The 108,246-nt window shown below is 35.1% G+C and overlaps 11 protein-coding genes, 1 non-coding gene and 1 pseudogene across 19 annotated transcripts; 6 read left to right on the forward strand and 7 right to left on the reverse strand.

Annotated features, from left to right (window-relative positions):
• Positions 1-2,253: 2,253 nt before the first annotated feature.
• Positions 2,254-6,521, reverse strand: LOC132627166 (small ribosomal subunit protein uS8z/uS8w). 2 transcript variants are annotated; one of them, XM_060342334.1, is made up of 5 exons: positions 6,364-6,521; positions 3,603-3,749; positions 3,368-3,528; positions 2,625-2,718; positions 2,254-2,549 (listed from the first exon to the last, which is right to left on the reverse strand). In XM_060342334.1, exons 2-5 carry the CDS (start codon positions 3,733-3,735, stop codon positions 2,503-2,505), a joined length of 435 nt encoding a protein of 144 aa, XP_060198317.1. In that variant the 5' UTR covers positions 3,736-3,749; positions 6,364-6,521; the 3' UTR covers positions 2,254-2,502. The 2 variants fall into 2 exon arrangements, with proteins under 2 accessions (XP_060198317.1, XP_060198318.1); XM_060342335.1 differs by lacking the exon at positions 2,625-2,718 and having other exon boundaries at positions 6,364-6,520.
• A 1,716-nt stretch (positions 6,522-8,237) lies between these two features.
• LOC132622119 (small ribosomal subunit protein uS8z/uS8w-like) lies at positions 8,238-10,135 on the reverse strand. The gene is made up of 4 exons (XM_060336658.1): positions 10,014-10,135; positions 9,163-9,309; positions 8,928-9,088; positions 8,238-8,511 (listed from the first exon to the last, which is right to left on the reverse strand). Exons 2-4 carry the CDS (start codon positions 9,293-9,295, stop codon positions 8,413-8,415), a joined length of 393 nt encoding a protein of 130 aa, XP_060192641.1. The 5' UTR covers positions 9,296-9,309; positions 10,014-10,135; the 3' UTR covers positions 8,238-8,412.
• A 4,935-nt stretch (positions 10,136-15,070) lies between these two features.
• LOC132622125 (small ribosomal subunit protein uS8z/uS8w-like) lies at positions 15,071-33,303 on the forward strand. Its single transcript, XM_060336668.1, has 3 exons — positions 15,071-15,211; positions 15,286-15,446; positions 33,121-33,303. The coding sequence occupies exons 1-3, from the start codon at positions 15,079-15,081 to the stop codon at positions 33,193-33,195; spliced, it is 369 nt and encodes a 122-aa protein (XP_060192651.1). The 5' UTR covers positions 15,071-15,078; the 3' UTR covers positions 33,196-33,303.
• A 6,166-nt stretch (positions 33,304-39,469) lies between these two features.
• Positions 39,470-41,501, forward strand: LOC132628888 (protein neprosin-like). Its single transcript, XM_060344642.1, has 3 exons — positions 39,470-39,559; positions 40,041-40,194; positions 41,137-41,501. Exons 1-3 carry the CDS (start codon positions 39,470-39,472, stop codon positions 41,499-41,501), a joined length of 609 nt encoding a protein of 202 aa, XP_060200625.1.
• A 2,931-nt stretch (positions 41,502-44,432) lies between these two features.
• Positions 44,433-48,700, reverse strand: LOC132627167 (small ribosomal subunit protein uS8z/uS8w). 2 transcript variants are annotated; one of them, XM_060342336.1, is made up of 5 exons: positions 48,543-48,700; positions 45,782-45,928; positions 45,547-45,707; positions 44,804-44,897; positions 44,433-44,728 (listed from the first exon to the last, which is right to left on the reverse strand). In XM_060342336.1, the coding sequence occupies exons 2-5, from the start codon at positions 45,912-45,914 to the stop codon at positions 44,682-44,684; spliced, it is 435 nt and encodes a 144-aa protein (XP_060198319.1). In that variant the 5' UTR covers positions 45,915-45,928; positions 48,543-48,700; the 3' UTR covers positions 44,433-44,681. The 2 variants fall into 2 exon arrangements, with proteins under 2 accessions (XP_060198319.1, XP_060198320.1); XM_060342337.1 differs by lacking the exon at positions 44,804-44,897 and having other exon boundaries at positions 48,543-48,699.
• Positions 48,701-50,541: 1,841 nt separating this feature from the next.
• Positions 50,542-51,501, reverse strand: LOC132622136 (small ribosomal subunit protein uS8z/uS8w-like). The gene is made up of 3 exons (XM_060336677.1): positions 51,342-51,501; positions 51,107-51,267; positions 50,542-50,690 (listed from the first exon to the last, which is right to left on the reverse strand). Exons 1-3 carry the CDS (start codon positions 51,472-51,474, stop codon positions 50,592-50,594), a joined length of 393 nt encoding a protein of 130 aa, XP_060192660.1. The 5' UTR covers positions 51,475-51,501; the 3' UTR covers positions 50,542-50,591.
• A 4,597-nt stretch (positions 51,502-56,098) lies between these two features.
• LOC132628889 (small ribosomal subunit protein uS8z/uS8w-like) lies at positions 56,099-58,377 on the forward strand. The gene is made up of 3 exons (XM_060344643.1): positions 56,099-56,239; positions 56,314-56,474; positions 58,303-58,377. The coding sequence occupies exons 1-3, from the start codon at positions 56,107-56,109 to the stop codon at positions 58,375-58,377; spliced, it is 369 nt and encodes a 122-aa protein (XP_060200626.1). The 5' UTR covers positions 56,099-56,106.
• Positions 58,378-64,725: 6,348 nt separating this feature from the next.
• Positions 64,726-65,136, reverse strand: LOC132622141 (small ribosomal subunit protein uS8z/uS8w-like). The gene is made up of 2 exons (XM_060336689.1): positions 64,994-65,136; positions 64,726-64,919 (listed from the first exon to the last, which is right to left on the reverse strand). Exons 1-2 carry the CDS (start codon positions 65,124-65,126, stop codon positions 64,741-64,743), a joined length of 312 nt encoding a protein of 103 aa, XP_060192672.1. The 5' UTR covers positions 65,127-65,136; the 3' UTR covers positions 64,726-64,740.
• A 6,499-nt stretch (positions 65,137-71,635) lies between these two features.
• Positions 71,636-77,167, forward strand: LOC132627168 (sirohydrochlorin ferrochelatase, chloroplastic-like). Of its 5 annotated transcripts, none has more exons than XM_060342342.1 (7): positions 71,637-71,804; positions 74,114-74,295; positions 74,456-74,659; positions 74,752-74,813; positions 75,537-75,647; positions 75,824-75,916; positions 76,429-77,167. In XM_060342342.1, the coding sequence occupies exons 3-7, from the start codon at positions 74,557-74,559 to the stop codon at positions 76,531-76,533; spliced, it is 474 nt and encodes a 157-aa protein (XP_060198325.1). In that variant the 5' UTR covers positions 71,637-71,804; positions 74,114-74,295; positions 74,456-74,556; the 3' UTR covers positions 76,534-77,167. The 5 variants fall into 5 exon arrangements, with proteins under 5 accessions (XP_060198324.1, XP_060198325.1, XP_060198321.1 ...); XM_060342338.1 differs by having other exon boundaries at positions 74,460-74,659; XM_060342339.1 differs by having other exon boundaries at positions 74,152-74,295; positions 74,460-74,659.
• Positions 77,168-77,924: 757 nt separating this feature from the next.
• LOC132629467 (U1 spliceosomal RNA) lies at positions 77,925-78,085 on the forward strand. Its single transcript, XR_009578247.1, has one exon. It is a non-coding gene; the product is annotated as a U1 spliceosomal RNA (small nuclear RNA).
• A 12,471-nt stretch (positions 78,086-90,556) lies between these two features.
• LOC132622152 (small ribosomal subunit protein uS8z/uS8w-like) lies at positions 90,557-93,025 on the forward strand. The gene is made up of 3 exons (XM_060336698.1): positions 90,557-90,689; positions 90,764-90,924; positions 92,769-93,025. Exons 1-3 carry the CDS (start codon positions 90,557-90,559, stop codon positions 92,841-92,843), a joined length of 369 nt encoding a protein of 122 aa, XP_060192681.1. The 3' UTR covers positions 92,844-93,025.
• A 4,390-nt stretch (positions 93,026-97,415) lies between these two features.
• Positions 97,416-101,434, reverse strand: LOC132627169 (small ribosomal subunit protein uS8z/uS8w). Of its 2 annotated transcripts, XM_060342343.1 has the most exons (5): positions 101,277-101,434; positions 98,515-98,661; positions 98,280-98,440; positions 97,787-97,880; positions 97,416-97,711 (listed from the first exon to the last, which is right to left on the reverse strand). In XM_060342343.1, exons 2-5 carry the CDS (start codon positions 98,645-98,647, stop codon positions 97,665-97,667), a joined length of 435 nt encoding a protein of 144 aa, XP_060198326.1. In that variant the 5' UTR covers positions 98,648-98,661; positions 101,277-101,434; the 3' UTR covers positions 97,416-97,664. The 2 variants fall into 2 exon arrangements, with proteins under 2 accessions (XP_060198326.1, XP_060198327.1); XM_060342344.1 differs by lacking the exon at positions 97,787-97,880 and having other exon boundaries at positions 101,277-101,433.
• A 1,844-nt stretch (positions 101,435-103,278) lies between these two features.
• LOC132622161 (small ribosomal subunit protein uS8z/uS8w-like) lies at positions 103,279-104,219 on the reverse strand (annotated as a pseudogene).
• Positions 104,220-108,246: the final 4,027 nt, after the last annotated feature.

Genomic DNA, 108,246 nt, shown 5'->3' on the forward strand with positions numbered 1-108,246 from the left:
GTAATCTATCCTAATAATCTATGAGAAATCTGAAAGATCATTCAAGGTCTTTTCATCTTTGCCCATATTTGTGTTCTTCGTCTTCTGCCTTTCATGCTTTGAAGATTTATATAAATCTCAACCAGTAGCATAGCCAGAATTCTGACTAAAGATGTTCAAACTTATAAATAAACAATCTTTCTTCAATAAATAGGTGTACCGAAAAATTTACATCGAACTACATAACATTTAGATTTTCCCATTTTGCTTTGTAGTTTTTCCTGAAAGAATAATCCAAGCAATAAATTTGAACAAGTTTTGGATTTCCACTGAAAATTCTACTCAATCACTCAAATAGTAGCCAGTAGCACGACCTGAGGTTGGGATTTTGTCCAACTCAAGTTATATACCTGTATATAACTTTCACTTTTGTAAATAAAATCTTTAATTACCAAAAAAATCACTCAAAAAAACCCAATAGAAGAATCACCAGGCACGAACAAAGAAAAAAAGGCTGAAAGCTAACGAAAAGAATAAAATAAGAAACACGGAAGAACAAATCAGGCAACCATTTTCGGTAGGTTGGTGGAAACGATGAGGTTTTCAACAGACATCTTCAAATTATTAAAAATAAAATCAAACGACCTTCGTTTAAATATGATTAATAAAGCTATCCGCGCTTCGCACGATATGAAAAACATATTTTTACAAATTTAGTTGAGATATTTTCAGGTGCGTACATATAAAAATTAATAGTAATACACTATATGCAAGAAATCACAAATATAATTATTTTTATTAAAATTTACATTGAACTGCATTTTTCATTATCAGATTTTTTTATAAGAAAAATCACTCTTATAAATGTGTCTGGTAGGGTTTTATACATAATTATATTTATCTATTTATATAAACAATTAATTTATTTATGCTTTTTTCCTTCCATAAGTTAACAAATATTTAAAGAGTGTTGGTGTAATTTGACATTTTCAAAAAGATATTAGTAAATCTTTCTATGATATTTTAAGACTAAAAGGAAAAGAAAAGAATTAGGGATGTGTTAACAATTTGGCAGCATAAATTGCCTTTGACTTGATAGAGAACCGATTTGACGAACCAATCTCGTAAAGAGCCTATGTTTTAATTAAAAAAATGAAGGGAATAGTTTAGTACTTCATGTATTCGAATTTCTTTCAGTATTCTTTACAGGCTTATGGCTTTGATTAGCCTAGTAAGTATTAAATACGCTTACATATTTCAGCTTTTGATCATATTATATTGTTACTTTTTAGTAAATTTAGCAAATCTAATAAATAGTAACAAAAGAGAGAACTCGGGGTTCACCCAATGAGTAATTTAGGCTGGGTGTTAACACGTCCTACCCCCATTTAGGGGTGTCACACGGTCTCACGTTAAAATTAAACGTAATAATCAACCAAGGAGGAACAATGATAATGGATATACATTTGTTGGATTTGATGATCAAGGTTTACAGCATTTAACTTATTGTACCGTAAAATTATTGATTCGGATTTACTATCTGTTGAAATCGGATTTCACATACAATATTTTAACTTTTGTGTCTACTTTATATAAAGATCTATGAGGTCATGGAAGGTGTAATTTATTGCTCGTGGAAAGTTGTACAGTGCATTTTCAATCGGAATGGTATAACTAGTCACTCAAAGTCAGAGATGCCAATATACTACAATACGATTTTGTGGAAATCTTTGTGAACAAAAATTTTATTATGACCTGCATATAAATGAAAACATACAAGAGTTGGGACAGCATCAATGAGCATATACGTTTGTAATTAGGGTGGCTAATTCATCATTTGGCGTGGTCAAGATGTTCCGTCTGATGGTGATCCATACTACAATTTTCTTTTTCTTCACGTAGACCGGAACAATTTTGAATGTCTGATAAATCAAGCTTTATGTAATCTACATCTCCTACTTAGCATAAAACAGAACAATTGGATTAAACTTCTTGACAGGTAGTTTGTGTGGGCTTTAAATCCTCTCTTGTAGTCATTTCATAACATTCTAGGTTCCGAGAAATATATTGGCTTAAGTATAAAAAGAGTGACTCACATCTACATACTGGAAAGGTGAGATAAAAGGTTATACTAGAGAATGTATTCGAAGTGTATCAGTTGCTTTACTGACTCGGCCTTTTCTAATCTCAGAGATGTATTAGAAATGTATCTTAGAAGATAACTTCAAGAGCCATTCAACTGGCATCTCCACATTAAACGCACAAAAATGCATGTTGCCTGCAAACTTGAATGCCATTAGACATAGCGCATAAAGCTTACAACAAATGCAACAGGCACCAACATTGTTTGACAACAAATCTCATAATTGTCTCCAAATGTTCAATAAAATCCCTACTTATAAAGAGCAGCTATTTCGCTGTAAAAGGCCGATAGCAAAACTGAAGTTTACATCCTTGTCAACGTAACAAACTCAATAAAAGAAACCAAGAACTTTTCCACCAACATTCTTTCTCCGAGCCTCCTCATGGTCCATGATCCCAGCAGAGGTAGTCAGCACAATGTACCCAAACTGCAAGTTCAAACAAATAATGTAAAGATCAAAACATAAAAACAGATAATATACAGAATATAACTGACTAATAACTAAGACTTCTACTCCATCTGTGAGAGCAGACCAAATCTATAATCTCAATTGCTTGGTAATAAACTACATATGGAGCTTCAAATCCACAATACAACTGTTCAAATAAAACATCAAAGAAACACACTTCTCGTGAATTCACAAAAAAAGGCAAAACTCTGCTAGCCAAAGGCATAGGTCATAAGATTTGCTCCTTTGCATAGGCAGGAGTCCCTCCTTTATGGGGGCATAACCTGTTTACATAACCATTACAGAAGCTTGCCCAATTAGCCAAGTCATAGCTTAAGATGAACAAAAATTTAGCAAGGCGGTTAGATGAACAAAAAATTTTATTATGACCTGCCACTAATTGTTTGCTTTTTTTCCTTCATCATCTCGTAACCAGGTTTCAAGTTCAAATTATCTCCAAATTTGAAGTCAACCGTTCTCAATGAAAACAAAAGGAACAGCGGTTTTTGAAACAGACAAAGCCAAAACGTAATGGAGAACTATTTCTCTACTTTAGGAATGAAATACCAATGAACTTCAACAAAAACCGTAGAATACCCAAACCAAAATAAAACACCACAATTGTTCTTCAATAACCTTCAAACCCGTGATGAGAAAATCAGAAAAATAAGAAAAGAAAAAAACATTCACCCCGACTATCATTTCGGAAGCTAGAAGCAAGGCCAAAATTTGGAGATGATCAGAAACGGAGTTCCATATATTGATCAAGGGAACAAATTGAATATTAATTACTATACCTGTCGGGAAGGGAGCAATCTAGCAGTCCATCCTTCAATCTCCTTGACTCCAACATCAAAGCGAGGACTAATAACACCGCACTTGTTTAGCCTTCCGTTCAGTTCAACAACAATCTTTCCTGACCTATGATCATCAACGTACTCAAATTCTCCGATGTAACCTACACAAGGATACCATGAGTATGAACATGAGAGGGTGATGTTATAAGTACAGAAAGTTAAAGAGCTAACATACCATGCTTCTGCATGACAATGAGGAACTTGATGATGACTTTTGAGGAAGGTCTAATCATGACTTGACGCTTTCCCCTCTTTTCAGCATTGTACATGCTCTTGAGAGCATCATTCAGCACGCTAACTCTGACCATCCTTTCTTATCAAACTGTATCCAATATATGCAATAATCAGATGCACGAAAAAGTGACCACAGGAATAGCTCCAAAAACCCAGCAAAAAGAATCAAATTTGTAGCAGTATGTAGCTGATATCTTTAAAATATCACTAGTTATTATCAGCATAAAATCACAGGTAATAGCGACTATAGAGTAGAAGCAGAACCGCAAACTGCAGAAACCATGATAACGAATAGGCTAAAGTCATAAGCGGCCCCCTAAACTTTTCCGCATTTTTCATTTTGACACCTCAACAGACCCTTTTCACTATTTATTTATTTTTTAAAAACTTTTTCTAATTTCTATAATAATAGAGATCTAAAGTCCAGATGTAGCTCAATAAGTATTAAATAATTATTGGGCAACGATGGACACTTTGAAGAGAGACCAAAATCATAGCTGAGAAACCCAGCTAACATTTTTACTCTCCTCCCCTTTGTTTTCCAGACATGTAACGGTGTCCACCAATTGGCATATGGTGGACACCTGACTATATGTCTGGCATAGACCCTTTTCCCTATTAGACACACTAATATTAACGAATGTGTACATATTGAACACCAAATGACAACTAGTTTAAAAAATGTTATGCGTGTAACTCACACTCGGATTTCCTGGAAAAGCCACAAAAAGAAACATGGCATGTGGCACATGGGCCCAAAATAATTATAAAAATTAATCAGCAAAAAGAAGAAAAAGGAAAAGTCGTTTTAACCCTTTTCTTTTCCATCTTATACTAAACTATGGGGATTTAGTTAATATATATAGTGAAATAAATTGTGAAGCATAGTATGTAACTTAGCGGAGTGGTGATGTTTGCTCCGAGGTGGCCGGAAATGGATGGATCGACTTCAGCCAACTTTTAACCCCGCTGCCCGGGAATCTTCTTTCTTTGTGCAGATTCAAGTGATAGAAAATTGTTTTTCGCAATGTCCAATCAGATGAACGGAGATGGTGGTGATCGGGTGATCCGATGGTGCCAGAAAGGCAGCAAAGTTTAAAAGAAGAAACCGAAAAAAATTATTTGGTTCAGAAATCAATTTCTTTTGTAAAGGATGAAAAGAAACAAGAAAGCAAAAGAAAAACAAAAAAGAGGACAAGGAGAAAAGAATGCAAAAATGTTTGGGAAACTGCCGAACTAGATCGAAGAATACGACTGGTTTATTTGGGGGGTTGCTTTTTCCACTTTTTTTTTTTTTGGTTTAGAAATCTTTTTTCCCAAACATGATTAAAAAGTTCTTTTTAATTTATTTCATTATAGTCATATGTCAATTAAAGAAAAAAGATATGAGTTTTTCAGAAAAAAATTATTTTGGAGACAACAAAAGTGAGAAACACCTTTTTGTTATACCAGCATTTTGTGTTTAATAGGTACATTTTTTGAAAAGTTTAGGTGATTAATAGGCAGTAATCCTAATGATGTGTCAAAATGAAAAATGCGGACAACTTTAGGGGGACGGCTTATGACTTTAGTCTGACTAATATAACCATGGTCTAGAATTCAAGATGACAACACAAGAATAACAAATATGCAGCTACACAAACACCGTTAATACCATCTGACCACATGAACTCCATCAACAAAGCTTCCTTTATCAAAGAATAAGAAACAAAATCCACCTACACAGAGCATCATATCTATTTGCTTCAAGCACAATAACCCATTCTCTATTGCCTCTTGTACTAATGTTGCAGAAAGGAATTTGAGAAGATTCTAGAAAAAAACCAAGCGAAGCTAAAGCTACACTAAAGAGAGCTAAATGTTGATTGTCATAGATAAAGTGCCAGACGGGTTACAAGGCTGAAAGATGAAGTCCTAGCTAGCTCATGGGATCTAAAAGAACTAGTACGAGGGAAATTGGGCTAACTACATAAATAAAGAAACAAGATTAAGGGGTTCAAGTACAAGAACAACTGATGAAACTTGTGTACTCCTTCCGTACCCCAACAGATGTGAACTACATTAATTGCACTAGGTACAACCATTGCAAGCATCAGCTCATCTTTCATACTAAGGGTGTGTTTGGTATGATGGAAAACAAGTGAATTTCTAGTGTTTTTGTACGTAAGCAAGAAAATATTATCCCAAAAATAGTTATGTGTAATCTAGCAAAACATTATAAGGTGGAATGGGATGGAGGCGTTGGGTGGGTAGGGAGGAGACAATGAACTTGAGAGTCGGGACTTGTTTTACTATAGAAAATGTTTTCCGAAACATTTCAACCAACCAAACATGGGGAAATTGGAAAACATTTTCCCACCATACCAAACACACCCTTAAGCTCCTAAATTCAGTCTGCATCATTTACTCCCAAATTCCTACTTTTACTCTAATCCCTGCTAAAACTAATCATCCCTTGCCTAAATTTTACCACAAATACAACTACCAACAACCATAAAACATCAAAGGGTGAGAACCCAAACAAATTTCAACGATAACTCCAAGAAGAAAATATGAAAACCTACTTTTTCCATCATGGATCAAAAATGAAGAGATTAAAAACCTTTACATCTCAGCAAAAAACATCTAGGATTGTCAGAAAAAAGTCACATTTTTGCTTGACGAATCCATACAGAAACAAAAATAGCAAAGAAGGCACTTACAATTTGAGATTTTTTGCTGCAAAAAGAGCGAGGCGAAAAAAGAAGATTAGGGACTCGTTTTACTAGGGTTTTGTTAAAATGAAATTACGCTTGGGCCAAAATTGATCTTTTAAGATGGCCCAAAATATTTAAGGGAAAATATACTTTCACAAATGGCCCAATATGTTTTGGATTTGTAAAAATGGAAAAGGATAAAATGCACAGCATACTGAAAATGATTTAAATTCATCTTTTTGAGCGGATTGTGCTTCTTCTGGGGTGGTCTTTAATTTTTTTCCCTTCACCTAATACTCCGAGATTCTGGATTCAATCCCAGCTCAGTAAAAAAAAGAGAAATTTCGCAAGGCGGAGGTTTTGATTCGCAAGGCAGAATTTTCCCTTCAAAATTGCCCAATAAGGGCACTCCTAAGAATTGCCCATTTAAATTTGTAATTCTTCTATCTATTGGACTGCAATTGAGCTTAATGTTAAATTTTGGATTAAAAATGCAAAAAATTGTGTGGATTTCCCTTCATACGGACTGGTCTTTAATTTTTGTCCCTCAATTCCCTGGTCTCCATACTTTTCATTTCATGAAAATTTGTGGGCTAAAGTACCCTTTTCGCACCAGAGATTCTAGATTCGATCCTCAGCAAAGTCGAAAATAATAATAATTTCACAAGGCATAGGTTTCTATGAACCTATGCCTATTCCGGCGAAGTCACATAGAACCTATGCCTTGTCCGGCAAAGGTTCGTGGAAATGAAATTCTGCCTTAATTTCGCAACTATGCCTATAGGCATAGGTTCTATGTAGTTTCATAGAAATCTTTGTCGTGTCCGGCATAGTTTCTATGTAACTACATGGCAAATAGGCATAGCTATGAACTTATGCCTTGCGATTTTTTTTTATTTTTATTGAGCGGAGTTTCGTCGGCTATCTTTCTAAGCAAAGGGAAAAATTAAAGACCAGCAATTTGAGGGGCAAAAATTAAAGACCACCACCTTTGAAGGACAATCGTGCAAATCGTCCTTAAATGTCCCTCCTTCCTCCTATTGGGTCCCGATTGCCTTTACCGTTTAAATGTCCCGTTTTTTCACTTGAATTATGACATACTATGTGAAACTTTAATTAAATAGGTGGTAATGTCGTACTCATATATAGGTCCATCAGGAATGGAAGACATTTTTAGCCTGAGATCTAATGTTAAAGGCAATTCTGATCCAATAAATGAAAAGAGGGCAAACTTAAATCATTTTCAATACGCGAGGAGCACTTGTACACTTTTCCAAAATAAACTAATTATAGAAATTCGGCCAAACAAGATGTTAGCCCTTTATATAATGACCTATGAGGTCATGGAAGATGTAATTTATTGCTCGTGGAAAGGTGTATGGTGCATTTTTCAACCGGAATTGTATAACTAGCCACTGCAAGATACAAATTTAACTTGGACATTACAATATGATTTTGTGGTCGGCATCTTTGTTAACGAAAACATGATGTAACCTGCACATAAATGAAAACAATGCAAGGGTTGAGACAACATTAATGAGCATATATGCATGTAATTAAGGCGGCTTATTCACCATTTGGAGCGTCAACTTGTTCTGATTGTCGATCCATACCTTTTTTTTTCGCTCTTCATCTAGACCTGTACAATATATTGAATTGAGCATAAAAAGAGAGGTTCACATCTCCACAGCTGTATCTGCTACATACTGGAAACTATGGGACAAAAGATTATGCTAGAGAATTTGGAGTGTATCAATTACTTTACCGACTCGCCTTTTAACCTCTCGGACTATGTATTAGAAATGTAGCTTAGAAGACGAACTAAAGAGCTACTCAACAGGCATCTCCACATTAAAAGCACAAAAATGCGCATTGCCTGCAAACGGCACAAAGCTTACAACAAAGGCAGTAGGCACCAGACATAGTTTGACAGCAAACACTGATAATTGTCTCCAAAATGTTCAATAAAATCCCTACTTAAAAATAAGAGTAGCTATTTTACTGTAAAAAGAAGACAGCAAAACTGAAGTTATCATCCTTGTCAGCATAACAAACTCAATAAAAGAAACCAAGAACTTTTCCACCAACATTCTTTCTCCGAGCCTCCTCGTGGTCCATGATACCAACAGATGTAGTCAGCACAATGTACCCAAACTGCATGTTCAAACATACATGTAAAGAAACAAAATAAATATACAGAAACACACTTCTCGTGAATAATCGCACAGAACAAAAGCAGAACTCTGCTAGCCAAGGGATAGGTTATATAAGATATGCTCCTTTGGATAGGCAGGAGTCCCTCCTTTATTAGGGCTCGCTTTGTTTGCAAATGCTTGCCCAATTAGCCAAGAATTGTCTTAGCTTAAGATGAACGGAAATCTAGCAAGGCAACACGTGATGGAATAAAAAAAAAGTAAAGACAACTTTAGAAAGATGTCGAATTCACAAGCTAATATGTGCATGACACACACTCATCCCCACAAACTTTTAGGACTGCTAAAAGCACAGAGGCCTTAATTTGGAGATGACAGAAAAAGAGTTCCATAAATTGATCAAAAACAAATTGAAACCTGTCGGGAAGGGAGCAATCTAGCAATCCATCCTTCAATCTCCTTAACTCCAACCTCAAAGCGAGGACTAATAACACCACACTTGTTTAACCTTCCATTCAGTTCAACAACAATCTTTCCTGACCTATGATCGTCAACGTACTCGAATTCTCCAATGTAACCTACACATGGATACCATGGATAAGAACGTGACATATTGATGCAATCAGTGCATAAAGTTAAAGAACTAACATACCATGCTTCTGCATGACAATGAGGAACTTGATGATGACTTTTGAGGAAGGTCTAATCATGACCTGACGCTTTCCCCTCTTTTCAGCGTTGTACATGCTCTTGAGAGCATCATTCAGCACGCTAACTCTAACCATTTCTCCTTATCAGGCTATATCCCATATACGAAATAATCAGATGCACCTTCTAAAAAGTGACAACGGGAACAACTCCCAATAACTTTAAAAAAATATATCAAGCTGGAGGAAAATCCTCCCACTAGTTATCGGCATAAAATCACAGGTCCAAATTGGAAACTATAAAGCAGAAACAGACAGGCAAATTGTAGAAAATATAAGAACCAATTAAATCCGGGTGAGGCTTCAAGTGAAGACAATATAATAATAAGCAATACACACGAACAAAATCCACATGGACACACCTACAGAACATCAGATGTCTTTGCTTCAAACACCAAATACTATTCAATTGCCTTTACTCCCAAACTTCCAACATATATATAAGTTCCTTGGACAAATTTTATTATTGGTACAACTCCTATGAACCCTTGAAAAGCATAACATAGCATAACATAAAAGCCACGCCAAATTCAATCTTAACCTCCAAGAAGATAGTATCAAATCTCTCCAACATGGGTCGCTATAGAAAAAAACAATCAAAAACTCGTTATATCTCGGCAAAAGTAATCTAGGGTTTTCCGGAAATTTCACATTTTTGATACAGCAAACCAGATGGAAGTAGTAAAGGAATGGGAGTAAACATAGGTTATAAGTCAATTGAGTAAAAATCATTTTAAAAAGGCTAAAATTTTGTTTCTTAGCTAAAGGCATCTGAAGGAGGTGAGAAAACATGCACCTTAAAATTTGATTCCTCGAGAGGAAGATAACACAAGATCTAGTTAGCCATTGTGTAAAAGTGAGGAGCACAAAGGTGGATTGTTGGATTGAGGGCCTAATTTAGCTTCATCATTGGATTTATTTGTAAAAGACATATGGTTTAGGTTTTGTTGTTCTCAACAACCAGAAGGCAGTTCGACTTTGGCCAGGATCCAATCCTTTCACATGGACCAAAATGTCATTTGGTTTATTAAATTAAATATATATGAAAAACAAAAAAAAAGGTTAATTGACAGTTATACATGTATAAAAGCTAATCTTACCTTAAAAAGTAAACACAAACAGTCAAGAACTTTATATAACTAGGCTTCCCAAATTAAACTATATCATTAATAACAATTTCTGATATACTCTAGTTGTAATAGATCATATGATTAAAAAGTCATTACCATAATAGAGTCACAACTCACAAATATATAATTTATATTACAATAATAATACAAAACTAACTTCATGCACTTATTCTAAATCCACCAACTAAAACAACATGCAAACGTGGAAAGGGGGTCCAAGAAAACATGATTAACAGTATTGAAACAATGGAATCCCAAATATCCATCAAGAACAAACAAAATTACAATCTCTGTACACAAACATATGAGACACAACAAGATAGGTGTTTACGTTCTTCACAATTTTCTTTTGGTTATTTCCAGTTTGTAAGAATATAATATTATTTCAGTTTTTTTTCCTTTCCTTCATAACATGACGAGATTAATTAAAATACGTGCTTCAGACACAAAAAGGAAGTAAACGGAAATGAGCCTCGCAACTCTAATTTAAAGCATCCCATCAGCTAATTCTAAACATCTTTTATTATCAAAATGTATCCAATATATGCAATAATTAGGTACACCTTCTAAAAACACACAACACGAATAGCTCCAAAAACCCAACCAAAAAAAAAATCATATCTGTAAGAACATATAACTGACTTCCGCAAAACAACTAGTTATCAGGATAAAATCACATGTATTAGTAACTATAGAGTAGAAGCAGACCAGCAAACTGCAGAAATCACGACAACACAATATAATTACGAATATACAGCTACACAAACACCGTTAATACCATATGATCACAAGAACAATGATTCCTTTATCCTAGACCTCAACGAATAAGAAACGAAATCCACATCAACCCATACACATAACTAATTCTATAGCATTCTTTACTCCCCAAATTCCTACTTTCATATTTCAAGTCCCTATTCAAACTAATCATCACTTGCATAGATTTTACATTAAAAAAAAAAAAAAAAACATCCATGTTTGTCAGGTAATTTCACATTTTTTGTTTGACGAATGCAGATATTAATACAAAGAGCAATATGAGCTAATGAGAGAAATGCAGAGTCAAGAACAACGAGGCACTTACACTTTGACTCGGCTACACAAAGAGTGAGAAACAAAGAGGTGGAAATCTAAAGCACTGATTTTACTGGTACATATTACCTAGGGTTTTAGTTTATATTTCAAATTGAACGCTTATGGATTAACTGAGAGTACTGCGGCCCCATGGTGGATGGTGTACAAACTGAGTCTCGTGTCGAGGGTTCAAATCGTCTTCATGCGCATCCTGGAACTACAAAAAACAACTGAAATAAATTACTAAGAAAAGATCTCTCACCAAATGAGAAATGGGAGTCCGGAGCCTAAATGGCATTAATTTTCCCACAAAAACCCAAAGGGGGTTGCTCTTGCCACGATATACCAAAAGGGGTTTATCGTGGATGAGGCAACGTTATACCCCAATTTTTTTTCAACCTGTCAGACGAATTAAACAAAAAAAAATTGTAAGTAAAACGTTGGCTACCCAACGTTTTACAAAAATATGACTACACTCATTAATACTCCTTTGGACTAAGCTTCCAACTTGCTGTAATCATCCTTGCAGGTATTGATGATCTTTGTTTTACATGCATAATATCTCTATATATATAGTTGACGATGATGTGTTTTATGTAGGATTTGCCTTTTAGTTGATTATTCCATCTGTCTCATATTATTTGTTCACATTATTAAAAATATATGTCTCAAATTATTGTTCATTTACAAAATTAAGATAAAATTAGTTAAATCTTTCCATCATACCCTTAATACTAAATATTCTCGAAAATAATCAATATTGATTAGAGAACATTTTTAGAGAGATATAAGGGCAAGATAGTAAGTAGACGTTTATCATGAGTTCAAATCAGCGTTTGTTTATGCAATTTGCTCAAAATTTCAACTTCAACTTGCAATTTGCTCAAAATTTCAACTTCAACTTCATATTATGATTTCAAATCCCAAATCATCCAAAAAGGCATGATTTGAGATTCTAAATCATGATTTAGCCATATTACTTGACCACATTACTAAATGAAGTACTTCCTCCGTCCCATATTACTAAATAAATGAAGTACTTCCTCCGTCCCATGTAAAACAAAATAGTAAATCTTATTGGCTACCCACTGGACTGTGGAACTAGACTTACTAGGGAAACATAAATTTAAAAAACACATCCGTAAGTTGAATAACTGAATCTGAGCTAATACGTGTCAAAAGTGTCTATTTACTCATTTCGTCCCATTTGAAAGGGTTAAGTTAACAAGTAATTGCACCGTTTTCCCTTTAAATGGACTAGTGTTTAGTTTTTGTCCTTCGATTGGGTTGATCTTTAATTTTCATCCTTTAAAATCAAACTTATGACAAGCCGGCATAAGTTATTTAGTGTCTGTTTGGATGATCTTATAACTTTTGACTTATAAGCCGGCATAAGTTATTTAGAGTCTGTTTGGATGATCTTATGACTTTTGACTTATAAGCCAAAAGTCATAAGTTAGAGATTTTGGCTTATTTTACTATTTTGGCTTAAAAAAGTGTGCTTAAAAACATTTTTTTATTTTATTCAAATACTACAAAAGTGATTAAAAGCCATTTTGGCTTAAGAGCACCTAAATAAGTCAATCCAAACAGGATCTTAAGGGCGCAAGTATAACTTGTAGATATTATAATGCGTAACTTATACTCACAACAAAATTACAGACCAACACAAAATAGGGACTCAAGTGCAAATGGCCCTTAAGTTAAACATTTGGGCCATTTGAAACGATTAATTTAGGCCCAAGCGTATCGGGTCAAGAACTACAAAAACTAAAACCCTAGGTAATATGTACAAGTAAAAACAGTGCTTTTAGATTTGCGCCTCTTTGCTCTAGCTTAATCAAGCTGTAAGTGCTTCAACTCCTTAAGCTCATATTGATTTTTTGTATTAATAATATCTGAAAAACTGTGAAATGAAAAACCCTTGCTGAGATGTAATGGTTTTTAATCTCTTCTTATTGATCATGCTGGAGAAATTAGGTTTTCATATTATCTTATAGTTGAAATTAGCGTGTGTTCTTATTCATTAATGTTTTATAGTTATATTAACGGTAAAATGTATGCAAGTCATGATTTGTTTTATCAGGGGGTTGGAAGTATGAAAGTAGGAATTTCGGGAGTGAAAAAGTCACAATAGAAAGAGTTATAGTGCTTGAAGCAAATAGATTATGATGTTCGAGAGTCAAACTTCTTTATTTTGACTAAGGATTCAGTATACAATCTTTTAAGTCCTTTTTTGAAAAATTATTTACATATTTAGAAACTATATAAAAAGTACTATATAAGTCGCAATGTTTAACAATTTAAAATATTTAAAGGGCGTATGAATAAGTCGCGATCAAAGAATTTCTTTTTGACTCTCAAAATCCGAACTATGTCATATAAAAATGGGAGAGAAGGAGTAGTTACTAATGCTTTTGATTTTATGCCGATAACTAGTTTTTTTTTAAGAGGAATAAACTTTGGTGGATATAGGAACATTTTTTTATCCCTGTTCTATACAATTGAATATAAAATGTCCCTTATGTTTGTAAAAGTGGATAACTTTAGTCGAACGTTTAACAAGGTTTGTCAGCCTAACGGTAGAAGTACCAAAACTAGCGGTAAATGGTTGTTCTCTCATTTTTCAAATAATTTTATCTTTTCTTCCCTCCCTTGCAAAAATTACCCCATTCCCTCCTCTCTTTTTTACACACGACCATCATCTGCACTAAAACTGCTGAAAAAATATCTTCTTCCTCTTCTTTTCTCCTAGTACATCTAACGCCCAATTTCTACCATTTGCATAAGCTAATTGCAATACACACCATAAAGAGTTTGTGGCTAATTAGATAAAGAAGGTAACATGATGGGTGGGTTATGGGGGGAAACTTGGCTCTCAATACCCACAAGACCGACCATCCTATAAGATTATGAATGACCAAGTCACCAGCCTGTTGTTGCTAGACGCTTTTCCGCACCGGCGTTTTGAGGATGACCGCTGACCATCAATGTCGACTTCCACTTTGCTTTAGACCCCCAACATTAATATACTTATTGTCATTTCATCACAATAATATACTCAAAACACTTTTCGATAGTCTTTGAAGCAATTTGACACAGTATAATGATTGCTGGGACTTTCCTCCTCTTGATTCAGATGATAAGCATAGCCCATATCCGATTATTGTAACAGGGTAAAACACAAAATTTGCTTTTCAAATAAGTAATTGAATTGCTCATGGATCAAATTATGAAAAGCAGCACTTCAAATTTAGACAGAAAAGAGTCAATAAATTTGAACAGATTAAGTTTAATGGAAGAGAAGGAAGGGAAAAAGAGATTAACTATCAGAAAGGTGAAAGAATGGCGAGCTGTCGTTAGCTTTAGAAATTCTACTGTTCATTTTACAAACATTGTGAAACTTAGACCAAAGATGTCAACTTCTACAAACATAATGGATGTTTCACATTCATTAGTATAGACAAGAGACAGACATACCCCTACTTCCATACTGAAGGGACTATCTTTGTTTTTTCCTCTTTTTTGTGAAGATATCAGCTATATACTGCTACAGATTTGATTCTTTTTGTTGGGTTTTTGGAGCTAGTCCTGTTGTCACTTTTTAGGAGGTGCATCTGATTATTGCATTTATTTGATACAGTTTGATAAGAAAAGATGGTCAGAGTTAGTGTGCTGAATGATGCTCTCAAGAGCATGTACAATGCTGAAAAGAGGGGAAAGCGTCAGGTCATGATTAGACCTTCCTCAAAAGTCATTATCAAGTTCCTTATTGTCATGCAAAAGCATAGTGTGTTAGTTTCTTAACTTTATGCGCTGATAGTATCACTCTGTCATGATCTTACTCATGGTATCCATGTGTAGGTTACATTGGAGAATTTGAGTATGTCGATGATCATAGGTCTGGAAAGATTGTTGTTGAACTGAATGGAAGGCTAAACAAGTGTGGTGTTATTAGTCCTCGCTTCGATGTAGGAGTTAAGGAGATTGAAGGATGGACTGCTAGATTGCTCCCTTCCCGACAGGTATCGTAATTAATATATTCACTCTGTTCCCTTGATCAATATATGGAACTCCATTTCTGGTCATCTCCAAACTTGGGCCTTGCTTCTAGCTCCCGAAATGATTGTCGGGGTGAATGTTTAGTCATGGTCGTATTAGCTCGTGAAATGTTTGATTCCTTACTTCTTTGATGAATCATGACTTACGTTGCTTAATTATGGTTCTTCTTAAGCGGTAATAATTCTTGAGTAATCGGGGCAAGCATCTGTAATGCTTATAAGACACATTTAAGTAGAATATGAAAAGAAGAATTAAGTACTCCCTCCATCTCAATTTGTCTGTCTTAGTATACATCGTTTTTGAGGAAAAAAAAGAAGACTTCTGAATATTGTGATCTTAAACTAAAGATTTAGTGTACCAAAATGCCCTTTGAATCTTATGGTCCAAAATATGCCATGTAGGATATGTAGGATATTGGAGGTAAAGAGTTACTAAATATAGAAAGTGACATTAATTGAAACTGAGGGAGTATTATTAAGTAGCTTTCAGAAAAAGAGTAGCGTTCAGTAGCATTCAATAGAACAAAAAAAGTAGGATCAGTTTTTTTTTATTATTTTTTTTTTATCAAGTAAATATATTTTCATTCATAGACATGGCCAAATTGGCCGTATACAAGGGGTATACCGAAAGGGAAAGCATCTACAAAAGGATGTGATTCTCTACAAACTCCACCCAATCATCTATACAAGGAACTTTCTTTTCACACCAAAAGAAAATAAGAAAACGTAGACTACTCCTTAATCGGTAGAAACTCGACTCCACACCTTCAAAAGCTCTCATATTTATCTCCTTCCAAACTACCCACATTAAAGCAAGTGGAATCACGTTCCAACTAAACATCAATTCTTTCACGGTTTTAGGCATTTACCCAAGGAGTACCAAACCACCTAAACATAGCCCACCATAGCCTCATGGTTAGCCCGCAATGTAATAGAAGATGATCCACGTCCTCACCCGTTTCCTTACATGTGTAACACCAACTGACGCAGACAACCTTCCGCTTTCTAAGGTTTTCTGCTGTCAAGAAGGATCAAGTATTATTAAGTAGCATAAGTAGTGTTAAGTAACATTACATTAGAGGAACAAAGTACTATTAAGTAGCATAAGTAGTGGATTCGTATAGTACAATACTCCAGTCGAATCCAATGGAATTTCAAAATGAAATATTTTTATTTTGTTCAAAACGTGTAGCAGAACGATCTATTTTTGTTGTATTCCAACAGTGGGATGAAAAATAGATACGAGAAAGAGACTTTTGTAAATGTCACATAGTAAGCTCTTTTTGTGGATGCTAGCAGTTGAGGCTCTCTCCTGTAAAGAAGGATCCCTGCCTATCGAAAGGAGCAGTCTTGTATCCTATGGGCTTGGCTAGTGGAATATCTGTTACTCCCTCCGTTTCAATTTATATGAACCCATTTGACTGGGCGCGACATTTAAGAAAGAGGGAAGACTTTTGAAACTTGTGGTTCAAAATAAGCCTTGAAAATTTGTGTGGCTGTAAATCATTCATAAAGTGAATTTGTTTTCAAATTAGGAAAGAGGTCATTCATTTTGGCACGGACTAAAAAGGAAATAGGTTCAAACAAATTGAAACAGAGGGAGTATTATTTTTGTGATTAGTCCACGTGAAGTGTGTTTCTTTGAATTTGTATCTGAACACTCATATTGTTGATTCAAGTTTCATATGTAGTTTTGATACTAACTGTTGACACCCAATTTTGTCCCACCTATCCTCCGAAATACCAATTTTTCGCTTCCAATATTTTGGCAACTTTAAAAAATAATTATTTGCATTTTTTTTTATTAATACCGGCATTTCATTATCCTGTCATTATCTTTACTATCGTCACTACTGCCATTATTATTATTACTATTATTATTATTATTGTTATCATTATTATTACCAGTATTATCATAATTTGCGTTTCAGCATTTTTTTTTTACCACCTTATGCATACGCATCGCATTTATTTCGCACAATTAAATGATAGCGTTTATTTGTTTTCAAAAAATGATTTTTGCACGACTATTACAATGTCATATAATTTTATTATCTGAGCACTAATAATTACATATTTTATATTTTAGTCCGTATTAATCCAGTCCATAATTAAAATCCTAAAACTCTTTGGGCTGAAACCAATTCATAAAATCAGCCCACATTTTAAAACTCATCCAACCCAGCCCATTTCCTAATTAATCAGCCTTACTCTAAATTCCCCAGCCCACTATTTTTAACCCAATACCCGGTCCATTAATCCGACCCGCCCCTTCATTTAACAAAGGAAACCCATTAGGGTTCCCTTCATCTTCCATCAACCACGCCGCCCCCTCCCGCTCCCTTCTCTCTTCTCTCTTCCCCGCTCCTCTTCTCTCTCCCACGCATGCCTCTGTCTCTTCTCTGCCCCTGTCCCCCACGCCTCTGCCGCCTCCACTTCCCTTTGTCCATGCTCTTCTCTCTTTCTTCGCAAGCAAAACCCTAGTTAACCCCTATAAATATTGGTTTCCTAATCTGAAAGAGGAGGCTTTTGGAATCGCAGAAAACCCCCCTAAGAATCAAAGCTTTCGAATCGCAAAAAAATCTCCCTAAAAAGGAAGTTCTTGAATCACCGAAACACCCTAAAAAAATCAAGTCTTTCCAGCCGCTTCCAATCCCCCGGAAAACTACTAAGTTTTCATCCGTTTTAATATTGCTTTGATATTCATTCGAAATAGAAAGTTATTCGGGTTCTATTTCGTTTCTTGTAACTGTTTCGAGTTCGAGTAAATTCGAGGTCGGAGTTTGAAGTGTTCGAGGGTATATCGGAGATCCCACATCTAGTTCGCTGCACCCAAGAAAGGTCGGTAATCCTCCTTCTCCTTCTCCTTCGCTTCAGTTTCTGTTCTATGTAAATTTATGTAGTTAGATTAGTTCAGTTTTAGTTGGTTCTAATTTGATATGTTTAGATTGCTGGTTTGTGTTCTTTTAGTATAATTTTCTTCCTCATCAGAGTTTATTTTCATTTTTTTTTAAGTGCTGTGCCCTTTTGATTTCTCACAAAATTAGCTTAGTTTGTTTTTGTGTTGTTGGATTGGGATAAGTAATGGTCTTCCCTATTTCAATTCTAGCGCTTTTCCCTTTTCTTCACATTTTGTATAGTTCTGTGATTGTGGATCTGTTAGATTAATTCTGAGTCGTTGGGCCGTGTTTACATCTCAGTTTTCTTTACTTACGTTCCTGGGATTCAGTTGCTTAAAGCTTTAGTTTACGAGTATCAAATTTGGCCATGTTATCTTAACTAGTTTAAATAAATATTTTCTTCATGGACTAAGTGTTAGCGATATTCCCACACATTCGTCGTTGGGTTGAGCTTTGACTATTTGAACCTTATTTGCAGAATATGTGTTTTCTGACTTCATAATTGTAATGCAGTTTACCTTTCATTTAAGATTTAGCCATCTGGATTTTTTACAAACTAATCTACTTCCTTAATTTGAACAATGCTTCCTTCTTTCATTCTTCGAGCCTATCTTCCTCTTTAAATCAATATAACAATATAAATGCTTTAAGTAGCCTATCTCCTTCAAGGTTATTTGACAAAATATGAGTCGAAAAGTCCTTGTTTGAAATTTGGAAATGATGTTTTTTTTTAGTTCAAAGGTTCAAGAGTACTCAAATATGTTTGTCTATCTCCTACCCCCCTTTTAGGTAATATGGATGTTGTCTTGTTTCTCCTATTTTGTTTGAGTAGTTTTAGTTCGGGACTGCTGAATGGCTGGCATATTATGCAGATTCATTTTTTTAGTTACATCCAATTCCTAAAATTCAGTTGGTTTAATTTCCAATCCTTAGTTAGGAGTGCAAACCTCAGCTAAATGCTATCCTAAACTTGAATGATCAAGCATAAAGTGTTATATGCCCTACATTCACTTTCCTGTCTATTTCGTCATTTTCATTTGTATGGAGTATGTGTCAAAATCAGTTTTTTTTTTCCTTTTTCTTTTATGAACTCGTGTAGCAATAGGTTTTAAAGTCAGTTGAACCAATTAATGAACAAGAATATAGCGAGCTATAAATCTGTTTTGGTCATAGTAATGAATGTTTGTTAGTTTTCTCTTTTTATTTTTACTTTTATGAATGTTAATATGTCAAGTTGTGTTTGATTGCTTTTAAAGTCCCGGAAACTTGGATCGTTTGTCACTAATCTTTATTTCCCTTTCTTTACATGTACACGCTGGAGCAAATGGAGTCTTAATTCAGGACTATCTCACAATGTAGTCTCGAAATGAGACTCGACGCTATTGCTATACCCATGCGTGGATTCGATGTGTCCCATACTCTTTAATCACAACACTCGGCGAGAAACAAGTGAAATCTCTAATCGCTTTGAGGCCGTCTATGACATCCTTATCGTTTTTCTTTTCTCCCCTTTCCTCATCATTCATCTTATTTCACCCTTTGTTTTTTGTGATTGCTAATTTATCTGTATGTTGGATTTGTCTATGGTTTGAAAGTATGTGTGCCACTTATGATTCACGTAGGATTAGAATGGGTAGATTTTATCACTTAGAATTACCGCTCTGAACATTTAGTACTTATTTTCACCATATAGGGTGCATCATTCATATAATAATATTTGAACTTTGTTAGTTATAAGTTGATCCTTTTTTCTCAAAACTATTTTCTTAAATTTTAAACCTTAATTAATTAACCTAAGTTTGGCAGGATAACCGTAGTTAACGGATTCTAAAGGATGCCTAACCCCTTCCCTTTAGGATAATATAGAGCCCTTACCTAGAATCACATTGGTTAAGCAGACTATTAACGGAGGTTTAGTTAGCTTTACCTTTAGGTGTCCTAATTCACCGTAAAATCAATTAGGTGGCAACTCCTTAAAATAAAGCAAAAAATAGGAATCACCAATATGTCGTACTTCTACTTTAACCCGGGTTAAAATGGGGTATAACAGTTTGGCGACTCCGCTGGGGAGCTAATAAAGGTTCTAACCATAACAAACTTAGGTTAATAATTAATTTGTTGGATGTTTGGTTGTTTTCTTTATGTTTACTTTTATTGTTGCCTTGTTTGTTTCTTTTATGTTTTTTTAAATGATTGCTTTATTAGGTGAAATTTTCTGTGTAATAATATGTTACTGCTTTCCTTAAACTGGCATTCCGGTCATATTTCCTCCACTCCTGGAAAATTCACACTATCACACGTACACGCGAGGTGTGTTTTGCGCACCCGCAAATTTTCTTCGTAGAATCCAAATTTTAGGAGAGTTGGCATATGCGCGGGGTGCTCGAGTAACGGGGACCGCGTAGCCTTCTCACTCGAGTAGTCCGCTCGGGAACCCTCTGTCTAGTAAGACAAATCTCAGAAAACCTTAAGATAGAGCTTTGCCACCAATTTTATTAAGTCATGCATGCATAAGCCTTAGGTGGGTCGGTCCTTGGTATCGACTCCACAATTAGGAAACCTTCCAAATTATTGACGGGTTTCATAACCCAACGACCGTAAGCATATTATGTGTAACGTGATAATGATAGAAGGATCCAAGCCTAATCATGACATATCGAGTTTGGGAATCATTTCCTTTTGTAGGATAAGTTCTGCCATAATGTAGCATTATGTGCTCTTTATATGCCTCGTCTAATGTGTAGATTTATATGTTTGAAACAGTATTCAACATAGTATCGAGCCTTCTTTAGTTTTAAAGCTGTGAGGATTAGCAATGTCTTAAAATTGATATGAATACTCTTTCGAATGTTAATACACTTTAGTCACAACTTCGATTTGTTAAATGCAAAGAAAGAGTAAGCTTGAGTTTCAGGTCTGTTACGATTAAAACCTGGGATCTGTCTAGTAATTAGATGAGTACGCAGCTCATAAGGATTGTTTAGTTCATTTTTTTCAATTGTTACGGACCTGTTTAGTATAAATCAGACCTGAATTGGTGTGCTCATTGGCTTTGTCAGTCAGTCTATGTCAGTTTTTGTCACGTATTTGCTTAGTTTAGCTATTCAGTCCAGTAAATGTTTGTTCATTCTGTTTGCATTTCGTTTGAGTGCCTTAGTTTAAGTGTCTATCTATGAAGTTTTGAGTGTTTATCTATTAAGCTACACCACGTCTAGACTTTGAAGTTGTTTGGCCATTTAGTTACGAATCTTCAATATGTCATTGATTGTTTTTAGTGTAGCTGGTTGTTAGATAAATTTTGTTATCATGTGTATGGTTTCTGTACTAACTAATCCTTTTTATGTGATTAATATATGTTAGTTTTAATTTGGTTGTGTAGTCAATGGTATGTTTTTTTTAATGATTACAAGTATGCCAAGTAGAGCTCAAATTCCTTCTTTAACTATGTGTTAGTTCAAGTTAGTGCTAGGTTATTAGCATGCCTCATATCTGTTTAGCCTAGCTTTGTTCAAGCATATATGTCTTTTGCCTGAGATCGATGCAGATTAAATTCGAACTAGAATGCTTTTTTGGGTATGTGTCTCAATGTTAGGAGTCTAATTGGAGAGTGCTTGTTTGGTTATGTGTCTCATTGGGTCATTCATGCCTATCAAATATTCACTTTAGGTAATCACAGTTTGACATAGTCTCAATATAGTCTTAATGCATGTTTATATTCTAAATTCAGTCTTGGATAGCCTGTATGGCTATACACGTGTGTTGGTTGGGACTGTCAGTGATTTGTATGTTTGAATAAGTGTAGATACTTGTCTGAGATCTTCTTGTTGACTGTTTAAGCTTAAAATAATTAATGCATGTGTCTGATGCTACCTTTGGCTATGCACTTATCCACCTTTGCTCTTCGATACCTTGTGTGTTGCCTTGATACCCCGAGGATCCTGTGATAATACTATACTCTGAGGTTCTATTTGTTTAAGCGTGAAAAAAAAAACTTGCATCTTGCTCTGAAATAAAACTGATGCATCTAGTTTAAATACCCATTTTCCCTTAACCAGAGATAGAGAATGGCACACTGTAGATTGAATGAAGGATGTTAATTGTATATTTGTTCATGTGAGACTGAGCCCAATGTGAAAATGGCTGGAACAAAATAAATCACTACAAATAAGAACTGGATTGTTTGTGATCATGATGAATAAAAGAGGCCTAAGAGGTTTTCACTTGGGCGTGATAGGATAAGAGTGACTTACCTAGGTCTAGAGAAAGACAAGGAAAGGCTTTTAGTTTACTCAGCCTAGTGCTATTGATCCTAAGCTGTTGGGATTCCTCTATGTTGAAGCACACTCCCATGGGACCCTCTAAGTTTCTGAGAAAGGAGGGATATTGCATAAATGTAGCTTGTTATCAAGGAAGATGGGTTTAGAGTTGTAAAGATGGCACTATATATCACTAGTTTTGTGTTCTGCTTGGCATTTCTGCTTTTGGACTTTGCCCCCTGTTCACTCTCAGGTTATAAAGTTGATAGACTAATATGTTTTCCTATTACTTGGGTAGTTTAAACCATGCCATTTTTGTTATCCTTCATGCTTAATGTATCCTCCCAAAGTGGTCTGAATTTTTCATGTGTTGTTCCCTAAGAATATAGGAAGAGATGGTTCCTGTTTTTGTGCATGCTTTAAGTTAACATAATGTTCCATTTAGTCTCTTGGAACTCTGATCCACTGCCCTCTATTTGTATGCTATGTTTCAAATGCTAAACCAAAATGGATGCCTATATTGACATATGAAGCATCTCTTATGCCCTTCCCTGGTCTGTTCGAAATTTTCAGTGTGTGTTTCACTCTTTTTGCCTCTGTATCATGGAAGGTATAGGTTGAGTAGTGTGTTATACCCTATTTATAGATGTGAACACGTGTGAGACTGTTTCAAGTTGATTGATGTGGTGCATCTTGTTTGACAGTATTGCATCTCCCCTTCTCTATATTATTTCACCCCTTGTTTTCTTTTCATAACTTGAGGGACTTCTCCAAATCCCAAATATCATGGACTGGTTTGCTGCACATTCGAAAAAGCTTCTGGTTGTATGGTGAAGTCCCATTTATGATTAAATCGATGCTGCTACCTGCAAATAAATGGTGGTTCTTGGACCAGTTTTCCCACTACATTCCTTAAACCAAATGCTGCACTTAACTACAGCCCTGTGACATTTTGCTGGCTGCATTTTGTGGCTCATTGTAATTGCCTTTCTAAGGCCATGTTGCCACCTATTGATATTACTAGTTGCTGATTTGCTGCTTTAAATTTCGGGGCAAAAATAGATGCTGCCTGGCTTGTGGTTGAGCTAGTGTCTTGTTAAAAAATGGTAACAAGCAGATGCTACACAGGAAACAGATGCTCCCTTGAGTAAAAAATAAAAAAAAATAAAAAAATAATAATAAAAAAAAATCAGTAGTTAAGTCAAGGTTAGGACTAAGTTGTGATTCTATCTAGGCATGCAAATGTGCAAATGGTTGTGCAAATGTGTTCATAAGTTAAAACTCGAGCTAGGCATGCATGAAATAGTTAGTGTCTCTAACTAAGAATGAAGACTGCAGTAAATGGCTTCACATATGTCATATATTGTAACTCCCATTTTGTTACCCTAGCCTTTTAAGCATGCTGCTTTGTTTTATTGTTTATGGCCAGTCCTTGAAAGTTCATATTTTCTTTAAGCCCCATTAGTGAGTTGATGCACTCCTTTATATGGTTTGGGTTTACTAGTTGCTGAAATCCTATGTACTAAACTGTTTGAATGCATGTTGTTCCTGTTATTTTCCAAGGCTATATTTTAAAGTATACCCTAGAGAAATCAAGTTCCTCCAGTGTTCTAATTTCAAAGACTAGTTTGTTGTTTTATTGTTGAATTCTTGGAAACTCTTGGTTGAATTACGAGCTAAATACGGATGAAACCATTCATTGTTGTTGAGCCTGAACCAAGACTAGGCAATTATACTTTTATGTGATTTTACTACTGTTTTGCTGGGAATCATCTGTGGATACTCATCCTTCACCCCTCTCTTTCTTTGCATGACTTGGGGATACTCATCCTTCACCCATCCCTAATGTACTTGAGATGATACTGAACTCGATGACATGAAGATAACTACAAATGCTCTCTAAACTTTTGATATTGTTGGTTGCCCCATTTTCCTGATTTATTTGGGCTATGAGCTGCTATACTCTTTGGCCATCTTTTTGTTTTATTTGGGCCACGGACTGCTGTGCTCGCTGGCCAAATTCCTGCTACACCGAGACACATTTGCCGCTGCATCTCTATGTTGCCATTTTCAGATAAATAGGTTGCTGTTTATTACAAGTTGCTACACAGCTGGCTGCTGGTGCTGAGCCTTAGAATTTGAGTCAATTTGTTGTTCCTTTTAGTATGCAATTGCTTCATCTTGAGGTTGAATGGTTGATGCACTTTTAGGGATGAATGCCTATTGTGTGTTGGGGCTAAAAGAAGCCATTTTTTAGGATTTTGCGCCGCATTGAATTAGCCAAATAAGTAGTGATTTTGAACCAGTTAGCTGCCACAACTTTTGAGTAAATAAGTCACTATATTTGGTTCGTTATTGATGCACTTTGAGGCAGATTTGTGGCTTAAATGCTACTGAGCTTTGGGGCCATTTGCTGTTAGGATCTGGGACACTGTTCCATTTGGTTTTTGGTGTAGCCTTCACTCTGTTTGTTGGTGCTATGTTTGATTTCTGAATTCTTTAGCTTATGTATGTGTGCGTCATCCTGTGCTTCACAATCTCTAGTTTCCATTGAATATTGACAAATTGAATGAAGTTTCTTCTTATCCTTTAATACAGAATTTGTTTTGTTAAAAGTAAAGGAAATGAATATCATGTTCATCCCTGCTAAAGAAAGCTAAAAAATGATTTGGATATTAAACTTTGTGTGACTGTATATTTCAGCTTTAAAATGCATACAAATTCTGCTTGGTGTCCTGTTTGTTATCTTCTTTTAGATAGCTGTCGGCATGTTGATAAAAGAAAAATGAGGCAGATCCTTCCTTACAAACCATGAGCTGTGTTTAATACGTAGTATATGTTAGTTGATTTTCCTTATATAGAGTGTTGATTGAAACTGTTAAATCTAGCACTAAGCTTTTGTTTTAAGACTGGAGTTGGAATAGTGGGCATCCTGTTTGGAAATTACCTTTTATTTTCCCTTATATGTTCACTCATAAAGGTATTTCTAAGTCTTACTTGCTGGTTAGTAGTTCCCTTTGTCTGCATTTTTTTTTGTATTGTCCTTGTGGTTGAAATATAAGACAAACTTTAGGATTGGTTCAGCCTCTTTTGACAGCCTGCCATGCCCAAGGTTCGAGAAAGATCCTTTCCCTGCTGAATTGAGCTTTGCCACATTTCCCTGCTGAATTAAGCTTGCTGGTTTGGAGGATGAAAGGCACAATCTCAAGGTCTATAGGTGATGTGTATCTTAAACACACAAAGTTTTGCAGGGAACCAATAAATGGAAAATTCAGAGTTCCTGAACCCCTTAATATGCCTATCTTGTTGGCTACTCCATCAATTTTAAAACATCCTCTACATCCAAATGACTCCTTTCTCATATTTGCTTCTGATGGTCTATGGGAGCACTTGAGCAATGAAAAGGCCGTTGAAATTGTGAAGAGTCATCCTCGTAAAGTAAGCTCTATACACCAAAACATTATAACTTTCCCGTATATTGAGTTCAATTAGGCTTAATATCTTTTTCATGGCATGTTATGACTTCAAATATATGCTTAATTTTGAAGGTATACATGAATGGTTTTTCTTTATTGATAATTGAAAGATACTTTTTAGTAACTATTAAGTAGGGAGAAGTCTATGAACTATATAGCTTAACCATCTATCTAAGGGGGAACACTATAGGCAAACCACTACTAAAACCAAAGAGATATATATGCTACTTTAATCACACAGCTTTATACATCCAGTGTACTAAATTAGATCATCCAAGAGTCAACTTCCTCATATACTCCATGAGTGCTTGTTCATCCCAGCATAAGTGCACGTCCTATGATCACCCTGATGATTCCTGAATCATATCTTTAGGCGTTACTCTTCTTTTAGGTTTCAAGCTCTCTGGCAGTCCCCATTAGAGTTTCAGCAACTTGTAGATGACTTGCCTAATCTCTTTCCATTATGTCTACCCTGAATATTCTCATTTGTTCCTCATTATTTATTGAAAAAGTCAATCTCGTTAACACCTAAGAATTTTTCCTTTATGTTCAGATAAAACGTCATTGTGTAGATGTTCAAGGGTGATTATGTTATGATCAGGAGCATATGTTGATGTTGGTTGCTAGTCTTTTATTTGTCTCAGTTGACTTGAATCATAAAAGGTTGGATAGGGTAATATGTGCATGTGTTTCTGTTGACTTAGCTAATATGTGCATATGTTTCTGTTTGGGATTTTGATAGTCTTGATTTTCCAGTTCTGCCAAGTGCTGTGTGTAAAAAACATGATTATCATGAACATGAGGGATATTTTCTTGCTTAAATGATTAGCAATTTTCTCGTTTGTTTAATATTAGTAGTTGCAGCGCTGATAGTTAGTGTGTTTCAATTATATGTTTACTTTTCCCAAACCAGTGCAGAAGTATTAAAACTCAGTACATGACTTTCCTAGCTGAAGTTGTGAAGTTGCGAAGTTGATCTCTGGAGGCTAGTAGACTAAGTTATGTTTTGTCATCCCTCCAAATAATATCTTTTATGTTCTGTCTCTAGCCTAGCATATGGCTGTCATTAGTTAGTATCATTCCTTAAATATGAGCATGACTAATTAGAGATGAGGATATCCATTTTGAATATCATCTGGAGCATGACTACAGTCTTCATTCCTTTTCTTTCAAGCATGATAATAGTTTTAGTTTGGATCTCTTTCAAGCATACGCTTGCTGCCCCGTTGTGTTAATGTTTTCTTGTTGCACTTGATGGACTCAAAATACTACACTTTGGTGGATTCGTTGTTGTTTTAAAACCAACAGATACTACACTTGATGTCGCCATTGTCATGAGAAGTTTTGTCGCTGAACTTGATTATACTTCATTAATGTTATTGCTGCATATGGCAGCAAACTGCTGCTGTATTGGTTCCCATTCTTAAGGCTAAGTACTGCTGTATTCGCTGCCTTGCTAAAGATGTTTGCGGCATTCTTAAGCCGTTATTTGGCTGCTGTGATAACTCCAAACAATTGCTGCAAATCTTGGCTGTTTACACCTTCCTTTACTGCGTTCCTTCAAGCCAGACGATGTAACACTTTGCGGATGGTGCTGTTTTGTTTTGAACAAAAAATGTGGAACTTCAAAACTCATTTTTTTTTTGCTGTTGATGCCTTGCTTTAAATTACTGTTATTTTGTTGATATTTGCTGCCATCTGATGTAAAGGATCGGCTGTTGTGCTTGCTGATGAAGTCATCGATATGCTCAAAATACTCTCTTGTGTTGCTGCTTTATTGCTATTCGATGTGGCTGCCTTTGTGGTTGCTTGTTGCTGCGATATATGACTGAGATGCTGGTGTCGCATTGATGTGCATCTGCTAGATTCTCTTTGCCAAACAGCTGCTGCTTATGGCTGGATACCTATAGTTGCCTTTTGTTATTTCATCTGATGTTGCCATCTAGCAGTTGAATCTTGATTGTTTATCGCTACTGCTCGATGTTGCTTGATGTTGCTTGATGTTGTATGTTGATCACAAGCTGCTACTTTGACTTTTAAAAGAAATGTACAAATATTATCCCTCTTATAGAATGTCATGCCAGTCAAATGAAGCTCCGTGAAAGAGATTGATGATAACATCAAGTTAAAACTCAAATGGATATGCCCCTATGGGAATCTAGAAATTTTCGATACATGAAACCTGCAACTGAATGGTCTGTGTGTTAAATGCATGCATTTACCTAAATTCACTTCATATACCGACAATATTATTTCATTAGCTGAGCAACTAAATACGTCAAGCTCTATATTACGCGCTCTTGGTAATTATTTTATTTATTCCTGTGGAGATAAGAAGCAAAGAACAACTGACTATCAGAAAGTAAAGGATCATATGAAAGAAAGCAGCTTCAAAATAATGTGGTAAATGCAAAATTGGCAAGACTGTAATATGAAATAATATGCATTACCAGATGAACATTAATTTCCATCAATTGTGTCGATCCAGCTAAATTTTAAGTTGCGATAACCATAAGGTTTGTTTGCTATGCTTTCTGCATATTCCTGAGCAGCAGTTTCATTAAACTTGGCACGGAGGACAGGTTATTGAGGGAGCAACGCAACATATGGATTGGAATCATCTTTTTCCAGCTCAAACTCCCACCAATCTTCCCATGGCACTATAGCAATAACATCTTCTCCCTGAAAGAAAATATGAAGAATAATATTATGTCACCTCTTATGTGTTTTGATTTATTGTCCCATTAATGTGCTCACTTTTGTTATTTCAATGGAACTTGGCTTTTATTTCCAAACTCAAGCGTCTCAATTAAATGGCTTGGATCACTCTATCATAATCTCGAATATTTGGCGTTAGGCCTACCTTTGGCATAAAGAGGTCCCTGCATATTAGGACGTGCTATTACTGTTTGTGTTATAAACTTTGTAAGTCATTTGCTGGCTTACTTGCTAAGTGATTTACTGAAATTTATTTGTAATATGCTCGCTTTCGAATTTATTTGCGATTACTTGATGCCAAGAGAATTATTTGAATTTATTCTCTATTTGTTTAGTTTTAATTCTTTAGAGGTTGCCTAGCATTGAACATTGGGTTGGCTGCGAATCTGCGTTAAGGACAAGATACAATGGCAAAAAGATTTGAATCATTCAACATCGGTGTGGGATTGGTGCAAGCGCAAAATGAGAATAGCGAGAAGAATGTGGTACAAAGAAGCGTGTTGGTCAATTTGGGAAATACCTTCAGCCTGCTTCCTAACACAAGTTCAGCTTCCCGCTCAACCCAAAACATTTCCTTCACTATTTCTCCTCCCTCAGCTCCTACATATGTGCCGCCAAGATACTCTGTTAAACCAGAAATTTTGCAAGTCACGTTGACGCCTAATGTCCAAAAGCCTGCACTTGCGGCGCCCTTCACAGAAAACCAGCAAAATCAGCTAGCGGTATGCCCATACAAGAGATTGAGAAATGAAATGAATGCAATCAATCAGAATAACTCGAATAGAGAGCTTCACAATTTAAGGAGAATTATCGAAGAAGAGATGCGGGCAAGAAATGTCCAAAGTTTAAGATATGAAAGTTTGTGCATGCTTCCGAATGTTGATTTGCCGCCCGGATTCAAAATGCCAAAATTCAACACCTTTAATGGCAGAGGAAATCCTGTTACGCACTTGAAGGACTATTGTAGCAGATTAATGGGAATTGGACAAAATGAAGCCATAAGAATGAAATTGTTCATTCAGAGCCTATCAGGGTTGGCGTTAGATTGGTACACGGAACAAGACTTTCGCAAATGGTACACGTGGGAGGACATGGCCCGTGACTTTGTAGAACATTTCAAATTTAACATCGGGGTTAGTCCGAATCTGTATGATATGCTTGAGATAGAAAGAATGCCACATGAGTCTTTTCAGGAATATGCCATCCGGTGGAGATTGGAAGCTTAAAAAATACACCCTCCGTTGCCCGAGAATGAGCTAATTTCAACTTTCATCCAAATGCAAAAGGGCATATATTATGAAAAGTTGTTATGTGCGCGGTTACGCGACTTTTCTGATTTAATTCAAGTTGGAAAGCAAGTAGAAGCGGGCATTCGAGCAGGAAAAATTGTTGACACTTCATCAGTACAAGAAACTTTTCAAGCCGAGACATTCAACAACTTGCAAGGCAAAAACAGAGAGAACGACTCAACTGTCAGGTCTACACGTCAGCCGCAATCACGGCAGAACCATCAATGTTCGCATGATCATGTATACCTTCATCAACGAGGCTTTCGATATCAACCCGATCAAACACAGTCTAGCTTACGACAGTCAGAGCACGCAAGACTCCGCACTTTTACTCCTCTTGAAGAGTCATTAACCAGCATATTTGAGAGAATGAAAGCCAAAGGACTCCTGAAGCCAAAGAAAGGATGGATCCCTAAAAGCCTACCGCCAGATTTCGATTGGTCCAAGAGTTGTGCTTACCACTCTAATATTCCAGGTCATGACACAGAAAATTGCCCGGCACTTAAGCATAAGATCCAGAACATGATCGAAAAGGATAAGATAAGTGTGCAACAAAATAAATTGTGCGACAACGATGGCCCTCCAGTTGTAAATGCAATTATTGTTACCGGTGATCCATCAAAATTAGCACCGAGACATTTGAAAAGGAAGCGTGGAACTAAGTAAGATGATTGAAAGGATCTACTGTCACTAGCATTCTCCACCCACTTGCCTCATGATCAACTTTCCTTCTTGTAATTTTTGCTAAAGCTTTGTATTATGAACTACGTTCGACCTGATTCCTGTTGGTAGCGGGATACGTAGGCGCCTATGGTGGGTTCGGTCTTAATATAGTGAAAATTTCATTTTCCTACGAAGCAACACTGAGGCAGCTTTGCAAATGGACTATCATTATTCGACAAAAGCATGAATCGAAATCTCGAGCAATATATTAGCGTCACCAAATTGTTGCAATGCTATCACCACGAGAAATGCAGATTCAACGCCAAAGCTTTGGTGTTCAATGCAAGACAACCATGTTATTTTACACTAACAAATTTTCTTTGAGTAACGCAGGGGCATATTTTAGCTATTCTTGAAGGATATCGCATAGTATCAAAGTCGGGAATTGCAAGATTCAGATAAAGCAAAGGGCAAAGTCAACTTAATACTGACTAAATTTGAAACTTACAAATTTATTTGAGTGCAGGAACTTTTAGATGCAAATTTTGGCAGGATAGAAGGTCCCCAAATCTTCGGCACTGCATCATGAATATTTGCTGCTGTAAATTTCGCACTGCGTCAAACTCGTCTCACCGCATATGAATCAAAGCATCGGAAAAGCCATTCGCTCTGCACTAATTTTAGTAATCATAAATCAAGCACTGCATTAGGCTCGTCCGCCTTTAACAGGACATTTTAGGCTCGTCCGCCTTTAATAGGACATTTTAGGCTCGTCCGCCTTTAATAGGACATTTTAGGCTCGTCCGCCTTTAATAGGACATTTTTAGGCTCGTCCGCCTTTAATAGGACATTTTGGGCTTGGCCGCCTTTTATATATCGCATGGGTTGTGCACCACCCCTTTGAAATTTCTGCATAAGGCTGAGCACCGCCTTTTATATGTTGCGTGGGCTGTGCACCGCCCCTTTGAAATTTTAGCATAAGACCGAGCACCGCCTTCTATCTCAATTTTATTCTGCTTTGTAATTTGAACTACGCTTGACCTGATTCCCTTAGTGGGATACATAGGCAGCCTCTGTCAGGCTCGGTCTCGTCATTCGCAAAAGCAACATCCTCCTATACCAAAAACTGGGACAAATTTTAAGGGCATCACCGCAAAAGCTCTATATCCTCCTATACCAGAAACTGGGACAGTTTTAAGGGGCATCATCGCAAAGCGACACCCTCTTATTCGAGTAACTGGGACAATTTTTAAGGGCATCATCGCAAGTGACATAGAGAAACAAGAAAGAGAATATGGCCAACAGAGTCATCAGGAAAAAAGAAGACTTGGGAGAAAGGACGCTCGCTTTGTTTCACGGTTCCCAAGTTGCAGAAGCCAAAATATATAATGTTCGCAGCCTTGCAAGGATTGCACGTCGAACGGTTTGATCTTTATTATAACAATTATGCCTCTCGAGTATCAATAATTTGCAAGATTCGCAACAAATTAATGCTTGAGTCTTGCAAATGATTTTTCAAACATGTCGACGCATAAATATTATTGTTTTCAAATGCTCTCAAATGCACTGCGCATGCACTGCGCATGCACTGCTATTTTAAATAGCACACACTGCTGCTTTTAATTCCCCGCACTGCATGCACTATTATTTTTAATACCACGCACTGCATATGCACTATTGCTTTAAACTCCCCGCACTGCATGCACTACTATTTTAAATACCACGCACTACATACGCACTACTGTTTTCAAATGCCCCGCACTGCAAAAGCAACCGCACCTGCATTACATTATTACTTTCAAATGCCCTGCAAAGGCACATCATCATTGTTCGCAAAAGCACCGATTTAGGCTCGTCCGCCTTTAATAGGACATTTTAGGATCGTCCGCCTTTAATAGGACATTTAGGCTCGTCCGTCTGTTACTCCCTCCGTTTCAATTTATATGAACTCATTTGACTGGGCACGACATTTAAGAAAGAGGGAAGACTTTTGAAACTTGTGGTTCAAAATAAGCCTTGAAAATTTGTGTGGCTGTAAATCATTCATAAAGTGAATTTGTTTTCAAATTAGGAAAGAGGTCATTCATTTTGGCATGGACTAAAAAGGAAATAGGTTCCAACAAATTGAAACAGAGGGAGTATTATTTTTGTGATTAGTCCACGTGAAGTGTGTTTCTTTGAATTTGTATCTGAACACTCATATTTTTTATTCAAGTTTCATATGTAGTTTTGATACTAACCAAATGAATTTGTAGAGTTTTTCTGCTGTTATAAATGTGAGTATAAGTTAATTGTTAGTTTATTTTGATCTTTACATATTTATTTTGAACTTGCAGTTTGGGTACAATGTATTGACTACCTCTGCTGGTATTATGGACCATGAGGAGGCTCGGAGAAAGAATGTTGGTTGAAAAGTTCTCGGTTTCTTTTATTGAGTTTGTTATGTTGACAAGGATGAAAACTTTGGTTTTGTTGTTTGTTGGCTCTTTATGGTAAAATAGCTTCTTTTTTTTGTTTTTTGTTTCCTTCAATTTTAAGTAGTGATATTATGGAAATTTTTGAGACAATTATGAGCGTTTGTTGAAGAGAGATATTGGTGCTTTTTTGCCTACAAGCTTTGTGCGGCGTGTGCTGCTTGTTAGAATACAACTCTTTATGATCAAACCAGTATATGTTGGAATCCTAGCTTACATATATATCTCTGTAAAGAAAGATCTTCTAAGGGTAAATTGAAAACTTCGATCGATTTTTTTGTCACGATACTTCATCCCATATAATTAACTTTTCATCTCGAATTGAATAAGTAGCATAGTTCACTTGTATCAATAATTAATTAAAATGTGAATAAGCAATTCGTCATCCTAGGAGGATAGAACTCTTTAGTCGTATTCTTGCTAAAAAGCATAATATTTTCTTATCTATGCTTCAGAAAAATCTAGCAGTAATAAATTTGTATGCTCTTTGTCGTTCCACATTTCGTTTTCTTTCTCTAATACTTGTGCTAGTAGATATTCTTTGCTAATAGTAATAGCTCTTTCAAAATGAACTTTTAGTTCTGAGAGTGAATATTACTCCCACCGTCCCATTAGCAATTTTTACTTATTGTAGCTTCTTTTAATACCTAATTATTAATATTAACTATTTAATTATATTTAGTAGCTAATTAACTTTTCTAAATTACAATTGATAGCTATATCAAAAATACATATCCAAATACATATATTTTTCTTTTTTCCCAATTACTACCCATTTCAGATTTTTTATTTCTCAAAACCCCAAAAAAAACTCTCTCCCCTTCTCTCAACCACCACCACCACGGCCGCGCCGCCCCGCTCTCTCTATTTTCACTCTATCCGTCGTCTGCATCGTTACTTTCAAGGAAGAAGATGGCCAGATCGTTACTCAAACACCCATCGATTGAGTGGCTTAAGATGGCACACGATGCAGACGGCGGCAATGAAGACTCAGCGAGGAAGAAGAAAATGCAGACGGCGATGACACAGATCTAGCAGTGTGTATTTTTTGTGGTGGCGGCGATGACACTGATTTTGAGATGGCGACGGAGAAGATGACGTGGAGGTGGAGAGATTAGGGTTTTGGTGGTGGTGGTGGAGAGATTAGGGTTTTTGGTGGTGGTGGTGTCTCAGATCTGGCCGTGTGTATTTTGTGTGTATTTGTTAAAAGCCAAATACAAATACATTCAAAAAATTCACATCTCACAATTACACTGTTTTTTAATGTATTTGTATTTTTATTTTTTGAGTGCATTTTTTATTGTATTTTGTTAAAAGCCAAACACACTGTTTTTTAATGTATTTGAATTTTTTTGTCTTATATCTGATGTATTTGTTGAAACCCATTCAAATATACGAAAAATTGAATGTATTTGGCTTCATATGTAGTTGGAATGCACACAATGTATTTGATATACATCAAAGAAATATATCAAAAAAAAGCCGCTGAAGTACATCAAAAACAAAAAAAAAATCACTAAAATACATTAAAAAAATCATTGAAATACATCAAAGCAAAAAAAATCACTAAAATACATCAAAAAAAAATATATTAATATCTAATTTACTAGCTCCACCGTTAAAGGCTAAAATCAAGGATCTTGTTTTTTTTTTTTTTTACCATGTTCTCGTGTATTTGTTGACACGCGAAAACATACACTATTTTTCCAAAATGTAGCTACACAGGGTAATATTTAAAAGGGTAGCTACAAATGGTAGGAAGCTACAATAAGGTAGTCATTTGAGTGATTTTATATAACGGTGTTTGATTAGGCACAGAGTTTAAGAAATAAAGGAAGACTTTTGAAACTTGTGACTGTAACAAATTATAAAAACTTGTGTGGCTTGAAATCATTTTATTAAGGACAAAATAATTACTCTTATATATGTCAATATCCACCAAACTCATTTTAATGTTGCCATTTAATCACACATCAAACACCCCCACACTTTGAACATATCAAATATCTTTTCATATCACATATAGAGAAAACTCAATTCACTAACTCATGTTCTCTGGATCTCAGATTCTTATAAGAACTTTCAAGTATAGACACGCACTTGTAAACAATGTAATATTTCATATCATTCTACAACTACAAAGTAAACTTCACATATGATCTTTATGCAAGAATAATGTATCACAATGATCACCATAAGAAAATGTTATTCCTAAAATTACCAAGCAAATCTAGATCATCACAAATATTTACAAAATCGGATTTCACAAAAACAAAAACAAAACACAGAGCAAATAATGAAGTTAAGAAAATAGAACCCAATTTTATTTTCACTTTTTCTTGGATTCATCACTTTGCAATTGATGCCATCTCTCTGGTTATCCAGAATTATAGCACTGTGATCCATGCTTTAATCTCATCACTTTTAAAGCAACGTTACGCTCATTAAGCCATGCCAAACCTTCTTCGACTCCTTTTGTTTAATTACAGACTTGTATCTTCTCTTGAATAGATGTCTCTGCCATTGAAAATTATCAAACATGGATTCTACATGAAAAGCTCCAAGGTCATCTTACAAAACCTTCTTCCTCGTCAATGAACATTGGGAACCCTTGATAATTTAAAAACTAATGCCGCATCAAATTGATCTCATAATTGGCATAGGAAAGGCTCGCAAAACTCTTTCTTCAGAATACCACTAATTGTTTGCTTTTCCTTCATCATCTCGTAACCAGGTTTCAAGTTCAAATTATCTCCAAATTTGAAGTCAACCGTTCTCAATGAAAACAAAAGGAACAGCGGTTTTTGAAACAGACAAAGCCAAAACGTAAGGGAGAACTATTTCTCTACTTTAGGAACGAAATACCAATGAACTTCAACAAAAACCGTAGAATACCCAAACCAAAATAAAACACCACAATTGTTCTTCAATAACCTTCAAACCCGTGATGAGAAAATCAGAAAAATAAGAAAAGAAAAAAACTGCCGTGTGAAACAGAAACTTTCAACTATCGTTTTTAGATTGTTGGAAAATATATATATAATCCAAGAACACAAAATATATGAAGAAGAACACAAAGATGAAGGTTTGAAAATATGAACAACGAATACGGAATTGGAGGCTTGAAACACGTACGAAACGCTTTTCTAAAAATGATATTTGCTCCCTCTCCTCTGCGAGATTGCTATGAAATTCTATGCAAATAGTTTTAGTGGATATGACAAGCCTTTTAGAAATCTACACTGAGCAAATAGTGAAAAAAATCCATCTTAGAAAAGCAAGAACTTTTCTGATTTTCAAGAGCAAGTTTTGTAGAAGAGAAAAGAGTTTTGGTAGGAAGAATGTTATTTTTCAGAAAGAAGAAAAAGTTAGTTTGCAACATAACGCTTGAATTGGTTTTTATCTGCAAAATATTTAATACGGCAAAGGGTCATATATACCCCTGTACTATCCCGAAATTGTTGTGCGTATCCCCCGTTTGTTGTTTCGATGATATGTACCCCGCCGTTAGCGTTTTGGTCATATATACCCCCGCGTCTAACGGCTCCGTTTAACAGGGACACGTGGCACGATCTCAACGGCTCCAACCATTTTATTTTTTATTTAATCTAATTTATCATTAAAAAACACAAAACAAAACAAAAAAAATTGAAAATTAGAAAGTCTAATCTCCAGCGAAGCTCCACCACCAGCATTCGACTACTTCAACGGTATATTCATGGATCCAAAATTAAACTCACTTTGAAATATGCCCATAAGGTTCATGAACTCTACAATTAGATTCTTGAATACGAAAATGGTGGCCGAAAAAATTTCAAAATGGTGAAAAATTTGTTGGAATAAATTGTGTATTGACAATTGAATCTAAAAATTGTAATTAAATCTTGTCTTGAGTAGCTGGAACGTGAAGAAAAACATAAACTCCATGGACAGCCATTAATGAAACTTGAAGCTTCAAGTTCAAGTTTTGGGTTTCTTCAAACGAGCTTTGTTTCGAGTGAATATTATTGAGAAAGATCGATTAAATCTTGAAGAGTTGATATCTGATATTTGGGGAAATTTGGTGAAGAATTCGGTGCTTTTTTGGGTGAATTTTAGTTGCAAATTAGTTGGAGAAGAAGAAGAAATCACATTTTGAATTTCAGAAATAGCCACATTTTCAAGAAATATTAATGATAAATTAGATTAAATAAAAAATAAAATGGTTGGTGCCGTTGAGATCGTGTCACGTGTCCCTGTTAAATGGAACCGTTAGACGTGGGGGTATATGTGACCAAAACGCTAATGGCGGGGGCACATATCATCGAAAAAACAAGCGGGGGATACGCACAACTATTTCGGGATAGTACAAAGGTATATATGACCCTTTGCCGTATTTAATAATCAACACACCATTTTAATAAAAGACATATCCTTTCATTAAATGACACCATTCTCCATAAAACTCTTGGTAAATAATTTATATTTAAATAAAAATCCCAACATACACACTCATCGATCTTTCTCATTCCCCTTTCTCTATTCTATCCACAAAGAATTACCCTATTTCTTGGTGATAACACTTTGGCACTTTAGGATTCCAATGGTTGGTATAGGTGAGCAGTGACCTTGTTTACTTACATTACCCTCCACTTTTATAATCATATTAGTCGATGTACGTCAAAGTCAAACCTCCAATCACCTTTGAGCAGGGGCGGATCCACCCTTTAGGGTTGGGGTGGCATGGCACCCCCTAAATTGATAAATTTTTATATACCTATGTTGCAATTTGCTTAAACTAGATTAAATATTTGATCCTGTCACCACCAATCGCAAATTAGACGAAGGTGCCATGGCTGGTAGACACAAGTTTGAATCTATCTTGAACATTTTTTTACTCCCGTTTTTCTTTCTGCTTTTTATTTCCTTTGTACCAGTTATTTCCCTTTTCGGCTCTCTCAATTTTCTATTTCTCATTTTATTATTTATATTTTCTTTCCTCTATTTTATTATTTTATCTGTGATCTCTGATCTCTAATGAGAACACACAATATAGAAACTTCAAAATCCCTTAAATTAAGCATTTCTCTTAATCTCAAATCTGTGAGTCTCAATAAGAATTTTAGATTGAGATCAAAATTCAACCTTTTTTATAATTTCTTTTGTTGGTTACTCCCTCCGTCTAGGTTTACTTGTCTATATTTGACTTGGGACACTCTTAGTAAGCATAAATAAAATGAGAAATGGATTGGAGTACTTAATAATAATGGTAAAAAATGTATAAAATGGTAAATTATGTCTTGGGTTTTCGAACTATACAACTTACAAGTAAAAGTGGACATCTATTTTAGTATAGTGGAAAAATAAAAATGGACGGAGGGAGTGTATTATAAGAATTCGTGCTTTTCTATAATTGCTAAATTCAATTTAAATCAATTTACTATTTAAATTGTGATGGAAATTTCGTAAGCATTGCTTAGAAAAACATGAAATTTATGATTTATTTTTGAGAACTTATAGTTTATCTAATTCTACATTTACTTATGGGGTGTAATTTACCTATTGAAGATTTTTTCTATAATTTTTCTTATTTTGATTGGTGTAATTTCCTTATTGAAGATGTTATTTTACTTGTGCAAGTTCATTTTTTAATATACATAAAAGATGTAAGTTCTTTGGTGAAAATGTTGATTATACTTCTATTGTCAATAGGTGTGATTCCTTATTTAAGATGCTAATTATGTTCGTTTCTTGATTTTAGAGATGTAATTTTCATATTTGCAAATAAAAAACGACCTATTAAGTTGACCCGAAAACTCAAAAGAGATGGACCCGGCCCAAATACACGTTCCTAACAGGATGTACATTGAAAAAAAAAATTGTGGCACCCGCCACCTTCAAATCCTAGATCCGCCTCTGCCTTTGAGTGTGCATAACTCCAGGTGTACATGGCTCAATTGAAAGAAAAAAAATCCACAGAGAATTAAAAAGAGAAATAATTGGACAAAGGGAATTCTTCCTTTAATGAATTGTTTTAGAATGGTAAAGTCGATCACATGCAACTTGACGTAGCTCATTAGACTGAATTAAGAGTAGCTAATTTATATTACAGGAAAAATGGAGTAGCTTTATCTCATTATATAATGTTATACATTAATAGTTGTTTCAGTTTGCAGGAATAAGCATTGTACCACCTCCCCAAATAGGAAGATTCTTAGGTGCCTCAGCTACCATGACTTTGTATAATCCACACGTTAATGGACCTGGTGCTGCTTCCATATATCTTGAAAGAGGAATCGAAAGGATACAAGCCGGGTGGATTGTAAGTCTGAAAACTATATTATATTTTTCCTTTTCCATATTAATACTATCATTTTGTTGAATATTTATTATATGAAATGAATCATATCACCCAGAATACAGAACACTTAACCTGTATAAGAATTATAGGTCTACTTTTAACAATAATATTGACCAACCCCTCACATGTCACCTTTATTTTTAAGACATACCTCTTTTTTCTGATTTAATAATTACTAGTTCAAGAGTTAAAATGAAATATTTTTTGCCATAATTCATTGTTGTAGGTACATCCAGAACTATATGGTGACGCGCGGACTCGGTTATATACATACCGGACAGTAAGTGCTTTAGGCTTTGTATTTCTCTGGAATTGATTTTTTATGTTATGTTATAGTATTATATTCTCTATAACAAAGTTTTACTATAGTAACTAAAAAGATCAGAACAAACGACTCGTTATAGAGAAGTTTGACTGTATCCATTTAACGATTTGGAATTAGGTGGATAACGGCCGGATAACAGGATGTTATAACAGTATATGTCCAGGATATGTTCATACAAACGGCGAAGTACCAATAGATTATGCTTTCCCAAAGGTCTCCTTTCCAATGTTCGACAACTACGAAGTGGGAATTAGGATCTATCTGGATGAAGGTATTATGATATGCCAGGCATTTATCAGAGATTTGTCCTTAATTATTATTCTTTTATTGGTCTAAACAGAGGGGTTGCTTCCACATTAGGGTTAAGTACTCAAATGGTTTAAATAACTGAACTAATTATTGAAATTTAAAAATCACTCAACTACTATGTTCCATTGCTCGAAAAATATATTTTTTACGGGAAATCTGGGGGCAAAAATATGGACAAGTAAGAAAGCCCTAATATTTGCATGTCCAACTTTTTATTGCTTTTTTTTTTTAATTCCTTTACTATGAAAAATACGCAAAAAAAAAAGATACTTTCCAGATTCTTTTTTCTTTTCTCCTAATCCAACCTTCCTCTCCCTCTTCTTCTTCGTGAAGTCAACTGGCAGCAAAGCACTTATGTTGAAAATCATTACAAGATTCATACTAAATAATTGGACAAGTAAATCTAGACCTTTTTATAATAATATTTCATTATAATAGCCAAGTTTTCTTTTGATTTAATTTTTTTTATATATTTTATGTTTGTATAACAACACTTATCTATAGCAGCAACATCAATCATTATACACTACTAGAAATAGAGGTTTTTTCCACCGACATTCAGTGAAAAATTTGTGTCATAAAACATGATATTCCCACCAAATCAGCTCATTAAGAAAACGCATCGTGGGAAACAGGTTCATTGAAACGCAGGAAAACTTTCTAATTTTTCCATGTGAAAACACTACTATTCAGGGTTTTCTCACCGACATTCAGTGAGAAATAGCCACTAAACTTTTTCCAGTCAGGAATCAATGGGAAAATAGAGTTTTTTTCTAGTAGCGTTAATAGTAGTACATTCTTTGTAAAATTTTAATCAAAAAAGCACTCTCTAATTTGGTAATACTATTATTATTTATTGGTGACTCTATAAACTAATCATGTTCCATTGGAATAACACATACAGATTACTGGCTTCAACTATGGTTTGAAACGGATGTTGGATTTTGGCCTTTCAACATTTTCAAGGAACTGAAAAATGCTGCAAATATTGCGGGATATGGAGGGGAAGTGTTCACACCAGCAGGTGAAATGGTAAGCCCTCAAATGGGAAATGGTCAATTCTTGGCTGGCCTTCAACGCTCTACTTGTCATATGCGTCAAGTTGTGTATGAAGGAGATGTTCAAGAATTTCCACCTGACCCTTCTATAGTCACAACTCATCAGTCTAGGTGTTACTATGAAGGAAGTGAGAATAATGCCTTAGATGATTACTGGGTTTATAATTTCATTTTTGGAGGTGAAGGTAATTGCACTGTTCCTCCAATATAACTCAAATTAAAAATTATGAAATGAGAACAAAACACAAAATATTTATGTAATTCTTGCAATTTCATTTTTTTTTTCGTTATTGGGATAATTATTTGGTGTCCGAACTTACTAGTCCAACTAATTCGCATTTGCGTCACGTAAAACTTTAACCGTTAGGAGTTTCTTCATTTTAACGGCTCAAATCTAAAATCTTTGATTTAGAATGAGGAAAAAGGGTCAAAAATGCCCCTCTACTTTGGGAAAAGGGTTAAAAATATCCTCCATTACAAATTTGGGTCAAAAACGCCCCTTCCGTCATTGAAATTTTCAAATATACCCCTGTCTTAACGGAAATCTCCAATATAATTCAATTTCATTTTTAAACCTGCTCCATTTAAACCCAACCAAACTAAATAAAAATTAACGCATATGGGTTACCCGCTCCTGCATCTAGTGGTTTCAGATGTAGAACTCGGAAACAAATTGATCGCATATGGGTTTTTTTTTTTTATAGTTGGGTCGAGTCCCTTAGAATGAGGGATCCCATTAATTTCACCGCACCTTTCCGTGGTAATATCATATTCTCCAAACCATAATTGGTTTAAAGTTGACTAGCTGGTTCAAAGAGTCGATCAAATGATCTTTAATCTTAAGTTAAGGGAAATAAACATAATTATATAATCTATGAGAGGTATTTACGTAATCTATCCTAATAATCTATGAGAAATCTGAAAGATCATTCAAGGTCTTTTCATCTTTGCCCATATTTGTGTTCTTCGTCTTCTGCCTTTCATGCTTTGAAGATTTATATAAATCTCAACCAGTAGCATAGCCAGAATTCTGACTAAAGATGTTCAAACTTATAAATAAACAATCTTTCTTCAATAAATAGGTGTACCGAAAAATTTACATCGAACTACATAACATTTAGATTTTCCCATTTTGCTTTGTAGTTTTTCCTGAAAGAATAATCCAAGCAATAAATTTGAACAAGTTTTGGATTTCCACTGAAAATTCTACTCAATCACTCAAATAGTAGCCAGTAGCACGACCTGAGGTTGGGATTTTGTCCAACTCAAGTTATATACCTGTATATAACTTTCACTTTTGTAAATAAAATCTTTAATTACCAAAAAAATCACTCAAAAAAACCCAATAGAAGAATCACCAGGCACGAACAAAGAAAAAAAGGCTGAAAGCTAACGAAAAGAATAAAATAAGAAACACGGAAGAACAAATCAGGCAACCATTTTCGGTAGGTTGGTGGAAACGATGAGGTTTTCAACAGACATCTTCAAATTATTAAAAATAAAATCAAACGACCTTCGTTTAAATATGATTAATAAAGCTATCCGCGCTTCGCACGATATGAAAAACATATTTTTACAAATTTAGTTGAGATATTTTCAGGTGCGTACATATAAAAATTAATAGTAATACACTATATGCAAGAAATCACAAATATAATTATTTTTATTAAAATTTACATTGAACTGCATTTTTCATTATCAGATTTTTTTATAAGAAAAATCACTCTTATAAATGTGTCTGGTAGGGTTTTATACATAATTATATTTATCTATTTATATAAACAATTAATTTATTTATGCTTTTTTCCTTCCATAAGTTAACAAATATTTAAAGAGTGTTGGTGTAATTTGACATTTTCAAAAAGATATTAGTAAATCTTTCTATGATATTTTAAGACTAAAAGGAAAAGAAAAGAATTAGGGATGTGTTAACAATTTGGCAGCATAAATTGCCTTTGACTTGATAGAGAACCGATTTGACGAACCAATCTCGTAAAGAGCCTATGTTTTAATTAAAAAAATGAAGGGAATAGTTTAGTACTTCATGTATTCGAATTTCTTTCAGTATTCTTTACAGGCTTATGGCTTTGATTAGCCTAGTAAGTATTAAATACGCTTACATATTTCAGCTTTTGATCATATTATATTGTTACTTTTTAGTAAATTTAGCAAATCTAATAAATAGTAACAAAAGAGAGAACTCGGGGTTCACCCAATGAGTAATTTAGGCTGGGTGTTAACACGTCCTACCCCCATTTAGGGGTGTCACACGGTCTCACGTTAAAATTAAACGTAATAATCAACCAAGGAGGAACAATGATAATGGATATACATTTGTTGGATTTGATGATCAAGGTTTACAGCATTTAACTTATTGTACCGTAAAATTATTGATTCGGATTTACTATCTGTTGAAATCGGATTTCACATACAATATTTTAACTTTTGTGTCTACTTTATATAAAGATCTATGAGGTCATGGAAGGTGTAATTTATTGCTCGTGGAAAGTTGTACAGTGCATTTTCAATCGGAATGGTATAACTAGTCACTCAAAGTCAGAGATGCCAATATACTACAATACGATTTTGTGGAAATCTTTGTGAACAAAAATTTTATTATGACCTGCATATAAATGAAAACATACAAGAGTTGGGACAGCATCAATGAGCATATACGTTTGTAATTAGGGTGGCTAATTCATCATTTGGCGTGGTCAAGATGTTCCGTCTGATGGTGATCCATACTACAATTTTCTTTTTCTTCACGTAGACCGGAACAATTTTGAATGTCTGATAAATCAAGCTTTATGTAATCTACATCTCCTACTTAGCATAAAACAGAACAATTGGATTAAACTTCTTGACAGGTAGTTTGTGTGGGCTTTAAATCCTCTCTTGTAGTCATTTCATAACATTCTAGGTTCCGAGAAATATATTGGCTTAAGTATAAAAAGAGTGACTCACATCTACATACTGGAAAGGTGAGATAAAAGGTTATACTAGAGAATGTATTCGAAGTGTATCAGTTGCTTTACTGACTCGGCCTTTTCTAATCTCAGAGATGTATTAGAAATGTATCTTAGAAGATAACTTCAAGAGCCATTCAACTGGCATCTCCACATTAAACGCACAAAAATGCATGTTGCCTGCAAACTTGAATGCCATTAGACATAGCGCATAAAGCTTACAACAAATGCAACAGGCACCAACATTGTTTGACAACAAATCTCATAATTGTCTCCAAATGTTCAATAAAATCCCTACTTATAAAGAGCAGCTATTTCGCTGTAAAAGGCCGATAGCAAAACTGAAGTTTACATCCTTGTCAACGTAACAAACTCAATAAAAGAAACCAAGAACTTTTCCACCAACATTCTTTCTCCGAGCCTCCTCATGGTCCATGATCCCAGCAGAGGTAGTCAGCACAATGTACCCAAACTGCAAGTTCAAACAAATAATGTAAAGATCAAAACATAAAAACAGATAATATACAGAATATAACTGACTAATAACTAAGACTTCTACTCCATCTGTGAGAGCAGACCAAATCTATAATCTCAATTGCTTGGTAATAAACTACATATGGAGCTTCAAATCCACAATACAACTGTTCAAATAAAACATCAAAGAAACACACTTCTCGTGAATTCACAAAAAAAGGCAAAACTCTGCTAGCCAAAGGCATAGGTCATAAGATTTGCTCCTTTGCATAGGCAGGAGTCCCTCCTTTATGGGGGCATAACCTGTTTACATAACCATTACAGAAGCTTGCCCAATTAGCCAAGTCATAGCTTAAGATGAACAAAAATTTAGCAAGGCGGTTAGATGAACAAAAAATTTTATTATGACCTGCCACTAATTGTTTGCTTTTTTTCCTTCATCATCTCGTAACCAGGTTTCAAGTTCAAATTATCTCCAAATTTGAAGTCAACCGTTCTCAATGAAAACAAAAGGAACAGCGGTTTTTGAAACAGACAAAGCCAAAACGTAATGGAGAACTATTTCTCTACTTTAGGAATGAAATACCAATGAACTTCAACAAAAACCGTAGAATACCCAAACCAAAATAAAACACCACAATTGTTCTTCAATAACCTTCAAACCCGTGATGAGAAAATCAGAAAAATAAGAAAAGAAAAAAACATTCACCCCGACTATCATTTCGGAAGCTAGAAGCAAGGCCAAAATTTGGAGATGATCAGAAACGGAGTTCCATATATTGATCAAGGGAACAAATTGAATATTAATTACTATACCTGTCGGGAAGGGAGCAATCTAGCAGTCCATCCTTCAATCTCCTTGACTCCAACATCAAAGCGAGGACTAATAACACCGCACTTGTTTAGCCTTCCGTTCAGTTCAACAACAATCTTTCCTGACCTATGATCATCAACGTACTCAAATTCTCCGATGTAACCTACACAAGGATACCATGAGTATGAACATGAGAGGGTGATGTTATAAGTACAGAAAGTTAAAGAGCTAACATACCATGCTTCTGCATGACAATGAGGAACTTGATGATGACTTTTGAGGAAGGTCTAATCATGACTTGACGCTTTCCCCTCTTTTCAGCATTGTACATGCTCTTGAGAGCATCATTCAGCACGCTAACTCTGACCATCCTTTCTTATCAAACTGTATCCAATATATGCAATAATCAGATGCACGAAAAAGTGACCACAGGAATAGCTCCAAAAACCCAGCAAAAAGAATCAAATTTGTAGCAGTATGTAGCTGATATCTTTAAAATATCACTAGTTATTATCAGCATAAAATCACAGGTAATAGCGACTATAGAGTAGAAGCAGAACCGCAAACTGCAGAAACCATGATAACGAATAGGCTAAAGTCATAAGCGGCCCCCTAAACTTTTCCGCATTTTTCATTTTGACACCTCAACAGACCCTTTTCACTATTTATTTATTTTTTAAAAACTTTTTCTAATTTCTATAATAATAGAGATCTAAAGTCCAGATGTAGCTCAATAAGTATTAAATAATTATTGGGCAACGATGGACACTTTGAAGAGAGACCAAAATCATAGCTGAGAAACCCAGCTAACATTTTTACTCTCCTCCCCTTTGTTTTCCAGACATGTAACGGTGTCCACCAATTGGCATATGGTGGACACCTGACTATATGTCTGGCATAGACCCTTTTCCCTATTAGACACACTAATATTAACGAATGTGTACATATTGAACACCAAATGACAACTAGTTTAAAAAATGTTATGCGTGTAACTCACACTCGGATTTCCTGGAAAAGCCACAAAAAGAAACATGGCATGTGGCACATGGGCCCAAAATAATTATAAAAATTAATCAGCAAAAAGAAGAAAAAGGAAAAGTCGTTTTAACCCTTTTCTTTTCCATCTTATACTAAACTATGGGGATTTAGTTAATATATATAGTGAAATAAATTGTGAAGCATAGTATGTAACTTAGCGGAGTGGTGATGTTTGCTCCGAGGTGGCCGGAAATGGATGGATCGACTTCAGCCAACTTTTAACCCCGCTGCCCGGGAATCTTCTTTCTTTGTGCAGATTCAAGTGATAGAAAATTGTTTTTCGCAATGTCCAATCAGATGAACGGAGATGGTGGTGATCGGGTGATCCGATGGTGCCAGAAAGGCAGCAAAGTTTAAAAGAAGAAACCGAAAAAAATTATTTGGTTCAGAAATCAATTTCTTTTGTAAAGGATGAAAAGAAACAAGAAAGCAAAAGAAAAACAAAAAAGAGGACAAGGAGAAAAGAATGCAAAAATGTTTGGGAAACTGCCGAACTAGATCGAAGAATACGACTGGTTTATTTGGGGGGTTGCTTTTTCCACTTTTTTTTTTTTTGGTTTAGAAATCTTTTTTCCCAAACATGATTAAAAAGTTCTTTTTAATTTATTTCATTATAGTCATATGTCAATTAAAGAAAAAAGATATGAGTTTTTCAGAAAAAAATTATTTTGGAGACAACAAAAGTGAGAAACACCTTTTTGTTATACCAGCATTTTGTGTTTAATAGGTACATTTTTTGAAAAGTTTAGGTGATTAATAGGCAGTAATCCTAATGATGTGTCAAAATGAAAAATGCGGACAACTTTAGGGGGACGGCTTATGACTTTAGTCTGACTAATATAACCATGGTCTAGAATTCAAGATGACAACACAAGAATAACAAATATGCAGCTACACAAACACCGTTAATACCATCTGACCACATGAACTCCATCAACAAAGCTTCCTTTATCAAAGAATAAGAAACAAAATCCACCTACACAGAGCATCATATCTATTTGCTTCAAGCACAATAACCCATTCTCTATTGCCTCTTGTACTAATGTTGCAGAAAGGAATTTGAGAAGATTCTAGAAAAAAACCAAGCGAAGCTAAAGCTACACTAAAGAGAGCTAAATGTTGATTGTCATAGATAAAGTGCCAGACGGGTTACAAGGCTGAAAGATGAAGTCCTAGCTAGCTCATGGGATCTAAAAGAACTAGTACGAGGGAAATTGGGCTAACTACATAAATAAAGAAACAAGATTAAGGGGTTCAAGTACAAGAACAACTGATGAAACTTGTGTACTCCTTCCGTACCCCAACAGATGTGAACTACATTAATTGCACTAGGTACAACCATTGCAAGCATCAGCTCATCTTTCATACTAAGGGTGTGTTTGGTATGATGGAAAACAAGTGAATTTCTAGTGTTTTTGTACGTAAGCAAGAAAATATTATCCCAAAAATAGTTATGTGTAATCTAGCAAAACATTATAAGGTGGAATGGGATGGAGGCGTTGGGTGGGTAGGGAGGAGACAATGAACTTGAGAGTCGGGACTTGTTTTACTATAGAAAATGTTTTCCGAAACATTTCAACCAACCAAACATGGGGAAATTGGAAAACATTTTCCCACCATACCAAACACACCCTTAAGCTCCTAAATTCAGTCTGCATCATTTACTCCCAAATTCCTACTTTTACTCTAATCCCTGCTAAAACTAATCATCCCTTGCCTAAATTTTACCACAAATACAACTACCAACAACCATAAAACATCAAAGGGTGAGAACCCAAACAAATTTCAACGATAACTCCAAGAAGAAAATATGAAAACCTACTTTTTCCATCATGGATCAAAAATGAAGAGATTAAAAACCTTTACATCTCAGCAAAAAACATCTAGGATTGTCAGAAAAAAGTCACATTTTTGCTTGACGAATCCATACAGAAACAAAAATAGCAAAGAAGGCACTTACAATTTGAGATTTTTTGCTGCAAAAAGAGCGAGGCGAAAAAAGAAGATTAGGGACTCGTTTTACTAGGGTTTTGTTAAAATGAAATTACGCTTGGGCCAAAATTGATCTTTTAAGATGGCCCAAAATATTTAAGGGAAAATATACTTTCACAAATGGCCCAATATGTTTTGGATTTGTAAAAATGGAAAAGGATAAAATGCACAGCATACTGAAAATGATTTAAATTCATCTTTTTGAGCGGATTGTGCTTCTTCTGGGGTGGTCTTTAATTTTTTTCCCTTCACCTAATACTCCGAGATTCTGGATTCAATCCCAGCTCAGTAAAAAAAAGAGAAATTTCGCAAGGCGGAGGTTTTGATTCGCAAGGCAGAATTTTCCCTTCAAAATTGCCCAATAAGGGCACTCCTAAGAATTGCCCATTTAAATTTGTAATTCTTCTATCTATTGGACTGCAATTGAGCTTAATGTTAAATTTTGGATTAAAAATGCAAAAAATTGTGTGGATTTCCCTTCATACGGACTGGTCTTTAATTTTTGTCCCTCAATTCCCTGGTCTCCATACTTTTCATTTCATGAAAATTTGTGGGCTAAAGTACCCTTTTCGCACCAGAGATTCTAGATTCGATCCTCAGCAAAGTCGAAAATAATAATAATTTCACAAGGCATAGGTTTCTATGAACCTATGCCTATTCCGGCGAAGTCACATAGAACCTATGCCTTGTCCGGCAAAGGTTCGTGGAAATGAAATTCTGCCTTAATTTCGCAACTATGCCTATAGGCATAGGTTCTATGTAGTTTCATAGAAATCTTTGTCGTGTCCGGCATAGTTTCTATGTAACTACATGGCAAATAGGCATAGCTATGAACTTATGCCTTGCGATTTTTTTTTATTTTTATTGAGCGGAGTTTCGTCGGCTATCTTTCTAAGCAAAGGGAAAAATTAAAGACCAGCAATTTGAGGGGCAAAAATTAAAGACCACCACCTTTGAAGGACAATCGTGCAAATCGTCCTTAAATGTCCCTCCTTCCTCCTATTGGGTCCCGATTGCCTTTACCGTTTAAATGTCCCGTTTTTTCACTTGAATTATGACATACTATGTGAAACTTTAATTAAATAGGTGGTAATGTCGTACTCATATATAGGTCCATCAGGAATGGAAGACATTTTTAGCCTGAGATCTAATGTTAAAGGCAATTCTGATCCAATAAATGAAAAGAGGGCAAACTTAAATCATTTTCAATACGCGAGGAGCACTTGTACACTTTTCCAAAATAAACTAATTATAGAAATTCGGCCAAACAAGATGTTAGCCCTTTATATAATGACCTATGAGGTCATGGAAGATGTAATTTATTGCTCGTGGAAAGGTGTATGGTGCATTTTTCAACCGGAATTGTATAACTAGCCACTGCAAGATACAAATTTAACTTGGACATTACAATATGATTTTGTGGTCGGCATCTTTGTTAACGAAAACATGATGTAACCTACACATAAATGAAAACAATGCAAGGGTTGAGACAACATTAATGAGCATATATGCATGTAATTAAGGCGGCTTATTCACCATTTGGAGCGTCAACTTGTTCTGATTGTCGATCCATACCTTTTTTTTTCGCTCTTCATCTAGACCTGTACAATATATTGAATTGAGCATAAAAAGAGAGGTTCACATCTCCACAGCTGTATCTGCTACATACTGGAAACTATGGGACAAAAGATTATGCTAGAGAATTTGGAGTGTATCAATTACTTTACCGACTCGCCTTTTAACCTCTCGGACTATGTATTAGAAATGTAGCTTAGAAGACGAACTAAAGAGCTACTCAACAGGCATCTCCACATTAAAAGCACAAAAATGCGCATTGCCTGCAAACGGCACAAAGCTTACAACAAAGGCAGTAGGCACCAGACATAGTTTGACAGCAAACACTGATAATTGTCTCCAAAATGTTCAATAAAATCCCTACTTAAAAATAAGAGTAGCTATTTTACTGTAAAAAGAAGACAGCAAAACTGAAGTTATCATCCTTGTCAGCATAACAAACTCAATAAAAGAAACCAAGAACTTTTCCACCAACATTCTTTCTCCGAGCCTCCTCGTGGTCCATGATACCAACAGATGTAGTCAGCACAATGTACCCAAACTGCATGTTCAAACATACATGTAAAGAAACAAAATAAATATACAGAAACACACTTCTCGTGAATAATCGCACAGAACAAAAGCAGAACTCTGCTAGCCAAGGGATAGGTTATATAAGATATGCTCCTTTGGATAGGCAGGAGTCCCTCCTTTATTAGGGCTCGCTTTGTTTGCAAATGCTTGCCCAATTAGCCAAGAATTGTCTTAGCTTAAGATGAACGGAAATCTAGCAAGGCAACACGTGATGGAATAAAAAAAAAGTAAAGACAACTTTAGAAAGATGTCGAATTCACAAGCTAATATGTGCATGACACACACTCATCCCCACAAACTTTTAGGACTGCTAAAAGCACAGAGGCCTTAATTTGGAGATAACAGAAAAAGAGTTCCATAAATTGATCAAAAACAAATTGAAACCTGTCGGGAAGGGAGCAATCTAGCAGTCCATCCTTCAATCTTCTTAACTCCAACATCAAAGCGAGGACTAATAACACCACACTTGTTTAACCTTCCATTCAGTTCAACAACAATCTTTCCTGACCTATGATCATCAACGTACTCGAATTCTCCAATGTAACCTACACATGGATACCATGGATAAGAACGTGACATATTGATGCAATCAGTGCATAAAGTTAAAGAACTAACATACCATGCTTCTGCATGACAATGAGGAACTTGATGATGACTTTTGAGGAAGGTCTAATCATGACCTGACGCTTTCCCCTCTTTTCAGCGTTGTACATGCTCTTGAGAGCATCATTCAGCACGCTAACTCTAACCATTTCTCCTTATCAGGCTATATCCCATATACGAAATAATCAGATGCACCTTATAAAAAGTGACAACGGGAACAACTCCCAATAACTTTAAAAAAAAATATATCAAGCTGGAGGAAAATCCTCCCACTAGTTATCGGCATAAAATCACAGGTCCAAATTGGAAACTATAAAGCAGAAACAGACAGGCAAATTGTAGAAAATATAAGAACCAATTAAATCCTGGTGAGGCTTCAAGTGAAGACAATGATTCCTTTATCCTAGACCTCAACGAATAAGAAACGAAATCCACATCAACCCATACACATAACTAATTCTATAGCATTCTTTACTCCGCAAATTCCTACTTTCATATTTCAAGTCCCTATTCAAACTAATCATCACTTGCTTAGATTTTACATTAAAAAAAAAAAAAACCTCCATGTTTGTCAGGTAATTTCACATTTTTTGTTTGACGAATGCAGATATTAATACAAAGAGCAATATGAGCTAATGAGAGAAATGCAGAGTCAAGAACAACGAGGCGCTTACACTTTGACTCGGCTACACAAAGAGTGAGAAACAAAGAGGCAGAAATCTAAAGCACTGATTTTACTGGTACATATTACCTAGGGTTTTAGTTTATATTTCAAATTGAACGCTTATGGATTAACTGAGAGTACTGCGGCCCCATGGTGGATGGTGTACAAACTGAGTCTCGTGTCGAGGGTTCAAATCGTCTTCATGCGCATCCTGAAACTACAAAAAACAACTGAAATAAATTACTAAGAAAATATCTCTCACCAAATGAGAAATGGGATTCCGGAGCCTAAATGGCATTAATTTTCCCACAAAAACCCAAAGGGGGTTGCCCTTGCCACGATATACCAAAAGGGGTTTATCGTGGATGAGGCAACGTTATACCCCAATTTTTTTTCAACCTGTCAGACGAATTAAACAAAAAAAATTGTAAGTAAAACGTTGGCTACCCAACGTTTTACAAAAATATGACTACACTCATTAATACTCCTTTGGACTAAGCTTCCAACTTGCTGTAATCATCCTTGCAGGTATTGATGATCTTTGTTTTACATGCATAATATCTATATATATAGTTGACGATGATGTGTTTTATGTAGGATTTGCCTTTTAGTTGATTATTCCATCTATCTCGTATTATTTGTTGACATTATTAAAAATATATGTCTCAAATTATTGTTCATTTACAAAATTAAGATAAAATTAGTTAAATCTTTCCATCATACCCTTAATACTAAATATTCTCGAAAATAATCAATATTGATTAGAGAACATTTTTAGAGAGATATAAGGGTAAGATAGTAAGTAGACGTTTATCGTGAGTTCAAATCAACGTTTGTTTATGCAATTTGCTCAAAATTTCAACTTCAACTTGCAATTTGCTCAAAATTTCAACTTCAACTTCATATCATGATTTCAAATCCCAAATCATCCAAAAAGACATGATTTGAGATTCTGAATCATAATTTGGCCATATTACTTGGCCACATTACTAAATGAAGTACTTCCTCCGTCCCATATTACTAAATAAATGAAGTACTTCCTCCGTCCCATGTAAAACAAAATAGTAAATCTTATTGGCTACCCACTGGACTGTGGAACTAGACTTACTAGGGAAACATAAATTTAAAAAACGCATCCGTAAGTTGAATAACTGAATCTGAGCTAATACGTGTCAAAAGTGTCTATTTACTCATTTCGTCCCATTTGAAAGGGTTAAGTTAACAAGTAATTGCACCGTTTTCCCTTTAAATGGACTAGTGTTTAGTTTTTGTCCTTCGATTGGGTTGATCTTTAATTTTCATCCTTTAAAATCAAACTTATGACAAGCCGGCATAAGTTATTTAGAGTCTGTTTGGATGATCTTATGACTTTTGACTTATAAGCCAAAAGTCATAAGTTAGAGATTTTGGCTTATTCTACTATTTTGTCTTAAAAAGTGTGCTTAAAAACATTTTTTTATTTTATTCAAATACTACAAAAGTGCTTAAAAGCCATTTTGTCTTAAGAGCAGCTAAATAAGTCAATCCAAACAGGATCTTAAGGGCGCAAGTATAACTTATAGATATTATAATGCGTAACTTATACTCACAACAAAATTACAGACCAACACAAAATAGGGACTCAAGTGCAAATGGCCCTTAAGTTAAACATTTGGGCCATTTGAAACGATTAATTTAGGCCCAAGCGTATCGGGTCAAGAACTACAAAAACTAAAACCCTAGGTAATATGTACAAGTAAAAACAGTGCTTTTAGATTTGCGCCTCTTTGCTCTAGCTTAATCAAACTGTAAGTGCTTCAACTCCTTAAGCTCATATTGCTTTTTTGTATTAATAATATCTGAAAAACTGTGAAATGAAAAACTCTTGCTGAGATGTAATGGTTTTTAATCTCTTCTTATTGATCATGCTGGAGAAATTAGGTTTTCATATTATCTTATAGTTGAAATTAGCGTGTGTTCTTATTCATTAATGTTTTATAGTTATATTAACGGTAAAATGTATGCAAGTCATGATTTGTTTTATCAGGGGGTTGGAAGTATGAAAGTAGGAATTTCGGGAGTGAAAAAGTCACAATAGAAAGAGTTATAGTGCTTGAAGCAAATAGATTATGATGTTCGAGAGTCGAACTTCTTTATTTTGACTAAGGATTCAGTATACAATCTTTTAAGTCCTTTTTTCAAAAATTATTTACATATTTAGAAACTACATAAAAAGTACTATATAAGTCGCAATGTTTAACAATTTAAAATATTTAAAGGGCGTATGAATAAGTCGCGATCAAAGAATTTCTTTTTGACTCTCAAAATCCGAACTGTGTCATATAAAAATGGGACAGAAGGAGTAGTTACTAATGCTTTTGATTTTATGCCGATAACTAGTTTTTTTTTAAGAGGAATAAACTTAGGTGGATATAGGAACATTTTTTATCCCTGTTCTATACAATTGAATATAAAATGTCCCTTATGTTTGTAAAAGTGGATAACTTTAGTCGAACGTTTAACAAGGTTTGTCAGCCTAACGGTAGAAGTACCAAAATTAGCGGTAATGGTTGTTCTCTCATTTTTCAAATAATTTTATCTTTTCTTCCCTCCCTTGCAAAAATTACCCCATTCCCTCCTCTCTTTTTTACACACGACCATCATTTGCACTAAAACTGCTGAAAAAATATCTTCTTCCTCTTCTTTTCTCCTAGTACATCTAACGCCCAATTTCTACCATTTGCATAAGCTAATTGCAATACACACCATAAAGAGTTTGTGGCTAATTAGATAAAGAAGGTAACATGATGGGTGGGTTATAGGGGGAAACTTGGCTCTCAATACCCACAAGACCGACCATCCTATAAGATTATGAATGACCAAGTCACCAGCCTGTTGTTGCTAGACGCTTTTCCACACCGGCGTTTTGAGGCTGACCGTTGACCAACAATGTCGACTTCCACTTTGCTTTAGACCCTCAACATTAATATACTTATTGTCATTTCATCACAATAATATACTCAAAACACTTTTCGATAGTCTTTGAAGCAATTTGACACAGTATAATGATTGCTGGGACTTTCCTCCTCTTGATTCAGATGATAAGCATAGCCCATATCCGATTATTGTAACAAGGTTTGTCAGCCTAACGGTAGAAGTACCAAAATTAGCGGTAATGGTTGTTCTCTCATTTTTCAAATAATTTTATCTTTTCTTCCCTCCCTTGCAAAAATTACCCCATTCCCTCCTCTCTTTTTTACACACGACCATCATTTGCACTAAAACTGCTGAAAAAATATCTTCTTCCTCTTCTTTTCTCCTAGTACATCTAACGCCCAATTTCTACCATTTGCATAAGCTAATTGCAATACACACCATAAAGAGTTTGTGGCTAATTAGATAAAGAAGGTAACATGATGGGTGGGTTATGGGGGGAAACTTGGCTCTCAATACCCACAAGACCGACCATCCTATAAGATTATGAATGACCAAGTCACCAGCCTGTTGTTGTTAGACGCTTTTCCGCACCGGCGTTTTGAGGCTGACCGCTGACCAGCAATGTCGACTTCCACTTTGCTTTAGACCCCCAACATTAATATACTTATTGTCATTTCATCACAATAATATACTCAAAACACTTTTCGATAGTCTTTGAAGCAATTTGACACAGTATAATGATTGCTGGGACTTTCCTCCTCTTGATTCAGATGATAAGCATAGCCCATATCCGATTATTGTAACAAGGTAAAACACAAAATTTGAACAGATTAAGTTTAATGGAAGAGAAGGAAGGGAAAAAGAGATTAACTATCAGAAAAGTGATAGAATGGCGAGCTGTCGTTAGCTTTAGAAATTCTACTGTTCATTTTACAAACATTGTGAAACTTAGACCAAAGATGTCAACTTCTACAAACATAATGGATGTTTCACATTCATTAGTATAGACAAGAGACAGACATACCCCTACTTCCATACTGAAGGGACTATCTTTGTTTTTTCCTTTTTTTTGTGAGGATATCAGCTATATACTGCTACAGATTTGATTCTTTTTGTTGGGTTTTTGGAGATAGTCCTGTTGTCACTTTTTAGGAGGTGCATCTGATTATTGCATTTATTTGATACAGTTTGATAAGAAAAGATGGTCAGAGTTAGTGTGCTGAATGATGCTCTCAAGAGCATGTACAATGCTGAAAAGAGGGGAAAGCGTCAGGTCATGATTAGACCTTCCTCAAAAGTCATTATCAAGTTCCTTATTGTCATGCAAAAGCATGGTATGTTAGTTTCTTAACTTTATGCGCTGATAGTATCACTCTGTCATGATCTTACTCATGGTATCCATGTGTAGGTTACATTGGAGAATTTGAGTATGTCGATGATCATAGGTCTGGAAAGACTGTTGTTGAACTGAATGGAAGGCTAAACAAGTGTGGTGTTATTAGTCCTCGCTTCGATGTAGGAGTTAAGGAGATTGAAGGATGGACTGCTAGATTGCTCCCTTCCCGACAGGTATCGTAATTAATATATTCACTCTATTCCCTTGATCAATATATGGAACTCCATTTCTGGTCATCTCCAAACTTGGGCCTTGCTTCTAGCTCCCGAAATGATTGTCGGGGTGAATGTTTAGTCATGGTCGTATTAGCTCGTGAAATGTTTGATTCCTTACTTCTTTGATGAATCATGACTTACGTTTCTTAATTATGGTTCTTCTTAAGCGGTAATAATTCTTGAGTAATCGGGGCAAGCATCTGTAATGCTTATAAGACACATTTAAGTAGAATATGAAAAGAAGAATTAAGTACTCCCTCCATCTCAATTTGTCTGTCTTAGTATACATCGTTTTTGAGGAAAAAAAAGAAGACTTCTGAATATTGTGGTCTTAAACTAAAGATTTAGTGTACCAAAATGCCCTTTGAATCTTATGGTCCAAAATATGCCATGTAGGATATGTAGGATATTGGAGGTAAAGAGTTACTAAATATAGAAAGTGACATTAATTGAAACTGAGGGAGTATTATTAAGTAGCTTTCAGAAAAAAAAGTAGCGTTCAGTAGCATTCAATAGAACAAAAAAAGTAGGATCAGTTTTTTTTTTTTTTATCAAGTAAATATATTTTCATTCATAGACATGGCCAAATTGGCTGTATACAAGGGGTATACCGAAAGGGAAAGCATCTACAAAAGGATGTGATTCTCTACAAACTCCACCCAATCATCTATACAAGGAACTTTCTTTTCACACCAAAAGAAAATAAGAAAACGTAGACTGCTCCTTAATCGGTAGAAACTCGACTCCACACCTTCAAAAGCTCTCATATTTATCTCCTTCCAAACTACCCACATTAAAGCAAGTGGAACCACGTTCCAACTAAACATCAATTCTTTCACGGTTTTAGGCATTTACCCAAGGAGTACCAAACCACCTAAACATAGCCCACCATAGCCTCATGGTTAGCCCGCAATGTAATAGAAGATGATCCACGTCCTCACCCGTTTCCTTACATGTGTAACACCAACTGACGCAGACAACCTTCCGCTTTCTAAGGTTTTCTGCTGTCAAGAAGGATCAAGTATTATTAGGTAGCATAAGTAGTGTTAAGTAACATTACATTAGAGGAACTAAGTATTATTAAGTAGCATAAGTAGTGGATTCGTATAGTACAATACTCCAGTCGAATCCAATGGAATTTCAAAATGAAATATTTTTATTTTGTTCAAAACGTGTAGCAGAACGATCTATTTTTGTTGTATTCCAACAGTGGGATGAAAAATAGATACGAGAAAGAGACTTTTGTAAATGTCACATAGTAAGCTCTTTTTGTGGATGCTAGCAGTTGAGGCTCTCTCCTGTAAAGAAGGATCTCTGCCTATCGAAAGGAGCAGTCTTGTATCCTATGGGCTTGGCTAGTGGAATATCTGTTACTCCCTCCGTTTCAATTTATATGAACTCATTTGACTGGGCACGACATTTAAGAAAGAGGGAAGACTTTTGAAACTTGTGGTTCAAAATAAGCCTTGAAAATTTGTGTGGCTGTAAATCATTCATAAAGTGAATTTGTTTTCAAATTAGGAAAGAGGTCATTCATTTTGGCACGGACTAAAAAGGAAATAGGTTCAAACAAATTGAAACAGAGGGAGTATTGTTTTTGTGATTAGTCCACGTGAAGTGTGTTTCTTTGAATTTGTATCTGAACACTCATATTGTTGATTCAAGTTTCATATGTAGTTTTGATACAAACCAAATGAATTTGTAGAGTTTTTCTGCTGTTATAAATGTGAGTATAAGTTAATTGTTAGTTTATTTTGATCTTTACATATTTATTTTGAACTTGCAGTTTGGGTACATTGTATTGACTGCCTCTGCTGATATTATGGACCATGAGGAGGCTCGGAGAAAGAATGTTGGTTGAAAAGTTCTCGGTTTCTTTTATTGAGTTTGTTATGTTGACAAGGATGAAAACTTTGGTTTTGTTGTTTGTTGGCTCTTTATGGTAAAATAGCTTCTTTTTTTTGTTTTTTCTTTCCTTCAATTTTAAGTAGGGATATTATGGAAATTTTTGAGACAATTATGAGCGTTTGTTGAAGAGAGATATTGGTGCTTTTTTGCCTGCAAGCTTTGTGCGGCGTGTGCTTCTTGTTAGAATACAACTCTTTATGATCAAACCAGTATATGTTGGAATTCTAGCTTACATATATGTCTCTGTAAAGAAAGATCTTCTAAGGGTAAATTGAAAATTTCGATCGATTTTTTTGTCACGATACTTCATCCCATATAATTAACTTTTCATCTCGAATTGAATAAGTAGCATAGTTCACTTGTATCAATAATTAATTAAAATGTGAATAAGCAATTCGTCATCCTAGGAGGATAGAACTCTTTAGTCGTATTCTTGCAAAAAAGCATAATATTTTCTTATCTATGCTTTAGAAAAATCTAGCAGTAATAAATTTGTATGCTCTTTGTCGTTCCACATTTCGTTTTCTTTCTCTAATACTTGTGCTAGTAGATATTCTTTCCTAATAGTAATAGCTCTTTCAAAATGAACTTTTAGTTCTCAGAGTGAATATTACTCCCACCGTCCCATTAGCAATTTTTACTTATTGTAGCTTCTTTTAAGACCTAATTATTAATATTAACTATTTAATTATATTTAGTAGCTAATTAACTTTTATAAATTACAATTGATAGCTATATCAAAAATACATATCCAAATACATATATTTTTATTTTTTCCCAATTACTACCCATTTCAGATTTTTTATTTTTCAAAACCCCAAAAAAAACTCTCTCCCCTTCTCTCAACCACCACCACCACGGCCGCGCCGCCCCGCTCTCTCTCTTTTCACTCTATCCGTCATCAGCATCGTTACTTTCAAGGAAGAAGATGGCCAGATCGTTACTCAAACACCCATCGATTGAGTGGCTTAAGATGGCACACGATGCAGACGGCGGCAATGAAGACTCAGCGAGGAAGAAGAAGATGCAGACGGCGATGACACAGATCTAGCCGTGTGTATTTTTTGTGGTGGCGGCGATGACACTGATTTTGAGATGGCGACGGAGAAGATGACGTGGAGGTGGAGAGATTAGGGTTTTGGTGGTGGTGGTGGAGATATTAGGGTTTTTGGTGGTGGTGGTGTCTCAGATTAGGGTTTTGGTGGTGGTGGAGAGATTAGGGTTTTTGGTGGTGGTGGTGTCTCAGATCTGGCCGTGTGTATTTTTGTGTGTATTTGTTAAAAGCCAAATACAAATACATTCAAAAAATCCACATCTCACAATTACACTGTTTTTTAATGTATTTGTATTTTTATTTTTTGAGTGTATTTTTTATTGTCTTTTGTTAAAAGTCAAACACACTGTTTTTGAATGTATTTGAATTTTTTTGTCTTATATCTGATGTATTTGTTGAAACCCATTCAAATATACGAAAAATTGAATGTATTTGGCTTCATATGTAGTTGGAATGCACACAATGTATTTGAAATACATCAAAGAAATATATAAAAAAAAAGCCGCTGAAGTACATCAAAAACAAAAAAAAATCACTAAAATACATTAAAAAAATCATTGAAATACATCAAAGCAAAAAAAATCACTAAAATACATCAAAAAAAAATATATTAATAGCTAATTTACTAGCTCCACCGTTAAAGGCTAAAATCAAGGATCTTGTTTTTTTTTTTTTACCATGTTCTCGTGTATTTGTTGACACGCGAAAACATACACTATTTTTCCAAAATGTAGCTACACAGGGTAATATTTAAAAGGGTAGCTACAAATGGTAGGAAGCTACAATAACGTAGTCATTTGAGTGATTTATATAACGGTGTTTGATTGGGCACAGAGTTTAAGAAATAAAGGAAGACTTTTGAAACTTGTGACTGTAACAAATTATAAAAACTTGTGTGGCTTGAAATCATTTTATTAAGGACAAAATAATTACTCTTATATATGTCAATATCCACCAAACTTATATCCAAATTCTTCCAATTTATTAGATACGTACTCATTTTAATATTGCCATTTAATCACACATCAAACACCCCCACACTTTGAACATATCAAATATCTTTTCATATCACATACAGAGAAAACTCAATTCACTAACTCGTGTTCTCTGGATCTCAGATTCTTATAAGAACTTTCAAGTATAGACACGTACTTGTAAACAATGTAATATTTCATATCATTCTACAACTAGAAAGTAAACTTCACATATGATCTTTATGCAAGAATAACGTATCACAATGATCACCATAAGAAAATGTTATTCCTAAATTTACCAAGCAAATCTAGATCATCACAAATATTTACAAAATCGGATTTCACAAAAACAAAAACAAAACACAGAGTAAATAATGAAGTTAAGAAAATAGAACCCAATTTTATTTTCACTTTTTCTTGGATTCATCACTTTGCAATTGATGCCATCTCTCTGGTTATCCAGAATTATAGCACTGTGATCCATGCTTTAATCTCATCACTTTTAAAGCAACGTTACGCTCATTAAGCCATGCCAAACCTTCTTCGACTCCTTTTGTTTAATTACAGACTTGTATCTTCTCTTGAATAGATGTCTCTGCCATTGAAAATTATCAAACATGGATTCTACATGAAAAGCTCCAAGGTCATCTTACAAAACCTTCTTCCTCGTCAATGAACATTGGGAACCCTTGATAATTTAAAAATTAATGCCACATCAAATTGATCTCATAATTGGCATAGGAAAGGCTCGCAAAACTCTTTCTTCAGAATACCACTAATTGTTTGCTTTTCCTTCATCATCTCGTAACCAGGTTTCAAGTTCAAATTATCTCCAAATTTGAAGTCAACCGTTCTCAATGAAAACAAAAGGAACAGCGGTTTTTGAAACAGACAAAGCCAAAACGTAAGGGAGAACTATTTCTCTACTTTAGGAACGAAATACCAATGAACTTCAACAAAAACCGTAGAATACCCAAACCAAAATAAAACACCACAATTGTTCTTCAATAACCTTCAAACCCGTGATGAGAAAATCAGAAAAATAAGAAAAGAAAAAAACTGCCGTGTGAAACAGAAACTTTCAACTATCGTTTTTAGATTGTTGGAAAATATATATATAATCCAAGAACACAAAATATATGAAGAAGAACACAAAGATGAAGGTTTGAAAATATGAACAACGAATACGGAATTGGAGGCTTGAAACACGTACGAAACGCTTTTCTAAAAATGATATTTGCTCCCTCTCCTCTGCGAGATTGCTATGGAATTCTATGCAAATAGTTTTAGTGGATATGACAAGCCTTTTAGAAATCTACACTGAGCAAATAGTGAAAAAATCCATCGTAGGAAAGCAAGAACTTTTCTGATTTTCAAGAGCAAGTTTAGTAGAAGAGAAAAGAGTTTTGGTAGGAAGAAAGTTATTTTTCAGAAAGAAGAAAAAGTTAGTTTGCAACATAACGCTTGAATTGGTTTTTATCAGCAAAATATTTAATACGGCAAAGGGTCATATATACCCTTGTACTATCCCGAAATTGTTGTGCGTATCCCCCGTTTATTGTTTCGATGATATGTACCCCGCCGTTAGCGTTTTGGTCACATATACCCCCGCGTCTAACGACTCCGTTTAACAGGGACACGTGGCACGATCTCAACGGCTCCAACCATTTTATTTAATCTAATTTATCATTAAAAAACACAAAACAAAACAAAAAATTTGAAAATTAGAAAGTCTAATCTCCAGCGAAGCTCCACCACCAACATTCGACTACTTCAACGGTATATTCATGGATCCAAAATTAAACTCACTTTGAAATATGCCCATAAGGTTCATGAACTCTACAATTAGATTCTTGAATACGAAAATGGTGGCCGAAAAAAATTCAAAATGGTGAAAAATTTGTTGGAATAAATTGTGTATTGACAATTGAATCTAAAAATTGTAATTAAAGCTTGTCTTGAGTAGCTGGAACGTGAAGAAAAACATAAACTCCATGGACAGCCATTAATGAAACTTGAAGCTTCAAGTTCAAGTTTTGGGTTTCTTCAAACGAGCTTTGTTTCGAGTGAATATTATTGAGAAAGATCGATTAAATCTTGAAGAGTTGATATCTGATATTTGGGGAAATTTGGTGAAGAATTCGGTGCTTTTTTGGGTGAATTTTAGTTGCAAATTAGTTGGAGAAGAAGAAGAAATCACATTTTGAATTTCAGAAATAGCCACATTTTCAAGAAATATTAATGATAAATTAGATTAAATAAAAAATAAAATGGCTGGAGCCGTTGAGATCGTGCCACGTGTCCCTGTTAAATGGAACCGTTAGACGTGGGGGTATATGTGACCAAAACGCTAATGGCGGGGATACATATCATCGAAAAAGCAAGCGGGGGATACGCACAACTATTTCGGGATAGTACAAGGGTATATATGACCCTTTGTCGTATTTAATAATCAACACGCCATTTTAATAAAAGACATATCCTTTCATTAAATGACACCATTCTCCATAAAACTCTTGGTAAATAATTTATATTTAAATAAAAATCCCAACATACACACTCATCGATCTTTCTCATTCCCCTTTCTCTATTCTATCCACAAAGAATTACCCTATTTCTTGGTGATAACACTTTGGCACTTTAGGATTCCAATGGTTGGTATAGGTGAGCAGTGACCTTGTTTACTTACATTACCCTCCACTTTTATAATCATATTAGTCAATGTACGTCAAAGTCAAACCTCCAATCACCTTTGAGCAGGGGCGGATCCACCCTTTAGGGTCCCGATTGCCTTTACTGTTTAAATGTCCCGTTTTTTCACTTGAATTATGACATACTATGTGAAACTTTAATTAAATAGGTGGTAATGTCGTACTCAAATATAGGTCCATCAGGAATGGAAGACATTTTTAGCCTGAGATCTAATGTTAAAGGCAATTCTGATCCAATAAATGAAAAGAGGGCAAACTTAAATCACTTTCAATACGCGATGAGCACTTTTACACTTTTCCAAAATAAACTAATTATAGAAATTCGGCCAAACAAGATGTTAGCCCTTTATATAATGACCTATGAGGTCATGGAAGATGTAATTTATTGCTCGTGGAAAGGTGTATGGTGCATTTTTCAACCGGAATTGTATAACTAGCCACTGCAAGATACAAATTTAACTTGGACATTACAATATGATTTTGTGGTCGGCATCTTTGTTAACGAAAACATGATGTAACCTGCACATAAATGAAAACAATGCAAGGGTTGAGACAACATTAATGAGCATATATGCATGTAATTAAGGCGGCTTATTCACCATTTGGAGCGTCAACTTGTTCTGATTGTCGATCCATACCTTTTTTTTTCGCTCTTCATCTAGACCTGTACAATATATTGAATTGAGCATAAAAAGAGAGGTTCACATCTCCACAGCTGTATCTGCTACATACTGGAAACTATGGGACAAAAGATTATGCTAGAGAATTTGGAATGTATCAATTACTTTACCGACTCGCCTTTTAACCTCTCGGACTATGTATTAGAAATGTAGCTTAGAAGACGAACTAAAGAGCTACTCAACAGGCATCTCCACATTAAAAGCACAAAAATGCGCATTGCCTGCAAACGGCACAAAGCTTACAACAAAGGCAGTAGGCACCAGACATAGTTTGACAGCAAACACTGATAATTGTCTCCAAAATGTTCAATAAAATCCCTACTTAAAAATAAGAGTAGCTATTTTACTGTAAAAAGAAGACAGCAAAACTGAAGTTATCATCCTTGTCAGCATAACAAACTCAATAAAAGAAACCAAGAACTTTTCCACCAACATTCTTTCTCCGAGCCTCCTCGTGGTCCATGATACCAGCAGATGTAGTCAGCACAATGTACCCAAACTGCATGTTCAAACATACATGTAAAGAAACAAAATAAATATACAGAAACACACTTCTCGTGAATAATCGCACAGAACAAAAGCAGAACTCTGCTAGCCAAGGGATAGGTTATATAAGATATGCTCCTTTGGATAGGCAGGAGTCCCTCCTTTATTAGGGCTCGCTTTGTTTGCAAATGCTTGCCCAATTAGCCAAGAATTGTCTTAGCTTAAGATGAACGGAAATCTAGCAAGGCAACACGTGATGGAATAAAAAAAAAGTAAAGACAACTTTAGAAAGATGTCGGATTCACAAGCTAATATGTGCATGACACACACTCATCCCCACAAACTTTTAGGACTGCTAAAAGCACAAAGGCCTTAATTTGGAGATGACAGAAAAAGAGTTCCATAAATTGATCAAAAACAAATTGAAACATGTCGGGAAGGGAGCAATCTAGCAATCCATCCTTCAATCTCCTTAACTCCAACCTCAAAGCGAGGACTAATAACACCACACTTGTTTAACCTTCCATTCAGTTCAACAACAATCTTTCCTGACCTATGATCGTCAACGTACTCGAATTCTCCAATGTAACCTACACATGGATACCATGGATAAGAACGTGACATATTGATGCAATCAGTGCATAAAGTTAAAGAACTAACATACCATGCTTCTGCATGACAATGAGGAACTTGATGATGACTTTTGAGGAAGGTCTAATCATGACCTGACGCTTTCCCCTCTTTTCAGCGTTGTACATGCTCTTGAGAGCATCATTCAGCACGCTAACTCTAACCATTTCTCCTTATCAGGCTATATCCCATATACGAAATAATCAGATGCACCTTCTAAAAAGTGACAACGGGAACAACTCCCAATAACTTTAAAAAAATATATCAAGCTGGAGGAAAATCCTCCCACTAGTTATCGGCATAAAATCACAGGTCCAAATTGGAAACTATAAAGCAGAAACAGACAGGCAAATTGTAGAAAATATAAGAACCAATTAAATCCTGGTGAGGCTTCAAGTGAAGACAATATAATAATAAGCAATACACACGAACAAAATCCACATGGACACACCTACAGAACATCAGATGTCTTTGCTTCAAACACCAAATACTATTCAATTGCCTTTACTCCGAAACTTCCAACATATATATAAGTTCCTTGGACAAATTTTATTATTGGTACAACTGCTATGAACCCTTGAAAAGCATAACATAGCATAACATAAAAGCCACGCCAAATTCAATCTTAACCTCCAAGAAGATAGTATCAAATCTCTCCAACATGGGTCGCTATAGAAAAAAAAATCAAAAACCCATTATATATCGGCAAAAGTAATCTAGGGTTTTCCGGAAATTTCACATTTTTGATACAGCAAACCAGATGGAAGTAGTAAAACAATGGGAGTAAACATAGGTTATAAGCCAATTGAGTAAAAATCATTTTAAAAAGGCTAAAATTTTGTTTCTTAGCTAAAGGCATCTGAAGGAGGTGAGAAAACATGCACCTTAAAATTTGATTCCTCGAGAGGTAGATAACACAAGATCTAGTTAGCCATTGTGTAAAAGTGAGGAGCACAAAGGTGGATTGTTGGATTGAGGGCCTAATTTAGCTTCATCATTGGATTTATTTGTAAAAGACATATGGTTTAGGTTTTGTTGTTCTCAACAACCAGAAGGCAGTTCGACTTTGGCCAGGATCCAATCCTTTCACATGGACCCAAATGTCATTTGGTTTATTAAATTAAATATGTATGAAAAACAAAAAAAAGGGTTAATTGACAGTTATACATGTATAAAAGCTAATCTTGCCTTAAAAAGTAAACACAAACAGTCAAGAACTTTATATAACTAGGCTTCCCAAATTAAACTATATCATTTATAACAATTTCTGATATACTCTAGTTGTAATAGATCATATGATTAAAAAGTCATTACCATAATAGAGTCACAACTCACAAATATATAATTTATATTACAATAATAATACAAAACTAACTTCATGCACTTATTCTAAATCCACCAACTAAAACAACATGCAAACGTGGAAAGGGGGTCCAAAAAAACATGATTAACAGTATTGAAACAATGGAATCCCAAATATCCATCAAGAACAAACAAAATTACAATCTCTGTACACAAACATATGAGACACAACAAGATAGGTGTTTACGTTCTTCACAATTTTCTTTTGGTTATTTCCAGTTTGTAAGAATATAATATTATTTCAGTTTTTTTTCCTTTCCATCATAACATGACGAGATTAATTAAAATACGTGCTTCAGACACAAAGAGGAAGTAAACGGAAATGAGCCTCGCAACTCTAATTTAAAGCATCCCATCAGCTAATTCTAAACATCTTTTATTATCAAAATGTATCCAATATATGCAATAATTAGGTACACCTTCTAAAAACACACAACACGAATAGCTCCAAAAACCCAACCAAAAAAAAATCATATCTGTAAGAACATATAACTGATTTCCGCAAAACAACTAGTTATCAGGATAAAATCACAGGTATTAGTAACTATAGAGTAGAAGCAGTCCAGCAAACTGCAGAAATCACGACAACACAATATAATTACGAATATACAGCTACACAAACACCGTTAATACCATCTGATCACAAGAACAATGATTCCTTTATCCTAGACCTCAACGAATAAGAAACGAAATCCACATCAACCCATACACATAACTAATTCTATAGCATTCTTTACTCCCTAAATTCTTACTTTCATATTTCAAGTCCCTATTCAAACTAATCATCACTTGCATAGATTTTACATTAAAAAAAAAAAAAAAAAAACCTCCATGTTTGTCAGGTAATTTCACATTTTTTGTTTAACGAATGCAGATATTAATACAAAGAGCAATATGAGCTAATGAGAGAAATGCAGAGTCAAGAACAACGAGGCGCTTACACTTTGACTCGGCTACACAAAGAGTGAGAAACAAAGAGGCGGAAATCTAAAGCACTGATTTTACTGGTACATATTACCTAGGGTTTTAGTTTTTGTAGTTATCGACCCGTTACTCTTGGCCCAATATTACATCTTTTAATATGGCCCAAAATGTTTAGCTCAAGGTAAACTTATATAAATACCTATATCTTATTGTCTCTTCTTACCATTCGTAGCTGTCTTTTTGAAATTATCATTCGTAGCTATTTGCATGTATTTGATAGTATTTTCGTTGTATTTGAGTATACATTTTCGTTGTCTTTGACTGTACATGTTCAGTTGTATCTGATGTCACATATATTTGAACTTTATTTGAATGTATCTCATATGTATTTGGCTCACATATCTTGTATCTCATATATATTTGAGCTTCTTGTCTTGTATCTAAATGTATTTGGCTTCATATACATTCAGATACAAGACACTCAGGCTAAATACATATCAGATATAATATGAGCGAAATACACGGTTGGCTGGGTTCGAACCTGGCGGGCAGGGACAGAACCACACTTAATAACCACTCCGGCCACAAAAGCTTGATCTATTTTGGTATAGTTATGAATGGTAATTTAAAAAATCACTGTAGCTACTAAAAGGTAGTTATTATAAATAATTACCTCTTAGAAGTAATTATGCCAGGTAATTATTCCTAACAAATTCAATGAGTAGAGGTCCGAGGTTGTGGGCCTTGTGGAGGGCTGTTCAAAACCGAACCGCCATCGATAACCCAACCGTAAAATTGGCTTATTGGTAGTGGTCTATCGGATTAGCGGTTGGGGAATGGATTAAAATTTTGTAGTTAACGGCTTATCGGTGCGGGGACGGATTGAGATGGGGCTTACCAATAAGCTGATACGAATGTTGTCCTACTGAGCAGATGTGTCGTCCTGTATATCAGTACCTGCATCGTGAAATGCAGGCCCCCGGGCAATAAAAGGGGACGTCAGCACATTGAATGTACTGGTATGTAAAGCAACCGAAAGAAACAATATGGGACATGGAATAACATGATAAGGACTGAAACTGAAAACCTGGACATGAACATGAGCATGAGTACATATGTATATATATAACATAAGTAAAACATGATAAGTAGGGAGAGCATTTCATAAACCGACATATGATATCACCACGTGGGTACGTGGAGTCTGGTACATCGCCGGACCAGCAGAGCCCCTATACCTTGCCAGGGTATAAGGTGGTAACGTGCCTGATGGATCCATTCAGTGTAAAATTAAGGTATCGTCTTATCTGGGCGGAGCGATCCTTGTCCTACGGTGGCTACGTAGTTTCAGGCTATCTGAGCCTTCTCGGTAATTTGTGCAACTCCCAAAAACATTAACATAATATAGTTGGCTAAGAAGTCCATGATTTTCGTGAATTAACTTGTACTTGTCTTGTAATAATGATTTCACGAAATAACTTGTAAAAGATGGTTTCATGAAATAGCTTGTAAACATATTCTCGATTCATGAGTAACAACAATAGTCATAATCATATATATGTAATTGACTTGAAAACGTGATTGTAACTTGCAAAATAAAATCATAAAGTTTCATATGAACATAATGAGAACACATGAGGAAGAATTCATGATTCATGGATTAAGCTAGGGTTCCTAATAACCATAATGGAAGATTAGGAATACAACAACGAATATAGATACAAAATTCATGTACATACATACATAATTACGGGCTACCAATATGTTGGGTTTAATGCCCTAGGATTTGAACTTCATAGATTTTACGAAACGGATCATGGGGAAGAACGTAGAGATTCCCACATGTGGATGGAAGTTCTACATACCTTAACTTCCTGCTTTTGAGCGTATCACAATGTCCTCCAATCCCTTCAACTTTAATCTATAGCAATACAGGTCATAGGGATTTTATATTAGCAACAATATCCATGCTTTGTTCATCTAAGCATTTTATCAAACACTTGGTGGGCATGAAGCTCCACAACCCTCATTAATGGTGTTTTCTTCACCAAATCCCCATTCTATTACTTCTAGCTAATTCTACAATCTCAATTAGATGTACTTAACATCATTCTTCATCACCCATATGAATACAACAATCCTAAGTCAACAATCTAACAATTCTAGCATAGTTCATATAATTCTCTTCATCAAACCCAATTATTATTCTCCCAAGAATTCATCAATTCACAACTATAAATGATTAGGGATAGAAACATTACCTTTTTGAAGTCCAATCCTCTTGAATTCGGGTTCTAGGGTTTCCACATCCAACAAAAATGTTCCAATCCTAACTCTATGGAGTAGAAGAGTTTACTCAAGTTAGAAAGGGATTAGGGACTTAAATTCAACCTAGAATCATGATAAAAACTTACCTTGGAAGATCTTGAGGGTTGGGGCTTGTTATCTATGAGTTTAGAGAGAATTTTCGTGAATGGGGTGTTGGGGAAATAAACCCCAACCCCAAATATAACAAGAAAACGCGTAAGCCCGACTTTTGACCCGAAATTGACCTGTTTCGCGATGGTTCCGCGATGCGGATGCATCGCGCAACTTTCTGCAGCTAAAAACTCAGAGTTGCGCAATCGGTCCGCGAAGCGGGACCATCGCGTACTCTCTCACGCGCCCCGAGAAGCGACAGGTGTCGGTTCTGCACAGCGTTCGGTAAAATGGGCATAACTTCTTGCACATATTTTCGTTTGACCCCCATAATATACCGTTGGAAATCTATTTCAAAGGGCTACAACTTTCATCAAGGAAGCTTTCCCAAATTCCCAACTGAATTTTACGAAAGTTTACTGGAAGGCAAACGTATCGAAAACTTAGCCGATTCTATAGGATTTCAAGTGCCTCACTATTAGCCATATTGAGACGATCATATCTCCTTGCTCCGATCTCTGATTGGCTTGGTACTTATATCGTTAGAAAGGTATTTCTACATACTACAACCTCATTGAGGGTACTTTCCCAAATTCCAAACTGATCAAGGAGTTATCGCTGCCCGAAATAGGCCTATCAACCATTTTCGCAAAACGTTCAAACCTTTAGTGTTTCCACTAGAACTCTAATGATATGAGCTTAAACTCAGCTCCAAGATGCGGGGTGTTACAATTATCATCATTATTATTATTTTGTGTTGGAATTTACTATTGCAATAATTGTGGTTCCAGAGAAAGGTGGTGAAGTGATCACCATCGAAAGGGTTGAGATTAAACTTGTGAATTCTTAACTGTTAAAACCTGCCCTGTGGCTATGGGGCTTAATTGACTTCCTAGTTGTTAAATTATGAATAAAACGTTTGTTTTTCAAGGCAAAAAAAAAAGATAGTAGTTACGTAATTTAACCGATACACTGCCCGATAACCGTCCGATAATTGCTAACCCGATACCGAACCAACCGATATCTTATCGGTTGGCTAGCGGATTAGTACTTTTAAAATTCGAAAACCGTTAAGCCAAACCGTTAAGCATAGTTATCCGCCCAATCCGCCCGATAAGCAACCCGGTTACACCATTCAAAATTGGGCTGACGCCTCTAATCATTTTTTTCACGGGGATTCCCTTCATATGGACTGGTTCTTAATTTTGTCCCTCAAATTAACGTTCTTTCATTTTGGCCTTAATTCTCATTAAATGAAAATTGTGAGGGTCAGAGTACCTTTTTCGCTGATCTATAAAATCAGACTCTGGGTTCATCCATAGCAAAGTTGGAAAAAAAAAAAAATCGCAAGGCAAAGTTTCATAAAAATTATGCCTTTTCAGATAAAGTTACATAGAAATTATGCTTTGTCCGGTTTAAGTAATGTAGATAACTTAATTTCTACGGAACTATGCCGGATAAAGAATAGTTTCTATGTAACTTTGTTCGAAAAGACGTAGTTTCTACGAAACTTTGCTTGCGAAATTAGGTTAGGCACAATACATAAACAAGCCCTTTAACTTGGCGCGAGTTGGCAACTATGACCTTAAACTTTGCTAGTGCACAAGTTGACACTTAAACTTGCCAAAAGTTGAACATATAAACACATATGCTGACGTGACGCTGATGTGGCAGTGACATAGCACTGAATAAAATTATGTGTCACGTCAGCACCACGTCAGCATTTGTGTTTAAATGATTGACTTTTAGCAAGTTTAAGTGCCTACTTGTGCACTAGCAAAGTTTAAGGTCATAGTTGCTAGCTCGCGCCAAGTTAAAGGGCTTGTTTATGTGTTTTGCCCAAAAATTAAAGACCAGTGACTTGAGGGCCAAAAATTAAAGACCACCCCTCAATAGGGCCATTCGTCCGAATTGACCATTTTTGGGGCCTTCTCTTATTATGTTTGGGCTGGCAAATTTTAGATTCGAACCGTTTGTTGTAATACCACAACAAAACCCGGATTTCCTCTCCGCTTAACATTTCGGCATTGCTACATCTCCGACAAAACGCCACGTCACTCTCCTTCCAATCCTCTTTGCTATTTTACAAGCTAATGTGAGCTCTTGTTTGCGTGATGTTTACAAAGTTTTGATGTCTACCGGTAAGTATATATATTACCGTTAGTTTCCTCTAAGATTATCCAAGAAAATGAAAAAAAAAAAAAAAAAAAGAGATTAATGCAATGTTCAAGTGTGTGATCATCTCATGTTAAACTTAACAACCTACTTTTAATATTTAATTATATTCTCAACACGTCCCTCACGTGCGGGCTTTTTTTTTTGGCCAGAGAAAGCATACTTTTAATATTTAATTATATTCTCAACGAGTCCCTTCACGTGCGGGCTTTTTTTTTTTTGCCCGAGAGAGTATACTTTTAATATTTAATTATATTCTCAACATGCAATACATATACCTATGTTTATTAGGTGTTGTGGGAGTTAGTCAGTCTTGCTTGAATCTTGTACTGGAAAATCAACCACCTTTCAGATTTTTGCTAAACTTAGATTTGGTTGTGGTTTGACCTAATGTGTAGTAGTATCATTGAGGATTGGAACTTTGATTCCACTTTTGGGAATTTCATATGAATTGCGACTGAATTTAGTTCAGGAGACAAGTAGAATCTCTTCATCCCATGATTCGATGAAATATCTTGAATTTTATAGAAGCTGTATTAACATTTATCACTAGATTTTTGGCTAGATTTTGTAAGTGGGTGACTGCTGCTCCATCACCATTTAGATATTGCAATTTCCTCATAGCAGATCACATGTATAGGACCAACAGGGCCAGTGGCCATGACTAAAATATATTTTAGGAGCTCATAGAGGTCCATAAAAGCTATTTAGGCTTTAAACAATGTTGAAATATGTCATAAATGAAGCCCCATTTGAGAAACAAGCGGAACATTTACTTTTAAAAAAAAAAAAAAAAGGTTGAACACTATTTGGAAGTACCATTTCATTTTATTTCGAATGATTCTGTTATACATTTATTTACTGCTTTGACTCTTGAGAAGTAAAAAGAACAAGATTAAAGGAAGTAAGTGCTAAAATATTGAAAAGGAAAACCCAAATAAAGATGTGGCATAATTTCCTTCTCAAAAGAAATTGTCGGCCACAGTTAAAAAATGGCTAGCTTAAGCTATATCGAATAGGCACGTCGTCTGCTGTGCCCGTTTTCAAACACAATTGGCATGTAGGAGAAAGCCTTACCATCTTATGACCTGAATAAATTACCGTCCAATATCTGCCAGTGTTTTTCTTGACCCGTGAGAGGAAAGTTGCCTTATTATCTGGCACCAAGGAATTGCCTGTCCTTCACTGAATTAGTTGAGCTATAGAAAAGAATGTTTATGAAGTTACAACAATCAGTTTGTTCTCATAAGAAGCTATTGGGAAATGCCAAGAGAATCCCCATGCCCTAGGGGCTTGGTTCTACAGTAAAGGTTGTGCAATGTTGAAAGCAAAATGTGCTAGGTGGCTAGGTGCACATCACGAGTTTGAAGCTTGGCTGTTAGACCAAGTTTTGTGTTTAAGCGGAGAGAGCAGAGTGACGAGCCTAATATCCCAAAAATTTCTCGGTCATAAAAAGAATTGACGAGAGAGTCCACAAGATTTTGCCGTTAGGACAGTGTTCCAAGAGTTCGACATGTCTTCGTTTGCGATCATTTTCAAGCTCTTGAATTCCTTTTCAGATCTGTGCATCATCCAGTGTATTCCTTCCCAAAACAGGAAATGAGCCTGCTAAGGTCTAGAAACAATGTGGAACAGATAATAAACGGTATCTTTAGTCTCGCTGCACATAGTATATCCTTTTTTTCATTTTGAAAGCAGAGAGTTCTCAGTGTTTCTGTCTGTTAGGTAGCTGCAGTTCTGAAAACTTCTGACCACCCTCTAGAGGCTGTATAAGATCGTCGCCAACTTTTTGTTGATACTTGAATGAATTGGACAATCTTTCCCATGGTTCTGTAAATGAAACTTGAAAGTATCATTCTCGTGTCTCCTACATCTTTTCGTCCTTTCTCATTTTTCCTAATTAGGGAAATACTACCATGTGACTTATCAAAAGGGAAAAAAATCACTACTAACATGTGTACTTTTCTTCCTGTTGAGAGAACCTTGAAGAGATAAATACCTATATATACACATATATTGACAGTGTAAAGAATTTCCATACAATCACTATAATCTAATCGATTGTAGCAGGTTAGTATTCTAATATCCAGCTTACTATAGTAGATTTGTTAGGAAAAGTTACCTATTGTTGCAGATTAATGAGCCTGATAATGTAAAAAGCATGCACTATCAATGTACAGAACTTAAACTCATTATAAATATAAATTATATCTATATAGTGTTATATATATGTCCGCTATTTTTAATTTAAGAGGTTGAATTTGGGGCTGTGTAGGTTAATTCTTCAATAATATCAAGGCTTTTCTGATTCAGTTGGGCTTCTACAACGCCATAATCCACAAATAGAAAGGAGCTTCATTGTATCTTTTAGTTCCGGAAAATGGAAGAATAATCTGATGGGTCTAGGAAGAAGTGGATGGATTCGTTGTCTTTGCCCTCTCATCTGAGTTTGAGGAGGTAATTTGTACTTCTTGGTTTCATGTAATAGATTCTTCATGTTGTAATTATCATAAAGTTTAATTCTTGATTAGTATTATCAGTTCATAAGGTACCTTTAACTGGAAGTTCGTATGTTTAATTGATGTTGTTTTGTGTTGTTGAAACGATGAATGCTCAACCAGTACATACTCAGCTAGAAAACCAGGAGTTGCAGTTCCTGAATTTGTAAAATTGCATAAAGGTAGCTCAAAAACCAGATATTTACCTCAAAGGTATCGTATGGCCACTGCAAATAGGGAGGAGTTGAATGGGATAGAAGAAGGTGATGGAGTGATAATTGTGGATCATGGGTCCCGCAGAAAGGAGTCCAATCTTATGCTAAGTTAGTTTCTGGCACCCTTCATAATTTTTTCCAATTTTCTTGCTGGTATTTTATGCGTTGCTTATAGTTGTAGTTTTGATGATAAATGTCAGATGAATTTGTAGCAATGTTTAGAGAGAGAACCAAATACCCCATTGTGGAGCCTGCACACATGGTAAGAATGTTTTATCCTCCTCATTTTGTATGATTTCTGTTGTCAAGCTTGCTGTCTATTTCGTCGTTTAATTCTTGATTCCTTATCTATTTATCTTTGTTTTACACTCTGCTTGGAACTAGAATACCACCGAGGGAAAAAATGCAGTGGAAAAGGATAAGAAATGAGAAGTCTGAAGTATGTTTGGGTGTTAAAGAGCAAAAACAAAGGAAAACGAAAAATCGAAAGTATACCTTTTCATTGATAGGATAGAGGGATCCCTTTAGGGGGGTTGGGAAGTGGTGATAGGAGTAAAAAAAATCCTAATGTTGGGATGTTAAAAGCGAAGGCAACGGAAAATAAAAAATAAAACTTTTTCCAAAAAAGAAATCAGTAGTTGAAATGATATCAAATCTACCTGCTGAGAAAAAAAAAACGCAGATTGACGTCACTGAGAGGATAGAGAGATTCCCCCACCCCCTCTTTTTGGTTGGGGTGGGGGTAGGGAGGTGCTTTTAGGAGTAAGATTGTAGTAGGAAACTAGGAATAAGAAAATCCTAATGTTTTCACTAGCCTTCAAATACAAATATAGATTTATTTTCTTATCCTTCAGAATACCCAGTTCCAGACACAGCCTTAATCTCTCTATTATCCTTTCTATTTAATCTTCTCAAAAAGTTGGGACTTTCATATTTATCTCTTCTTTGATAAAGATTTCCTCTGTATCTCTTTAATGACGATTAGGAGCTAGCAGAACCATCTATCAGAGATGCGTTTAGTTTATGCGTTCAACAAGGAGCACGTCGAGTTATTGTGAGCCCCTTTTTCCTTTCTCCTGGACGACATTGGAACCAGGTATCTTTCATTTCATGTCGTCTGAAATTGTGCCAAGCCATGTAGAATTTGCCGATGATGCATATTGCTAGGTCTTGACCTGATATCAGAGTTAAAGCCAACCTTATTAAAAAAAAAACTATTAGAGTTAAAGCGAAGGTGCTCGGTGCAAAGGCTTACGACCTTTCCCTTTTCAGGATATACCTTCTTTAACAGATGAAGCTGCAAAAGAGCATCCAGGAATATCTTATGTCATTACTGCACCTCTTGGCCTTCATGAATTACTTGTTGTAAGACTTATTTTCTTCTCTAGCTCTACCTTTTCACCATTTATTCTTTTTATTTACATATGTCATCCAACAATATTGAAACCTCAGCTTATTCCTACTCCATATTTGCATTCAAGCCGGTGAGATCCAACCAACCCTTGCTCTTATAGTTGCTCACATTCCCCTCTTTCCTCAGCCACTGGCCCTATACCAGTTCTTGCCTACCTGAGGTTTTGTTATTTTGATTGGTTTGCAGTTTGCCTTTTCTTCGTCGGCTACTGGCACTTGTAATAGAACTCCTATTTCGTTCCCAACACTTTTGTTGCTCAAGTAACTAGCAAGCTTTTGTTTCCTGGGAAAGACCGTGATGGTCAGATGTTTTTGCATTGACATCCCTTACCTACTAAAGCTGTTTGGTTGAAATTTTAATCCTAGAAGGTTGATTTAGAAACAACTAAATGTTCTTTTCATTGAAATTCTTCTATAGCAAACTTGTAGGTTAAAATTCTAATTCTTGAATATTGTTATTACAGGATGTTGTGAATCATAGGATCAATCATTGCTTGAGTCATATTGCCGGGAAAGCAGATGAGTGTTCAGTTTGTGCTGGAACTGGAAAATGTCAGCTTCGGCAGTGATAATATATATGAAGCTTACCTAGGCTTTGTTATGTGGAGAGAATCTGCTGTTGCTGATGCCAGTTGACTTAGTCGGATCTGGACGCGAAGTTACTGCCGCTTGAAAGTATGTTCAATTATCTCCCACAACTCAAGCATCCAAGTTACCACAAGGACTTTGATATTTGCGAGTTAGTAACAGCTTTCAAATACAAATATCAACTGGAGAGTGCTTAGTTTCTCCACACAGCTGATGGATAGTTGGGGGAGCTGGACTGCATCATGATTATTCTCATCTTTAATGAAATTTCGTCAATGTTGTAAATCATATAGGGTGGTTCAGAGCTGTTACTACTGAACTCATGGCTGGCCATCAGGTGCTGGTGGATTGCTCTTTATTCCTAGAGTATTTGGTTTGAGAGTATTGCAGTCTTAACAGTTTGTGCTTTAATGTGTCTTCCTTTACTCATTACCATTAGTTAACAAGGATTTTATATACATGGGTTGTAGCTAAAATTGTTGGGTATTGCATTTAGCTTTTCTTGTCAACAAGAATAATGTTCATTATTTCATTATGAAATGCTTAGAATCAGAATTCATGACGACCATGGTCGCTGCTATACCGTGGTTGTCCATGTTTGAATTTGGCACTATACATATTATATGCAAAAATGGATGACCCTGAATTTATATTAGATTAGCTTCCACCTCATCGTCCTTTCACTTCCTTCAACCAACTCCATATTTTGAATTTTCCATCTTCTAGTTTCATGCTTGCAGTAATTGGAGCTTGTGTTCGGCCAGGAGTTTCGTCTTGCTCCAGTTCCATAAAACTGTGATGAATAACAGAGGAATAAACAAAAGAATGAAAGGAATATACAGTTAGACAAAGTAGTCTCGGGTACTGCTGGATACATTAAAAGGGGATCGGAGAGTATTGATGATCGGAATCAACCTACACAAGCATTCTCACAAGATAAAGCTTTCTACCAGCTGTAAAACATCATATAGAAGCTATTAATGTAGCCAACCTCTAATCAAAATTCTGCACTTTTGGGTCAGTAGTCAGTACTTCCTGTAGCCATGGAAATTGAAGATCCAACATATTTAAAAGTTGATCCTCAGGTTATGGCTTGCATTTATTCAGTGCAATTGTAAATCTTGAACATTTAGTTAATTAAAAAGTTACTTATTCTATAGTTACTGCTTCATTTCTGGTTTAAAGAGAGGCAGTTTTAAAAACGAAACGAAAAAAAGAAAAAAAATAGCAGTAACAAAGAGCTTCTCCGTTTCAGATATAAGGACTGAGGAGGGCAGATAACTAGTGTGTCAGTTTTGTCCCACATCAGCAGAAACAAAGACAGGAAAGGTGCTGGAGTGATATAAAAAGGAAGAGGGAGCAACGTTGAAACATACTTACCTGGACGGGGTCAATGGGTGATCATGAAGGCCCATGGCCTAGGTTGGTGACCTCCATTGCACTTTGGAGGGGCGCCCGCCTAAGGTCGGCCCAAGAGGTCGAGCCTACGTCATAGTTTGTGGCAGCGGGGGCCTGCGTTCGCGCGGCCCCTACCCAATTCAAGTCAAGCTTTTACTTGTTGGGCTTGACATGTTTTTGTCTAGGCCCTGCATGTCAGTATCTTCTCTCCTAAATCGTAAGTACTGAAGTTTTGGGTTTCTCTTTGGCCTAGTACGTCAAAGCATTGTGTCTTTGTTTACTTGGGGCATTTTATTAAAAGAGACTTTTAAGTTACTTATTTAGGATTCAAGTTCTAAAAATTAGGTAAAAGGGACAAAAACTCCTAAGTTTTTTAATTTACACAAAAATCCAAAAAAAAAAAAATGTACGTTTTTTCTTAAAAAAATACGCAAGCAACTATTGGTTGCTTAAACAATTTCTTGTTGCTTATACAATAACCTTCATCTCATTAAAACTAGGTAAACAACTAGTAGTTGTTTAAATAAATAAAAACTGCTTATAATAAACAACACGAAGTTGTTTAAGCAACTCAGTATTGCTTATACATGAACTCAATTGGAAATTAATTGATTGATCACAAATGGAAATTAACTAATATAAAAACCTTGTTTCTTGTAAAAACTAGTCATTTGATGAGTTATTAAATCCAACTTATTAATTTTATCATCAATTAATTGACTATACTAATAGTTTAAACAAAAATTTACTGATCCAGTGATAATGGAATCAATGTTGTTTGATTATATGAATATTAGAACATCAACTTATTGACTTGATAATAATTAAATATCAAACGAGTCGTTCAATGAATTATTAAACCCAACTTATTAATAATATCATAATTGATCGCAAAATTGATTGACTCTACTAATAGTTTAACAATAACTTACTGATCTAGTGATAATGGAATGAATGTTGTTTGATTATATGATTATTTGAACATCAACGTATTCACTTGATAACAATTAAATGTCAAACGAGTCGCCCAATGAGTGGTTAAACCCAACTTATTAATAATATCACAATTGATCGCAAAATTGATTGACTCTGCTAATAGTTTAATAATAACTTATTGATCTAGTGATAATAGAATCAATGTTACTTGATTATATGAATATTTGAACGTCAACGTATTCACTTGATAACAATTAAATATTAAACGAGTCGTCCAATGAGTGATTAAACCCAATTTATTAATAATATCACAATTGATCGCAAAATTTATTGACTCTACCAATAGTTTAACAATAACTTACTAATCTAGTGATAATGGAATCAATGTTGTTTGATTATATGAATATTTGAACATCAACGTATTCACTTGATAACAATTGAACATCCAATGACCCGTTCGATAAGTTCTAATGTAAACAACCAACAGTTTCATAAACAACTACTATTTGCTTAAGCAACAATCGATTGTTTGCTAAGTTTTCACAAGAATTGGGGTTCTGTTGTAAGCAACTAGGAATTGTCGAAACAACTTTTTGTTGTTTATTGTAAGCAACTTTTTGGGTTTTGTTAAAAGTTTTTGATCTTTTAATTTTTTACCAGCCCAGCCCTTCAAAATTATAACAACAAAAAGTTCTAATGTAAACAACCAACAGTTTCATAAACAACTTCGTGTTGTTTAACATAAACAACTACTATTTGCTTAAGCAACAATCGATTGTTTGCTAAGTTTTCACAAGAATTGGGGTCTGTTGTAAGCAACTAGGAGTTGTCGAAACAACTTTTTGTTGTTTATTGTAAACAATCAGTGTCTGTTTAAACAACCATTGATTGTTTACTATAATTTACAAAAAAAGTGGGCTCTTACGTAAACAACATGTGACTGCCCGAACAACTTCTTGTTGTTTATAGTAAATAATCAGTACTTATTTAAATAATCAATGATTGTTTACTACTAATAATTTACAAAGAGTGTGATTCTCATGTAAACAACCTGGGTAACTTCTTGTTGTTTATCGTAAACAACTAGGGATCGTTTAAACAACCACATATTTTTTAAATAATTTGTAGTTGTGCAAGCAGAATTTTAAGTCTATAAACCACAACTTTCATGTCTAAACAACTACATGTTTTGTCGAAAAATACAACAATTAAATAAAAAAAAATTCCAAATTTAATAGATGCATATGGACATGAATTTTGTCTGCTCTCTTTGTAAATGTACCCTAGGATTAAAATCTAAACTTGCAATGGTTACATGCGTAAACAACCACAAATTAATTAAATAACTCGTGGTTGTTTAAACATAAAGCTTGAACTTGCAAAGAGCCGATGCAAACAGACACAATTTTTTTAAACAACTCGTGATTGTTTAGTGCAATACGAATTTGCACATGTTGTAGACGTAAACAATCATATTTTTTTTAAACAACTTAAGGTTGCTTATACACAAATCTGAACCAGCAAAAGTTGCATATATAAACAACCACAAATTGTTTAAACAACCATGAGTTGTTTATATACAGAGTCTGAATTGCACAGATTGCACCTGTAAATAATCTCATATTCTTAATATAACAATAATTTTCAAGGACGATTTTGATCTAGATCAATCCAAATCACATCCGAATGATCTTAAATTTTATATTCAACCTCTAAATATCATTTTAACAAGTTCAAACAATACCCACTTCAAATCAACACAATCAAATTTGAAAAATCAAATCTCCTTATAACACAATATTCTAAGGTGAACTTTTAACGATCCCCAAAAACTCTTATTCAAAAATAATATATATTTTCAGATCTAAAAAAGAAGTTGGAGAAAAAGAAGAAAAATAAGAGAAGGAGGAGGAGAAGAAGAGGAGGAGGAGAACAAAAGAAAGAGATCGTATAAGAGAGGAAGAGGTGGTATGGTTTTTTTTTTGAATTTTTTTACTTTTAATTATTGACCCTAAACTTTTAATAATTCTAATCTAGCCCCACTTTAAACTTAATCAACCATGTAAAATAAAATAAAAAAAATCCCTTATCCTTCATTTCATTCTGAGATGTCCCTTTTACCTTATTTTCCCTGTTTACTTGTGAATTAAAATTAAATTTTCGTTTCAAGTATAATTAAACTAAGCTCTATTACAATCAACATCTGTCCATTAGTAACTCTTAATTTTCACAACAAAATTATTCTGGCAAATTCATAGATATGACTTATCGGTTTCTTTACAAGCATGCCCTCTTGATGTGTGTCATGATTGGTTCAGTAATAAATTCCCAGCATTTCTTTGTTAATCCTTAAAGTTCATCACATTCTTGGTTCAAATTTCATTAAATTTACCACTTAGCCCTCCTATTTCTTTCGCCAATATCTCTAGTGTTTTCTTAAAAAAATTATTTTGGTCGCAAAAGATTTTGGAGATCACTGTTACACTTTTGAGCTTTTTACAGAATTGTGTTAATGAAAATCTTGAAAATGTATGGTAATAAGAAATTTTGAACCCAAGTAGACAAGCAACAAAAATATAGGCCTAGCTTTCAGTATGAGAAGTATTATGAGGTCTCTCTTATCTAACTCAAGAGAAAACTTGAAAGATAATGTACACAAGATCGTATCCATTTTGAAAGACTTCACAGAAAAGAGATTAATAGTCCATCTCAGAAACACATTGCTGTTAAGTTGCTTACTATGTACCTTAAATCTGGAAAGAAATGAAGTTTCTTGGAGTACCATGATCTCGAGGTATAGACTCAGTGGCGGAGCTAGGATTTTGGCGAAGGTAGTACAATTTTTTTCTCACTTGTATTAAGAGTGTGTAAAATTAAATATATACTCATAATACCTAAGATTTACCCTATGTACACCACGTAATTCCCGGCGAAGGGTGTGCACCTGACCACCCTTCGCCTAAGGTGGCTCCACCCATGGGTATAGTCAGAGCGGTGATGCAGAAGAGGCAGTGAATCTCTTCGTTGGCATGGTCCAACAGGGATTTAAACCAATTAAGTCATGTTTTGCTAGTGTAGTTAGTGCATTGGCCAGCCTGGAAGCTTCGGTAATGGGAAGGATCGTTCATGGACATATACTTAAAATTGGGATGGAAAGATATGCTTTCATTGGAACTCAGTTGTTGACCTGTACTGCAAATGTGGAAGCACTAAGGATGGACGTGTAGCATTTGACTCGATCTTGGAGAAGAATGTTGTTTGTTGGAATTCAATTGTCGGTGGTTATACTATGAATAACCAACTCGAAGAAGCTATTTGGAAAGATGGAGTTTTCAGTGACATGCATTTGTCTGGAGAGCGACGAAGTAAATTTACTTTCTCTAGTGTTTTTATGTGCTCGTGCAAGCTCAGATTCACTAGAAAGGGGGGTGAACTTGCACGGTAAGGCTATTAAACGTGGTTTTCATTCTGACATTTTTGTTGAAAGGGATCAGGTAAGAAAATTGGTAGCAACGATCAAGAGAGGCACAGCAGATTAGCTACTGACTGAGGGGAAAGAAAAGAAAAGAAAACTTAAAATTACTTTTTCTAAGTCGAATCCCAATCATCAATTAATCAAAAGAACAACAAATTCTAACAAACCCATTTTGCAATAATAGTGACTTGCCATTATTTTCAAGAACCATTTGATTTAAACTCACAATTTATATTTGAAATATATTCAAATCATTATATTTCAATTTTTATAAATTAGGAAAACACTATTGTACAACAACGAAGTAGAATAAGTAAGGCCGATGCTGAGCATGACCCGGATATTGCGTCTTAAGTTTTATTTTGCTCTTACAAGGTATTCTATGTAAACAAAAATTTAAAGAAATATTGACACTGCATGACAATCTAACCCTGTGAATGACACAAAACAACTAAACTTATAGTTATTAGCACTCAGTAACCACAATCAATTTTCATCTTAAAATTTGGTAACTCATAACCAAAAATATTGTCTTTTTTTAATTAGTTTCAGGATTTTTAGTTCTCTCTTCCCTCTTACCGTTTTCTCCAATTGTCCTTTCAAATCTTTTAAAATCTTTTCTCCCCAACACTCTTTAGGTTGGAATTTGTACATTCAACATCGTTGTTTATGTTTTTGTAGTCTTTCTTGGTCTCTTTTCTAGTTGTCCTTCCCCTCCTTTAAACCTCATTCGTTATCTCTTCTCTTCAAGCTCTATTTACCATAACTTCCTCTTTACCTATTTATCGTTCTCAAATTTTGTTGTCAAAATACTACTTAATTTGCTCTTCTTCCACATTAAAAAACTCTACCTTTGTTTTTTTGTTTCATACAAATAAAGTTAAAGAAGACAAAGATAAGCACAGGCATTTGTAATAAAAGAAAGAAACAAAAGAAGGCATGTAGTTTCATTTTAAGAATGTCAAGCAGAAGATCGAGTCAGTCTTCAATAGATATGAAATCTTATCATTTGATAACTAGAAAGGGTAGTTTTATAGTGTTTCAGTTTGAGGCATCACTTTGTATAAATATAGGGAAAGAAACAATCAGGGTGAAAGAAACAATCAGGGTCAAGAGCCCGTTTGGATGAGCTTATTTTAAGCAGTTTATAAGCTGTTTTAGATAAGTTAAGTCAAATGAGTCCAATTATTTTTTTGAGCTTATTTTAAGCACAAAATGCCTTTAAGCTAACCAGCCAAACACTCAAAAAAGCTAAAAACAACTTATAAGTCAATCCAAACGGGCTCAAGAAGTTATCAAGGGGTATGGGTAGTTTGGTGCCATATCATACATATTAAATTGTGATTTGATATTTTCTTATTTAATTCCGTATTGAAAAGGTGTCTGAAATAAAACTTTTCGTCGATATGCCATTTTTTACATCGATAGAGGACTACCTAAAATATTTATGTGAATTTTATAGGTTATTCAGGAATTGTTGGAGGATAGACTTGGAGTAGGATTGAGAAAAATACGAAGTAGGAGGGACAAAGTTATACAAGTTACCTGTTACCTATATTTTGCAATAGGTACCAATGCAGTTAAATGCTTGCCAATAACTCCCTCCGTCTCAAATTGAATGTCTTACTTTATCTTTTGGTCTGTCCAAAAGAGTGTTTCTTTCTATATTTAGTAGGTTGACGATTCAAATATTTTACCTGATAAGTTTAAAATCATAAGATTCAAAGGACATCCGTACATTATAAATATATTTATTTTAGGACCACAAGATTCAAAAGACTCCTTTTATTCTTTAAACTTTGTGTTCAGTCAAACTAAAACACTTAAATTGAGTCGGAGGAAGTACTTTATAATTTTTTATTTATTTTTTAACTAATATAGTAGGTATTAATAAAATTGTGCAGATTGGCCTTCATAGGGACTGGTCTTTAATTTTTGTCTGTCAAATCGGTGGTCTTTAATATTTGTCCCTATTTCATATTTAATGAAAATTTGTGGGCCAAAGTATCCTTAATCTGTTCTATGAAACTAGAGATTCGGGTTTGAACCCCAGCATAGGAAAAAAATAGTTTCGCAAAGTAAGATTTCATAGCAAACTATGCCTATTCGGACAAAAGTTATGTCTTAATGGCTTACTACAGAACTCTGCCTAAAGGCATAACTTTTGTCTGAATAGACATAATTTGCTATGAAATCTTGACTTGTGATTTTTTTTTTTTTTTTTTATACTCTGCCAGGTTTCAAACATAATCTAAGATAGAAACTAAAGACGAGATTAGTGGACAAAAATTAAAGACCACCCCAAAACTGGCCATTTGTGCGACTGACCCTGTGTTAGTATTTTCTTAAAAAGACATTGGCCCATAATAATCCCAACTTGGGCCAGAAAAAACAAAATCCCACTTGGCCAGGAAAAGTCAAAAAAGAAGTACCTTACCCACTGGGGCAACACAAGTCTACTCTAAAGTCAAACTGATTATAACATTTTTGTGGTTGTAATTCAAATTAAGCTTTCTCATACCGTACGTCTTCATTTTTCCAAACAAACCCCAACTCCTCAAGCAAGCAATCAAATCCACCGCCACCTGTCCGTTCTTCTCCGGTAAGACCCGACCCGACCCGACCCGACCCGACACTCTACATGGATCTTCCTCCCTACCACCACCACCACCACCACCACCACCGGTACGTTCATCCACGCCCTCTCAACGTTTCCTATAACCCTAATTACTACCACCACCACCACCCTCCGCCGCCGCCGCCGCCGCAACAGCCACCACCACCACTGCAGCCACATATCCACAATCTCCGTCCACCACCACCGCCACCTCACCACCACCACATCTCTTCCCAATTCTCTTTTCCTTCAGAAAACCCTAGATTCTACAATTATCCCCCAAATCGCCAATCCCCCCCTAGGGTTTCCTCTAAGAAGATAGTATCAAATCTCTCCAACATGGGTCGCTATAGAAAAAAAAATCAAAAACCCGTTATATCTCGGCAAAAGTAATCTAGGGTTTTCCGGAAATTTCACATTTTTGATACAGCAAACCAGATGGAAGTAGTAAAGCAATGGGAGTAAACATAGGTTATAAGCCAATTGAGTAAAAATAATTTTAAAAAGGCTAAAATTTTGTTTCTTAGCTAAAGGCATCTGAAGGAGGTGAGAAAACATGCACCTTAAAATTTGATTCCTCGAGAGGAAGATAACACAAGATCTAGTTAGCCATTGTGTAAAAGTGAGGAGCACAAATGTGGATTGTTGGATTGAGGGCCTAATTTAGCTTCATCATTGGATTTATTTGTAAAAGACATATGGTTTAGGTTTTGTTGTTCTCAACAACCAGAAGGCAGTTCGACTTTGGCCAGGATCCAATCCTTTCACATGGACCAAAATGTCATTTGGTTTATTAAATTAAATATGTATGAAAAACAAAAAAAAAAAGGTTAATTGACAGTTATACATGTATAAAAGCTAATCTTGCCTTAAAAAGTAAACACAAACAGTCAAGAACTTTATATAACTAGGCTTCCCAAATTAAACTATATCATTAATAACAATTTCTGATATACTCTAGTTGTAATAGATCATATGATTAAAAAGTCATTACCATAATAGAGTCACAACTCACAAATATATAATTTATATTACAATAATAATACAAAACTAACTTCATGCACTTATTCTAAATCCACCAACTAAAACAACATGCAAGCGTGGAAAGGGGGTCCAAGAAAACATGATTAACAGTATTGAAACAATGGAATCCCAAATATCCATCAAGAACAAACAAAATTACAATCTCTGTACACAAACATATGAGACACAACAAGATAGGTGTTTACGTTCTTCACAATTTTCTTTTGGTTATTTCCAGTTTGTAAGAATATAATATTATTTCAGTTTTTTTTCCTTTCCATCATAACATGACGAGATTAATTAAAATACGTGCTTCAGACACAAAGAGGAAGTAAACGGAAATGAGCCTCGCAACTCTAATTTAAAGCATCCCATCAGCTAATTCTAAACATCTTTTATTATCAAAATGTATCCAATATATGCAATAATTAGGTACACCTTCTAAAAACACACAACACGAATAGCTCCAAAAACCCAACCAAAAAAAAAAAAAATCATATCTGTAAGAACATATAACTGATTTCCGCAAAACAACTAGTTATCAGGATAAAATCACAGGTATTAGTAACTATAGAGTAGAAGCAGACCAGCAAACTGCAGAAATCACGACAACACAATATAATTACGAATATACAGCTACACAAACACCGTTAATACCATCTGATCACAAGAACAATGATTCCTTTATCCTAGACCTCAACGAATAAGAAACGAAATCCACATCAACCCATACACATAACTAATTCTATAGCATTTTTTACTCCCCAAATTCCTACTTTCATATTTCAAGTCCCTATTCAAACTAATCATCACTTGCATAGATTTTACATTAAAAAAAAAAAAAAAACCTCCATGTTTGTCAGGTAATTTCACATTTTTTGTTTGACGAATGCAGATATTAATACAAAGAGCAATATGAGCTAATGAGAGAAATGCAGAGTCAAGAACAACGAGGCGCTTACACTTTGACTCGGCTACACAAAGAGTGAGAAACAAAGAGGCGGAAATCTAAAGCACTAATTTTACTGGTACACTACCTAGGGTTTTAGTTTATATTTCAAATTGAACGCTTATGGATTAACTGAGAGTACTGCGGCCCCATGGTGGATGGTGTACAAACTGAGTCTCGTGTCGAGGGTTCAAATTGTCTTCATGCGCATCCTGAAACTACAAAAAATAACTGAAATAAATTACTAAGAAAAGATCTCTCACCAAATGAGAAATGGGAGTCCGGAGCCTAAATGGCATTAATTTTCCCACAAAAACCCAAAGGGGGTTGCCCTTGCCACGATATACCAAAAGGGGTTTATCGTGGATGAGGCAACGTTATACCCCAATTTTTTTTCAACCTGTCAGGCGAATTAAACAAAAAAAAAATTGTAAGTAAAACGTTGGCTACCCAACGTTTTACAAAAATATGACTACACTCATTAATACTCCTTTGGACTAAGCTTCCAACTTGCTGTAATCATCCTTGCAGGAATTGATGATCTTTGTTTTACATGCATAATATCTATATATATATATAGTTGACGATGATGTGTTTTATGTAGGATTTGCCTTTTAGTTGATTATTCCATACGTCTCATATTATTTGTTCACATTATTAAAAATATATGTCTCAAATTATTGTTCATTTACAAAATTAAGATAAAATTAGTTAAATCTTTCCATCATACCCTTAATACTAAATATTCTCGAAAATAATCAATATTGATTAGAGAACATTTTTAGAGAGATATAAGGGTAAGATAGTAAGTAGACGTTTATCGTGAGTTCAAATCAGCGTTTGTTTATGCAATTTGCTCAAAATTTCAACTTCAACTTGCAATTTGCTCAAAATTTCAACTTCAACTTCATATTATGATTTCAAATCCCAAATCATCCAAAAAGGCATGATTTGAGATTCTAAATCATGATTTAGCCATATTACTTGACCACATTACTAAATGAAGTACTTCCTCCGTCCCATATTACTAAATAAATGAAGTACTTCCTCCGTCCCATGTAAAACAAAATAGTAAATCTTATTGGCTACCCACTGGACTGTGGAACTAGACTTACTAGGGAAACATAAATTTAAAAAACACATCCGTAAGTTGAATAACTGAATCTGAGCTAATACGTGTCAAAAGTGTCTATTTACTCATTTCGTCCCATTTGAAAGGGTTAAGTTAACAAGTAATTGCACCGTTTTCCCTTTAAATGGACTGGTGTTTAGTTTTTGTCCTTCGATTGGGTTGATCTTTAATTTCCATCCTTTAAAATCAAACTTATGACAAGCCGGCATAAGTTATTTAGAGTCTGTTTGGATGATCTTATGACTTTTGACTTATAAGCCAAAAGTCATAAATTAGAGATTTTGGCTTATTTTACTATTTTGGCTTAAAAAAGTGTGCTTAAAACATTTTTTTATTTTATTCAAATACTACAAAAGTGCTTAAAAGCCATTTTGGCTTAAGAGCACCTGAATAAGTCAATCCAAACAGGATCTTAAGGGCGCAAGTATAGCTTGTAGATATTATAATGCGTAACTTATACTCACAACAAAATTACAGACCAACACAAAATAGGGACTCAAGTGCAAATGGCCATTAAGTTAAACATTTGGGCCATTTGAAACGATTAATTTAGGCCCAAGCGTATCGGGTCAAGAACTACAAAAACTAAAACCCTAGGTAATATGTACAAGTAAAAACAGTGCTTTTAGATTTGCGCCTCTTTGCTCTAGCTTAATCAAACTGTAAGTGCTTCAACTCCTTAAGCACATATTGCTTTTTTGTATTAATAATATCTGAAAAACTGTGAAATGAAAAACCCTTGCTGAGATGTAATGGTTTTTAATCTCTTCTTATTGATCATGCTGGAGAAATTAGGTTTTCATATCATCTTATAGTTGAAATTAGCGTGTGTTCTTATTCATTAATGTTTTATAGTTATATTAACGGTAAAATGTATGCAAGTCATGATTTGTTTTATCAGGGGGTTGGAAGTATGAAAGTAGGAATTTCGGGAGTGAAAAAGTCACAATAGAAAGAGTTATAGAGCTTGAAGCAAATAGATTATGATGTTCGAGAGTCAAACTTCTTTATTTTGACTAAGGATTTAGTATACAATCTTTTAAGTCCTTTTTTGAAAAATTATTTACATATTTAGAAACTACATAAAAAGTACTATATAAGTCGCAATGTTTAACAATTTAAAATATTTAAATGGCGTATGAATAAGTCGCGATCAAAGAATTTCTTTTTGACTCTCAAAATCCAAACTATGTCATATAAAAATGGGACAGAAGGAGTAGTTACTAATGCTTTTGATTTTATGCCGATAACTAGTTTTTTTTTTTAAGAGGAATAAACTTAGGTGGATATAGGAACATTTTTTTATCCCTGTTCTATACAATTGAATATAAAATGTCCCTTATGTTTGTAAAAGTGGATAACTTTAGTCGAGCGTTTAACAAGGTTTGTCAGCCTATCGGTAGAAGTACCAAAACTAGCGGTAAATGGTTGTTCTCTCATTTTTCAAATAATTTTATCTTTTCTTCCCTCCCTTGCAAAAATTACCCCATTCCCTCCTCTCTTTTTTACACACGACCATCATCTGCACTAAAACTGCTGAAAAAATATCTTCTTCCTCTTCTTTTCTCCTAGTACATCTAACGCCCAATTTCTACCATTTGCATAAGCTAATTGCAATACACACCATAAAGAGTTTGTGGCTAATTAGATAAAGAAGGTAACATGATGGGTGGGTTATGGGGGGAAACTTGGCTCTCAATACCCACAAGACCGACCATCCTATAAGATTATGAATGACCAAGTCACCAGCCTGTTGTTGCTAGACGCTTTTCCGCACCGGCGTTTTGAGGCTGACCGCTGACCATCAATGTCGACTTCCACTTTGCTTTAGACCCCCAACATTAATATACTTATTGTCATTTCATCACAATAATATACTCAAAACACTTTTCGATAGTCTTTGAAGCAATTTGACACAGTATAATGATTGCTGGGACTTTCCTCCTCTTGATTCAGATGATAAGCATAGCCCATATCCGATTATTGTAACAGGGTAAAACACAAAATTTGCTTTTCAAATAAGTAATTGAATTGCTCATGGATCAAATTATGAAAAGCAGCACTTCAAATTTAGACAGAAAAGAGTCAATAAATTTGAACAGATTAAGTTTCATGGAAGAGAAGGAATGGAAAAAGAGATTAACTATCAGCAAAGTGAAAGAATGGCGAGCTGTCATTAGCTTTAGAAATTCTACTGTTCATTTTACAAACATTGTGAAACTTAGACCAAAGATGTCAACTTCTACAAACATAATGGATGTTTCACATTCATTAGTATAGACAAGAGACAGACATACCCCTACTTCCATACTGAAGGGACTATCTTTGTTTTTTCCTCTTTTTTGTGAGGATATCAGCTATATACTGCTACAGATTTGATTCTTTTTGTTGGGTTTTTGGAGCTAGTCCTGTTGTCACTTTTTAGGAGGTGCATCTGATTATTGCATTTATTTGATACAGTTTGATAAGAAAAGATGGTCAGAGTTAGTCTGCTGAATGATGCTCTCAAGAGCATGTACAATGCTGAAAAGAGGGGAAAGCGTCAGGTCATGATTAGACCTTCCTCAAAAGTCATTATCAAGTTCCTTATTGTCATGCAAAAGCATGGTATGTTAGTTTCTTAACTTTATGCGCTGATAGTATCACTCTGTCATGATCTTACTCATGGTATCCATGTGTAGGTTACATTGGAGAATTTGAGTATGTCGATGATCATAGGTCTGGAAAGATTGTTGTTGAACTGAATGGAAGGCTAAACAAGTGTGGTGTTATTAGTCCTCGTTTCGATGTAGGAGTTAAGGAGATTGAAGGATGGACTGCTAGATTGCTCCCTTCCCGACAGGTATCGTAATTAATATATTCACTCTGTTCCCTTGATCAATATATGGAACTCCATTTCTGGTCATCTCCAAACTTGGGCCTCGCTTCTAGCTCCCGAAATGATTGTCGGGGTGAATGTTTAGTCATGGTCGTATTAGCTCGTGAAATGTTTGATTCCTTACTTCTTTGATGAATCATGACTTACGTTGCTTAATTATGGTTCTTCTTAAGCGGTAATAATTCTTGAGTAATCGGGGCAAGCATCTGTAATGCTTATAAGACACATTTAAGTAGAATATGAAAAGAAGAATTAAGTACTCCCTCCATCTCAATTTGTCTGTCTTAGTATACATCGTTTTTTAGGAAAAAAAAGAAGACTTCTGAATATTGTGGTCTTAAACTAAAGATTTAGTGTACCAAAATGCCCTTTGAATCTTATGGTCCAAAATATGCCATGTAGGATATGTAGGATATTGGAGGTAAAGAGTTACTAAATATAGAAAGTGACATTAATTGAAACTGAGGGAGTATTATTAAGTAGCTTTCAGAAAGAAAAAAAAAAGTAGCGTTCAGTAGCATTCAATAGAACAAAAAAAGTAGGATCAGTTTTTTTTTTTATTATTTTTTTTTTATCAAGTAAATATATTTTCATTCATAGACATGGCCAAATTGGCCGTATACAAGGGGTATACCGAAAGGGAAAGCATCTACAAAAGGATGTGATTCTCTACAAACTCCACCCAATCATCTATACAAGAACTTTCTTTTCACACCAAAAGAAAATAAGAAAACGTAGACTACTCCTTAATCGGTAGAAACTCGACTCCACACCTTCAAAAGCTCTCATATTTATCTCCTTCCAAACTACCCACATTAAAGCAAGTGGAATCACGTTCCAACTAAACATCAATTCTTTCACGGTTTTAGGCATTTACCCAAGGAGTACCAAACCACCTAAACATAGCCCACCATAGCCTCATGGTTAGCCCGCAATGTAATAGAAGATGATCCACGTCCTCACCCGTTTCCTTACATGTGTAACACCAACTGACGCAGACAACCTTCCGCTTTCTAAGGTTTTCTGCTGTCAAGAAGGATCAAGTATTATTAAGTAGCATAAGTAGTGTTAAGTAACATTACATTAGAGGAACAAAGTACTATTAAGTAGCATAAGTAGTGGATTCGTATAGTACAATACTCCAGTCGAATCCAATGGAATTTCAAAATGAAATATTTTTATTTTGTTCAAAACGTGTAGCAGAATGATCTATTTTTGTTGTATTCCAACAGTGGGATGAAAAATAGATACGAGAAAGAGACTTTTGTAAATGTCACATAGTAAGCTCTTTTTGTGGATGCTAGCAGTTGAGGCTCTCTCCTGTAAAGAAGGATCCCTGCCTATCGAAAGGAGCAGTCTTGTATCCTATGGGCTTGGCTAGTGGAATATCTGTTACTCCCTCCGTTTCAATTTATATGAACCCATTTGACTGGGCACGACATTTAAGAAAGAGGGAAGACTTTTGAAACTTGTGGTTCAAAATAAGCCTTGAAAATTTGTGTGGCTGTAAATCATTCATAAAGTGAATTTGTTTTCAAATTAGGAAAGAGGTCATTCATTTTGGCACGGACTAAAAAGGAAATAGGTTCAAACAAATTGAAACAGAGGGAGTATTATTTTTGTGATTAGTCCACGTGAAGTGTGTTTCTTTGAATTTGTATCTGAACACTCATATTTTTGATTCAAGTTTCATATGTAGTTTTGATACTAACCAAATGAATTTGTAGAGTTTTTCTGCTGTTATAAATGTGAGTATAAGTTAATTGTTAGTTTATTTTGATCTTTACATATTTATTTTGAACTTGCAGTTTGGGTACATTGTATTGACTACCTCTGCTGGTATTATGGACCATGAGGAGGCTCAGAGAAAGAATGTTGGTTGAAAAGTTCTCGGTTTCTTTTATTGAGTTTGTTATGTTGACAAGGATGAAAACTTTGGTTTTGTTGTTTGTTGGCTCTTTATGGTAAAATAGCTTCTTTTTTTTGTTTTTTGTTTCCTTCAATTTTAAGTAGGGATATTGTGGAAATTTTTGAGACAATTATGAGCGTTTGTTGAAGAGAGATATTGGTACTTTTTTGCCTGCAAACTTTGTGCGGCGTGTGCTTCTTGTTAGAAGACAACTCTTTATGATCAAACCAGTATATGTTGGAATCCTAGCTTACATATATGTCTCTGTAAAGAAAGATCTTCTAAGGGTAAATTGAAAACTTCGATCGATTTTTTTGTCACGATACTTCATCCCATATAATTAACTTTTCATCTCGAATTGAATAAGTAGCATAGTTCACTTGTATCAATAATTAATTAAAATGTGAATAAGCAATTCGTCATCCTAGGAGGATAGAACTCTTTAGTCGTATTCTTGCTAAAAAGCATAATATTTTCTTATCTATGCTTCAGAAAAATCTAGCAGTAATAAATTTGTATGCTCTTTGTCGTTCCACATTTCGTTTTCTTTCTCTAATACTTGTGCTAGTAGATATTCTTTGCTAATAGTAATAGCTCTTTCAAAATGAACTTTTAGTTCTCAGAGTGAATATTACTCCCACCGTCCCATTAGCAATTTTTACTTATTGTAGCTTCTTTTAAGACCTAATTATTAATATTAACTATTTAATTATATTTAGTAGCTAATTAACTTTTCTAAATTACAATTGATAGCTATATCAAAAATACATATCCAAATACATATATTTTTCTTTTTTCCCAATTACTACCCATTTCAGATTTTTTATTTCTCAAAACCCCAAAAAAAAACTCTCTCCCCTTCTCTCAACCACCACCACCACGACCGCGCCGCCCCGCTCTCTCTCTTTTCACTCTATCCGCCGTCTGCATCGTTACTTTCAAGGAAGAAGATGGCCAGATCGTTACTCAAACACCCATCGATTGAGTGGCTTAAGATGGCACACGATGCAGACGGCGACAATGAAGACTTAGCGAGGAAGAAGAAGATGCAGACGGCGATGACACAGATCTAGCCGTGTGTATTTTTTGTGGTGGCGGCGATGACACTGATTTTGAGATGGCGACGGAGAAGATGACGTGGAGGTGGAGAGATTAGGGTTTTGGTGGTGGTGGTGGAGAGATTAGGGTTTTTGGTGGTGGTGGTGTCTCAGATTAGGGTTTTGGTGGTGGTTTGAAACGGATAACACATACAGATTACTGGCTTCAACTATGGTTTGAAACGGATGTTGGATTTTGGCCTTTCAACATTTTCAAGGAACTGAAAAATGCTGCAAATATTGCGGGATATGGAGGGGAAGTGTTCACACCAGCAGGTGAAATGGTAAGCCCTCAAATGGGAAATGGTCAATTCTTGGCTGGCCTTCAACGCTCTACTTGTCATATGCGTCAAGTTGTGTATGAAGGAGATGTTCAAGAATTTCCACCTGACCCTTCTATAGTCACAACTCATCAGTCTAGGTGTTACTATGAAGGAAGTGAGAATAATGCCTTAGATGATTACTGGGTTTATAATTTCATTTTTGGAGGTGAAGGTAATTGCACTGTTCCTCCAATATAACTCAAATTAAAAATTATGAAATGAGAACAAAACACAAAATATTTATGTAATTCTTGCAATTTCATTTTTTTTTTCGTTATTGGGATAATTATTTGGTGTCCGAACTTACTAGTCCAACTAATTCGCATTTGCGTCACGTAAAACTTTAACCGTTAGGAGTTTCTTCATTTTAACGGCTCAAATCTAAAATCTTTGATTTAGAATGAGGAAAAAGGGTCAAAAATGCCTCTCTACTTTGGGAAAAGGGTTAAAAATATCCTCCATTACAAATTTGGGTCAAAAACACCCCTTCCGTCATTGAAATTTTCAAATATACCCCTGTCTTAACGGAAATCTCCAATATAATTCAATTTCATTTTTAAACCTGCTCCATTTAAACCCAACCAAACAAAATAAAAATTAACGCATATGGGTTACCCGCTCCTGCATCTAGTGGTTTCAGATGTAGAACTCGGAAACAAATTGATCGCATATGGGTTTTTTTTTTATAGTTGGGTCGGGTCCCTTAGAATGAGGGATCCCATTAATTTCACCGCACCTTTCCGTGGTAATATCATATTCTCCAAACCATAATTGGTTTAAAGTTGACTAGCTGGTTCAAAGAGTCGATCAAATGATCTTTAATCTTAAGTTAAGGGAAATAAACATAATTATATAATCTATGAGAGGTATTTACGTAATCTATCCTAATAATCTATGAGAAATCTGAAAGATCATTCAAGGTCTTTTCATCTTTGCCCATATTTGTGTTCTTCGTCTTCTGCCTTTCATGCTTTGAAGATTTATATAAATCTCAACCAGTAGCATAGCCAGAATTCTGACTAAAGATGTTCAAACTTATAAATAAATAATCTTTCTTCAATAAATAGGTGTACCGAAAAATTTACATCGAACTACATAACATTTAGATTTTCCCATTTTGCTTTGTAGTTTTTCCTCAAAGAATAATCCAAGCAATAAATTTGAACAAGTTTTGGATTTCCACTGAAAATTCTACTCAATCACTCAAATAGTAGCCAGTAGCACGACCTGAGGTTGGGATTTTGTCCAACTCAAGTTATATACCTGTATATAACTTTCACTTTTGTAAATAAAATCTTTAATTACCAAAAAAATCACTCAAAAGAACCCAATAGAAGAATCACCAGGCACGAACAAAGAAAAAAAGGCTGAAAGCTAACGAAAAGAATAAAATAAGAAACACGGAAGAACAAATCAGGCAACCATTTTCGGTAGGTTGGTGGAAACGATGAGGTTTTCAACAGACATCTTCAAATTATTAAAAATAAAATCAAACGGCCTTCGTTTAAATATGATTAATAAAGCTATCCGCGCTTCGCACGATATGAAAAACATATTTTTACAAATTTAGTTGAGATATTTTCAGGTGCGTACATATAAAAATTAATAGTAATACACTATATGCAAGAAATCACAAATATAATTATTTTTATTAAAATTTACATTGAACTGCATTTTTCATTATCAGATTTTTTTATAAGAAAAATCACTCTTATAAATGTGTCTGGTAGGGTTTTATACATAATTATATTTATCTATTTATATAAACAATTAATTTATTTATGCTTTTTTCCTTCCATAAGTTAACAAATATTTAAAGAGTGTTGGTGTAATTTGAAATTTTCAAAAAGATATTAGTAAATCTTTCTATGATATTTTAAGACTAAAAGGAAAAGAAAGGAATTAGGGATGTATTAACAATTTGGCAGCATAAATTGCCTTTGACTTGATAGAGAACCGATTTGACGAACCAACCTCGTAAAGAGCCTATGTTTTAATTAAAAAAATGAAGGGAATAGTTTAGTACTTCATGTATTCGAATTTCTTTCAGTATTCTTTACAGGCTTATGGCTTTGATTAGCCTAGTAGGTATTAAATACACTTACATATTTCAGCTTTTGATCATATTATATTGTTACCTTTTAGTAAATTTAGCAAATCTAATAAATAGTAATAAAAGAGAGAACTCAGGGTTCACCCAATGAGTAATTTAGGCTGGGTGTTAACACGTCCTACCCCCATTTAGGGGTGTCACACGGTCTCACGTTAAAATTAAACGTAATAATCAACCAAGGAGGAACAATGATAATGGATATACATTTGATGGATTTGATGATCAAGGTTTACAGCATTTAACTTATTGTACCGTAAAATTATTGATTCGGATTTACTATCTGTTGAAATCGGATTTCACATACAATATTTTAACTTTTGTGTCTACTTTATATAAAGATCTATGAGGTCATGGAAGGTGTAATTTATTGCTCGTGGAAAGTTGTACAGTGCATTTTCAATCGGAATGGTATAACTAGTCACTCAAAGTCAAAGATGCCAATATACTACAATACGATTTTGTGGAAATCTTTGTGAACAAAAATTTTATTATGACCTGCATATAAATGAAAACATACAAGAGTTGGGACAGCATCAATGAGCATATACGTTTGTAATTAGGGTGGCTAATTCATCATTTGGCGTGGTCAAGATGTTCCGTCTGATAGTGATCCATACTACAATTTTCTTTTTCTTCACGTAGACCGGAACAATTTTGAATGTCTGATAAATCAAGCTTTATGTAATCTACATCTCCTACTTAGCACAAAACAGAACAATTGGATTAAACTTCTTGAGAGGTAGTTTGTGTGGGCTTTAAATCCTCTCTTGTAGTCATTTATAACATTCTAGGTTCCGAGAAATATATTGGCTTAAGTATAAAAAGAGTGACTCACATCTACATACTGGAAAGGTGAGATAAAAGGTTATACTAGAGAATGTATTCGAAGTGTATCAGTTGCTTTACTGACTCGGCCTTTTCTAATCTCAGAGATGTATTAGAAATGTATCTTAGAAGATAACTTCAAGAGCCATTCAACTGGCATCTCCACATTAAACGCACAAAAATGCATGTTGCCTGCAAACTTGAATGCCATTAGACATAGCGCATAAAGCTTACAACAAATGCAACAGGCACCAACATTGTTTGACAACAAATCTCATAATTGTCTCCAAATGTTCAATAAAATCCCTACTTATAAAGAGCAGCTATTTCGCTGTAAAAGGCCGATAGCAAAACTGAAGTTTACATCCTTGTCAACGTAACAAACTCAATAAAAGAAACCAAGAACTTTTCCACCAACATTCTTTCTCCGAGCCTCCTCATGGTCCATGATCCCAGCAGAGGTAGTCAGCACAATGTACCCAAACTGCAAGTTCAAACAAATAATGTAAAGATCAAAACATAAAAACAGATAATATGCAGAATATAACTGACTAATAACTAAGACTTCTACTCCATCTGTGAGAGCAGACCAAATCTATAATCTCAATTGCTTGGTAATAAACTACATATGGAGCTTCAAATCCACAATACAACTGTTCAAATAAAACATCAAAGAAACACACTTCTCGTGAATTCACAAAAAAAGGCAAAACTCTGCTAGCCAAAGGCATAGGTCATAAGATTTGCTCCTTTGCATAGGCAGGAGTCCCTCCTTTATGGGGGCATAACCTGTTTACATAACCATTACAGAAGCTTGCCCAATTAGCCAAGTCATAGCTTAAGATGAACAAAAATTTAGCAAGGCGGTTAGATGAACAAGTCGAGACTCAAACTTCAGAAAGATGTTGAAGTCACAAGCTAATATGAGCATGACTAAACATTCACCCCGACTATCATTTCGGAAGCTAGAAGCAAGGCCAAAATTTGGAGATGATCAGAAACGGAGTTCCATATATTGATCAAGGGAACAAATTGAATATTAATTACTATACCTGTCGGGAAGGGAGCAATCTAGCAGTCCATCCTTCAATCTCCTTAACTCCAACATCAAAGCGAGGACTAATAACACCGCACTTGTTTAGCCTTCCGTTCAGTTCAACAACAATCTTTCCTGACCTATGATCATCAACGTACTCAAATTCTCCGATGTAACCTACACAAGGATACCATGAGTATGAACATGAGAGGGTGATGTTATAAGTACAGAAAGTTAAAGAGCTAACATACCATGCTTCTGCATGACAATGAGGAACTTGATGATGACTTTTGAGGAAGGTCTAATCATGACTTGACGCTTTCCCCTCTTTTCAGCATTGTACATGCTCTTGAGAGCATCATTCAGCACGCTAACTCTGACCATCCTTTCTTATCAAACTGTATCCAATATATGCAATAATCAGATGCACGAAAAAGTGACCACAGGAATAGCTCCAAAAACCCAGCAAAAAGAATCAAATTTGTAGCAGTATGTAGCTGATATCTTTAAAATATCACTAGTTATTATCAGCATAAAATCACAGGTAATAGCGACTATAGAGTAGAAGCAGAACCGCAAACTGCAGAAACCATGATAACGAATAGGCTAAAGTCATAAGCGGCCCCCTAAACTTTTCCGCATTTTTCAATTTTGACACCTCAACAGACCCTTTTCACTATTTATTTATTTTTTAAAACCTTTTTCTAATTTCTATAATAATAGAGATCTAAAGTCCAGATGTAGCTCAATAAGTATTAAATAATTATTGGGCAACGATGGACACTTTGAAGAGAGATCAAAATGATAGCTGAGAAACCCAGCTAACATTTTTACTCTCCTCCCCTTTGTTTTCCAGACATGTAACGGTGTCCACCAATTGGCATATGGTGGACACCTGACTATATGTCTGGCATAGACCCTTTTCCCTATTAGACACACTAATATTAACGAATGTGTACATATTGAACACCAAATGACAACTAGTTTAAAAAATGTTATGCGTGTAACTCACACTCGGATTTCCTGGAAAAGCCACAAAAAGAAACATGGCATGTGGCACATGGGCCCAAAATAATTATAAAAATTAATCAGCAAAAAGAAGAAAAAGGAAAAGTCGTTTTAACCCTTTTCTTTTCCATCTTATACTAAACTATGGGGATTTAGTTAATATATATAGTGAAATAAATTGTGAAGCATAGTATGTAACTTAGCGGAGTGGTGATGTTTGCTCCGAGGTGGCCGGAAATGGATGGATCGACTTCAGCCAACTTTTAACCCCGCTGCCCGGGAATCTTCTTTCTTTGTGCAGATTCAAGTGATAGAAAATTGTTTTTCGCAATGTCCAATCAGATGAACGGAGATGGTGGTGATCGGGTGATCCGATGGTGCCAGAAAGGCAGCAAAGTTTAAAAGAAGAAACCGAAAAAAATTATTTGGTTCAGAAATCAATTTCTTTTGTAAAGGATGAAAAGAAACAAGAAAGCAAAAGAAAAACAAAAAAGAGGACAAGGAGAAAAGAATGCAAAAATGTTTGGGAAACTGCCGAACTAGATCGAAGAATACGACTGGTTTATTTGGGGGGTTGCTTTTTCCACTTTTTTTTTTTTTGGTTTAGAAATCTTTTTTCCCAAACATGATTAAAAAGTTCTTTTTAATTTATTTCATTATAGTCATATGTCAATTAAAGAAAAAAGATATGAGTTTTTCAGAAAAAAATTATTTTGGAGACAACAAAAGTGAGAAACACCTTTTTGTTATACCAGCATTTTGTGTTTAATAGGTACATTTTTTGAAAAGTTTAGGTGATTAATAGGCAGTAATCCTAATGATGTGTCAAAATGAAAAATGCGGACAACTTTAGGGGGACGGCTTATGACTTTAGTCTGACTAATATAACCATGGTCTAGAATTCAAGATGACAACACAAGAATAACAAATATGCAGCTACACAAACACCGTTAATACCATCTGACCACATGAACTCCATCAACAAAGCTTCCTTTATCAAAGAATAAGAAACAAAATCCACCTACACAGAGCATCATATCTATTTGCTTCAAGCACAATAACCCATTCTCTATTGCCTCTTGTACTAATGTTGCAGAAAGGAATTTGAGAAGATTCTAGAAAAAAACCAAGCGAAGCTAAAGCTACACTAAAGAGAGCTAAATGTTGATTGTCATAGATAAAGTGCCAGACGGGTTACAAGGCTGAAAGATGAAGTCCTAGCTAGCTCATGGGATCTAAAAGAACTAGTACGAGGGAAATTGGGCTAACTACATAAATAAAGAAACAAGATTAAGGGGTTCAAGTACAAGAACAACTGATGAAACTTGTGTACTCCTTCCGTACCCCAACAGATGTGAACTACATTAATTGCACTAGGTACAACCATTGCAAGCATCAGCTCATCTTTCATACTAAGGGTGTGTTTGGTATGATGGAAAACAAGTGAATTTCTAGTGTTTTTGTACGTAAGCAAGAAAATATTATCCCAAAAATAGTTATGTGTAATCTAGCAAAACATTATAAGGTGGAATGGGATGGAGGCGTTGGGTGGGTAGGGAGGAGACAATGAACTTGAGAGTCGGGACTTGTTTTACTATAGAAAATGTTTTCCGAAACATTTCAACCAACCAAACATGGGGAAATTGGAAAACATTTTCCCACCATACCAAACACACCCTTAAGCTCCTAAATTCAGTCTGCATCATTTACTCCCAAATTCCTACTTTTACTCTAATCCCTGCTAAAACTAATCATCCCTTGCCTAAATTTTACCACAAATACAACTACCAACAACCATAAAACATCAAAGGGTGAGAACCCAAACAAATTTCAACGATAACTCCAAGAAGAAAATATGAAAACCTACTTTTTCCATCATGGATCAAAAATGAAGAGATTAAAAACCTTTACATCTCAGCAAAAAACATCTAGGATTGTCAGAAAAAAGTCACATTTTTGCTTGACGAATCCATACAGAAACAAAAATAGCAAAGAAGGCACTTACAATTTGAGATTTTTTGCTGCAAAAAGAGCGAGGCGAAAAAAGAAGATTAGGGACTCGTTTTACTAGGGTTTTGTTAAAATGAAATTACGCTTGGGCCAAAATTGATCTTTTAAGATGGCCCAAAATATTTAAGGGAAAATATACTTTCACAAATGGCCCAATATGTTTTGGATTTGTAAAAATGGAAAAGGATAAAATGCACAGCATACTGAAAATGATTTAAATTCATCTTTTTGAGCGGATTGTGCTTCTTCTGGGGTGGTCTTTAATTTTTTTCCCTTCACCTAATACTCCGAGATTCTGGATTCAATCCCAGCTCAGTAAAAAAAAGAGAAATTTCGCAAGGCGGAGGTTTTGATTCGCAAGGCAGAATTTTCCCTTCAAAATTGCCCAATAAGGGCACTCCTAAGAATTGCCCATTTAAATTTGTAATTCTTCTATCTATTGGACTGCAATTGAGCTTAATGTTAAATTTTGGATTAAAAATGCAAAAAATTGTGTGGATTTCCCTTCATACGGACTGGTCTTTAATTTTTGTCCCTCAATTCCCTGGTCTCCATACTTTTCATTTCATGAAAATTTGTGGGCTAAAGTACCCTTTTCGCACCAGAGATTCTAGATTCGATCCTCAGCAAAGTCGAAAATAATAATAATTTCACAAGGCATAGGTTTCTATGAACCTATGCCTATTCCGGCGAAGTCACATAGAACCTATGCCTTGTCCGGCAAAGGTTCGTGGAAATGAAATTCTGCCTTAATTTCGCAACTATGCCTATAGGCATAGGTTCTATGTAGTTTCATAGAAATCTTTGTCGTGTCCGGCATAGTTTCTATGTAACTACATGGCAAATAGGCATAGCTATGAACTTATGCCTTGCGATTTTTTTTTATTTTTATTGAGCGGAGTTTCGTCGGCTATCTTTCTAAGCAAAGGGAAAAATTAAAGACCAGCAATTTGAGGGGCAAAAATTAAAGACCACCACCTTTGAAGGACAATCGTGCAAATCGTCCTTAAATGTCCCTCCTTCCTCCTATTGGGTCCCGATTGCCTTTACCGTTTAAATGTCCCGTTTTTTCACTTGAATTATGACATACTATGTGAAACTTTAATTAAATAGGTGGTAATGTCGTACTCATATATAGGTCCATCAGGAATGGAAGACATTTTTAGCCTGAGATCTAATGTTAAAGGCAATTCTGATCCAATAAATGAAAAGAGGGCAAACTTAAATCATTTTCAATACGCGAGGAGCACTTGTACACTTTTCCAAAATAAACTAATTATAGAAATTCGGCCAAACAAGATGTTAGCCCTTTATATAATGACCTATGAGGTCATGGAAGATGTAATTTATTGCTCGTGGAAAGGTGTATGGTGCATTTTTCAACCGGAATTGTATAACTAGCCACTGCAAGATACAAATTTAACTTGGACATTACAATATGATTTTGTGGTCGGCATCTTTGTTAACGAAAACATGATGTAACCTGCACATAAATGAAAACAATGCAAGGGTTGAGACAACATTAATGAGCATATATGCATGTAATTAAGGCGGCTTATTCACCATTTGGAGCGTCAACTTGTTCTGATTGTCGATCCATACCTTTTTTTTTTCGCTCTTCATCTAGACCTGTACAATATATTGAATTGAGCATAAAAAGAGAGGTTCACATCTCCACAGCTGTATCTGCTACATACTGGAAACTATGGGACAAAAGATTATGCTAGAGAATTTGGAATGCATCAATTACTTTACCGACTCGCCTTTTAACCTCTCGGACTATGTATTAGAAATGTAGCTTAGAAGACGAACTAAAGAGCTACTCAACAGGCATCTCCACATTAAAAGCACAAAAATGTGCATTGCCTACAAACGGCACAAAGCTTACAACAAAGGCAGTAGGCACCAGACATAGTTTGACAACAAACACTGATAATTGTCTCCAAAATGTTCAATAAAATACCTACTTAAAAATAAGAGTAGCTATTTTACTGTAAAAAGAAGACAGCAAAACTGAAGTTATCATCCTTGTCAACATAACAAACTCAATAAAAGAAACCAAGAACTTTTCCACCAACATTCTTTCTCCGAGCCTCCTCGTGGTCCATGATACCAACAGATGTAGTCAGCACAATGTACCCAAACTGCATGTTCAAACATACATGTAAAGAAACAAAATAAATATACAGAAACACACTTCTCGTGAATAATCGCACAGAACAAAAGCAGAACTCTGCTAGCCAAGGGATAGGTTATATAAGATATGCTCCTTTGGATAGGCAGGAGTCCCTCCTTTATTAGGGCTCGCTTTGTTTGCAAATGCTTTGCCAATTAGCCAAGAATTGTCTTAGCTTAAGATGAACGGAATTCTAGCAAGGCAACACGTGATGGAATAAAAAAAATGTAAAGACAACTTTAGAAAGATGTCGGATTCACAAGCTAATATGTGCATGACACACACTCATCCCCACAAACTTTTAGGACTGCTAAAAGCACAGAGGCCTTAATTTGGAGATGACAGAAAAAGAGTTCCATAAATTGATCAAAAACAAATTGAAACCTGTCAGGAAAGGAGCAATCTAGCAGTCCATCCTTCAATCTCCTTAACTCCAACATCAAAGCGAGGACTAATAACACCACACTTGTTTAACCTTCCATTCAGTTCAACAACAATCTTTCCTGACCTATGATCATCAACGTACTCGAATTCTCCAATGTAACCTACACATGGATACCATGGATAAGAACGTGACATATTGATGCAATCAGTGCATAAAGTTAAAGAACTAACATACCATGCTTCTGCATGACAATGAGGAACTTGATGATGACTTTTGAGGAAGGTCTAATCATGACCTGACGCTTTCCCCTCTTTTCAGCGTTGTACATGCTCTTGAGAGCATCATTCAGCACGCTAACTCTAACCATTTCTCCTTATCAGGCTATATCCCATATACGAAATAATCAGATGCACCTTCTAAAAAGTGACAACGGGAACAACTCCCAATAACTTTAAAAAAATATATCAAGCTGGAGGAAAATCCTCCCACTAGTTATCGGCATAAAATCACAGGTCCAAATTGGAAACTATAAAGCAGAAACAGACAGGCAAATTGTAGAAAATATAAGAACCAATTAAATCCTGGTGAGGCTTCAAGTGAAGACAATATAATAATAAGCAATACACATGAACAAAATCCACATGGACACACCTACAGAATATCAGATGTCTTTTCTTCAAACACCAAATACTATTCAATTGCCTTTACTCCCAAACTTCCAACATATATATAAGTTCCTTGGACAAATTTTATTATTGGTACAACTGCTATGAACCCTTGAAAAGCATAACATAGCATAATATAAAAGCCACGCCAAATTCAATCTTAACCTCCAAGAAGATAGTATCAAATCTCTCCAACATGGGTCGCTATAGAAAAAAAAATCAAAAAACCGTTATATCTCGGCAAAAGTAATCTAGGGTTTTCCGGAAATTTCACATTTTTGATACAGCAAACCAGATGGAAGTAGTAAAGCAATGGGAGTAAACATAGGTTATAAGCCAATTGAGTAAAAATCATTTTAAAAAGGCTAAAATTTTGTTTCTTAGCTAAAGGCATCTGAAGGAGATGAGAAAACATGCACCTTAAAATTTGATTCCTCGAGAGGAAGATAACACAAGATCTAGTTAGCCATTGTGCAAAAGTGAGGAGCACAAAGGTGCATTGTTGGATTGAGGGCCTAATTTAGCTTCATCATTGGATTTATTTGTAAAAGACATATGGTTTAGGTTTTGTTGTTCTCAACAACCAGAAGGCAGTTCGACTTTGGCCAGGATCCAATCCTTTCACATGGACCAAAATGTCATTTGGTTTATTAAATTAAATATGTATGAAAAACAAAAAAAAATGTTAATTGACAGTTATACATGTATAAAAGCTAATCTTACCTTAAAAAGTAAACACAAACAGTCAAGAACTTTATATAACTAGGCTTCCCAAATTAAACTATATCATTAATAACAATTTCTGATATACTCTAGTTGTAATAGATCATATGATTAAAAAGTCATTACCATAATAGAGTCACAACTCACAAATATATAATTTATATTACAATAATAATACAAAACTAACTTCATGCACTTATTCTAAATCCACCAACTAAAACAACATGCAAACGTGGAAAGGGCGTCCAAGAAAACATGATTAACAGTATTGAAACAATGGAATCCCAAATATCCATCAAGAACAAACAAAATTACAATCTCTGTACACAAACATATGAGACACAACAAGATAGGTGTTTACGTTCTTCACAATTTTCTTTTGGTTATTTCCAGTTTGTAAGAATATAATATTATTTCAGTTTTTTTCCTTTCCATCATAACATGACGAGATTAATTAAAATACGTGCTTCAGACACAAAGAGGAAGTAAACGGAAATGAGCCTCGCAACTCTAATTTAAAGCATCCCATCAGCTAATTCTAAACATCTTTTATTATCAAAATGTATCCAATATATGCAATAATTAGGTACACCTTCTAAAAACACACAACACGAATAGCTCCAAAAACCCAACCAAAAAAAAATCATATCTGTAAGAACATATAACTGATTTCCGCAAAACAACTAGTTATCAGGATAAAATCACAGGTATTAGTAACTATAGAGTAGAAGCAGACCAGCAAACTGCTGAAATCACGACAACACAATATAATTACGAATATACAGCTACACAAACACCGTTAATACCATCTGATCACAAGAACAATGATTCCTTTATCCTAGACCTCAACGAATAAGAAACGAAATCCACATCAACCCATACACATAACTAATTCTATAGCATTATTTACTCCCCAAATTCCTACTTTCATATTTCAAGTCCCTATTCAAACTAATCATCACTTGCATAGATTTTACATTAAAAAAAAAAAAAAAAACCACCATGTTTGTCAGGTAATTTCACATTTTTTGTTTAACGAATGCAGATATTAATACAAAGAGCAATATGAGCTAATGAGAGAAATGCAGAGTCAAGAACAACGAGGCGCTTACACTTTGACTCGGCTACACAAAGAGTGAGAAACAAAGAGGCGGAAATCTAAAGCACTGATTTTACTGGTACATATTACCTAGGGTTTTAGTTTTTGTAGTTCTCGACCCGTTACTCTTGGCCCAATATTACATCTTTTAATATGGCCCAAAATGTTTAGCTCAAGGTAAACTTATATAAATACCTATATCTTATTGTCTCTTCTTACCATTCGTAGCTGTCTTTTTGAAATTATCATTCGTAGTTATTTGCATGTATTTGATAGTATTTTCGTTGTATTTGAGTATACATTTTCGTTGTCTTTGACTGTACATGTTCAGTTGTATCTGATGTCACATATATTTGAACTTTATTTGAATGTATCTCATATGTATTTGGCTCACATATCTTGTATCTCATATATATTTGAGCTTCTTGTCTTGTATCTAAATGTATTTGGCTTCATATACATTCAGCCACAAGACACTCAGGCTAAATACATATCAGATATAATATGAGCGAAATACATATGACGAAATACACAGTTGGCTGGGTTCGAACCTGGCGGGCAGGGACAGAACCACACTTAATAACCACTCCGGCCACAAAAGCTTGATGTATTTTGGTATAGTTATGAATGGTAATTTAAAAAATCACTGTAGCTACTAAAAGGTAGTTATTATAAATAATTACCTCTTAGAAGCAATTATGCCAGGTAATTATTCCTAACAAATTCAATGAGTAGAGGTCCGAGGTTGTGGGCCTTGTGGAGGGCTGTTCAAAACCGAACCGCCATCGATAACCCAATCGTAAAATTGGCTTATTGGTAGTGGTCTATCGGATTAGCGGTTGGGGAATGGATTAAAATTTTGTAGTTAACGGCTTATCGGTGCGGGGACGGATTGCACAATTTTCTTTTTGGGCAAACCGTTAACCCGTTAAGAATTTATCATATTTATATTTTTACCCCTAAACATATAAAATATGTATTGTAAACCTAAAACACTAAAATCTAAAGCTAAAGCACTAAAGTGAAAAGTCTGAACCATCAGTAATTATCTTCGGTAAACTCTTCCATTAACCATAAATTATTATTATTATTATTATTATTATTATTATTATTATTATTATTATTATTATTATTATTATTATTATTATTATTGTCACGCCCCGAACCATGGCCTGGACGTAATACGGCACTCGGTGCCTGACTGCATGTGACCGAGCGAACCACATGGCTTGTTGAATCATCATGATACATAGCATAAGCGGAATATAACGTGAATGAATGATGAACCTTTATAAAACATGGTAAGTCATAATACTTAATAAAATGCTTGTTTAAACATGAGTGAGCCAAAATGGCTATACGACTCCAAATGTCTGACATGACATAACTGACTTGTCTAGTCTATGAAACCTCTATCATGAGTCTGACTGGAAAACATACTTACTGGGACAAGGCCCCCAGCATACCTTTAGATGCATAATTAATCATAAAACAAAAGTTGACTAAACCCCGAATGAGATGGGGCTTACCAATAAGCTGATACGAATGTTGTCCTACTGAGCAGATGTGTCGTCCTGTATATCAGTACCTGCATCGTGAAATGCAGGCCCCCGGGCAATAAAAGGGGACGTCAGCACATTGAATGTACTGGTATGTAAAGAAACCGAAAGAAACAATATGGGACATGGAATAACATGATAAGGACTGAAACTGAAAACCTGGACATGAACATGAGCATGAGTACATATGTATATATATAACATAAGTAAAACATGATAAGTAGGGAGAGCATTTCATAAACCGACATATGATATCACCACGTGGGTACGTGGAGTCTGGTACATCGTCGGACCAGCAGAGCCCCTATACCTTGCCAGGGTATAAGGTGGTAACGTGCCTGATGGATCCATTCAGTGT

This window comes from Lycium barbarum, chromosome 2 (assembly GCF_019175385.1).
Source record: "Lycium barbarum isolate Lr01 chromosome 2, ASM1917538v2, whole genome shotgun sequence".
NCBI classification, from domain to species: Eukaryota; Viridiplantae; Streptophyta; class Magnoliopsida; order Solanales; family Solanaceae; genus Lycium; species Lycium barbarum.

Coding starts and splice junctions, on each gene's coding strand:
- LOC132628888 (XM_060344642.1), top strand. CDS start 39,470: ATGACTTTGTATAATCCACACGTTAATGGACCTGGTGCTGCTTCCATA. Junction 39,560..40,040: donor GGATACAAGCCGGGTGGATT/GTAAGTCTGAAA, acceptor ATTTGGAATTAG/GTGGATAACGGCCGGATAAC. Junction 40,195..41,136: donor TAGGATCTATCTGGATGAAG/GTATTATGATAT, acceptor TAACACATACAG/ATTACTGGCTTCAACTATGG.
- LOC132622141 (XM_060336689.1), bottom strand. CDS start 65,126: ATGGTTAGAGTTAGCGTGCTGAATGATGCTCTCAAGAGCATGTACAAC. Junction 64,920..64,993: donor CATTGTCATGCAGAAGCATG/GTATGTTAGTTC, acceptor ATCCATGTGTAG/GTTACATTGGAGAATTCGAG.
- LOC132627167 (XM_060342336.1), bottom strand. CDS start 45,914: ATGGTCAGAGTTAGCGTGCTGAATGATGCTCTCAAGAGCATGTACAAT. Junction 45,708..45,781: donor CATTGTCATGCAGAAGCATG/GTATGTTAGCTC, acceptor ATCCTTGTGTAG/GTTACATCGGAGAATTTGAG. Junction 44,898..45,546: donor GATTGCTCCCTTCCCGACAG/GTATAGTAATTA, acceptor TTATTTGAACAG/TTGTATTGTGGATTTGAAGC.
- LOC132627168 (XM_060342338.1), top strand. CDS start 74,255: ATGGATTCGTTGTCTTTGCCCTCTCATCTGAGTTTGAGGAG. Junction 74,296..74,459: donor TCTCATCTGAGTTTGAGGAG/GTAATTTGTACT, acceptor ATGCTCAACCAG/TACATACTCAGCTAGAAAAC. Junction 75,917..76,428: donor GCCTTCATGAATTACTTGTT/GTAAGACTTATT, acceptor TTGTTATTACAG/GATGTTGTGAATCATAGGAT.
- LOC132622119 (XM_060336658.1), bottom strand. CDS start 9,295: ATGGTTAGAGTTAGCGTGCTGAATGATGCTCTCAAGAGCATGTACAAC. Junction 9,089..9,162: donor CATTGTCATGCAGAAGCATG/GTATGTTAGTTC, acceptor ATCCATGTGTAG/GTTACATTGGAGAATTCGAG. Junction 8,512..8,927: donor GATTGCTCCCTTCCCGACAG/GTTTCAATTTGT, acceptor TTGAACATGCAG/TTTGGGTACATTGTGCTGAC.
- LOC132622152 (XM_060336698.1), top strand. CDS start 90,557: ATGGTCAGAGTTAGTCTGCTGAATGATGCTCTCAAGAGCATGTACAAT. Junction 90,690..90,763: donor TATTGTCATGCAAAAGCATG/GTATGTTAGTTT, acceptor ATCCATGTGTAG/GTTACATTGGAGAATTTGAG. Junction 90,925..92,768: donor GATTGCTCCCTTCCCGACAG/GTATCGTAATTA, acceptor TTGAACTTGCAG/TTTGGGTACATTGTATTGAC.
- LOC132622136 (XM_060336677.1), bottom strand. CDS start 51,474: ATGGTTAGAGTTAGCGTGCTGAATGATGCTCTCAAGAGCATGTACAAC. Junction 51,268..51,341: donor CATTGTCATGCAGAAGCATG/GTATGTTAGTTC, acceptor ATCCATGTGTAG/GTTACATTGGAGAATTCGAG. Junction 50,691..51,106: donor GATTGCTCCCTTCCCGACAG/GTTTCAATTTGT, acceptor TTGAACATGCAG/TTTGGGTACATTGTGCTGAC.
- LOC132622125 (XM_060336668.1), top strand. CDS start 15,079: ATGGTCAGAGTTAGTGTGCTGAATGATGCTCTCAAGAGCATGTACAAT. Junction 15,212..15,285: donor TATTGTCATGCAAAAGCATA/GTGTGTTAGTTT, acceptor ATCCATGTGTAG/GTTACATTGGAGAATTTGAG. Junction 15,447..33,120: donor GATTGCTCCCTTCCCGACAG/GTATCGTAATTA, acceptor TTGAACTTGCAG/TTTGGGTACAATGTATTGAC.
- LOC132627169 (XM_060342343.1), bottom strand. CDS start 98,647: ATGGTCAGAGTTAGCGTGCTGAATGATGCTCTCAAGAGCATGTACAAT. Junction 98,441..98,514: donor CATTGTCATGCAGAAGCATG/GTATGTTAGCTC, acceptor ATCCTTGTGTAG/GTTACATCGGAGAATTTGAG. Junction 97,712..97,786: donor CAGATGGAGTAGAAGTCTTA/GTTATTAGTCAG, acceptor TTGAACTTGCAG/TTTGGGTACATTGTGCTGAC.
- LOC132628889 (XM_060344643.1), top strand. CDS start 56,107: ATGGTCAGAGTTAGTGTGCTGAATGATGCTCTCAAGAGCATGTACAAT. Junction 56,240..56,313: donor TATTGTCATGCAAAAGCATG/GTATGTTAGTTT, acceptor ATCCATGTGTAG/GTTACATTGGAGAATTTGAG. Junction 56,475..58,302: donor GATTGCTCCCTTCCCGACAG/GTATCGTAATTA, acceptor TTGAACTTGCAG/TTTGGGTACATTGTATTGAC.
- LOC132627166 (XM_060342334.1), bottom strand. CDS start 3,735: ATGGTCAGAGTTAGCGTGCTGAATGATGCTCTCAAGAGCATGTACAAT. Junction 3,529..3,602: donor CATTGTCATGCAGAAGCATG/GTATGTTAGCTC, acceptor ATCCTTGTGTAG/GTTACATCGGAGAATTTGAG. Junction 2,550..2,624: donor CAGATGGAGTAGAAGTCTTA/GTTATTAGTCAG, acceptor TTGAACTTGCAG/TTTGGGTACATTGTGCTGAC.